The sequence below is a fragment of the Gobio gobio genome, assembly GCF_949357685.1.
Source record: "Gobio gobio genome assembly, chromosome: 22".
Taxonomy (NCBI): domain Eukaryota; kingdom Metazoa; phylum Chordata; class Actinopteri; order Cypriniformes; family Gobionidae; genus Gobio; species Gobio gobio.
In genome coordinates this window covers 37853353-37975248 of record NC_137118.1, presented here as the reverse complement: position 1 = coordinate 37975248, position 121896 = coordinate 37853353, and the positions used below count along the sequence as shown (strand labels likewise).

Here is a 121896-nt window from a genome sequence, read left to right as displayed (position 1 = left end):
CAGAGCGCTAGCTACTCTGCTGTCTCAGACAAAGACATCTTGCCGCTCACATTTACACAGTGCACCTTTAAGCCATTTATGACCTTACTCCGATAAAGGAAAACAGGTTGACGTGTTTACATGATCACGTGCATTATCAGCTTATAAGCGTAATTGGGTTAGGAACGTGCATGTAAACGCACTTGTCTTTACCAGGAATGTAGAAACAACCCAAATTTTACTTTTTTTCCTTGTGACCTCAGCTTGCCTGACAACATTTGACATACATTTTTCCAGTCTCCAATGTTGAAGCAATATTCCTAATTCACAGACATCACTGTAACCACACAAAGAGGGCCGCTCAGATGAGTTTCAGGAGCCGCTCAAAGAAAGGGTGATCTACAGCGGCTGATTACTGATTAAATCAATAATCACCACCTGTGTTAAGTTCAGTTCCACCTGTGCATAGCTTTCATGTGAAAATACAAAACAATAGGAATTAAAACACACACAAAAAAAACTTTTGAACAGAGAATCCTAAACTGGACAGACAAAATTAATTGCATTTCAAAGACAATGTTCAAAATAACAAAATAAATAAAATAAATGAATAATAAAAAAAAAAGGTTACAACATTTTTTGTAGGTTACATCAGATTGCCTAGTAGATGGGTGGGTCAGTCTGATTCAGACACTGTATAAATGAAGGGAGAGCAGAACAAACTCCTGAAGGAGACTCACTCATGGCCTATGAGACAGAGGATCATGAGACTCAATACTGCTTTCCTGCCATCAACTCATCATGTATCAAGGGGATGCGCTCTAGATATGAACACAATATTATGTATGTGTTTGTATCATTGCTGTCAGCATGGACTGTGTTTCTGAACCTGCTGGTGATCATCTCCATCTCTCACTTCAAGAAGCTTCACTCTCCAACCAACCTGATTATTCTCTCTCTGGCTGTGTCCGACCTGCTTATGGGACTTGTCATGCCCATAGATGCCACCAGACTGATTGAGACCTGTTGGTACTTTGGAGACACTTTCTGCAGACTGTTTATAATAATCCTTGGATTGGTCTTCTCAGCATCTCTTATTAATTTAGTTCTAGTTGCTGTTGATCGTTATGTGGCTCTGTGTCACCCTTTACTGTACCCACAGAAAATCACCACAACTAAAACTTTAATAAGCATCTGTCTGAGCTGGGTTTGTTTCTCAACTTATAACATTATCCTTGTAATTAATAACGGATATTTAGACTCTTCACTCAGAACAGACATGTGTTATGGAGAGTGTTCTGTTATGGTGGGATTTGCCTGGATAGTTACTGATCTGTTAATGTCTTTTATTTTTCCTTGTATCGTGATCATAACTTTATATTTGAGGATTTTCTATGTTGCACATCAGCAAGTGAAAGTTATAAACTCTCTGATGAAGGGTGGTAAACGTGTAACTGAAGGTTCAGTGAGGAGGAAATCTGAGAGTAAAGCTGCTCTGACATTAGGAATTATTGTGACAGTTTATCTGATGTGCTTTATTCCGTACTATATCTGTTCTATATCAATAACCTCTTCCACAACCATATATATTTTGACATGGGTCTTGTATATTAACTCAGGTTTGAATCCACTGGTCTATGCTTTATTTTATCCCTGGTTTAAAAAGACTGTTAAAATCATCCTGACTCTGAAAATATTTCAGCCAGCATCCTCTTTGGTCAATATTTTTACAGAACATCAATTGTAATTGAACTGGTAAAGCTGTCACTCATGAAAGGTAGATATGATTAGCACTGTATGATTTATCTTTGTAATTTTAAGTGACAATGTTCATGCATTGTATTGCATTAGATCATTAAGTAAAGGGTTCCCAACTCCTTTGAGGTGTGTTTGATTAGGTTTTGAGCTAAACTCTCCACAGGAAAGTGGAGAACACTTGGATTACCCTGAAACAGAGTAGGCCTAACTTCTATCCACATTCACCCAGTTGCTACAGACAACAGAATGAACAGTTAACACTAACAATAAAATTATGAAATATCTTAATGTAACTTTTCCAGTAAGTTGATGTATTTTTTATGATATTTCATGAAAATGCCTGTGAATAAATGAATGCTAAACTGGAACTCTTAATCATCACCGTACATCATTATTAAACTGCTTTAATTATCCAGTTCGATTTTGCACTTTACTTTCATATGATTTTTGAAACAGTTCAGTGCATTTACATTTAATCATTTAGCAGACGCTTTTATCCAAAGTAAACTTACAAATGAGGAGAGCAATAGAAGCAATCAAAGTAACTATAGGGCAGCAATATGCAAGTGCTGTGACCAGTCCCTTTTAGTCTGGCACAGTACATGTAGCAAGATTTTAAAAAATTTGTAAAAAATAAAGTGTTGCCGAAAAAGATGCGTCATCAGCAGTTTCTTGAAATTGGCTAAAGACTCGGCAGCTCGGGTTGAGTTAGACAGGTCCTTCCACCAGCAGGGGACAGTCCAGGTAAAGGTCAGTGAAAGTGAATTTGTGTCTCTTTGGCAGTGAATGGATTGATTGCTGTATTAAGTTATCAAATAGTAAAACAGTGCATCACTGACCCTGTAGTAGAAAGCAGCCGCTGTTGCATCAGTCTGGTGTATTGCCTCTGTTTCTTTTGTATGGAGGCCCACTAGTGCACAACACAATGACACTTAAAAAGAAAACATAAGTTAACACAGAGGAATCAAGTCACACCATAATCATGCCACAACACAACCGAAATGCTCCCACGCACAAGTGTACTTAATTACCATAATACTAAATTCAGCAACTTATTCATTAGTTGCTTATTGATACATGAACCTCCCTTTAAATAAAACAATGCTTCCTGAGGTCCTTCATATTTATGGCACTACGTGAATTAAGTGACGTTAGAGCTGAATGAGCCTAGTCAGAATTTTTCCACCACCTGTTATGGGTGTGTTAAATCCAACATACAGGTTTAATGCAGGGTCTAATGATCTTTTCTTCTTCTTTTTTGAGGGTCCATCAGTGTCAGTTCTGCTGCTTCTTCCTAAGACTGAGTCATGATAGTCTAAAGGTGTGTTTTTGTAATGAACCAAACAAAATCGGTTCCTATAGGCCGTGCTGAGTCTGACTGATCTACAAAAGTAATTTTCGTCTGCTATTTAAATTAATATATAATACATGGCCTAATGAAATCCAAAGGTGAAACAGTTTGAACCAGGCTAGGGCTAGGTTGAAAATATAAATTTCTCGATTTTAATCGATTCTCATTTGGTTTTACTGATATTTTTGCAGTTATGGCTTTCTATGAACATTTGTGAACGAATGGGTCGCTCTCAGGAGCTCAGTGACCTCAAGCGTGGTACCGTGATAGGTTTCCACCTGTGCAATAAGTCCATTCTTGAAATTTCCTCAATACTAAATATTCCACTCTCAACTATTAGTGGTATTAAAACAAAGTGGAAGCAATTGGGATCAACAGCAACTCAGCAAAGGCCATGTAACATCTGTGCATGCTGAGGCGCACAGTGCGCAGAAGTGGCCAACTTCTGCAGAGTCAAGAGCTACAAACCTCCAAACTTCGTGTGGCCTTCAGATTAGCTCAAGAACAGTGCATAGAGAGCTTCATGGAATGGGTTTCCATGGCCGAGCAGCTGCATCCAAGCCTTACATCACCAAGTGCAATGCAAATTGTCGGATGCAGTGGTGTAAAGCACGCCACCACTGGACTCTGGAGCAGTGGAGATGTTCTCTGGAGTGACGAATCACGCTTCTCTGTCTGGCAATCTGATGGACGAGTCTGGGTTTTGGTGGTTGCTAGAAGAACGGTACTGGCCTGACAGCATTGTTCCAGGTGTAATGTTTGGTGGAGGGGGGATTATGGTGTTGGGTTGTTTTTCAGGGGTTGGACTTGGCCTCTTGAAGCGATAGTTCACCCAAAAATGAAAATTAGCCCATGATTTACTCACCCTTAAAGGACAACTCCGGTGAAAAATGAACCTAGGGGTAATTAACACATGGTTACCGACAGTGATGCCAGTAACGCGTTACTTAGTAACGCGTTACCCTAATCTGACCACTTTTTCCAGTAACGAGTAATCTAACGCGTTACTATTTCCAAACCAGTAATCAGATTAAAGTAACTTATCCAAGTCACTGTGCGTTACTATTTTTGTCATTTTCCTTACTAAAAATATATATTTTTGCTTTCTTGTTGAGTCTCAGCAGGGGTTTTCCTGCATAGAGGAGAATTACGAGGCGGCCACTCCGTCTCAAGACAGGCAGTCACTTGCTCAGATTAGGCATGTCGTGATCATAAATAATCATCAGAAATATTTATTGTCACATTATCCTTCAGCAATCATTATTCGCATATTATTATTTGCTAGCAGCCTACAAAGTCATCTAAATCCATTCCATAGCTGAATGTATGTCTTCCCTCCGCTGTAATTTAGCTCAATCATTCTCCGTTCAGCAAAACTGCGCGTCGCGTTCGGTTCCAGTCAGCAGCTGCTCGGTAAAGCTCACTCCAATATGAAATATTCCCGTTATTGATATGTTGATAAAATAATTTATCTTGCTGGAGTTTATCTAGCGGTTTCTGAAAGATGTTGTGCTCGAGCTACCCAGGTGACAACACAAGGACAGGACTATTAATTAGCATCACACGCCCAATAACCGGAATTTAAAACTGAAGAAACAAATAATCAGTGAATGTTTGGACCGATATAGGCTACATAGTAGACTAGGATTTGTGCGCTCAACGCTCATCTTCTCTTTATGCCGTGAACTTTTCAATGTGCGCTGCACTGCACACTCTGAATCTGATTCCATGTTGCTTTAAGCGCATCATTCTGCACACGGGATGCGCATAAGCGCTTTGTTGCCGCTCTGTTTTGAAGCGTTTCATATATTTTCAGAGTTTTGTGCACTTAAAGATTATTAAAAAATATATTGTTCTCACGTATCGATCATATAATTGTTGTCCCTTTACAGAGCTGCACATCAGGTTTACAATAAACTATAAATCTTGTAATTTTATATTATTTGTGTAGGCCCATATAATTATTTATATTCATATATAAATATAAATTAAAAAAATAAATATAAATTGTTTTTCATAAATGTATTTAATAAGAACACAAAGTAATTTGTACCTTTTCATTAACATGTTTAGATTTTATAAAATTAGTCAAAATATTTTTTTTGGAGATACAATTTCAGGAGATACATTGTTGACGTTACTATTAAAAATGCACTTCCAATAAAGTGTTGGCAAAAACGGTTGTCATTTCTATGTTGAGGCTGCAGAGGTGTTGTCGGCAACTGATGAATGTAACTAATAAAGTAACTTGTAATCTAACTTAGTTACTTTTAAAATCAAGTAATCTGTAAAGTAACTTAGTTACTTTTAAAATCAAGTAATCTGTAAAGTAACTAAGTTACTTTTTCAAAGTAACTGTGGCAACACTGGTTACCGAGTAGATCGTTCTCTGGGATGCGTTTTCATGAAAATCGAATGTAAAGAGTTTGTAGAGTAAGTAAAATTAAATCGCTAGTTAATATCACTAACAAGGCTCAAAATAGTCTCACACTAACATGGTAGCATAATGAGGGTCCCTACATGCAAACCGAAGCATTGAGAACTTTGTAAGTGTACAAACAGTTTAATAAGAAGATACTTTTTAAAGACAGAACATTACGCGTACACAGACAGGAGCCATCTTGGAAAACAATCTCGACAAGTCGAGCCATGAACGATGTGCTAAGTGAGCTGGTCGACAGGAATTATCGCAGCTTAGCACAGCGTTCGTGGCTCAACTTGTCCAACATCAGTGCCTGACCTCACAAATGCGCTTCTAGAAGAATGATCAAAAATTCTCATAAACACACTTCTAAACCTTGTGGAAAGCCTTCCCAGAAGCTGTTATAGCTGCAAAGGGACTCCATATAAAACCCTACGGATTTAAGAATGGGGTGTCATTAAAGTTCATGTGCATGTAAAGGCAGTCGTTCCAAAACCTTTGGCAATATAGTGTATATATCCTCAAGGAAAAGAAAAAAGTGACTGATTATAAACTGTCATCATTTAGTGGTGGTTTGACCTTTACTGAACATGAATCCTGACAGGATTGTAATGCTCATGGAGGACCGAAAAAACGTAAATAAATTAATTTAAATTTTTGTAGTTTGTAAATCTTCTGTGGCCTGTTCATAATGGCCATCTGATCATGTCACCATTTATTTTGATCATCTGAGAGGAGCTCTTGCATCACTGCAGTGTGTGTGTGTTTACAGTATTTCACACCTTTAATGAAAGGTTCAGAGGAGGAACATCTCCAAAGTAATAATACATACAGAAAATAAATCATAACAATTATAATTGGACCTCTGAGTTTTCACATCATTTAATTTGAGTAAACAAACAGAACAAAAACATGTCACTGTACATGACAGATCAACCCATGTGACAACCAAAAGAGAGAGGCCCACTTACACTGCATTTGTAAAAACCCATTGTATTCACATCAAATTATAATTATTTAATACTGTCTAATCTTTTCTCCAAATCAAGTGTGACAGTAACTAACTTACTAATTCATAAGTGTATTTTATTTGTTAAGATCTGTTAAAAACATAATCTGGCTTTATTACTGTTGTGCAATTAAAGGAATATTTCTCCAAATAATAACAATTCTGTCACCCTCATATTCTTCCAAAGTAGAACTCAAAAGGACAAATCCTGAAGACTGAAGTTTTTCATGCAATTAAAACAAACAAGTAATGAAGCACCATAACAGGATCATTGTCCAACAGGTCCATTGTGTGGTATATGATGGCTTTATGTAAATTTCATAAGAGAAGTACCAATGCCTGATTCACATTAATCATTTTAAGTCGGGTGTTTTCAGTTAAATGATCTGAATGATTTGTTCACAAATTGGTCTGATCCAGACAAATCACACAAAATGGGCTGCTCCAAGATCCAGGCCCATCACTGCATGATAGTTAAAGGGTTAGTTCACCCAAAAATTTTAATTCTGTCATTAATTACTTACCCTCATGTTGTTTGACATCCGTAAGACCTTTGTTCATCTTCGGAACACAAATGAAGATATTTTAGTTGAAATCCGATGGCTCAGAAAGGTCTCCATTGGCAGCAATGTCATTTGCACTCACAAGACCCATAAAAGGTACTAAAGACGTCGTTACAAAGTCCATCTCACTACAGTGGTTCTACAATCATTTTATGAAGCGACGAGAATAGTTTTTGTGCGTAAACAAAAAATAAAAATAGCGACTTTATTCAACTTTATTCTGGGTCTTGTGAACTCACGAAGCACCATGATGCATGCACGAGAATATGACGTCGAGCACAGTTCAGGCATCCATGAAATGCACACTTTAGCACCATTTTGAGCACTACGCCAAGACCTAAAGCACAATCAATGTAGAATTCACCAGCTTAGATATGGCGCGTCTTCCTCTGCTTGTAAACAAAGTTCCTCACTTCCGGGTCACAACGCTGGCTCTATTCTCGTGCATGCGTCGTGGTGCTTCATGAGTTCACGTCAGAGGCCCAGAATAAAGTTGAATAAAGTCGCTATTTAGATATTTTGTTTGCGTAGAATGCGCACAAAAACTATTCTCGTTGCTTCATAAAATTATTGTAGAACCACTGTAGTGAGATGGACTTTGTAACGTCTCTTAAGTTCCTTTTATGGGTATTGTGAGTGCTGCCAATGGAGGCCTTTCTGAGCCATCGGATTTCCACAAAAATATCTTAATTTGTGTTCCGAAGATGAACAAAGGTCTTACGGGTGTCGAACGACATTAGGATAAGAAATTAATGACATAATTTTCATTTTTGGGTGAAATAACCCTTTAAGGTCCACCACACCACAATAGCATGTATTTTTTTCACTCAAACCACTGGCGCTTGCTGCTTCTGATTGTTTTTAGAGGGAAAAGCTGCCCATAACTGCTGATCTAGGATCTGTTTTCTTTGTAAAAGCAGTTGGGAAAAGATCCAGAGCACATCTGTATTTGCGCTCCTCAAGTGATTCAATTTCCAATGTGTTTTCGCTTCGGTGAGTAATGTAGCCAATCACAGACATGTTTGTTGATTTCTTGAATGCAATGGCCAATCATAGGTGGTTAACTTAGAATCCAATCACCGCTCGAGTTTTTGTCCAGTGCTGAGTTCTGCACACTCGCAAATCCTCTTTAACAAAGTGTAGAGATTCATTGTGTCGTCAGCTTCACTGATTTATATAGTGGAACATTGTGAGATCGCATTCATTGAATGAGTGACAGCTTTTAGTGATTATAAAGGGAGCGCTCTTTGCGCGCTGTCTACGCAATGTAAAAAAAAAATATGAATAGGCCTATAATATATTCAGAATTTGAACAAAACTTTTGTTTTCCATTCTTGACAAGCGGCCACATACATGCTTCAATACATAGCCCCATCCGCATATAAATTCGGGATTCACTCTCGAAATTGTGGTGACTGACAGTGATAAATATTTATGTATGGAAATCAGGCTCATATAAATGTCAGGAAAATACGATTCCTGGCTGCATGTCAATATCCATGGATCACTGAATCTTTGGTAAGTTGTGAGAAACACTATATCGAGTCCAACCTTTAGTTTAAACTGCTAATCGTTTGTTTTACTCGCCTTTCCCCTATAAACTCCAGTCATGCAGCAGCTCTTCTGCCACTCGGTATGGCTGAGGGGGCGTGTTCTGGCGGGAAAGTGGAATCAATGCATACCCTCTATACAGATTGTTTCAAAGCTACTTTACAGGTCAGAAGTCAGATTTGATCAGAACATTCCGAATATTTATCCAATTCCAATTCAAGATCGGAGTTATCATGCCGGAGACAGGTTAATGGGACAGGAAGGATGATATAAAGCGGCTGATTACGGATTAAAGCAATAACCATCACACCTGTGTTCATTTCAGTTCCACTATTTTTTTTTTTTTTTTTTTTACATCAGAGTGGGCGGTAGATGGGTTGGTCAGTCTGATCCAGACACTGTATAAATTAAAGGACAGTAAGGAGATCAGAACAAACTCCTAACAGGAGGAGACTCACTCATGGCCTATGAGACAGAGGATCATGAGACTCAATACTGCTTTCCTGCCATCAACTCATCATGTATCAAGGGAACACGCTCCAGATATGAATACAATATCATTTATGTGTTTGTATCATTGCTGTCAGCATGGACTGTGTTTCTGAACCTGCTGGTGATCATCTCCATCTCTCACTTCAAGAAGCTTCACACTCCAACCAACCTGATTATTCTCTCTCTAGCTGTGGCCGACCTGCTTATTGGACTCGTCATGCCCATAGAGGCCACCAGACTGATTGCGACGTGTTGGTACTTTGGAGACCCTATCTGTAGACTCTATTTAATATTTATTTCAGTGCTTTTCTCAGCATCTCTTAGTAATTTAGTTTTAATTGCTGTTGATCGTTACGTGGCTGTGTGTCACCCTTTACTGTACCCACAGAAAATAACCACAACTAAAACTTTAATAAGCATCTGTCTGAGCTGGGTTTGCTCCTCAGCTTATAACACTGCCTTTACAATTAATAACGGATATATTGACACTTCAAAGAAAACAGATGTTATGATTTTTGTTTGGAAAATCATCGATCTGTTCATGGGTTTTATTTTCCCTTGTATCCTGATAATAATTTTATATTTGAGGATTTTCTATGTAGTACATCAGCAAGTGAAAGTTATAAACTCTCTGATGAAGGATGGTAAATGTGTAACTGAAGGTTCAGCGAGGAGGAAATCTGAGAGTAAAGCTGCTCTGACATTAGGAATCATTGTGACAGTTTATCTGCTGTGCTGGATTCCATACTATATCTGTTCTATATCAGTAACCTCTTCCACAACCATAAATCTTTTGACATGGGTCTTGTATATTAACTCGGGTCTGAATCCTCTGGTCTATGCTTTATTTTATCCCTGGTTCAAAAAGACTGTTAAAATCATCCTGACTCTGAAAATATTTCAGCCAGCATCCTCTTTGGTCAATATTTTTACAGAATATAAATTGTAATTAAACTGGTAAAGCTGTCACTTATAAAGGATTTGATTATCTTTAGGGGGTTTATATTTGTAAATTACACTACTGTCTGCTGGTTTTGATGATTTATTTTAACAATCAAGTAAACTGCTTTCCACACACTGTTTACAAATGTTCATCAATTTTATTAAATTATCACATTAAATAAACCAATCATGCAGCATAAATCTTCAACATACTAGAATAAATGATATGTGTATATGTGTAAACACAATGACAAAAAGAGGACAGAACTAACCTCAGCAGAAAGTAACGTCCTCTTTCTTTCAACTGCTTTTTTTCCAGCAGATGTCTTAACGTAAATATTGGTAAGGACATAAAAAGATTCAACAACTGAGACAAACTGAACAAGTTTCACTGACATTTGACAAACAGAAATGGAACAATGAGTCCCTGAACAATATCAAAATTAGCGGCCACTATCTGGTGTAGCCAGTAGTACTACAGCGCCTCTCATCCTCATGGACTGCAGCAGATTTGCCAGTTCTGGCTGTGAGAGGTAACCCCACTCTTTCACCAAGGCACTTGATAGTTCTCAAACATGGTTACTGGATTAGAAGTCACAAGTGTGTGTGTTTTGGTGAAATATCAGGACACAAATGTGTATAATGACATGGGTATGACATAGGAATTACAAGGAGAGGGTGAAATATGAGGATGTTACCCATGTCCTCACTTTTCAAAAGGCTTATAAATCATACAGAATGAGGTTTTTTTCACAGAAAGAAAACAGTTTTCTGTGATGGGTAGGTTTAGGGGTAGGGGCAATGTAGGGGGATAGAAAATACGGTTTGTACGGTATAAATACAACCCCCCCCCCCCTTAAATCGAGGTCCCCATGAGGAAACAAGCTTATAAATCATATAGAATACATCTTTTTTTTTATGTAAAAATGCTGAAAGTTTTGTGTGATGTGATCCTACACACACACACTTTAATATACTGGTATATTTTTTAAATTTAGTTTTTATATGGCATATGCATGTACACAAAACAATTTTGTAATGTAGTAGGCCCGTAGCTAGGGAATTCTGGGCCTCTGAAAAAAAAAAAAAAAACATTAATGTGGACCCCCAACGCCCTCCACTCGTATATACGGTTGGCCTATAAGCAGGGGCGTAGCTAAGGGGGGGAAAGTTAGGACGATTCAAAGGGCCCACACACTTTTGGGGCCCCCAGAGATCGGTTTTATTAGTAGTAACAGTACTAGTAGTAATGTATTATAAATGTATAATCTACCAAAGAGTTAAGGCCTTTGCACACTGAGTCCGAAATTCTCGCATGCGTTTTTTCGTATTCGTGATCCGAAAAATTTGTCACGCACAGAGACCTTGCACACTGAGTCCGATGCGTATTAATGAATGTTTTACGAAAAAAAACGCAAAACAACACAAAATGCCGTCTTCAAGTAGTGAGGATGATTTTTTTGTCCTCTCTCTTAAAAAATGAAAAAAAAAGAAATATTGGGTCCATCCACTTTTGCGATCGCGTAGAGAGGAAGGAGAGTTCCTCTTATCAAGGAGCTGCGGGATTATCCAGACCGATTCAAAGTTTACTTTAGAATTTTAGAAGGTTTACAGGGACTTGGTTTGCTATAATTATAGCTATATATATAGATATAATAATATTTGTAGTATTTTTGATACAATAATATTTGTATATGTAGGTATCTGAGCACTGGCGATTCATTCACCACCATTGCCAGCAGTTTTAGGTTGGGCATCAGCACTGTAGATGGGAAAACGGATGCGAAAAACGCAGAAAATCGAACATGTTCCGTTTTTTTTTTTGACGGACGAAAGTTTCGGAGGCAGTGTGCAAGCGTAATTGACATAACGTGAGGTCGAATTTATTTTTTGACGTGCTAAAATTTTGCATGCGAATTTCGGACTCAGTGTGCAAAGGCCTTTACAAATATAAAAAAATGATGGCGCATTTCCGGCAAAATCCAGCAAAACGCTCCACTCATGAACTGCTCACACTCACCGGTAAAACTACGTTCACTCATAACCCACTCTGACATGACGTGCTATAATTGTTGCAGCCATTAAGGTATTTATTTTTATATTTATGTTTAAATATTATAATGTGGGTTTTTTATGTCTATGTTGTCGATCTGTCTATCTATGTCGATTATGAAAAGTGAACAGCATGAGATAAGACACATCATAAGATGAATGGAGTTGATCAGACATGATTCATTGACCACTTCATTAAGTTTTGTTTTGGATAAATTGTATCTTAATTTTAATCAATGTTTCATCAGCCAATTGGGGCATTCTGGGTTGAGCGAGCGGAGCTTAATTGGTCAGTATTATTAAATTGCAAACAAAGATTTTGGATAGCTAGGTTGGTGTGGTAGAGGGCTCAACATCATTTTCTTTCATAGGGCCCAAAATTGCTAGCGGCGCCCCTGCCTATAAGATATGGAGGCCCGCATCTGGTGCCATGCACCTAATAAGGATTTATTACAAAATAACAAAATAAATGCAAATAAATGTTATTGCTTTTACTTATTTTATATGCAAAGTGGTATATAAATACTATATCAAAACAATGGCACTAAGCAATTAATAACTTATTATTGTTTAAAGACATCAAGCAATTATGCAAGACAAACTAATAAAATAACAAATACAAGAAATGAGTAAAATGATCAAATAAACCTTTTCTAGGCCTGCCAGCAATATAGGCTAACAGGCCTATAAAATAGTCATTCTGATGTCTAACAGCTGAGATAAATATTCAGAAATTAAAAAGAACGCAGTCAAATGTGAAATAAAATTTTTGATGAAGATAATGTGCTATTTTATTAAATAAAGCTAATAAATGTATCTATCAATAGCAATGAGCTGTATTTGCGTTTTCTTGACAGTATTCCTAAAAATATCACATTGGCAGCCGGCAAGTCTGTAATTCTTGTGACACACATTTCTATTTTTCTGCATGTTATACAAACAAACAAATCTACATAATAGCGCAAAAAGACAGGGAATTTGAGCACTGTATACAGTGCACGCCGCGCCGCATACAGAGATGTAACCGTCCCAGAGTCCCGGTGTCCTATTCTGGCGAAAGTAAATCAGGCAGCGAAAAGAAAGGGCACGGCACCCCATCACATCGACTCCCTGGTTACAGTGCACGAACATGTCTTGTTAAAGGACGGTTTGATAGACTGATTAAACAGTTCTCCTGGCCTCCCTCTCCTTTTCATGATGTTAGTGGTACCCAGATTTTTTCCTGACATTTTCAGTCAGTCTCACTTCCACTGCAACTTTTTCTAGCTTCAACTGTTCTCAGAGAAGCCTCAACTCTGACTGATTCTGTTCACTAGCTGGGGTGATTGCGATTTTATTGGGTCTCTCTGTTGAAATAATAACCATCAGACTAAACCATTTTTAGAGAGGGGGGAGAGAGAGGAAATTTGGAAAACTTTAACTAAATTGCATGTTTTTGTGGTTTTCATTTAACTCCCAGGCATACAAATGTATATTATAATGATTTATAAGAGTAGGGGGATATATAGCATTAGCATAACTACTGGATTTAGTGGGCCCCCTGGGCAGTGGCCCCTATAATTGTCACCACCTTTCACCCCACTCGATATGGCCCTGAACGTAGTCTATACATGTCAACTTTATTTTTTATATAGCGCTTTTAACAATGTAGATTGTTTCAAAGCAGCTTTACAGTGTTAACCAGGAAAATAATGCAGCATAATTTTATACAGCTGTATAGCCATTCTGGAGAAAACGCTGATGTCATCAGTTCATTTCAATTATCATACAGTGACAGTGTGGGCTTTAGATCAATAATTAGATCAGTCATTTAGTTTATATGGTTAATTTAGTTTATTAATTAGATTTATTTCGATGTTTAATTGAAAAATTTAGTGTCGTATTTTAGTAAATTTAGTGACATGTAGTATATAACACTTAGGGATATCGCATGGGAGCCCAATCATCTTCAAGTGTAAACTGAACGAGCCAATGGAGACTGGCGTGCGAGATTTGCGTCTCACACTCCGCCCCGTAGCACGGGTCAAGTACGGAAGCAGATGCAATGCACATTAGCCTTTCACTTCGGTGCCAAGCGGTTCAACTGTTTTGCTCTGCAAGTTATCTGAGAGTGATTCTTAGAGAGTGAAGTCTGTTCTTCAGGAAGAAGCCTCTTCTACCGGCATTGGTGTGACGGTGCTGCAGCGGTGGTCGCGAGCTCACTGAGCATTTCCTGCTGAAGAAAGGGCACACTTTCCCACAATAAGTCCTGCTGATTGGGTCATGCGGGTATCTCAATACGTCGGTGACATTCCGACGTGGCATCTCCTTTCCCTCCTTCATGCAACGAGAGTTACGTACGTAACCGAGACAGTCTATTTAAAGCAGTATGCAAACACATTTTCAATGTTCAATAGTTTTCAAGGTTAAATATATTTTAGTGCTGTTAATGTTTTCAGTTTAACGCGTCTTGACCTATGGTCCCGATCAGAGTATGTGAGCGGAGTGGAGTGGCAGCAATTTCCACTCAACGCTCTAAGCATTCAATAATCACTCCGCTCCAGCTCCACTCCGGGTTCACCATTTCCCGCTCCCCACTCCACTCCTCGCTCACTGATATAAGAAAAAATGCTCCATCTTCGCTCCGAGGAAATTTAAGGCTAAAGTATTTCAGTAAGCTCTGCAATATCACAAAAGTTTGGTTTATAACATGGGCCTACATTAAATGAAAAACAAAACACAACAAAAAACAATAGGAGATAGTTTCAATATATCACCTCCTTGGTCCCCTGAGCTGCTGGCTCCGCCCTGGTCCCCTGAACTGCCGGCTGCGCCCTGGCTCCCTGTAGCACTGGTACCGCCCTGGACTAAGACCTAAGACTCTCCTAGCCAGCCTCCAGGGCGCATTCCGGGAGGGGGTAATGTCACGTGTTAGGGTGTTTCCTTGCATGTCTGCCTGTTCCTGAGTATTGTAATTAAAGCTTTCATTTGGTGTAATGTGGTTTTCTCCTGCGTTTTTTCCTGGTTCCTATGTGTTTGATGATTATGCCTTCAAGAATTATTCCTTGTCATGAGCATTTCTAAGTACCACTATAACGTTGGTTCAACATTCATTTTATGAAGCGAAGAGAATAAGTTTTGTGCGCAAAAAAAACTTTATTCAACAATTTCTTCTCATCTGTGTCAGTCTTCTACGCAGTTTACATTGGCCAGCTCCTGCGTCAGCATCACACACATGCGTCGTGGTGCTCACGTGAACAGCATCGGCCAATGGTAAGCCGGCGTTCTGGCGTAGCTCTGACGTAACTTGGAAGCAATGCACTGTATTTACTACGTCAACACCGTAGGAGACTGACACAGACATGAATAAATTGTTGAATAAAGTCGTTATTTTTGTTTGTTTTTGGCGCACAAAAAGTATTCTCAACACTTCATAAAATCAAGATTGAACCACTGTAGTCACATGGACTATTTTAACAATGTCTTTCCTACCTTTCTATGGAGGGGTCAGAAAGCTCTTGGATTTCATAAAAAATATCTTAATTTGTGTTCCGAAGATGAACAAAGGTCTTAGGTAATTTTTGGGTGAACTAACCCTTTAAAGGGTTAGTTCACCCAAAAATGAAAATGATGTCATTAATTACTCACCCTCATGTCGTTCGACACCCGTAAGACCTCCGTTCATCTTCGGAACACAAATGAAGATATTTTTGTTGAAAGCTGATGGCTGAGAAAGGCTTCAGATAGGCCTCCATTGGCATTCAGTACATTTACACTCCCAAGACGCATAAAAGGCACTTAAAACGTCGTTACAAAGTCCATCTCACCACAGTGGCTCTACAATAATTTTACGATGCGACGACAATAGTTTTTGTGCGCAAAAAAATAAAAATAACACCTTTATCCAACTTGTTATTGTCTTCCGTGTGTGCCTCCACAACGCATGCTCGAGAATATTACGCAGATCCGGCGTTCAGACACATGACCCAGAAGCGATTTGTTTACAAGCAGAGGAAGACGCGCGTGTCTAAGCTGTTGAATTCTACATTGAACGTGCTTTAGGTCTCGGCGTAGTTCTCAAAATGGGGCTTAAGTGTGCATTTCATGGATTCCCGAACGCTGGCGCTATGTCATATTCTCGCGCATTCGTCGTGGAGGCATACACGGAAGACAAGTTGGATAAAGTTGTGTTGTTTAGATTTTTTTTTTCGCACAAAACCTATTGTCGTCGAATTGTAAAATTATTGTAGAGCCACTGTGGTGAGATGGACTTTGTAACGACGTTTTAAGTGCCTTTTATGGGTCTTGGGAGTGTAAATGTACTGAATGCCAATGGAGGCCTATCTGAGGCCTTTCTCAGCCATCAGCTTTCAACAAAAATATCTTCATTTGTGTTCCGAATATGAACGGAGGTCTTACGGGTGTCGAACGACATGAGGGTGAGTAATTAATGACAGAATTTTCATTTTTGGGTGAACTAACCCTTTAAGGCATGTTCACATCAAGGACAATAAAGGCCCCAATGGCCATGGCCAGTGTTACATGTAACTAGATTACGTAATTTAATTACAAAATAAAAGTAACTGTAATCAGTTACATTACAGTTACATTTCAGTAAGAGTTATGAAAATTGTAATGATTACAAAAAGGGTTACATCTGAATATTTTCTGTAAAAAGCTAGCTTATGTTGAATTGTATTAATTTGTTGCTTTGCTTGTGTTTGATGTGCAAAATGCCTCCTGCCTTGCCGTTTAGTGAAGCAATGCTATTCTAACGCTTTTGATTCGTTCTCGTTTGAATTTGCAGCGCACCAACTCAGCCAATTACTTCAATCCAAATTGCCAGGAGAGTTGGCAAGTGATACAAATTTGTTCCAGTGCCGGAAATGTAAAAATAATTCCATCCAGAAGTTAGAAAAGGTTGCAAATATAACAGTTTTCCAACTATAAAATGCTATCGACATCAAAGGTTTCAATATCAAACCTGAGGTGCCACCTAGTGGACTTTGACTTGCAAATTAAAGCTATTTAAATGGGTGATGAACTGAGAAATCAACTTTCCCTTGAGCTTTTGATATATAAAAGGTCATGGTAATATAAGAATATCCTGTTTCAGAGCTGAAAACCTCCTTATTAGACAAAGAAAAGCTTTTATTGACACCAGGCCCAGAAAACGAGAGCCCTCAGAATATGCAGTTCTCTTGCGTAATAGGACCTAGACGCCGCCTCTACAGATAAATATGCTTCTGTAGCCCCGCCCACCGACTCGTGAGCTAAGGATCGTCCCTGGATAAGCTTCCTTCTGAACACACACTTATGTGAGTAGGCTAAAACATGTTTTTTTAATGCTAGTTTTGCACTTTTACAGATCATTTGAAATCTATTGATTACATACCTTAGCACATTGTCACTGGGTGGAGAAGGTGTTATTGAATTGGTTCACTCGTGATCGGACTTGTAACGTTATGGGCCAGGCGCGAGTGTATGTCCGCGCGACGCGAGTGAGTGTGATGATACAGATCCACTTTTGCGGCACGACTGAAGCGTGGTGTTGTGACGCTTCCCCTCATGTATGTTGTTGGGCGTTCCTCAAGTTTATCGCTATGGGCGTGCGTTTGAGCCAGCGGGGAATGAAAAACAAAGGACCAGCGAGAGACTTCCCTCCGTCTCCATGTGCTCTACTTCTATTGGATAATCGCGTCGCGTTCAACGGATTCATTTGCATAAAGATGGGCTTCGGTCAGCTTTTTTGGCACGCAGCATTTGTTCAAATGTGTTGCCTTCCCGGAATGCTTTGCGGGCGCGTTAAAGTTGCTTGACGTCACCCATAGGAATAAAGTGGAGTGTGGTGCGACAGAAGTGTTACACAGACAAGTGGATCAGCACCTTGAGTGTGTGTGTGTGTCCGCGAGAGTGAGTGAGTGAGTGAGTGAGTGTGTGTGTGTGTGTGTGTGAGTGAGTGTGTGTCCGCGCGAGTGTGTGTGTGTCCGCGCGAGTGTGTGTGAGCGTGTGTGTCCACGAGAGTGTGTGTGTGTGTGTGTGATTTAATCATTGTGTATGTTTGATATTTTGCGAGTCCTCTGAGCATTTCCCCCAGACGATTCCTGGGGTAGCTGAAGCTCATTAAATATGCAAATCTTATCCAATCCTAGCCGTGGGCGTTTACTTCCAAGTGTTCAGTGCGGCACGCCCATCAAATCCGAGTGTTTTTCAGAGAGCCTCAAAACCAAGGCAGAAAATAGCCTATTACTTATTCATTATGATGTTTCTGAATGTAAAAACCACACAAACGTCATAAGTTGACCTCAGACAACAGTATAATACAAATTAAAAAAGCCAGTTCATGACACCTTTAAATACTAACACACAACGAATGGTCATTGAGTCTAAACAATATTTTAGCTGGAATATAACTTTATAAAAAAACAAAAACAATACAATACACTGGGGGAGTTTGTTTGTGTTGACACCAAGTATGAAACTAGAATCTATTCTTGCTTCTTCAGAAATCAATTTTAGGCGTTATATGGTATAATGTTTTCCCTTCACACACACATAGTGGTAAAAAGAAAATGTTTACTATTTTTTTATATCAGTAAGAAGAAAAACGAAAAAATTGTGTGTTTTCTCTTAAATATAACAATATAACCAGCTCTGTTTTTAGAGGTTAACCCTGCCTGGTTTAAATGTTTGAAAATGATTAATAGTTGAAAATGTAGATACGTAATCAATAAGTAATCAAATGTAATCAGTTACATTACTTTAGTAAAGTAAATAGTTAAACTACTAAAATAGTTACACTACTTATTCATTTTAAATAGGGTAACTGTAACCTATTACATTTACAAAGAAACCTTCCCAACACTGCTCATGGCAAAGTTCTTTTTCATTCTTCAATTTGGGGTAAAGAGAAATACGTGACCAGCTGTATATTGTTAGCGAACATCTGATGCCGCCCACACTGCAGAGAGAGGCTTTGAGATGAATAACAGAAATGACAATGGTAAGAAAACAGCAATTCCGCCATGTCGTAATGGTAAACCTGCTCTGTCCTGTTTTGGCGCTAGATTTAGGCATGCTGCATTAAGATTGCACATTGATGGGGTTGCCGAAAAAATCATGCTTTCTGAGGTTTAGAAACTTACATGCACTTGTATTATGATTTCGATTAAGTCACACAGCCCTAGAGATACATTGTATACCTTACAAATATAAGAAAACATTTTTGAATCAATAAGAGTCCATTTTGATTTAATGGTGACTTTAAAGAGGCAGACGACATATGTGCAACGCAGGCTTATAAAAAACAATGTAATCGTGCATTGGTGTGGACACTAATATAGTTATTGTTCCTGTTGTGAACATGTTGCCTTTAAAGGTGCAGTGTGTGAATTTTAGTGGCATCTAGCAGTGAGGTTGTGAATTGCAATCACTTACGCTCACCCCTCCCTTTCGAAACACATAGAGAAGCTAAGGGGGCCGACACAGGACAAAAATGTCATTGGAGAGAGCAGAGAGTGACTAGCGCTCTGTAGAGCAGTTTGTCCGTTTAGGTTTGTGGTCGGAAACCTATGGCTCCTGAGCCAAACCTGGCTCTTTGACAAAAATCATGTGGCTCTCAGGTCTCTCACCCTTTACCAACAAATGATCGATAAAAAAAATCAACAGAGATCCACTCTCTGCAGAAAGGCATTTCATTACAATTCCCTTGTTGTACAGCCTACTGAAGTTAATGAAAAGTTTATGATAATAATAATAATATTCAAGTTGTACCGGCCGCGCGTGTTCAGTGCAGTTTGTGAGTGTCACAAGTCGCACGTTTCTGTGGTAAAATTACTGCTCCTGCACTGGGATTCAAGCAGCTTTTTTAAGGTAATGGCGAAAACCATTTTAGAACACTAGCAAAAATGTAAACATAGGCTATATAAACTTTAATATATCCTTTTATTGAAACTGGTGCTTTGCTGTGCAAAAAGACATTTCCAAACATTTCACCCGCTGGTATAGGCTACGTCCGCTTTTGCCGCAGAGACTGTCCTATAAATGTATCGCTATTTATGATGATCCGCGTAGATTTCAGTTGACGATACTGTTTAAAAGTTATTAATAACGAAACATGAATGAATGATAAAGAAAAGAGCTGGATGTGCTTAATATTGAAAATAAATATTAAAAGCGTGATAAATCCCGAAAGGGAACTGAATTCTACTGATGATGCTGTGCACACGCTCTGAGCGCAACACAAGCAGATTAGCCTTTGTCTTTGGTTGCACGCCTAAAAGGCCAAATAAACACAAATATTTTAAAATGCCAAGTCGAGTATTCACGTAAACACAGTGGATGTAAGCACTGTGCTTTACTATCTCACTATCTCTCTCTCACACACACACGCACAAGAAGAGGATTTATGCTCATCAGTTGGTAACTCAACCTCACAGTGAAAGCCCTGCACAATTAATTCCATATTGCAACTTATTTAGTTGTCTATGGACCTAATAATAATTACTACTGTTGAAATTTTATTGGAAAAAAAACACGTTTTATATATAGGCCTATATTATTTATATATTATTTTTTACTGTGGCTCTTTTGGAAAAATGCATTAACCAAAAATGTAAAAATGTCTCTAAGGTTCCCGGCCCCTGGTTTAGGGTTACTGTAGAAACGTGACGGTGCAAAATGGTGACTTTACAGTAAGGGGACCCGTGGTGTATGTAGATAGAAATGCCTCATTCTAAGATAATAAAAACATAACAGTTCATTATGTAAGGTCTTTATACACCACTGAAAACATAGTTATGTATATTATATTGCATTTCTGTCAATAGATCCTCATAAATACTACACACTGCACCTTTAAACATATCATATTGTGTATGAAAACTGTGTTGCATTAGAGATGAAAAGGACTGAATTGCTTCAGAAAGTAGAAGTTTCAAACTAAGTAATCCAGTTCAGCATTCATTACAGAATACATTTCATAAATGGCATCTACAGTTACAGTGAAGTTTATCAAGAACTGGCGAACTTTTTCTAAGCATTCCTCCTCTCCAACTTCTTGATCCTTGGATAAAGCTTTAAGAAAATCTGACCTGCATGGTGCAGCAAATTGGGCAGCCTACAGCAAAACACAACAAAACGCTGGGTAAGCAATCACTCTCTTAATAAAACAGCCATACATTATTACAGATGACCTCAAAACAATTCTATGACTTTTTCAGTTGATCACCGGATTTTTAAAAGTATATTTACTGAGTCATTTTAAAAGATAATTTCCTTTACAAGACTTTTCGGTAACACTTTAGAATACTGATCCATCATTAATGAATGACTACACAGGAACAAATGGGTAATGCATTATCAACACTCTAGTAACTACTATTAACTAACAAGAAACTGATTCATAAATTAGTAAGTAATAGTGCTTAGTTGAATGCGGTAGTTCACTATTAGCTAATCAATAACTACTATCGTTTTCCTAACTCCCAGAGGACTACAAAGAACTACTACATACAGGTTCATAATCAACATGAATAATGCATAATGTATAATTCATTCTAAAGTGAAGGTAATGGTAACCCACTAGTAATGACTCAAGTGTTACTACATCTTTCTAAAGGAATTACTAATTATTTGGATCAATATTCTAAAGTGAAAAACATACCTCTCTAGTAATGACTGAAGTCATTGTAAACTTCATTGAGTCATTGGAGGTCATTGAGGTTTTTGTAAGGTTTTGGATAGTAACACTTAAGTAATTACTAGTGGGTTACCATGATCTTCACTTTAGAATACTGATCCAAATAACTATTAATTCCTATAGAAGGATGTAGTAACGTGTAGTAACCGAGTCATTACTATCAAAAACTAGTCATTACTAGAGAGTTATCATGTTTTTCACTTTAGAATACTGATCCAAATAACTATTAATTCCTATAGAAGGATGTAGTAACGTGTAGTAACCGAGTCATTACTATCAAAAACTAGTCATTACTAGAGAGTTATCATGTTTTTCACTTTAGAACATTGATCAAAATAATTAGTAGTTCCTTCTGAAGGATTTTAGCCTGACAAGCCAGACCTACATCAAGATGTTGGGTCTGGAAACTCACCATTGGCAGGGCTTAATCCGAGGGGCGGGATAAACGGTTGTCTTTCAAATTCCCTCTGCACGCAAGAGATTAGCGCTACAACCAACCAGAGCACTATCAGTGGTGAGACAACAAATCACAAGCGGGTTGTGGCTGAGTCCCATGTGTTTTCCCATCAGCGGAACTTGTTGATAGAATAAACTTTTGCCATATCCGGTCGGCAAAACTCCAAACACATCTTCCTTTTTGAAGAATGACTTGACATCAGTGCAGTTCTTTGTTAGCAGGGAATTCACGCGGAAGAGCCGCAACTCTGCCGTCATTATGTTAAGCCCGCCCACCGACTCTATACACGATGTGATTGGCCTGACCAGAGTTTGGTTTTTCAACCCCGCAAGCCAACGGAGAGTTGTTAGACGACCCTGGCTTCAAATTATATTTGCTGCAGCTAGGGTGCATCTAGATTTCTAGGGTAGAAGGATTTAATAATACCTGAGATTACTAGTGGGTTACCATGATCTTCACTTTAGAATTAATTATACATTATGCATTAGTTTCACTAATTATTAATAATTATAATTATAATATAGTAGTTCTTAGTAGTAGTCCTCTGGGAGGAGTGAAAAAAATAGTAGATATTGATTAGCTAATAGTGAACTACCTTATTCGACTAAGCACTATTACTTACTAATTTATTAATCAGAGTTTCTTGTTAGTTAATAGTAGTTACTAGATTGTGTTAATGCATTACTCATTTGTTCCTGTGTAGTCATTCATTAATGATGGATCGTATTCTAAAGTGTTATTGACTTTTCCCAGCCTCATGTTATGCCCATCTTGCCATGCACACATAGCAACTGAAAACACCCACCTTGAAAACTTTCTGGACAATCCAACCATGGTACCTCTTGAGGGCTTGGTCATAAGCTTTAGTGATATTGATGCGAATAAGATTGGGATTGTCCTCATCTCTCTCCCCATCAGCTAGACTTTGCAGTAAAATCTGAATGAACCGCAGACCTCTGAGGAAAACACTGGTGATATTGTCAAACAATTTATGAAAGATCATAAACTGTACATACATAGTATATTTATATTAGAGCTGCACCTAATATGTAGTGTATGCATTTTTTCCCCCAAACCAGTTTAAGGTTAGGGTGTAGGGTAGGTTTAGGGGTTAGCATCTTTTGTAGCATTATGACATGAGTACTGAAATCTTTAGAATCGAGTTTTCGCTAAACAGGTTTATGCAATAAAAAGCATGCGTTGATTACTTATTGGATTTAATGCAGTACGTCATTGCGCTATAAGCTGCAGCGAGGACTAGTTTTCAAATAATGATTCATCTATGGTTGTAAGGAAATAAGTGCAGTTAGAATGCCAAAATATGTGGGAGAGCATTGCTATAGTGTGACAATATTGTATTGCAAGAGAAAAAGAGATGGAAGGCAGAGAGAGGAAAAGCAAAGCCCCCAAGAAGAAGAGGCAAATAAAAGAAAGAAAAGCCCAGAGAAATGCAGAGTGTCCAAGAAAAAGATCCCATATCCCTTCCTTGACCATGTGACTGAAACCCAAATGTGCGACATTCAAACTGACCAATCAGAAGATTACAACTTCCCTCACCCTACTAAAGATGTGAAAATGAGCAGACCCTCAATGTACCCACATCTTGACTTACAGGCCTTGATCACTATTAGCCCCTCTTTGCCTTTAGGAATTCCAAATGGCCCTTGGAGGGCGTTGGAAAAGAAAAGCAATAGTCTTTTTTGATTTTCATCCTTACATCCTCATAGAATTTGTAAACTTGGGAGTTCCGATTTGTACTGTGTGACCGCTGTACCACAGATTAATTTTGCTGTTGATAGTGTTGTCCGAGACAACCATTGATAGTGACGGCTAGTGTTGTGGACAGTTACTTTGAAAAGTAACGCATTACAATATTGTGGTACTCCCTTAAAGGTTTACTTCAGCGATTTAGCATTAAGCTTTGTAGAAGTAGAAACCCGGTAGTATATTCGAATTATTGTGCTTTCCCCCCTCATGTCCCCCTGAGAGGAGATAATTATGCAATTTATTTCTGGAATCTCCAATGACGCAAATATCGTCATTTTGCGTCATCGGAGGATTTTTTGGCCAGAGGCTAGAGACTACAGCCAGTAGAAGGAGCTAGTTCCACATGTTTTCAACCCGCCCATAGAGGTGGGATCTCACTCACAGAATGTAAATGCGCACGGCCGCTCAGCTCGGGTATTCATAATGGAGCAGTGCGGAGCAAAGCGAGTGTTTCAACTTTTCAATTAATTCCTATGAAAGTTTAGCTTCCATATGCGATCTGAAAACACGCCAGACTGGACACGTGCCGTGAATGACTGCCGTGCTTACCTCAGCTCTTCGCTCTCGTGATGAATGAAATCTGACTCCTGCTGCGTCTGTGCCGTGACTCGTTCGGCTCACTCACACTTTATTGAAAAGACATGTTTAGTTTTTAATTGTAGTATCTGTTCTCTAACTGAACAAAATTATTTTATTACTATGAAAATCAAAACAACAGTTGGCGCGGTGTCATGGTGGGCAAGTGATAACCAGTAGCCGTGGCTTTGGGAGTGGCCTTGTTGAGCAGCGAAGCAAGCGCATTCTGGGAGTTGTTGTCTTTCATCCACATGAGACAAAAATACATTTTCTGTCTTTTCTCAGTCTAGAGGGCACCAAATTCAAAAATAATTTCACATTTCTGCTACATAAATGACCCAGTTTAAATACGCATTCATCTTCCAGCAACTAAATGCGTTACTTTTTAAGAAAAGTAATGTGTTGCGTTACTTACATCACTTCCTGTGTGTGAGGTCTCTACACTAGATCGTGTACATTGACCTTCTTTCCCGGAAGTGCTGCGCTTTCGGGGCTGTTGGACATGGTGTTGTATTTGAGGAAAAAAATTATATAAATACTGTTCGGTTTCTCTCAGAAACCGATCGTTTCGTGTCTTAAGACATTAATGTGTCGTCACGAGCCCCATGGATTAATTTGAAGTTGTCTGTGCATGTTTTTTTACCCTAATAGAATTAGACCCCATTGACATGCATTCTATGAGTGACACACAGCAACGGTTGAAGTTAAAAATCTCCATTTGTGTTCTACTGAAAAAACAAAGACACCTACACCTTGGATCGCCTGGGGGTAAGCAGATAAATGTCAAATTTTCATTTTTGGGTGAACTATCCCTTTAATGTATACTCTCATTCACCGCTATAAAATTTAACCCAACTATGGGTGCTTTCACACTAGCAGTTTTGGTGCGCACCCGGGTTCGATTGACGTCAGAGTTCGTTTGGATGATGTGAACGTTGTCTTCTGAACTCGTGTGCGCACCGGCGAACCATACCAGAGTCCGCTTAAAAAGGGTGGTCAGGGGTACGGTTCATGTGAACTCCGGTATGGTTCGCTGCTGATGTGAACGCAATTGTACTAAATCTTGGAAGTGAACTAGGGCTGAACGATATATCGCTATCGTATCTATATCTAGATATGAACTTTCAAGATATTACTATCGAAAAAAGCAACGATATAGATTTCCCCTCTCCGCGCTCGCCCTGCATACAACTCTGGCAGTCACAACAAACATCAGTTTTACGAGTGCCCTTGAATGCACCGCTAAAGCCAGCGCGCACACACTACCAGGGACGTGGGAACTATATTGTGAGAGGGGGGGTGGCGTTTCCATGGTGACGCGTCATTGCTTGTCACGTGACACACCGCAGCAGCAACAGCGCTGAATGAATGATGATCTGCTTTTATGTCATTTTTTCCATTTTTATTCAGAATATTCACAAATGTGTTAGCTATGGCATGAAATATCTGATATTCCGATTGTCAAATACATGCAAGTGGAAGTATATTGTTGTTTAAACACCTTTATAACGATCGCGTTAGTTGAGCTGTATGCGCGATGGCCGCCGCCATGTTAGTTTGTGCCGCAGACGCAGTTCAGAGAATCGGATCTGTTGGATTTACAACCTCTATGTTTACAACACGTGAATTCATCCACTTCTCCCGAAATACTTAAAAGTAAGTGGCTGGTGAACTGGGAATAGAATAGAGTAAACATTGAAGTTACTTACACAATGTGTATCTGATATGAATAAAACGTGTCGAATTATAATGGAAAGGATTATTATTGCCTCTTCCATAGATATCAGTGTGTATTTTACAAACTCTAAATGTATTGTTTTTTTAGTACTTATGTGAATTTATATGTTTGAAACCTAAAATAAAAGTTGTGATATATGACAGCTCTGAGCGCGCCTGTCTCTGGCTAAATTCAACATTTGAATTTAGCAGTTGATCATGTGATGCACTTGATCATACGCTCCAGGGACCAGCCTAGACTGATTACACCTGTGTGATCGTACGTGCGAAAGGCTTAAAAACAATACATTTTCTGACACAAATTTTTGAAATGTAGGCTTAAATCAAACACATTTTAATTCAGATTCTGGTTTTCACCGAACACGTAGTCATATCGTATTGTATCGATATCGAGATATCTGGCATGAAAATCGAGATATGAAATTTTGTCCATATCGTTCAGCCCTAAAGTGAACCGCTATTAATGACATATGATTTGATAAAAATGTGTTTGTGTGTGTTTCACTCATTTTCCTGGCGAGCGTGACGGACATACTGCAAGCAGAGAGCTGTATAGATCTAATTTCTGCTCGTCTTCAGCGTTCTTTAGAGCATTTGCAGTACATTTGCGGCAGATAGACGCAAGTGCCATTACGTACTGAAGCTTTGGAAACAAAACCAATATAAAAGTGAAAATATTAAAAGTGAGTTGAGCAACGCTATGCATTTTGCCGCCTTCACGCTCGCTGTCGTTACTAAGCAACCGGGTAAACAGTTGCTGCTTTGATGACGCAAACGCACCCCGGTTCGGACCCAAATAATATAATATGAACACAGTCCAGGCAGGGGGAGGGGGGAGCAATCGAACTCGGGTTCGGTCCAAGCAATCGAACCAAGTGTGAAAGCACCCTATGATGACTTCCACTCTGAGAAACCCGGAAATGTGAAAAGGGTCTATTGCACGACAGGATTGATTCAGTTTACAGCACTTCTCATTAATTTCTATGGTATCCTCAAACAGTGATTGACTGTCGCACAACTCTAAATGAAATTCAATGACGTCAAGGCTAATGTTATTGGTTATCAAGGCACACGTGATCCAAGTTAGCCGTTACGCTTTCTCCAATGGTGGAGCCACGGTAGGGTTGCCACCCGTCCCGTAAAATACGGAATCGTCCCGTATTTACAAGCAAAATGACGCGTCCCGTATCAAACCAATACGGTTAAGATTTTTTACATACATACGTAAACACATACGGATTTTGCAGTGTGGAGAATACTGATAGCAAATATAAAGAAATCAATTTCACAATAAGTAGTACAGGAGCTCATTTGTGCTAGATTGCATTTTAGCGGCTTTGTTGCCATAGCGGCGGAGTCTCGAGAACATGCGCTGTGCCAGTGTGCTTGTAAACTTGCGCATTTTTTTTAAAAACATGTCAAGCTCACGTCGTGTCCACCGTTTGAACGCAAGAGGATCTCCAGATATAAAGCTGAATATCAAAAAGGTACCAATGGGTCTGTCCAGTAACTCATGATGACCCTCAGGCCAACTGCACACTTTATGAGAAGTATTTCAGTGTCTCAGTCTGTCTGACTTAAAGCAGCAGCGCTGACAGACCGGTCTATGTGACAGACACATCCGTGCTTCTAAAAGGTAGGCCTATAGGCCTTTAGTCTTTTTTTAATGGATAATATAATATTCCATACATTATCAGAGCTTGGCAGACAGAATTATTATTTTTTAGACAGGTTAATTAATAGATTATAGCCTAATAAATGTTATTATTAATTCATAATTTGGCTAGGCTATATTAATCATACATAATAAATAATTCTGTCATATCAAGTTTATGACATTTAAAAAAAGATTTAAAAAAATATTTAGATACAAATGGGACAAATAATTACACAATAAAATAGTCATAATTTAAGTAAATTGATAAAAGAAAATAAACATTTTTAAAATTCAAAAAAGTGATTAGGCCTACTGGTTCAGAATGACTGCTTAAAGGGACAGTTCACCCAAAAATGAAAATTCGGTCATCATTTACTCACCCTCAAGTTGTTCCAAACATGTATACATTTCTTTGTTATGTTGAACACATAGGAAGATTACTATGGAAGTCAATGGTGCCCCCAAAGCAGCCTGGTTACAAACTTTCTTCAAAATATCTTCTTTTGTGTTCAGCAGAACAAAGAAACTCATACAGGTTTGGAACATCATGAGGGTGAGTAAATGATGACAGAATTTTCATTTTGGGTGAACTATCCCTTTAAAGTGCCCCAAATAGGCTAATAAAGAGTTATTTAGAAATAAATAAAATAATCAAATGTAAAATAATATAAAATGTGTTCTGTTGCAAGTTCACGTACTTGATCTCATGTTTTCTTATGGTCTATTATTTAGCTGTCAAGTTGTCAATGTTGAAATAATAATGTTACTTCAATAATTTTGCCACACTGAAGGTGGCAACTCTAAGCCACGGACCCTAGTATCTCCCAATAATAAGACCATCTCTGTTAGTGTTTGGTGTAGGCAATCAGCACTGTTATTGACACGACCAATGAAATCTTTAGAATCGGCTGTTTCTGCTGTACTGGTTTGGGGGTGGGGGGTCGCACATAGACATCATCAGTGTTGTGCCAGTTCACAGCTTTTCTGAACTAGTTCAAGTTCAGTTCATACGTGCTCAAAGTGAACAGTTCACGTTCAAAGTTCACATTTTTAATTCTGAACTAGTTCAAAGTTCAGTTCATTTTACTTTTTTCGTGAGATATTCAAATAAATACTTTTTTTCACACTACGAGCTAGAAATCACTATACGTTCTTTGAAGCTGCTCATTGTAGACATTTGCTCATGACAATGCAATTGTGGGTTTCTTACCAGGTGATGAAACTTGCAGCAGTACAGACAAGGTAGACCAGTTCTATACTTAGTGCAATGAAATCTACCAGCATTTAATTAAAAAAAGAATATATAATATGAAATATGTATATATTATTTGATATATATGATATTATATATACATATGTGTGTGTATGAAATGAGCAAAACTCTTGAATGAAGGTAATGAAGGCAAAACTCAAAGGCACAAAAAACTTTATTTTTAAGGAAACTGCGTATCTTTATGGTTGATACAGTGATTTGTAAGATGTAACTTTGTGTAAGATGGAACTTTATGCAACTTTAGGTAGGTAACTTCAACTTTCATACAGTAGTTGGTGACCTTTTCAATTCAGTGCTGGGGACATGATCTACAGGAACATGGTTACACTAGTGCGAACTGAAAACTGAACCCCACCCCCTGGATACTTCTTTCTCCCCTCAGGTCAGTCCAAAGAGTTTTTTGTTTGCATTCAACACCAACTGTTTTTCGAAGTTGGCATCTCCCAATCGGTTTCTCCTGGGCCTAAATATCTGGCCACCAGTGCTGAACAGCCTCTCCACTGGAGCACTTGACGGGATTGCTGTGTTGTACTTCACAAACAGCTTTTTCAGCTTGGGTAGGACTGTGTACTCATTGAAGTTGTCAGCAGTTGGGGCATCCAGGTACATGTCCACCTCGGACTTGGTGACTGTTACTGGGCTTCGACTGAATTTAAAAAAGGAGGAAGCACTGCTTTTTCTCTCTGTTGCAGAGGTTTGCGCTTGTTCAGACTCCACCACAGAGATAGATTGCACTTCTTGCTTCAGCATCACTCTGTACTGCAAGCGCTGAATGTCATCCGACACCCAGTCCAACTTGAACATTGGGAGTAGTACAGCTGCCAGGATGTTCTCTTTTTCTTCAAGCCTGTCATCCAATCTTTTGCAGATTGCCTGAATCATGGTTTGGATGAGAGGACGACATGCAGCCAGACCTTCTGTAGCTGTAGGCTTTGAGCTCTCATCCAGCAGCCCTCTCAAGTCATTTTTCAGCTGCACAATTGTAGGCACCAGGTACCCAAGGAATGTGCTTTTCTCCCCTTGAAGAATGTTTAGTGCAGCGGCTAAGGGATGCATCACACTCACAAAGTTATGGATGAAATCAATCTCCTGTGGGGAAAACCGCCGAAGGCCGAACTCATCACAGACGTTGTGCAGAAGCAGCCTGTCATATTCAGGAGCTGGATCACCTGGCGCTATCAGGTCGCTGGCCTGTGGAGTCAATGTGGCTATGTGACTCAGGCGCTGCATGGAGAGGAACATTGAGTTCCATCGTGTGTTATTTGGAGTGACAAAGCCAATCTTTAGCTTTTCCTCAACCAAATCTGAGGCTTTTGAGCTCCGTTTAACTCTGTTCCACAGAGCGCATGCTTTGGAAAACACAGGCCTCGCCAGTGTGTTGTACTGCCTGTCAGTTACATTCTTTGTGTCGGCAGCAACAAGATTTAAGGTGTGGGCCATGCACCTTCTGTGAGGGGGGAGGCAGGGATCCTCTAACGCTGAGAGGGGTGCTGGCTCAAGTCCATCATCATCACCATCATCATCATCATCACCATCACCATCATCCAAACTGTCAATTGCCTGGACAGAAGCCTCTTCCACTCTTTCATCAGCAGCTGCAGCCGCAGCTGTAATAGCAACACCCTCTCCAAAACAGTTAAATGCCTTAACAAAATTTGAGGCATTGTCTGTCACTGTGCACACAATTTTGTTCTGGATTTTAAATTCCCTGTACACCTCTGCCAGTACTTTTGCCAGTACATCATATGTGTGTGACCCCCTGACACGACGGCATGCAAGTGCAGCTGATTTCCTGAGTGATGGATCATGTTTGTCAAGCCAATGAACTGTAATGCCCATGAATCCCTTGTTGACAGCTGACCAGCAATCAGCTGTTGTGCAAACAAAATCAAGCTCGGCAAGTTCACTTTTTAATTTATTGATAACCTCCTTAAATTCTCTATTCAGTAGTCCCTGCACTTGCTTTCTTGAAGGCACATGTCTGGTTGGTTGCAAACCTGTCACTAGTCTGATGAACGAGGGTTTCTCAACTTTGCTTAGAGGTTGTAAATCTTCCACAATGTAGTCGATAGTCAGTTTATCTACCTGCTCCTGTGAGACCACCACGGACCTCTTGAAGGCTGCTGGCAGTGTCATTTGCGTTTGGGGTTGGCAGGCGGTCTTTTTTCCTTTTCCTCCCTTATGACCCTCGAGGGCGTGCATATATGCATTTACACTGGATGGATGTTTTAACTCCATGTGCCGTTTCAAATTCGAGAAGGACGTTGTTGATGTCCTAACTTGTTTTTGCTGCGCAGGTGGACATATCTTACACAGAAAGGTAAGATTTTTGCCGTCGGGGTCTTGGTTTGCAAGAGTGTAAAATTGTTTTAAATGTTCATAAGGAGAATCGGTGTCCGTCTCCGTGCCATCACTTCCACTAGCCATTTTTTTTTAAATTGCAGCGCTTTCTCTCACTCTCGTCTTTGGTCTGTCTCTCTCTCTCTCTCTCGCTCCTCTAGCCCTCCGCGCTCTCGTCGTTGCCTGCTACGCGGCGTTGCTATGCCTACCCCGCTCTGCTGCAATTCATCACGGGTAACGTAACTTGTGCGGAAGCCAGTATGCTATTCTCAGCCGGACACTACGTTGCACGCAATGCATTGCGCACACAATGTCAAAACCATTTCTGTCTGGTGATACATGATTTAAGCGGCACCAGCGAGAATACAGGAGGGAGGAACTTTCTCTCGTTGCGTTTCAAAAGAGAAAACAGATGTCACTCAGTTTTCAATGGAAAACAAATTCCAACATTCATTTACAGTGATGTCTGCCCGCCGTTCATGACACATAATGTGAACTAATTCACGTTCAAGTTCTTTATTAAAAAATGTGTTGCGTTCAGTTCAACGTTCACGAAAAAATGAGCGTGTTCAATGAACGCGTTCTTTTGAACTCGTTCACGCACAACACTGGACATCATCACTAATTGTGACGGATTCTATTAGGTTCTCTTTCAAACATAGCTCGGTATCTCACATATGGGAACGCCCCCAGGCGTGATAGACTATGGAAGCACCAATTACACCACGTCTGTCCGAAGGATGGACCAATCACAGCTCATAAAAGGAGCCCACCCTCTCCCTATATATATTGCTGTGATCCCCGAAAACGGCATTCTTGTTCTCTTCCCCGTGAAGACTTTCCTTTAGCACCTGTCCTGCTTCAGTTCACAAACGTACCGTCAAGGTAGACGTTGCCGAACGCAGTGCAGACTAAATCTGTTGTGGATTTCTACTCGTTACTGAGTCATTTTCTTATTGTAGCTAACGCGTTAAGGCGAGCTAAACTTCATTTACTCACCATGTCGAAGGTGTCCAAGACCGCAGCGGAGAAAGAGGCCTCTTCGCACTCGTGTCCGGCAGCATGCGGTTTCATGATCTCAGGCAGGGATTCGCATCTGATGTGCATCGCATGCATGGGTGTCAAGCACGCTCAGGCTGCACTGGCGGATGCGGAGAGTTGCGCGCACTGTCGTGTAATGCCGGCCAGGGTCTAAGAGAGAAGGCTTTGTGTGGCCGCTTCTTCTAAAGAGGATCCGGTTCTCTCTTCCGTCCCTCCTTCTACAAAGGTGATCCCGTCCTCTTCCACGCAGAATCCTTCCTCTTGGGGGGAGATTATGGAAGTAGATTCACCTATGCCGCTTTTCGATCAGCTACTCGCGGAAGGCGATGAGGGGGAGGGAGACGAGGAGGAGGATGAGGAGATGTTAGCTCGCCTCCTCCGTGATGAGCCGGATGATGAGGAAGATGATGCAATCCTGTCTGCGGCGCAAGCGTCCAGGCCAGTGAGCGCGCTAAGCGGCGACATGCCGTCAACGGTCGTAGACTGCGACCTAGCGGAAGTTTGCAAACGTGCAGCGACCAAGCTTGGCATCGACTGGCCCGTAACTCCTGGGGATCCAGGAGTTAAACGGGATATCTATGACGGGAAAAGGCTCCCTGCTCGCCTTCCACCGGCGAAACAACTTCTTCCCGCGTTGCCAGCGTGTGTAGCAGAGATGAAGCGATCGTGGGACAAGCCCTTTTCTCACCGGGTGCCCGTCAAGGGTTACTCGTCACTCGATGTGAGTGAAATGGAAGGGCTAGGGCTTTCTAACCCCCCCACGGTCGAGCAGTCAGTGGCCCACCACCTGCATCCAAACAGGCAGACCACTCTCTCATCTGCCAGTCCCTCCCTCCCGGGAAAAATGGAACGCTTCACCGCTTCCATGTACCAAAAAATATATAAATCCTCTGGACTGGCAGTGCGGGCACTTAATGTCACTTCATTGTTGACAGCCTATCAAGCCGAGTTGTTGGAGGAGCTGGGCACTCAGCTGGACGCCGGAAATCCAAACCCGGCTGTCTGGGAGGAGATCTGCAACATAACGGATCTCAATTTGCGCACCTCACGTGGCGCGGTGCAAAGCTGCGGCCATACTATGGCTCTTGCCGTCGCAGGCGAGAGATCGCTATGGCTAAATCTCTCGAGCATCGGAGACAAAGAGAAGTTAGATTTTCTCGATGCTCCAATGGATGCTAGTGGGCTGTTTGGCACGGCCGTTGCAGCGATGAGACAGCGGTGCGACCTTCAGAAGAAGACATATGCCTGCCACGCAAGAGAGCACCGCGTCCTCCTGTTCCCCCGCGTCCTGTTCCTCCGGCGCAGAACAGGAGGTTTTTGAATGCATCCAGGCCCGCGAAACCCCAGAGCACGGAGCAGGCGGCTCGTCCCCCCGCTGCTTCAAACGCTAAACCGTGGGCAAAGCAGTCATTCGCGGCGACAGCCGCAAAGTCAAAGTCTGCTATCCCGTCCTACAAAAAGAGGAGGGATACCTAGGACGCAATTTCTGCATGGGAGGGACGGACAGCACCTAGGGTTCTCTGTGATGTCCCCTCCCGAGTCCGCCATATCTGTTCCCCCACCTGCGAAGAAGCGGAGGATGTGGAGTTTGGACGAGAAAATGGTTCCAAGTTGTGGTCAGGCCAGTTCAGCTTCCCCTCGACACACAAGGTTCCGTCGAGTGCAAAACACTCAACCACCAGTAGGTGGTCTGTTGGGTACAAGCACAAGTTCTCAAGTGCATTGTCACAAAGCACTTCAGCCCCTGGGTTTAAAAATAATAAAAAATTCTCTGTCGCATCCAGGCTCACTGCCGAGGGCGCAGAAAAACAAAAACAAAATAACAGCAATGAACCCAGAAATAAAGCGGTCTCTGAGCTTCACAGAGCCTGGCCGTTTTTCTCTCGGTCCACTAGATGGCGCCTTAACCCCATCTATGGATTCGGTTCAGCTGAACCCGTTGGCTCTTTGCCAAGAGGCATGGAGACAGTGTTCTGCACACCCGTGGGTCCTCACGACGGTAACCAAAGATTACAGGCTTCAGTTTGCTGTAAAACCACCCCCGTTCAACGGGGTCATAGCATCTGTAGCAAATGGGGATTCAGCACGTGTGTTGGAAGAGGAAATATCCTCCCTCTTAGAGAAAAGAGCTATAAGACGGGTTCCAGAGGGGGAAACTGAAAAAGGCTTTTACTCCCGTTATTTTCTAATTCCAAAGAAAGACGGGGGTTTGCGCCCAATAATGGACCTACGTGTTCTAAACAAACACTTGAGGAAGAACAAATTCAGGATGCTCACTGTCACAACTCTCATGCGCGCTATCCGCAGGGACGATTGGTTCACCGCGGTAGATCTCAAGGATGCTTACTTTCATATAAGCATCTATCCTGCGCACAGGAAATATCTCAGGTTTTCCTTTCGGAGCGAAGCGTACGAATTTGTTACCCTTCCATTTGGGTTAAGTCTTGCCCCTCGAGTGTTCAGCAGGTGCATAGAGACAGCGTTATCACCGTTGAGACACAAGGGGCTCAGAATATCGGCTTATCTGGACGATTATCTGATATGCGCTCACTCGCGGTAGCGCGCGGAGCGGGACACAGAGATGCTCACATCTCATCTATCGAATCTGGGATTCAGAATCAACGAGGCCAAAAGCCAGCTGATTCCATCCCAGGAGATAGAATACTTGGGCTTACGAATAGACTCTGTGGCTTACCGCGCCATGCTCTCGGAAAGGAGGATCATGACGTTTTATCAGTGCCTTGCCCAGTTTCACAAGGGAAACCTGGTATCGTTCAGGACCTGTCTCCGCCTTTTGGGCATGATGGCTTCGTCGCTATCCGTGGTCCCGCTAGGCTTGTTAAAAATGAGAGACTTCCAGCGATGGGTGGCAGCGAAGCGTTTGTGTCCTCATCGGCACCTTGCGCGCCGAGTGGGAATACACTTGGATTGCGTGATGGCTCTTCATCAGTGGAGAGATCCCTGTTTATTCCAGACAGGGGTTTCCTTGGGGAGCGTGTTGCTGAGAAAAGTAGTGACAAAGGATGCATCCCTGTTGGGCTGGGGAGCTGTTTTCCAGGGCAGGTCGGTAAACGGCCGCTGGACGCCCCAGCTTCGCAAGCTTCACATAAATATGTTGGAGTTGATGGCAGTCTTTCTGGCCCTGAAACATTTTCTCCCATTCTTGGAAGGGTTTCATGTTCTGGTCAGGACAGACAACACGACGGTGGAGTGAAGCGTCTGAGACCAGTATCTAAACGCCTGGTCCCGTCATGGGATTTGTCCATGGTTCTGAATGCTTTAACTCTGGCTCCATTTGAACCTCTGGAGAGTGTGGATATTAAGCTCCTATCTCTAAAAACTATTTTACTACTTGCTTTAGTCTCAGCTAAATGAGTGGGTGAATTGCATGCCTTGTCAGTTCATCGAACATGTTTGAATTTTAGTCCGGATGACAGCAAGGTTACGCTGCTGCCTAACCCGGCCTTCGTTCCCAAAGTCAGCGATTCAGCTTATAACTGCTCTGCTTTGGAGTTACGTGCCTTTTACCCCCCTCCTTTTTTCTTCGGAGAACGAGCGGAAATTGCACACCTTGTGTCCTGTACGAGCATTACGCTATTATGTTGACAGGACACGATCGTTCAGGAAGAATGATCAGTTATTCGTTTCATGGGCCACTCAATGTAAGGGTAAACCGATCTCCTCACAGCGCCTCTCCCACTGGATGGTGGAGGCGATTGAATTGGCCTATACGTCTATGGGCTATAATTCCCCAGCGGGCTTAAAGGCTCATTCTACAAGAGGTATGGCTACTTCTTGGGCTTTGTTCAAGGGGATTTCGGTAGGAGATATTTGTGCAGCGGCAAGCTGGGCTTCCCCTCATTCCTTTATCAGATTTTATCAGAGTCTGGATGTCACTGCGCCTTCAATGGCTCATGCAGTTCTTAATGTGGCTCATTGAAGAATTGAAAGGTTATCTTTCGTTCTTGCCGGGTCTGTTCGGCGGCTTCGGAAAGCATGCGTTTCGGGAGTTGGCTATATCATTCCCATATGTGAGATACCGAGCTATGTTTGAAAGAGAACGTTAGGTTACTTACGTAACCCCGGTTCTCTGAGAACAGAGCGAGGTATCTCACCAAGCTTCCCTACTCGCATTACACGGGGGAAGAGCATGTTTAGAATGCCGTTTTCGGGGATCACAGCAATATATATAGGGAGAGGGTGGGCTCCTTGTATGAGCTGTGATTGGTCCATCCTTCGGACAGACGTGGTGTAATTGGTGCTTCCATAGTCTATCACGCCTGGGGGCGTTCCCATATGTGAGATACCTCGCTCTGTTCTCAGAGAACCGGGGTTACGTAAGTAACCTAACGTTTTTCACTAGATGGTTAGAGTACATGTTTCACATTGTTACTTTTTGTTTGCATTTTATAAATAAACTAAAGCAAACATGTATCATTACCTCAAGTAAATAACATTTTGCTTATTAGTCTAAAGTTCAGGGGCCTGTACTATGAAGCCGGTTTAGCTGGCTAGCCAGATATGTTGAAGCTTAGTTTGTGCCAATCCTGGGTTTTAGGTACCATTAAAGTGGTTTGGCTTTTAGCTGTGTTCATCTCCATAGTAGCTTACTCTCCACGGCTAACCTGCTCCAGGGCAGGTTATGTTCTGGATAAGAGATCTCAAACTGAAATTAGACCAATCAGCTGTGAGCAAAGTGACACACCTCTGATGCAATGAAGCCACGCCCCCTGTTTCTACTCCACATTAAAGGTCACTACAGAGCAAATGGTTTTTAAAGACTAAAGTGTCTGGCTTTTAACAATGCTTATTTATTATAATAATAATAATAATTTTGAATGATTTAGATATCATTTAAGTAATTATTATACCCATAATCAATTACACACTTATCATTTTAGTTAATCAATCATTAAAAGGCACATAGTTAAAATTAATATAAATAGCCTAAAGGTCATACAAATAAGCTTTAAAATCAATAAATCTTTAAAAAATGACTACATGTGAGTTTAAATGTTCAATTCTCTCTATATATGAACTAAACTAACTTCATAACTTTTACTTGCATTGACGTATAATATTTTTCTTAAAGTTGTCCTCGACAGCTCTTTTCTTCTGTGTAAATTTGTTTAAATTCTTAATATTTTTAAATCATGTATATTCTGCAGAAGAGTGAAGTGAATCTCACTGCTTCTCTCGTGAGAAGTGAATCTCAGTTTTACTGATACACAGCGTGTGATTGGCTGTTCACTGCTGATGTCACAGCTAAACTCCAAAACTCAGGATCAAAGCTTGAGTTGACAGAGAAATATGGAAGGATATCGCGGACAATTTTCAAAAGGAATTGCAAATGGTATTTGCAATTGCGTTTTCAATTTGTGGACGCATAATATGTGACACAATCCAAACGCAATTGCAAATCGCGCATTACCATTTGCATTTTCGTTTACGCAAACGCACAATGACTGCCAAATTTCAAATGGAAAAGCAAAGTCTGTTTGCAATTGCATTTCCAATGTCTTGCAAGTTATGACCCTGCCATTTTGGAATAGCAATAGAAAATCACCTATTTGCTCTTTTATTTCCTCCGTGTCCTGCCACAACCTGCACAAAATTCAAATGGAATCGCAATCCCCTTTGCGTTTGCATTTCCGATGCCTAACACAGTCAACTGTCAATCAGGCTTGAGGGCGGGGTTTATTGATGTAGTCGGAAAGTAGGCCACGCCCTCAAGTGGTAGAAAACCAAGGACTTTTTCATCATTATTCATTCCTAAGAACATGGGGAGAAATATCCAATGTGTCTATTTAGCAAAAACAACAAAAAAGTCATAAAACTACTGTGTAGTTTTTTGCACTTCAAACAAAGCCAAATACCTGGAAATAGACTATTTATCACCTGCCAACCAAACAAAAAGAAACCAAAAGAAGACGGCTCTGGTTGCAAGCAAATTGTCAAGAAGCAATTAAGATAGGGATGCTTTAACCGTTGACCAAAAGTAAGAATTTTGACAGATTAATATACAGTTAAACGGTTTAAAATGTGTATATATATTTATTTTTTTATTTTTTTAAGGTTTGAAATTTTTATTTAATTTTTTTGCTGCATGGTTAAAGCAAAATATGCTAAATTCGGTTTAAAAATCAGTTTAATATATAATATAGGCCCATAATCTTTTAAAATAGGCCTATCCTTTTATTGAACCTGGGGCAAAAAGACATTTTGAAAGATTTCACCAGCTGGTACTTTCGGTTTTGCCGCGGAGATCCTTGTGATAAATAAATGTGTTGTATTTATGATAATCCGTGTAGATTTCAGTTGACGAAAATAAATAATAAAAGCGTGATAAGTCACGAAAGACAACTGAATTACTGACAGGATGCTGTGCGCGTGTTCCGAGCGCAACACGGACAAGCGTGCCCAAACGGCCAAATAAACACAGAAATAGGCTATATCAAAATGCCAAGTCGAGTATTCACATAAACACAGTAGATGTAAGCACTGTGTGCGTGCACTGCACACACATAAATTTATAACCGGACCTCAAAGTGAAAAATTTTAAATTAATCTGATGAGAAAAAAATGCCGGTTCTTTATAAGATTCAATCTGATTTAGTAGTTTTTCGTTTTGTCATCTTAATGTATTAATTATTTAGAATAAGTGAGAAATAGGCTATTTAGTATTTATTTATTTTATGCTTTTTATTTATATTACTTTATTATATATTATTTCAGTTTTTCTCTGTTGTCAGAAACGCTGCAGGTGCGTGAAAATTTGTGTGAATCCAGGTTCTGTTGTTGAGCTGTTCTGTCAAATCTGTTAAATGTCAAAATAAAGATACAAATATAGTTCAATGAATAGGAATAGGCTACATATGATGAAAATAATAATGTTGAATAAAATGAAATGAAGAAGAAAATCAGATCATCAGAGGAGGTAGGCTACGAAACGAACATGAACTGCGATTGAATGTCACTAATGTAGTTTTCTTTTCTTTTTTGATCGCTTGGCTCTTGAGCACAGAATCGTATGGACAACACACAACTCACATCATGTCAAGTTTCTATAGATTTTCTGATTTTAACTCATCATGATAATTTACTGTGTCGGGTGCAATATGATGATATTCGTCTGATATAGGCTATAGCCTACCGAATGCAGTCATGTCACTTCTTATTTGCTGTTTTTTTTTCTGGTTGCAGGTGAACATACAATCAGTTCTGCATTTTGACTTTGTTTGAACTAAAGAGTTTAAACTTGTTTTTTATTACAAAAATAGCCAAATCCCCCGTTTTCCACCACTTGAGGGCGTGGCCTACTTTCCGACTACATCAATAAACCCCGCCCTCAAGCCTGATTGACAGTTGACTGTGTTAGGCATCGGAAATGCAACGCAAAGAGGATTGCGATTCCATTTGAATTTTGTGCAGGTTGTGGCAGGACACGAAGGAAATGAAAGAGCAAATAGGTGATTTTCTATTGCTATTCCAAAATGGCAGGGTCATAACTTGCAAGACATTGGAAATGCAATTGCAAACAGACTTTGCTTTTCCATTTGAAATTTGGCAGTCGTTGTGCGTTTGCCTAAACGAAAATGCAAATGGTAATGCGCGATTTGCAATTGCGTTTGGATTGTGTCACATATTATGCGTCCACAAATTGAAAACGCAATTGCAAATACCATTTGCAATTCCTTTTGAAAATTGTCCGCGATATCCTTCCATAGAGAAAGTTGAGGATCAGCATCATGGGACCAACAAAGCCTGAATAGATTGGTTTGGTTTTGTCAACTCAAAACTAATCTTGTAACCCTGAGTTTATTAAACTACCATCATGGTACAGGCCCCAGGTTTTTCACAGAAATAAACGTATTACTTCAGAATTCCTCTCTATTTTAGTAGCCTACAAAAATTAGATCCTCGTTGTATTTAAGTTTGTGCAGCTCTAGTTTCTATTAACGTGATTTGTTGTTAGTATTTCACATAACTTTTAAATATATAGAAGCAAATCAGAAGCAAAAGACATGCAGAAAATGTGAACAAAAAACAAATTACCTCTTTAACCACATAAGCGCCAGTGTTGCTCCAACTTTAGGCCACTCTGAGCCATAGATGCTTTTCTCAATTAATAGTATCTGCTGAAGAGTCTCATACTTCACTGGATCGGAGTCATAGACAGCTTTAATTTTCTTGTGAGAATGGGGAAGAATTCAGAACACTCTTCAATACATTTTCAAAGGCATTTGATATAGAAAGCATCCATAAAAACTGACTGATGAACACATAGCTTAGCCCTTAGACTTACTGTGATGTTTCCATTTATGTCAGCCTTAATTGGTGCAAAAACCTTGGAACCAAGGCAATCTGAAAAGTAATTTTAAGAAATACATTATAACAGCTAACCCTGACATCATACAATTGTTAATAAATGTTGTTGAATAAAAAAGAAATAGTGAAGCAGCCAATCTTAAGTGTTATGTAGGCTACCAAGAAAGTTAGCCATCTGGTAAACAAACAGTTCATCTTGTTCTGTACTAACTAGGATACTAAAACTATAACTAGACAGGCCTAGAATAAAATACTATGACTATATCAAACGTTAAATAACAGGAATTCACTGAAACAACACTCGTACTTTTTGATCGCATTTTGATCACTTCAGGAGGCATTTTGACCAGGCCAATTTCTGACCCTGGTACACAGTGATAAAAGCGCATGGTAATTTGGCACCACCGTGTGGTTACATTAGGTATTGAACCACGCTGCGTGAAGGGTATCATTTATATCCACTGCTTTTTAATGTTTAATTTCCTACTTGTTGTTTATTTCACAGGTTTGGACAATTAAGACATTAAGTCGTCTAGTTATAATGTCACCTGTTAAAAGCAATTGCAGGGAGATAAAAATGTCATGTCCAAAATTGCTTTCATTGTTGTTTCTATTTAAAAGCAACTTTGGTACAGGCCTTGAGATACTGTTTCTTATGCTCGCTCGCCACAAATATATCATTTTTTGTAACTTCCTATAGTTAAGTCACAAGTAACGTTACAAGTTCACGACTCACCGAAAAAAGGTGGCAGATGAGAAACTGACTCCAGAAATGTTTTCGTAGCGATCTCGTTGGTGTCTGGCAGCGACGCAAACTGCTGCTCCAGCAAAAGTGCCATCGTAAAATGTGTAAATTATACTAGCTGCTAAAATATTCTGGCTTTTATAATTTCCAAAGGGCTCCACTGTTTGTTTCTAATTTAAATTCTCCGGGGAAAGTCGTGAAAAAAGTATTCAGCAGGTGAGGGAGAGCCACTGACAAATTGACCGACTGAAGAAAAAAGGGAGTTCAGTCAGTCACCGCAGTGAGGCCACAGCGTTAATAAATCATGCCAGCATTTTAAACACCCTTCCTACTGACAAATGACATGCTATACACGTTTTTAAATAATTCAATATGTTATATATACACTTAAATCCTTACATATAGACCTTGTGAGAAGAACAACAGAGCAGCTTAAAGGAATTCTGTCATCATTTAGCACCTTCGAGTTGTTCTAAACCTGAACACAAAAGATATTTTGAAGAATGTCAGTAGCCTAACTAGTAACAGTTGAGAAGCCACATTGTATCCCCCCCCCCAATATGACAATTTTCATTTTTGGGTGAACTATCACTTTAAGTTTAGATATCATAATACGATATACTTACAATAATTGTAATTAAACAAAAACTATTTCATGCAACTATATTTTTCATGCAAATAATTAATGTACATGCATAGAAATAATGACAAGCTATAGCTTGAGTACAGTTAATTTATTATGTTTAGTAACAAGACTTTCAGTGAAGCAGCATCAATGGCATGATGCATATCCCAATGTGCCGATGTGACCTTCCGAATTGAGCAGGTAAGTGCGTACACATCCACCAGTTACTGGAGCAGGAAATAGGCCAAACTCGCACCGAATTAGTTGCATACATAACTGACAACCAGCAGCTTACATGTATAACTTTTATATAAATATAATACAATGTACTGAATAATACAAAGCGATACCACATAATACCGGAATCACTAACACAGCAGCTGGTGGCCGTTAGGCAATTGTTTGTGTTATTTGTATTATTTCAGACAAGGCAGCACATGAACACATCTTTTGGACACACAAGGTAGCACAAGAGCATCCCTAAAACATCAGACTGAGTGAATTCTTCATAGCAAAGGAATTTGTTTTGCAGTTGTCTATGAATAAACTCTGACATTTTTTGATGCCCTGGACGTATGAAAACTTTCACACACATGTCTGGGATGCAAAGACTGCATCTTGAAAGTAATTCAAAGGAACAATCATTTGAACTGGATAGCGATGAGGCACAAATTAAGGAAAACTATTAAGGGTGAAAATAAACAACATGACAAATCATGAGCAGAGGGTGACATGTCTGCATGTGTGAGAGACTATATATTTAAGTGTATAATAGACACCCAAGCATACACACAAATGAGGTATAACAGCTCACACACTAAAGCACTTCATAAAAAGACTATACACTCTGAATACTTAATACAATGGCAACACCAGGACGGGTAAGGTAGGATTTTGCAGCGAGGCTAAAGGTATTTATTGCACAAGAAATGAGGCATTGTGTGTCCTGACAACTACAACACGGTCACATTTTGAGTGAGCTGGATTTCAAGACAGAAATACTTACCGCACCAGCTGAATTTCAGCAATAATAGCCGCTTAAGATTAAGGTTTTGTCTCACTTAAACTTCGTACGTGGTATATTTGAAATGTGCAGGTAGGAAATGAAGGCCATGTTCTGTTCATCCACAAACGAGAGCAGTACAGATATAACAAATCAGTTAGCACCATGGAAAGCAAAACAAATATTAGTTTACGTTTAAAAACGGCACCGTAAAGCTAGGAAAAAAATAATACAAATCAGGCCGCTGATTATCAAGGCTTTGTGCCTCGAAAGTTATGTTAGTGTACGTATGCATAAACATAAAAAAACAGGTTTTATCAATAATACTGGACAAGATAATAGCAAATACAAGTGTACATGGTGAAAGGCGCTCAGATATTTGTACAGTAACTCAGTTACTGTCTTTGGTAGTCACAGTAACTAGCTGTTTAGCCGCCTTGGCAATGTCGTAGGCACACTGAATGACTTGCTGGGAATCGTGCGGTGTGGCCTTTTGACATTCGCCCTGCAGACGGCTGGCACTGGTGGTCAAGAGGCGCAAGGACCCGCGAACGGTCTCAGAGGACGGCCTCTGTAATGGGAGACAATTTCAGAGCCTTATTAACCACTTAGTGCTTGGTGTGGATACAGAAATAATAAATCAAGATATAAAGGGTTATATTCTCCAGTATGGCAAAGTTTCCTTATTCATAGTTTTCATGTAACGTCACACCATTATAGGAATGCCCTCCTGGAGGGCAAAACAAGGTTTTCCTCCATTGCCCGCCAATCATTTTTACCAGGTTTGTAGTAAGTTTTAAAGAGTTAGTTCACCCAAAAATGAAAATAATGTAATTTATTACTCACCCTCATGCCGTTCCACGCCCGTAAGACCTCCGTTAATCTTCGGAACGCAAATTAAGATATTTTTGTTGAAATCCGATGGCTTGCATAGGCAGCAATGACATTTCCTCTCTCAAGATCCATTAATGTTGTGAATCAGCGTATCGAACCAGCGGCTCGGAGCGTCAAAGTCACGTGGTTTCAGCAGTTTGGCGCGCAATCCGAATCATGATTCAACACGCTGACTCATAACGCTCTGAAGCTTCATGAAGCAGTGTTTTGAAATCGGCCATCACTATATAAGTCGTTTTTTTGGTATTTTTGGCGCACCAAAAAAATTCTAGTCGCTTTATAATATTAATATTGAACCACTGTACTCACATAAACTGATTCAAATTTGTTTTTAGTACATTAATGGATCTTGAGAGAGGAAATGTCATTGCTGGCTATGCAGGCCTCACTGAGCCATCGGATTTCAACAAAAATATCTTAATTTGTGTTCCGAAGATGAACAGAGGGTGAGTAATAAATTACATTATTTAAATTTTTGGGTGAACTAACCGTTTAAATGTAGTAAGACAGTGATATTAAAAGACCAACTTCAATATACACCTTGTTGTTGCATACTTTGTACAGGCAAGCAAATGAACGCAGAATATTAATTAAGACTATAACTCGCTAAGTGTTTTTCCCCATCGAAAACCATTGTAAAGAAAACGCGTTGAGTTCATATTCTTGGCTCGCCTGTATGGATCATCAAAAATGTGTAATCTGAATGATCTTTTAATGTCACTGATGTAGTACATCAAGGCACTTTAAGCGTGGGTTGCACATGCACTAATTCTTTAGCCTGGCGTCGGTCTACATAGTTCTGTGTTTAAAATGAAGTGGTGCTACACAACTCGATTTACAATGAAACCCAGATCAACAAATCCTCGATTAGCATTAAACTGTGTTTAATTGAATCCTTATTGGTGCAACTCACCTCATATGTTTTTTACGTTAAGCGTTTTAAAAAAACGTCTTGCTGTTTTTGGTGATTGAAATACTGCAGCAGGTGCTGAATATGGATCACAAGTGCCCAAAAATTGTATCCTGTTCACATATTTTAGTTTTTAAGATGGAAAATTGACAGTCTTGTGCTGCAGTTCTATGGCCGTTTTGCCCTCCAGGGCTCCGCGACAGTCACATAATTGAAAACTATGAATTGGCTCAAAGCTTACCTTAGGGAATAATGTAGCCATTTCTGTCACTGCTACCAGAATTCTCTCCGAACACAGGACAAAGCTTGGACAAAGAAAAACAATGGAAAATGCATTGTCAATTGTCATTTAAAATTATTATGAAAAAAAAATTATGACATTACCCTATTCGGTAACACTTATTCTTGATTTATAAGCATATCTATAATGCGTTTAATAATTGTATTTTCATATTTTATAAATGATCAATTCATCATTTCTAAATTAAGTATTACATTATTTACAAACCAGTATTTATAAATTTATAAATGATCATATGAACCACGGACAACTCCTAAATAACTGGTTTGTAAATAAGGTAATACTTAATTTAGAAATGATAAATTGATCATTTATAAAGTATGAAAATACAATTATTAAACACATAGATATGCTTATAAATCAAGAATAAAGCATTTATAGCTGTATTTATAAACTGCCTATTAATGTCTATTAATGCTTTATAAATGATGAATTATCTATTTACTAATGCTTAACTAATGCTTCAAAGCGTGTAGTTATTATAAAGTGTTACCAAATATGCTTTTAATTTTTGATTATAAAAAATTGGGAAAAATGGAGAAGTAGACCAAATTTGGCTCCAATCATCCACACAAAAGCATTGTACAAAATAGGACCCAATTCAGGCTCAAATAAAGAAAACAAATCAGAATGATTCAAGTATCCATATTAATTAGAAATACAGAATTAAAACAAGGGTAAGAAAAGTCCTTTGTGATAATTAGTGGGTCTTGGTGGTAAAAAAAAAAAAAAAAGCCCTGACACCACAGCATCATGTGACTTGTTTTGCGCTGTGAAAGGAGAGCTGAAGAGCAGATCTGGGTGAGTGAAATGCTAACCTATGGTATCATTCTCCCATGAATGCATAATGATCAACACTGACCTGAGACTGAATGCCAGTGCAATTTGAACAACAAAGGCTCCCAGTGTTCAGAATATTGGATCCAAATGACTGTTTCTGATACTTATGTGAATACTGAACATACTGCATGCAGTAAACTCAGCAAAAAAGACAAAACATGAGCCATTTGTGAATCTACACGTATCCCTCCACCATGGCCATGTGTTGTTATATCCCAGCTGTGCTGACACAATCCGATCACTTGCTTGACAGACAAAAAAGACACTGTGTCACTCACCAGGGCTGAGCCATTGGAGTCTCCGACTGGAGAATGGGTCCTTTCACACCAATAAACCTACCCAGGCTGTCGCCACACGAAGGCCTAGCGCTGGGTGGTATGACCAAAAATTTATATCACGGTATTTTTCAAAATTATACCGGGTTTGCGGTATATGACAGTATTTTTTTTCCCTACGCATGATCAGGTGTTAACCACATTTTCTACTAATTGAGAGAGGAAATACTGCAGTAGATTGACTAGAATGCCCTATTTTACAGTCATGACGAGTGAATATTGTAGAAAAATTCCACACTAGAATTAATACAGATTTGCAAAGCCCCACAAAATGATGCTGTGGGGAGACAACAACCATTAAAAAAAACATACCTGCAACAGAAATAATTGCAGTGCTCTGTTCTACCGCTACAGAGTTAGTATCGCTATTGTGTTAGAACCGGTGGGTGCGGTTTAAAGGTTTCATAGAAAGACAATGATGTAATTATGTCACGTGTGAGCACGCAGAGTCGTGTTTGCGGTCCAAATAGCTCAAAATGAGAGGCAACGAGAAACGCAAAGACGGGGAATAAAACCTCATCATGTTTTAAAGAAGAGTGGCTTGATTAAGTGGTGGAAATAACAGATGATGGACACAGCACGGTAACAAAACAGAAAATTACACCCACCACAAGTGTAGCATGCAAACTCTAAACACCAAAGTAACACACATCAGTTTAAATAGATGTGTGTGTGGTTTGGGTTTCAGTTATGTTTAGATAACTATAAAAGAGTTCACATGTTCCCCTGAACATATTTAGCTATTAGATCTATTTAATTACTTCAGTTATTTTTTTTATTTTTTTTTACAAATTGAAGCATTTAAACTGATATAATACACTATCAGTTTAAATACTTCCATTAGTTTTTATATTATATTATAGGCTATTATAATTGTATTATAGTGTAAGCCTAATAAAGAATTGATCTCACAAGGGGATTGTTTGGGATCCTTGCCATTAAAACGTTTGAAAACCCCTGATATAGAAAATCTTGGAAATTCATAAGTAATAAACAAACATTTAATATAGATGGTTTAATGCTGCCTGTCGCCAATAAATGACTGTACAAAAATACATTAAGAACCATTTCAGTGTAACTGCTTAATTATTTTCATATTATATTAATTATATTATAAAGAATTGAACTGTCCTGGGGGAGATTTTAATAGTATTTCTTGGTAAAGAAGACTACAGTTAACAGCACTGTAAAATGTGCTTAATTTAGTAACTTTTTAATTTTATTTATTATATCACTAAGTTACATCAATGGTTAAATAAAATAGAAATGGCACATTAAAGTTAAAAGTTACAACTGCATGATGAAACCACTTTTTTTGTGTGCATTTACATACACTGTACAGGTAAAGAATGTTTTTGCTCAGGTGACCAAAATGTCCGCCCAATAGAGAAAAGTTTTGCTCAGCGAGAAAAGAAATTAGAGGGAACATTGGGTGTAAGGATATTTTAAATACATTTAAGAGCACTACATTCTCTGAACAAACGACACACGTCAGTTTAACACAGAAAGAATAAAGCAGTTACCGCGCAGAAACCGCTCTCTCTCGTGCACCGCGTGTAGTTCGAAATCTCCACTGTAATCAAGGGCTGAATCCGAAATCACCCCCTATAACCTCTAATAGGGCATTATTTGAGGGAGCAGACATTTGTAGTGGTGTCCGAAACCATAGGGGACGTTGAGTGCACTCATTCAATCTCACATTGCACCGCAATGACGAGCGTACATCCAATGTACACACAACGGCTGTCCGAATTCACTCATTCGTTTTCATTCACTCGTTCAAGTAAACAATATAAGTGGATAATGTAGGGAATAGTGAATGAGGCATTTGGGGGGGCCATTTCGGACTTACCATAGGTTGTGATGCAATCTCAGCTGTGCTCTCACTACAGTGCAACAGTGAAACGGGACCCCTCTCAAACAGTGACGTGCTGCGCCGCGCCGCGCCACGTTCCAGCCGTTGTTTAAGCGACATATACCGGTATAGCAGTATCATCAAAATTCATATCATAACAAAAATAAATACCGGTATTCGGTATGAACCGGTATACCGCCCAGCACTACGAAGGCCAGACAAATTTTCTTACCTCTCATGTTTATTTTCCTGAGCAGCTCTGAGTAATTCCTGGATGTTCTTAGTGATCAGCTCTGTTTTGCTGATGACGTCCTCTGTGCACGGTAGAGTCGAATCACACTCGCCGCCCTCAGATGGGTTTTCTGATTGCTGCACCGCCCCGTCACCCGGCCAGCCACTCGCCCTGGAGAAGTTACTCAGTGTTGACCTGAGGGGAGGGTAGAAAGCATCCACATTTACAAAAAAGACATTAAAATATATATGTTTTCAAACAACAAAAGGCAAAGACACAAACCCAGATTCTTCCATCTCAATGTGGTTCAGGGCATTATCATAGTCACTTTCTGGCATGCCGCTCTGGGCGTCTAGGGTGGATCCCTGAAACAGGAGTAGAGTCAAAGTGAGCTTTCTGCTTAAACCGGGGAATGCTAGTGGCAACTGGAGCGTACTCAAAGCTTGAAGAGACAGCAAACAATCATGCTTTTGGTGTAGAATCAAAACATCAGCATAACAGAGCTGTAAAGGCCAGAAACATACTTTGCGCTAGCAGTCAAACGCAGACGCTTGGCCAACACGTTGTAAATACTATTTAACTGCCCTGCATTGTTATTCAGGTAGCTAGCTATAAACACATTAAACTAAATTTAAAATGCTCAACAAGATTTTCTTCAAACTGTTGGTCCACCAGCAATGCCAAGGTCATGGGTTCAATTCTCAGGGCATGCATGAACTGATAAAATAGATTTTTTTTAAATGTATCACTTTCGATAAAAGCATCTGCACAAAAAAAAGCATGCATTTCAAATGATGGGCGACATCAAACTTGTGTAGCTAGAAGCGTTTGCATTCACGTACTTGCATAGAGTATGTTTCAGGTCTGAGATTTCAGAGAGCCAGTGACTGCTTCACACATCAAGCAGAGTGGTGAGTAATGTTAATGGCTGGCGTCTCTCGCTGTGTATACGCTTTAAAAGTTAGTAATCCAGCTGAGGAACACGTTGTCCATTGGTTGGACAGATCTGAGGTTCATGCACTGAGTGAATGGGGGGACAGGTAGAAGATAAGCCCTTCCAACAGCCTGTTCACTGAGCAGGTACTTCACCCTTTGGGTTATTTCATCCCAGGACCAGGACAGAGTTGAGGGGAACGTGGGAAGGGAGGAGAAGGCAGTCACCGATGGACCCTTCCCAATCTAGAAAGGGTTCAGATTATGTTTTGAGTGGGCAAAGGGATTTTTTTTTTATTATGAATGCACAAAAAGAGAAGAGGGGTTATCAAATCATACCTGAAGTGATGATTCACTGGGTTACCAACTGAGTTAAAACCAAGGAAATAATGAAACGGGAGCACTAAAACCAACTCTGGCGCTGGTTCATTTTGTACTTACATTGGATGGAAGTGGTTGAAGAGTCAGAGTTGTGTCAGGGTGGACGGTCTCTCCTCTAGGGTGGTACTGCCTCAGACCAGAGCCAGTCTCATACATCGACATGGCCCTACAGCCGCGTGGAGGTGCTCTGTGCGGGAGGTCCTGCGACCTTGCCAAACTGTTTGGAGTTTGCCATTTCAGAGTGCTGTTCTCATTCTGGAGGGAGTTTAACTGAAATGAAGACACTAAGCGGAGTCAGACACTTTCATGTACGGCATTGATGGAGTGTTGGAGTGTGATCTGACCACTTACCTTGCTCTGCATGAGTCTTAACTCGTCACTAAGATGGCAGTTGACCTTGAGGAGCTGCTGGATCTTTGCTTCAGAGGCATTGAGGGCACTTTTCACTTCCATGAACTCCTGAACAGTGATCGGGCTGTCCGACAAGTCTGAGGACTCTGAGCTCTGATAAGAAAGATTACAGATTAGATTAGATCCCACACACTATTACGCAGGCCTGTCACGATAATTACTATATTGACACCATATATGGACGTGACCTCGGTCAAAATTATAAATGATTATACACATAAACATACTTGCTTAACAAATTTATTAAGACCACCGCCCAATGTAAGGTTTGTGCCATAGCTGCCCTAAACTAACTCACTTTTTATGTTTCTGTAATGAGATTATATATATATACACACACACACACACACACACACACACACGATACAAAATGTGTCAAACAGAGCTACATATTAAGCATATATGCTTCAATATTAATAGAAACTAACTATATTATTATGATTAAGAATAAGTTATATTATGTTAAGACAGTAGATCAGAACTATGCACATTGTTGTTGCACGCATGACTGTATTTAACTTTTTATTGTTAAAATTGAGATTGATGCATCATAATAAACAGCATAATTCATTAGTTGTTTGCAGTTGTTAAAAATTATTTTAATTGCTTTGCAGAGTCATACATTTATTTTACTAATCAGATGGACAATTAAACATTTACTTAAACTTTAGTTTTAAGTTTACTAAAACAACATTTTAATTTTACTGTGAGATGGACAATTAAGAATCAAATCACTAGGTTATTAGACAGACAGATATTTTTCAACCTATTAGTCTGCATTTACATCGTGTCTTATAATTTATTTTGACATGCCATATTTTTGTCCTGTGCCAGTTATCACTGTCAACTGCAATTTCGAGAGCGAGTGAATCACGCATAATCAGTGTTGGGCACGTTACTTTAAAAAAGTAATTAGTTATAGTTACTAGTTACTTCTTACAAATAGTAACTGAGTTAGTAACTGAGTTACATCATTATAAAAGTAACTAATTGCCAGGGAAAGTAACCCTACTTAATATTGGATGACCCCAATATTAAACATGTTAAATGAATGAATTGGACACTAAATAGAATAAATTATTATTATAAAATATTGTACATTAATGTACACTATTGTAATGTTGCTGTGGGACAATGTGAGAGACACCTATCAAATTCAATACATTATTGTAAATATTATCAGTAGGCATACTATAGTGTAAATATTATCAGTACTATACTACTCCTTTGCAAGTGGAGCTCAAGTTATCACCTGGGTTTTTAGCCACTAATCTTGTGGCGGCATGTGATGACGTGAGGTGCTTCATTAGATTAGAATTACTTGCCACCGCCGTGGAGAGACTCTTTCTTTCTGGGCATAAGTTACACGTTACATAAACATTCTTACCTTTCACCTCGACGAGGGAAAAGTAGTGACCCAGAGAAAAAAAAACGTTGCAGGTCCGACTGAGAGAGAGCCTGTTCGGATGAAAACCGCTTCAGTGAGCTCAATTATAGTAACGCCGCGTTTTTTTTCCTCAGTAACGCTAACGCCGTTGTAACGGGAGAACCAGTAATTGGTTTGATTACTCGTTACTGAAAGTTTATCTATAACGCCGTTATTCCCATCACTGCACATAATCACGAATTTTCATCGATAAGTACAAGAAAAACAATACTTTTATTCAATGGATTATAGCTATATAGCTTCGAAAGAGCGCTCACTTTACAATCACAATTAAGCTGTCACCCATCTCAGTTCGCGATCTCACAGCATTCCATCAAAATCGGTAAAGTTGTCTACACTGAATAATGAATCTCTTACTTACATCATGTCTTTGTTAAAGAGAGAATTCACGAGATCGAGCAGAACTCTGCACTGACTAAAAAGTCTGGTGAGTGGATTCTAACTTAAAGGGTTAGTTCACCCGAAAATGAAAATTCTGTCATTAATTACTCACCCTCACGTCGTTCGAGACCCGTAAGACCTCTGTTCATATTCGGAACACAAATGAAGATATTTTTGTTGAAAGCTGATGGCTGAGAAAGGCTTCAGATAGGCCTCCATTGGCATTCAGTACACTTATACTCCCAAGACGGATAAAAGGCACTCAAAACATCGTTACAAAGTCCATCTCACCACAGTGACTCTACAATAATCTTACGATGCGACGACAATAGTTTTTGTGCGCAAAAAAAATCAAAATAACACCTTTTTCCAACTTGTTACTGCCTTCCGTGTGTGCCTCCACGACGCATGCGTGAGAATATGACGCAGATCCGGCGTTCGGACAGATGACCCAGAAGTGATTTGTTTACAATCAGAGGAAGACGCGCGTATCTCAGCTGTTGGATTCTACATTGATCGTGCTTTAGGTCTCGGCGTAGTGCTCAAAATGGGGTTAGAGTGTGCATTTCATGGATTCCCGAACCCCGGCGCTACGTCATATTCTCGCGCATGCGTCGTGGAGGCACACACGGAAGGCAATAACAAGCTGGATAAAGGTGTTATTTTGATTTTTTTTTGCGCACAAAAACTATTGTCGTCGCATCGTAAGATTATTGTAGAGTCACTGTGGTGAGATGGACTTTGTAACGACATTTTAAGTGCCTTTTATCGGTCTTGGGAGTATAAGTGTACTGAATGCCAATGGAGGCCTATCTGAAGCCTTTCTCAGCCATCAGCTTTCAACAAAAATATCTTCATTTGTGTTCCGAATATGAACGGAGGTCTTACGGGTCTCGAACGACATAAGGGTGAGTAATTAATGACAGAATTTTCATTTTTGGGTGAACTAACCCTTTAAACACCTCTGATTGGCCATTGCGCTCCAGAGATTATCAAGCATGTCAATGATTGCCTACATTTCTCACAGCTGCAAAACACGCTGTAAATGGAACATTTCAGGTTCTCCAGAGCGCAAACTCAAATGCAATGTTTGCCAAATCTGTTTCGCCAATAATATTATACTATAGGGCTCGGGCGTATGACGTCATTACTTTGCGTGGCGGCCATGTTGATGGCCTCATTTGCTGCTACTCGGACTACTGCGCACTGTTTATAGACGTGCTCCCTCTCAGTCGTGTGTCTTAATTTGGCGTTATTATTGGAAACCATGGTAAACCGTTGCTGCATTGTGGGGTGTAACACTAGATCACATAATCGCCATGGGAAAAAGTTCGAAAATGGATTAACTTTCCACCTCTTTCCTGCTTGGAGACGCAACTATCCGAGGTAACAAAGAGTCATCGGCTCGCTTGGATCGCGCTTGTAAGACAAACTGTTACCTGGGGATATGGTGTTGGCTGATCGCGGCTTTGACATAAAGGACAGTGTGGGACTTATGTGTGCCGAGGTAAAGAACGCTGTCAGCTGGATGCAAGAGATGTGGGGAGCACAAGAAAAAATGCCCACCTCCGAATTCACGTGGAAAGGGTGATTGTAACCGTCCGCAACAAGTACACTATTTTGTCAGATAAAGTACCGATTCACATGGTGTTGCCAAGCAAGGACGTTCCTCTATAAGATTGTGTATGTATGTTGTGCTCTGACAAACATGAGCCCTAGCGTTGAAATAAAATAAATGTGCATTAAATACAGCCATAAGTGTCTGTTGCATCCATACCCACAATCTTCAAAATAAATATACTTAAATCAATATAATGTGCAAAAGCAAGAAGTGTCACACAATCGCAATAACCGTATAATGTGCAAAAGCAAGAAGTGTCACACAATCAGATATTTTTCAGTGTTTATTTGCAAGTAGTGCAACCCGAGAACACAGAACGGTGCAGAATGCTTCAAGGTAAAAGGTTAACGTTACATAGGCTTCATGATCTGCAGCTCCTGAACCCATCCATTTGTGAACTGCAAATTTCATATGAATCCAAACCGTTAATAGTTCCAATTTTGTCCATATACCGGTCCCTGGCTTCCCTATTTAACGTATCCCGGTAAATTCCACATCCTTTTCGGGATTTTAACATAGTTTTTCTTTCTCCCAACTCTGCTTCTCCTCGTTCGATTTGCTGTATGTTTACATTCGCGAGGCCATCAACATGGCCGCCACGTCCCAGAATGCAACGCAGCGCCCGAGCCCTATTATACAGGCCCGGTTCTACGGGGGTGCTAGAGGGTGCTAAGCACCCTCGAAAGGAAGCAAAAACACGCTCAGTTGATACTAGTGATCGACCGATATATCGATTTACCGATATTTTCCCCGGTATTTAAGCATTTTACCATAATCGGATATCGGTTTTGTAATATCGGATTTACCGATAAACGGCGCCATTTTGTGGGCGTTTTGAGAATTGCGCGCAGGATCGCCATTACAGCGCATCTGAGGTGAGACGTGGGGAGACGAGACAACGGCGTGCACAGGTAAAGTATACTTGCCTGCTGTAATTAGTAAACTTTATTTAACATAATACACAAATTAGATGTTACATAAATGCCTGAAATCTAGCTAGTTTATTCAGGATTTGACGGATTATTGTACATGCCTCCGTGAGCTCGTCTCTCTTAGAGACAAGCTCACGAGTCAGGTAAAATAATCTGTCAAGTCCTGTCCAAATACCGGGCCTGCTATTACAGAATCAGCGGAGGGTGCTCTGCTTTTGTTTCAGGGTGCTCATATTTGAATTTGACTGTGATGTTTTTTCCCATATTATAATATTTTATCAAAAAATTGATCAAATATTAATTGGCGGACCCCCTGCAGTACCGCTGCGGACCCCCGGTAAAAGACCCATGATAAAAAGCAATCGTGTCTCTTCAGAAAATTTGGACTAAACCGCTCAATTCATATGAATTAGTTTTACGATCTCTTTATGAACTTTTTGAAGTGTCAAAATGGTAGTTGCGTAGCTGTCTATGGAGAGTACAGAAAGCTCTCAGATTTCATCAAAAAGATCTTCATTAGTGTTCCGAAGATGAACGAAAGTATTACGGGTTTGGAACGAAATGAGGGTGAGTAAATGACAGAATTTTCATTATTTGGAGAAATAACAATTTAAAATGACAACATTAAATCATAATTATTCCTGGGACAAAATATCGCAGTTAATGACAGGCCTGCTACTACGCACGCAGAGAACCTCGACAATGTACCTTGGTCCTCTCATCTTTTCCAGATGTTGGTTCTTGCTCTGTATCCTCATCTGATGCCACACTGTCGTAATCAGGCTGGTCCATCTCAGGACTTTCACTGCCATGACGGTTCCCAATGTCCTTCAGAATTAACTCCACGTTATCTGGGCAGAAACAAATGGTGGAAGTTGAACTTTATGCATCATACGGTTCATGACAAACCCAAAACCTTTCATCACCTTTGACATTATCAGGAGAATTTCCTTGCTGACGGCGTTTGGCATCAGTTAAAATATCAATAACCAGCGTGGCAAACTCATGTGCATTGAACCTTGCGAGTTTCTGACGTCCCTGCAACATAAATACCACGAACAGAGGGAAACTCAAACATTATCAAACCAACTCAACTTTAAAAGGTGTATGCGCATCTTTGTCAATGTACCTGATTCCTAGTGGAAGAATATTCAGGATTGACAGGGAGGAAAGGTACAACTGTGGTGTCAGTTACCAAGGTGCTGTGGTTCTGAGTTGCAAGCCAGACTGCAATAGCAAAAGAATGACACCACTCAAAACGCTAGGATAAAAAAATCAGAATTTGCACTTTGAGAGAAAAATGGACGGATATCAGGCTATTACGCTTCTCTAACCTGCATCAGTTTCTCTTCTGTCAACTTCATCATAAACATCCATGGCTAGTTCTTCAAACTGATGGTTACTGAGCTGAAATCAGCAAATTTTAGGTGTCAAATCAGATGATGGAATAACCACCATGCATGGAGACAAACTAAGGTTTACAAAACTTTACAAAAACAGTACTGTACAACTTACAGACTGAAGCTTCTTCTTTGCTGCTTTGGCCAGTTCTGACAAGTCAAGACTGCTGTATGTAACATAAAATGAAGAGAGCCGTCATCATCTGACCATAACTTACTCTAGCAAGACATGCGAGTGCCATTTCCATACTTACACATTTCTTATCCATATGAAGCCAGCAAATAAAACAAATTATGCAATTAAGCATTTTAATAATTCAAAAACAGAATAAACAACAGGTATGATACAATAGAGAGCTTTATCCTACCTGTCTGCGATCTGAGGAACTATAAAGTGTTGCCCGCTTTTATGATCTGAGAAAAACAAGAAGCCGTTTTATTTTCAGGGTCTCAAGTCTTTGAGGTACATGCTGTGCTATGTTATTACAGAGACACTGATGACTGACCTGGCTTTCTTCCACACAGATAGAACGCTAGTCTGTCGGTCAGCTCAAACTGGATCTCCACCAGTCTGTCTGCGAGTTCCTGGTGTCCTGCCTGCCTATAGTGGGACATAACAGGTGACAGAACGTCAACCATCATTGAAAATGATTCATCTTTGTACTGATCCCTCAAATCTGCATCTCTCTCACCTGGCGTAGTCAACAGGAGTCTTCCCAGAACTGTCTGGTGCTCCGGGATCGGCTCCATAAACAGTAAGCAGCTCTGCCTGTAGCAGCTGTCCTGCTTTAGCTGCCACATGTAATGGAGTATTTCCTTTCTCCTGAGGAAAACAAAATGATATAAATTGGAGTAATTCAGTCAGGGACCCTAAAGCTTAATTCCTGCTATGGAGCGCATGGAATAAATAGCAAATAAAGCTAAATAATTACATCTTGTCTCCACTTTAGCAATAGATTAACATGAAGGCATCCATCTAAACTGTCATGTAAAAAACACTATTTGCCAAAATTGACCTGTTATCAGGGGCCTGTACCATGATGGTAGTTTAACAAACTCAGGGTTACAGGATTAGTTTCGAGTTGACAAAACCAAACCAATCGATTCAGGCTTTGTTGGTCCCATGATGCTGATCATCAGCTTTCACTGTCAACTCAGGCTTTGATCCTGAGTTTAGGAGTTTAGCTGTGACATCAGTAGTGAACAGCCAATCACATGTTGTGGATCAGTGAAACGGAGATTCACTTCCCTCTTCTGCAGAATATTACATTATTGAATAATATTAAGAATTTAAACAAATTTACACAGGAAGAAGAAAAGAGCTGTCTATGAAAGAGGACAACTTTGTAAAAATGTATTAGTCAATGCAAGTAAAAGTTATGAAGTTAGTTTAGTAGATACGCTCACCTAAAGGATTATTAGGAACACCTGTTCAATTTCTCATTAATGCAATTATCTAATCAACCAATCACATGGCAGTTGCTTCAATGCATTTAGGGGTGTGGTCCTGGTCAAGACAATCTCCTGAACTCCAAACTGAATGTCACAATGGGAAAGAAAGGTGATTTAAGCAATTTTGAGCGTGGCATGGTTGTTGGTGCCAGACGGGCCGGTCTGAGTATTTCACAATCTGCTCAGTTACTGGGATTTTCACGCACAACCATTTCTAGGGTTTACAAAGAATGGTGTGAAAAGGGAAAAACATCCAGTATGCGGCAGTCCTGTGGGTGAAAATGCCTTGTTGATGCTAGAGGTCAGAGGAGAATGGGCCGACTGATTCAAGCTGACAGAAGAGCAACTTTGACTGAAATGACCACTCGTTACAACCGAGGTATGCAGCAAAGCATTTGTGAAGCCACAACACGCACAACCTTGAGGCGGATGGGCTACAACAGCAGAAGACCCCACCGGGTACCACTCATCTCCACTACAAATAGGAAAAAGAGGCTACAATTTGCACAAGCTCACCAAAATTGGACAGTTGAAGACTGGAAAAATGTTACCTGGTCTGATGAGTCTCGATTTCTGTTGAGTCATTCAGATGGTAGAGTCAGAATTTGGCGTAAACAGAATGAGAACATGGATCCATCATGCCTTGTTACCACTGTGCAGGCTGGTGGTGGTGGTGGTGTAATGGTGTGGGGGATGTTTTCTTGGCACACTTTAGGCCTCTTAGTGCCAATTGGGCATCGTTTAAATGCCACAGCCTACCTGAGCATTGTTTCTGACCATGTCCATCCCTTTATGACAACCATGTACCCATCCTCTGATGGCTACTTCCAGCAGGATAATGCACCATGTCACAAAGCTCGAATCATTTCAAATTGGTTTCTTGAACATGACAATGAGTTCACTGTACTAAAATGGCCCCCACAGTCACCAGATCTCAACCCAATAGAGCATCTTTGGGATGTGGTGGAACGGGAGCTTCGTGCCCTGGATGTGCATCCCACAGATCTCCATCAACTGCAAGATGCTATCCTATCAATATGGGCCAACATTTCTAAAGAATGCTTTCAGCACCTTGTTGAATCAATGCCACGTAGAATTAAGGCAGTTCTGAAGGCAAAAGGGGGTCAAACACAGTATTAGTATGGTGTTCCTAATAATCCTTTAGGTGAGTGTATATAGAGAGAATTGAACATTTAAGCTCACATGTAGTAATTGTTTATAGGTTTATTTACTGATTTTAAAGCTAATTGGAATGACCTGTACAGGGAGTGCAGAATTATTAGGCACGTTGATTTTCTGATCATATTTTTTTTCCAGGCACATTTGACCAATTTCAAACCACAGTAATCCTAATAACTACTATTGATTTAGTATTTAATAATGTATAAGTGATATATAATTGTTCATGAAGGCTGGAAATGAAAATCACCTTATATTCAGGTGTGCAGAATTATTAGGCATGTTTTCTTTTACAGATAAATTGAGCCAAAAAAGAGATTTAACTCAGACTGAAAAGTCAAAAAGTATTAAATGCCCATGAGAAGGATGCAATACTAATGCAATACTAGACATTGCAGTTAAGGCGTGACCATTGGACAGTGAAATGCTCGTTGGGTCAGCAGGATCTGACAAAAACAGGTGGTGAAGAAAAGACACCTGTTAACTGCAAAAGAATTAAGAATTAAGGTGAAGAATTAAGGGTGAAACCATCAGGAACCCTTTAGTCTCCAGCGCCACCATTTTCCAGAGCTGCAACCTACCTGGAGTCTCCAGAAGTGCAAGGTGTCAGGATCTCAGAGACTTCAGTTTGGTAAAGAATCCTAAAAAATGACCCCCACTAGATAAGAATCACAAGCTGAAGTGTTGTAAAATACATGAAGAAGGTTTTTTTATAGGCTTTATGGACAGATAGGTTGAGAATGACTCTTGAAGGACCAGCACCACATCCTCTAGTACCACTGTTTGAAGAATTCATCTGCCAGAATCTGGCAGTACGTTTTGGGAGTTCATTTTTAGTCCATCTCTGCAAAACGGACTTCAAGAGTCATTCTCAACCTATAAAACATATAAAGCCTATAAAAAAGCAGGCTTCATGTATTTTACAACACTTCAGCTTATGATTCTTATTTAGTGGGGGTCATTTTTTAGGATTCTTTACCTAACTGAAGTCTCTGAGATCCTGACACCTTGCACTTCTGGAGACTCCAGGTAGGTTGCAGCTTTGGAAAATGGTGGCGCTGGAGACTAAAGGGTTCCTGATGGTTTCACCCTTAATTCTTCACCTTAATTCTTAATTCTTTTGCAGTTAACAGGTGTCTTTTCTTCACCACCTGTTTTTGTCAGATCCTGCTGACCCAACGAGCATTTCACTGTCCAATGGTCACGCCTTAACTGCAATGTCTAGTATTGCATTAGTATTGCATCCTTCTCATGGGCATTTAATACTTTTTGACTTTTCAGTCTGAGTTAAATCTCTTTTTTGGCTCAATTTATCTGTAAAAGAAAACATGCCTAATAATTCTGCACACCTGAATATAAGGTGATTTTCATTTCCAGCCTTCATGAACAATTATATATCACTTATACATTATTAAATACTAAATCAATAGTAGTTATTAGGATTACTGTGGTTTGAAATTGGTCAAATGTGCCTGGAAAAAAAATATGATCAGAAAATCAACGTGCCTAATAATTCTGCACTCCCTGTATATAGGTTATTTATATTCAATTGTAATTTTTTTTAATATTATATAATACTAAGTACCTATAAATGATTGATTAAAAATGACACGTGTAATTGATTAATGGTATAATAGTTACATAAATGATATCTAAATCATTCAAAATTATTATCATTATAAATAAGCATTGTTAAAAGCCAGACGCTTTAGTCTTTAAAAACCATTTGCTCTGTAGTGACCTTTAATTTGGAGTAAAAACAGGGGGAGTGACTTTATTGCATCAGAAGTGTCACTTTGCTAACAGCTGATTGGTCCCATTTCAGTTTGAGAGGTCTTATCCAGAACATAAAGCATCATAAAATCCTGCCCAAGTTACTATGGAGATGAACACAGCTAAAAGCCAAACCACTTTAAATAGTTCCTAAAACCCAGGATTAGAACAAACTAAGCTTAAACATATACCACTTCATGGTATAGGCCCCAGTTATCTTGGACTATGATCTGTCCCAATTTGGATATAATCACAAGGCTTTTTTTCCAGTTTCAAAGTTGGTATAGTCACTGTTTCCAATATGTTGTTTAAATATTTAATTACCTAGAACAGATTTATTTTTTTTGCAATATCCTTATGGCCTTTGAAACTTACCGGATGGAAAAAGTTAGCCTGCGCTCCCAACGACAACAGCCTCAGACACGTTTCCAAATTGCCGGTTCGCACACTAGAGTGAAGTTGCTGAAAACAATGGGGAATTCATGGTTTATTTTGTGGTTTTGGTCTCAAGACCACATCAGATGTAGATCTTCGATAGGACTCGTTTGAATCTCATTTTCATCTCAGAGGCTCTTGTCCAGTCCAGTTAAAGGGATAGTTCATCCAAAAATAAAAATTACCCCATGATTTACTCACCCAAGTCATCCTAGGTGTATATGACGTTCTTCTTTCAGACGAATACATTCGGATATATATGGCTCTTCCAGGCTTTATAATGGCAGTGAATCGCTTTGCTTTAGAAGGCCTTTATTAACCCACCAGAGCCGTATGGATATCTTTTATGATGGATAGATGCACTTTTATGGACTTCAAAACAGAAATGGTCATTCACTGCCATTATAAAGCTTGGAAGAGCCAGGACATTTTTAATATAACTCCGATTGTATTCGTCTGAATGAAGAATGTCATATACACCCAGGATGACTTGAAGGTGAGTAAACTATGGGCTAATTTTCATTTTTGGGTAAACGATCCCTTTAATTCATTTTTATTAAATAACATTCTTACCTTGCTGAGGTCTTTGGCAGTGACACTATCATCTTCTCTACATGGCATTCGATGAACAAATGCCAGCATTTGATATTTAGCCTTTATGAAATCTGTTTTGTTGGGGCTGAGAGAGAGAAGTAAATGATAAAGTGAGCATGTTTAAGCTGAGAGACTCACTTGGCTCTAAATGTCATGATATAGGGGACTCACTGGACTCTGTCCTGAGGATTGGCTTTGCGTTTTCCACTCATGATGGAAGATGGATCCAGAAGACTGTGTTCCCAGATTGAATTGGCTCCATTATTGTATAGGGACTTCACCATCTGTGGATAAACAGCAAACACTTCACCTCAACTTACACTTTGAGGCAAGAAATGAACACATAAAATGCTACAGTGGTGTTCCTGTGACTCCAACACATGAGAAGTGTCAAGACGGAATTTGTGGCATCTTGCACAATTAACCACAGATCTGAATTTAGCCTAATGCTTTTTTTTGTCTAGTTCTTCTGGTAATATGCTGGAAATTATGTAAACTCGCTCCGTGTCATCACACATGAATGTTCTTAAAGGATAAGTTCACCTCAAAATGAACATTTCCTGATATTTTACTCACCCTCATCTCATCCAAGATGTTCATGTCTTTCTTTCTTCAGTCGAAAAGAAATTAAGTTTTTTGAGGAAAACATTGTCTTGATTATTTAATGTATGTTTAAAAATGAAATGAAAATGATTATATTTCAACAACGAATTGGAGAAAAAACATTTTTAAAATTAAATTTTAAAATTTGAATTTTAAGTTAATGTAAAAACTGCAATATGTGAAGTTTATAAGTTTGCATACAATGTGTTATTTGAGTGTTGATTATTATATCTAAAAATAAATATCAACTGAATATAGGCTAATAGTTTGGGCTCTGTTGTTAACCTTTAATATTATAGTCAAGTGCAAGTACGGGCTCCCTATATAGTTAATAGCATTATCTTTAAGAAACTTTTAGTTATAATTGAATTAATTTAAGGACAGATACAATTTTTTCAGTAAACCACTGTTTAATAAAAATAAATAAAAAGCAATTTTGTAAAACTGCTGTACCGAACCGTGACTTCAAAACCGAGGTACGTACAGAACCATCAGTTTTGTGCAGTGTTGTGCAAGTTACTTCTAAACTGTAATACATTATAGATTACTTGTAAAGGTCCTTTCACACTGGACGCGATTTTGACGCGCGATTGTTTTATTTTTTGATCAGCTGTTTGTGTAATGAGTGCTTCCACACTGAACGTGAATGTGCTGCGGCGAAAAAACAACGTTTATTTTTTTCCGTTTCAATGTCGATTTTTTTTAACACTCGCAGCGACAGAAAAGACTTAAACCAATCACATACAAGGAAACAAAGGTGACGAAATGTCCAGTTGATGTCACTAGCCATTCAATCAACATTAACCTTTGCCAGGTATCGCATTTCTCACGAGATTACAGCTGTAGTTATGTTAACAGCTGTACAGCTGCAGCTGTGTTTGCCCACTACAGGCTACAGATTGACATTATAATCAATACGTTGATTTTTTTTCTAACCTAATTGTGTCCGCGACTATAGAAAGTGAATGTGTTTCTGTCAGTACGACTGTGGCACTTAAATGTTTACATTGTGACTCAACTGGAAGCATAGCTGGAAACGGCTGCTCCGGATCGATGGTTCCTGAAGTGTGTGTGTGTCTCGTCAGATGTGGTGCTACTGTCTCTGGAGGAGCTCCTCAGATTATCCCACGGGCATTCGAAAGTAAGTGCGGAACCGGCCATGATAAAGTTTTAGCTCCTGTAGATTATTATACTCCCCTTCAGACTCTCTGTTCTTTAGACTGGGTGCACCCAAAACCTTCTTCTCTGTCTTTTAAAGAAAATGAAAAGCTTGTTTCCACTAAATGATGAAGTGCCCGTGTTTTCTCAGCGGTCGTCGCGAATGCTTTGGAATGTTGGAGCTCTGAAACATCGCAAACTCGCGTCGCGGCTGATGTGAATGGTTTTGACGCGAACTATTCGCACACGAAATATTCGCTTTTTCCGCTTCGCTTTTTCGTTACGCGTCCGGTGTGAAAGGGCCTTTACTGTTATTTAAAAGTAATTTCTTCCCTTATAATATTACTGTCTCCGAATTGTAATGCGTTACATTACTCCTGTATTACTTTTGAGTTCATTTCACCAAAATAACTTCAGAAGTAGAACTTATCATTCTAAAATGACAAAATGTAGGCTACTACAGAGCATTTTACATCCAGCAGAAGGCGATATGATTTAGCATAATGACTGTGGGCTATCCAGATTACTAATAATATAGCATATCATTGGCAAAGTGAAGGCTCAAGACAATGCAAGAAAGGATGAAAGACGATCCAAGTCTGTTAAAAGTGTGGCTTGGGTCTATTCATATTAGACACAACAGATGTAAACACGCTAATGCCATGACAAGACGCAAGATGCACATTTGCGCATACGTCCATTTCGTTAAAGGTCCCATGGCATGGCATTTTTCTATTATTTATAATGTTTCCTGAGGTGTACTTATATTGTTAGTATGATTTTTACATCAAAAAATGTCATAATTTAGAAATAAAAGGCATTTTTTCTATACTGTTATTACCCCTCTGGCTGAATGCCCTGTTTCAAGGGGCGTGTCTGCTGTGAGACTTCAGTGAAAACGCCCACTGTTGTGATTGGCTGACATCTTTGCATTTGAAATGAGTGTTAGATTATGTTGCGGGGGGGCGTGGTTAAGCGAGGCACTGCACGCACGCACTGCATGCATGAGATAGAGAGACTGACAGGGCACTCGTGAACCACGGAGAGCTGGAGGAAGTTTTATTGTACTGAGTTGTTGAGGGAGCTGTGCTGTTAGCGCGAGCTTATTTGTATCTGAGAGTTCTGAATAAACAGTCCCAGTCACGTCGACTCTGTCTTCTTCCACCTTATTCTACGAACTTTGTAACACATGTAATGTACCATTACAGCCGTCGAGATGAACGAATCGTCAAAGTGTGGATTATAGCATTATTTTATGATCTATTCCTATCACATGAAAGGCTGCAGTGATGAGCATTGAGTACACAGACGGTCTGTTGATCGCGTGAATTGAACACTGGCTGGTTATGTACTTGCTCAAATTTATTTTGGATAATTTTTAACCCAAAAAAGTCACGGACTGCAACTTTGACTAAATCTACTGTAGATTTAGTCGACTAAAACTAGACTAAAGCTAAAAACAATTCAGGTGACTAAATTATGACTAAAATTAAATGGCATTATAGTTAAAAGACTATGACTAAAACTAAATAAAAATTTGCTGTCAAAATGAACACTGTTGCGGTGCGTGCAGGAGGCAGACGAAGGAAGACATGCAGACCACTGGGTTCTATTTCTGTTTGAGGAACTGAGATACAATGCCTCATTTCCTTTTAATGAACCTCAGGAAACATGCAAAGCGGTTTCACATTAGAGCATGCAGCATGGGTCTTCACCTGTAGCTGTGAGGTGGACCACATTGTTTGGGTCAGGTGCCGGACCTGAGAACTGTGGCGGCCCAGACCTCGGTGAATACTGCAGCATTCATCGCAGATCAGAACTCCACGATTGATCGAGGCCCAACGAGGATCTAAGAAAGAGAAAAGAAAAGCTTTGGGACTCAATTACTGCACATCACAGTTACAAACCCCCCTCAAAAGGCAGATCTTGACATTATTCATTCTTCCTCCTTACCCACTACTGTCAAAAAATGTAAGCAAATGTATACGCCGAGGCGAGCATGTGATGTACAGCCATGTTGTTCAAATGGCCAGATGTGCTCGTAGTTTCCATGGAAGCACAGGATTTTCAAATAATTAAGAAGAACATGATCACCAGAATTTAAGTTCTACTCTCATCGAAGCAAAGAAGGAACTTATTTAATACATTGTTTACATAATGACCCACATTTTTACAGCCATTCATTTTCAGGTTAACAACAGCTTTTTAAAAACTTAATAGTCAGATATACAATCCAAAATACAGATGTAAATTAATGTAGATCATGTAGACCAGTTGGATCGCAAACCAACGCTACATACATATAATAGCCAAAATAATAATATAAGTTAATAGTTATTGTTAAAAAGGTATAATTTTTCTGGACTTCTTGCTAAAGATTCATTTTTTATAGTTACTCGTGTCAAAATATACAAATAAAACCAAAACAAATAACCAGTTCTGCATATTGATTATCGTAATACTTACAAATCAAACTAATATGTGTGGATATTGGCTGTAAAAAAATTAACATATAAAATTAGGAATAAATTAATTAATAAACAATTATTTCCTGACTAAACATGTCACTGATTTTAACGTACACTACTTTTGATGAGAATTTTGAGGGGGAAAAAGTTATTTAAGTAAAAAAAAAATATTATAATAAATAACAATAACCGTTATGATAACAGAAACTAGTGATTCTGGTGAAAACTGTGGTTACCATGCTATACTACGGTCTTCCCTTCTTAATGAATTAAAGATGCGTCTTTAGCTCACAGTAGAAATTGAGAGACTCTAGTTCATTGGTTGATCTGAATGTAAAAATGAGTTTTTAAAAACGAGGGCCTGAACATCATCTGTTTGCGGTATTTTCCAATGGGAATATCGGGATTGTCCTTTAACCGCGTTATGTTTCATTCAGACAACAATATCCGTGCGTATTATTACAGTGTTTGCTTGAGAATAATCTCAAATAAATTCGGTTTATAAACATCTGTCTGAATAAAACCCTGCAAGATCTAATATAACGTTACACTGTCTGTTTGCGTTTGTTTCGTGTTTGTTTTGTTAATCTTACCGGACGCGCTGCAGTCTGCGCAGACCTCTCTGTTTCGCGCTCTAGTGGACATCATACAGCTGTTTTACACGACAATCTAAAACATTAATGTGATTAACACATTAATAAGGGAGGGAGAGAAAGAGAAAGAGAGAGAGAGAGAGAGAGAGAGAGGCAGATGTGGGGAGGACGTGTTTCCCTTGTTTCTCCTTATTTGACGCCTTTTTTACTTCCTGGAAGAGGAGGAGATTGGCAGTCATGGGCGGGTGTTCTTCAACATGACACCGCTACTGCAGGCGAGCGACGCGACCAAAACCGAACTCGCGTGCTGGTCTGCTATTCTTCATTACCTTTATTATGAGGGTATTCTAACTATATAAACACAAACCAAAGAAAAGGTGAGGAATTCGTTTTTTAAATCAATATCACTTTCTGTGGGATTTTTTCCCCTGGTTAATAATTTCTAACCCTAAGTTTACAAATAACAGGGCTCTCAAGTTTTGAACTAAGTTCAGAGTGAGATTTTGGCAGCGACGGCGGCAGGGGTTTGGGTGGGGACGGGGTTCTGATCTGAAAAATGACACACCTGTACAAAAAAAACAACATTTATTTAATTTAGCATTTCTGTGTGTGTGTGTGTGTGTGTGTGTGTGTGTGTGTGTGTGTGTGTGTGTGTGTGTGTGTGTGTGTGTGTGTGTGTGTGTGTGTGAAAAATGAAAGGTAGTGGTACTCAGGCTGCCTCTAGTGCTACTCAGAGGAATCACTAAATAAATGAATGTTAAAACACATACATTTTAATTTAATCTTTGAGTTTTTTTTTTTTTTACATTTAAGTACAGTTTTAATTGAACTTTACAACACATTTTAATTTAATCATTATTTAATTATTTTATTTACCTGTATGTAAGCGCAGTGCAGTGTTAATGTACAAACTGTGTATTTACTATGTTTTAGTGGCTGACAACAATAAATATTCTTATTAGGAATAAACTGCCTTGTTTTTGAACTGTGCTGAGCTGTAGCTGAATAGTTAGGCTTACCACGCTACTGTATTTCAATGTTGGTCATTATGGTGGTACTTGGAGAGCCAAATATTTTCTGAGGGGGTACTTGGTATAAAAAGTTTGAGAACCGACCTAGGCTATTTCACTATATTTTATCCAGATAATGCATACTATTAATTATTGCATTTGTCTATTTCAAAGATGTCAGAGAAGAGGCAAATGGCAAATTAATATTCCATAATAATTTGGAATATTTTCTTTCCTTCTGAATCAGAACTAATACTAAACAAGTGTCAGAATAGCTGCTGAAATTCACATACTCTGGTCAAACTGTTAGCTAACCTACCAGCTGCCTGGACACATATTTTCCCAACAATGATGAGATGACTTACTGTCAGGGCTCAACATCAAGCCTGTTCACGTGCTTGTCCAATCGTTTTTTTTGTGTGTGTGTGTGTGTGTGTGTGTGTGTGTGTGTGTGTGTGTGTGTGTGTGTGTGTGTGTGTGTGTGTGTGTGTGTGTGTGTGTGTGTGTGTGTGTGTGTGTGTGTGTGTGTGTGTGTGTGTGGTAAATATAATTTATTCTGAAGCAATATTCTCACCAGTGTTCAATCAGCTTTGATATATTTAAATCTGCATATTTTTACCTTTTATGGAGGACATTTTTCCATAATCTTATTAAATATAGGCTATGCTTCAGCTTTCATTTTATATTCTTAAATTTGATCTATTAATGAAATTAGAATAAGGCACTAAAGGGCTGTTGGCAATCAAATTAAATAATTTACACTGGAAAACATTAAGAGATTGTTTTAAACATTTTTGAATATACAAATAAGAAATGTTGGAAAGATTAAACTCAACCACCAGTAGGTGGCAGCAGGTGACCGTCTTAATGAGTGATTCATTGAGTCGTTCTTTCAAACGGCTGATTCATCCAAGAATGAGGCAGTTGTTTACGAAGGCCCTGTCCCAAATGGCACACTTCATGTGCACTTTTGGTCTTGTGGACTTACAATGGCCGCTAAGTGCGCGTGTCGGTTAAGTCCACAAGACCGTAGGGTGTCCCATTTGTCATTTTAGGTCTCAGAAGGGTGCTCGCGAGCGCCCCCTTTGAGGTCGATATGCGCCCTCGATGCACATTTCTGCCAAGCCCGCACTGGTGCGAGCTACGCAGTGGACTTCTTCCCGGCAGTCAAAGGGGCATTACGTCGTGAAAGTGCAGACTCAGAGGAAGACCGTGAGGGTTTAGGGTGCCATTTGGGACTGGGCCGAATAGGTAATTGAATCAGTTTCCTTCGAAACGCTGTGTCATTCAGACACACTGTTGCTGTGAGATGCGTTATGGTTCTGCTGTGATCTTTGTTTGGAACTATTTTCGCTGCTGAAATAGAACAAAAACAGTCAATATTGCATCTAAAATGTAAGTGATTTAATGTTAATTGATTTCATTTGACAGTTCCATAAACAGTTAGTGTCATTTTCAGTCGTGATGGTATTCAGGAAAACAGCACTCTTGGTTGTGTTATGTTTTGCTTAACTGTATTATATGTTATAAATATAAAAACTCCACAATGTGTGTTAACTGAGTTTCTTTGTGTGAGAGGCGCTCATTTGTTGTGATTTCTCCTCGAGAGGCTGCGCGAGCCTCAACAGCGCAAAATTGTTACCATCAGTTAATTATCCATTATACACTCACCTAAAGGAGTATTAGGAAGACCTGTTCAATTTCTCATTAATGCAATTATCTAATCAACCAATCACATGGCAGTTGCTTCAATGCATTTAGGGGTGTGATCCTGGTCAAGACAATCTCCTGAACTCCAAACTGAATGTCAGAATGGGAAAGAAAGGTGATTTAAGCAATTTTGAGCGTGGCATGGATGTTGGTGCCAGACGGGCCGGTCTGAGTATTTCACAATCTGCTCAGTTACTGGGATTTTCACGCACAACCATTTCTAGGGTTTACAAAGAATGGTGTGAAAAGGGAAAAACATGCAGTAATGGCCCCACCAGAAGACCCCACCGGGTACCACTCATTTCCACTACAAATAGGAAAAAGAGGCAACAATTTGCACGAGCTCACCAAAATTGGACAGTTGAAGACTGGAAAAATGTTGCCTGGTCTGATGAGTCTCGATTTCTGTTGAGACATTCAGATGGTAGAGTCAGAATTTGGTGTATGGATTGCTCCTGCCTGATCGATTGCTCCTGTCTGCCTGCTGTGTCTGTTGCTCTGTAGCTCAAGTCTGTAGCTCTGTAGAGCCTTGCTTACGTTTGAATCTTTATTTTGATATTTCCTCTTTCTTCTACTGCTAAATATAACTTACTCATCACCATACATTGTTTAAAAATTGCCTATCACGTTAAACTTGACATCGCTAGCTTTTAATCTAAATCACCATCACACGTTAGCATTTCGCTAGCCTGTTAGCTTATCTCTGCACCCGGGTCTCCCTTTTTCTGAGTTCATAACTTGGATTAGTAAATTGTGTCCAGCAAACGATTGTGGTAAGTGGTAAGTTGGATTTATCAACAAACACGGTAAGTCATGTCTTCTCCTGTCATCATCAATTGCACCGCATGTTTAGTGTAGGCTTCTCCGCTGGCGAACAGGGCTTCACATGTGATAAATGTAAGGAGATAGTTAGGCTGACGGAGAAGATTTCAGAATTAGAAACACGCATCCATACTTTATCTGAGAGTAGTGAGGATGTAACAGTTTTAGACACTGATTTGGATGCGAATAGCTTAGTGAACTCTGTACATTCTTCGGTTCCGGCTGCAGGGCCCTCGCAGCAGGGAAACTGGGTAACAGTGAGGCAGCATAAGCCGCGTTTCCACCGCAGGAACTTTACCCCGGAACCAGGAACTTTGGGGGGGAACTCGGTGTGTTTCGACCGCAGGAACCAGGGTCTAAATGAAGTTCCGGGTAAATATTTCCCCCTCCAAACGGCCCTGCTTGCGAGGTGGGACTTTTGAAAAGTTCCCGAACTTTCGGGGGTGGGACTTGGGCGCTGAACATGCTGATTGGTTGAGCTCTCGCAGCTATTTTTTTTTTCCACCGCCATATTTACGAGTCTTTTGCGAGGTGAGTTCTGTGGGTTTTGCGTTCAGTAAATATTTTTTTTTGCAACACTGGAGTTCAACAATAAATTCGACCGATGGACCGACGACGAGGTTCAGGCTTTATTGAGCATATATGCGGAGGAGGACATCCAGCGGGAACTGGAAACGGCGACCCGTAATGAAAAGGTATAACTGAAGATATCGGCTCGGTTCCAGTCACACTGGAAAACAGTGCAGAGAGAAGTTGAAGAAATTAAGACAAGATTACAAGAAATTAAAGGATCATAACAACCGGAGCGGTTCCGACCGGCGTATCAACAAGTGGTATGACCGCCTGGACGCGTTGCTGGGACAGACCGTCCTTTTCTAGGGCAGCGGTAACGAAAGACTCGGCTAGTGCGTTGTTGGAAACCATCCAGGAATCCGAGTGGGTTGAAGGTAAATATATCATCTTGGTATCATCTATTAAACTCGTTGCAGTGTTTAAACACGTTGCAGTAACTTTTTTCAACGTGCTTTTCCAGGTGTAACGAGTGGCCCTGATGAATCGCAGGCAACGGAGACCAGCGTGTTTTCCCCCGCGGTCACCAGTACGTTATAAAGCTGACAAAAATGTGTATATATTTAAAAACTGATGTGTAATCCTTAATGGTTTTGTTGTTTTTAATTGTAAACTTAAATTGCCCATGATAAAATTTGCACACTGGGCATTGTTCAAGCTGGCCAAACAATTGTTCATTATTTGTAGTGAAAACACTTTAAATAATTAATTGATGGTTTCTATTGTTTCATGGTTGCCTTGTGTATTAATTTCCATGTGTTTCTGTGCAAGTTTTCTACTTAGGGAAAAGGAAAAAGGACTGTGACTTTTTTGATGCACTGAGGGACATGGAGGAGCCGGGCCGTCCTGCAGCATGGACAAGAACAGCCTGACCAATATATTCAGCTGTTACTGGATAGCCAGGCCGAGGAGAGATGAGGAGGCAAGAGCTGGCATTCCACCAGTCAGAAGCGGAAGAAAGCAGACGGCAGCAGAGGGACTTTCAGACCGGGTTTCTGTCTGTTCTTGGACAGTTTGTCCAGTCGTTCAAGAAGTAGCCACAATGACCAGCCGCTTGAATGAAGCATTTGCACTACCACACTTGTACTTTATATATTGTACATGTTGGCACAGCTCTTGGAAAGGTTACTGAAAAATACACTTTTTTTTTTATATTGTTGTTTTCACATTTTATATTTTCATTTTATTGTTCTAGTAATTTATTTGTCTTTGCACACTTTTATTTTAATTTTGTAAGAACTAATCTGTCTAAAATAAAGTAAAATGTGTAAAATGTCACTGTGTCTTTAATTTCCACATTCTAACTATATAACCACATTCTAATTGTATTCATATAGTGTAGGAAGCAAATAAAAGGGCTGCTGCTCGCAAGTCTTTCTGAATATGCACATAAACATATCTAGAAAACCCAAATATTATATTTTTAAATGTATAACTATGTGAATGTAGTATAATAACTTATAACCACAACTTAAGTGAAGCCATAAGTGTGGTCCTGCTTCATTTCAAATTTGAGGAAGAAGTCTCTAAAATTATGCATTTAATGAAGCATATTGTAATACTAGTCATGTGAATTTTTTTTTTTGTGAATGTTAAGAGATGTTATTGTGATAAAAAATAAAATACTTGCAGTCTAGTACCTAATCTTTCAACTGCTTAATTCAGTCTATCGTTTTCATTCAATTAACTTTTCACACATCTGTCATGACTGAAACCTCATTATCCTTTTATAGAAAATGTTTTGTTTTGGAATTGAGCTATTACAACACATTCAGATTTTGGATTGCCCATCATCCCATTTTGCATTAAAATGGTCAAACCAGGTGAAAGTGCACGTTTAAATAAACAGTGTTGGTAATGTGTGTACATAATCAGCAAAAGCAGCGCTGCTTGCATCTCCTACACTTGTTATTGTTGCAGACAGTATCGCGCAAAAGTGATTACTGTCCGTCGGTGACTGGGAGAAGCAGTCGCGCGCATTCCCACGTCACCGGACTAATTTGCCTAATCTCCCCGGTACTTTAGACTGCGGTGGAAACGCAGATTGTAGCAGGTCTGGGGGAGAAAAAGTTCCTGGGAAAAAAGTTCCTGGTACAAATAGTTCCGGGTAATTTCGGTGGAAACGCGGCTATAGTCACAGACCAAAGAACCGCTTTTCCGTTCCGGTTAGAACATCAAACAGGTTCTCCCCTCTCAGTGAAGCACCCATTGAGTATCCTGTTGAAAGTGCCCTAGTCATTGGCGATTCTATTACACGGAACGTGAAGATAGAGACACCAGCCACCATAGTCACTTGTTTACCGGGAGCCAGAGCACCTGACATCAAAGCAAATTTAAAAGTGCTGGCTAAAGCTAATCGTAAATTCTCTAAGATTATTATTCACGTCGGCACTAATGATGTTCGACTTCGCCAGTCGGAGATCACCAAAATTAACATTACAGAGGTGTGCGAACTCGCTAGTACGATGTCAGAGGCTGTTTTTTGTTCTGGACCGCTCCCTGTAAAAAGGAGTGATGAGATAGTTAGCAGACTATCATCACTCAATGGCTGGTTGTCTAAGTGGTGTCTGCAAAATAACATAGGGTTCATAGACAATTGGAAAAGTTTTTGGGGCAGACCTGACCTGTTGAAGAAGGATGGCATCCATCCCTCTTGGGGTGGTGCTGCTCTTCTCTCTAGTAATTTGGCCAACCTGATCTCACAGAATTCCGTGAAATGAACACGGGTCCCTTAACTCAAAATCCGTGGCAGTTTCACGGAATCGCCGAAAATTCCGTGATGGGTCCACGGAAGTGATTCCTATATAAGTCAATGACAGTAAACAGACGCGTTGGGCATGGTTATCGTCATGAAACTATGATTTTTGCCATTATGACATGGAGTGTGATTCTCGATTTAATCAGCCAGCGTAATTTTATTTATTTTTACAGTATTTAGACACGTATTGAACACGTAACCCAATCCCTTCCCTAAACCTACCCATTTGTGTATTATAAAAAACAGGATATAACAGGCAGATACGACTGCAGGCACAATTTATTCCAAAAGTACAAATATTCCAAGTGTTCCGAGGCCAAACGATTAATTTGTGTGAAGAAAATCCCCAAGAGCGATCAGCAGCGTCGAGTCCATCTGCCATAGATCAAAAATACATTTCAAATTTGCCGCCGGGAGAAACGTTACGTCAGCTTTGACAGCATTGGCTGTCGTATGTCTCGTGACCAATTGCGTCATTACGTCAGCTTCGATTGTAAAATGCCATTGGCTCTCGTGTGTCTCGTGACAGATTGCGTCACGCTGAAGAGTCGTGTGGATTATTTGAATCAGATATGAATGAGTGCGTTCACGGAGCGGCGGGATCATCATTTTAGCGAATAAAACATTAAGATCAACTCTGTTCTTTACATGAAGACATCGTGTGACTTCAAAAGACTTGGAATGCAACATGAGTTAATACTTTTATACTGTTTTTGGTCAGTTTTTGCAATAAATACCTGTGACTGTACTTGTATTTGCCTGTTATGTATTTTATATTGTTGAGAGTGGGTAGGTTTAGGGCAGGAGTGGAGTTAGTTGCTCCAAAATATAAAAGTAGCTTATAAATATTCATAAAATCATGTCTGCTTTTTACTGTCATTGACTTCCATTGACACTGCACATATGACACTCCATGTCATAATGGCAAAAATCATAGTTTCATGACCATAACCATGCCCAACGCGTCTGTTTACTGTCATTGACTTATATAGGAATCACTTCCGTGGACCCATCACAGAATTTTCGGCGATTCCGTGAAACTGCCACGGATTTTGAGTTAAGGGACCCGTGTTCATTTCACGGAATTCTGTGAGATCAGGTTGAATTTGGCACATAGTCTTAGAGCTAAACCTTGACTCACTAGGGCCCAGGTCAGGAAGCAGACAAACTGGCTAAACCGACCGTCTGCTAGCTGTCTCACGTTACCGGAGTCAGATAAATCCCAGCACATAGAGACTCTTTCACCTAGATATTATCATATAGAGACTGTGTCTGTTCCCCGAATTAGTAATTACAAAAAAACATCAAAACCATTCAACAGTAAAAATTTAATTGACGTCCAACAAATAAACAAAAGATATAATACAGATGAACAATTGATAAAGCTTGGGTTGCTGAATATTAGATCCCTTTCCCCAAAAGCGCTTATTGTTAATGATATTATTACAGATAATAATCTAGATGTGCTCTGTTTGACAGAAACCTGGCTAAAACCTGACGACTACATTACCTTAAATGAGTCCACCCCCCAAGATTATTGTTATAAACATGAGCCGTGTCTGAAAGGTAAAGGGGGAGGGGTTGCTGTAATTCATAATAATATCTTCAGTATTACTCAGAAGTCTAGTTTCAAATATAATTCCTTCAAAGTTTTGGGGCCCTATCTTGCACCCAGCGCAATTGACTTTGTACACCGGCGCATGTGTCATTCCTATTTTGCACCCGCGCAAAGCGCGCTTTTCCCTCCACAGAAGCACGTCGCTAAACTAGTGAATGAACTTGCGCTACCTGGGCGGTTCAGCGCAAAAAAGGAGGCGTGTTCCGGCGCAAACAATCCCTGGTGCTATTTTGCTGTTCCATTAAACAATTGCGCCACTGACCAGAAAAAACCTAGTCTAAAGTCAGTGGCGCGTTGCGCGTTGTTCATTATGCTATTTTAAGGGCGCATGCTTGACCATAATGTATAGCGTGCACAACGCGCATACACTTTGCTCATGTAATCTACACAGATGCAACAGTTATTTTTGCAAATCATAAATTGTTACACTAAAAAAATATTAACACGAGATGACGGAAATCATTGTGGTGTGCCACGAAGATGTGAAAAAATAGGCATAAATCTAGCTTACAAATGATTCAGGCTAATTGTAACAATTAAGGATAAGACCTGTTTGCCCAATAGTGGCAAGACATATATGTATATAAGGACATCTGACAAATTGGTTTGTCCGTCAAGAACCAGGAAAAAAAATCGACTGAAAAACTGAAAGACTGAAAAAAAAAAGACTGTGAAATCACCTTTACCATAATGTACAACATTACAACTTCACTTCTCTGTCTTTCACTGCTCTTACAAGCACTTCAGTCTCCTCGGCTGTGAACCGCTCCTGGCGTGCGCCTGGTAAATACGCCATAATAATAGCAATCCATAATGGAACTTGCGCACCTGCTTTTAAAGGGAATGTTGGATGACGCTCTGATTGGTTTATTCACGTTACGCCCAAACCACACCTATGAATAATGAAGCTACTTCAGACCAACCCATTTTATATTTGCGCCGGGCGCAAGAGCCATTTATCCCGCCGGGAAAATAGCAACAGCGCCGAGACCCGCCCACAAAGTTACTTGCGCTTCACGCTTTGACACTTGCGTTTCAGATCGTTAAAATAGGGCCCTTGGTGCTTTATGTAACGCTATGTAGTGTACATGATAAAACCCGTTCAACATTTGTGTTAGCTACTGTATACAGGCCACCAGGGCATAATGCAGACTTTATCAAAGAATTTGCTGATTTTCCATCAGAGTTAGTACTGGCCGTATATAAAGTACTAATTGTTGGTGATTTTAATATCCATGTAGACAACGGAAAAGACGTATTGGGATTAGCATTTAAAGACACACTAAACTCTATTGGAGTTAGGCAACACGTGTCAGGAGCCATTCATCGCCATAATCATACTTTAGACCTAATATTGTCACATGGAATAAATGTTGATACCGTTGAAATTCTGCAGCAGAGCGATGACATCTCAGATTATTACTTAGTATCATGTATACTTAATTTAGCTACGGTTGCAAAGCCGCCCCCTCGCTTCAAAAATGGCAGGACAATCACTGCCGCTACTAAAGATTGCTTTTTAAATAATCTCCCTCATCAGTATCATCTGCTCAGCATCCCAGATAGTACAGAAGAACTCGATGTTGCAACAGAAACTATTGACTCTCTCTTTTCCAGTACTTTAGACACAGTTGCTCCTCTGCGCTTAAAGAAGATTAAAGAAAATAGTCCAACGCCGTGGTACTGTAACATAGATCCACTGGAGGCAAGTGTTTTGAACCCATGTGCAGCATTTATTAACAATAAACAAAACTTAAAACAAAGACTTGGCTTAACTTGGTCAAAACATAAAACAAAGTCATGGCATGGCTAAACAAAACTCACCACCAGCAGGTTACAACGTTAATAACAGACAAAGACACATGGCAAACATGAGGGCTTAAATACACACAGACTAATGACAAGACAAGTGACACCTGTGAACAGTGATGAGACAATGAACCAATGACAGGACAAGACACAAGATCACATGAGGGCATGGGATTCACATGACACTGAAACATGACAAAACCAGGAAGTGCATGACAAGACTGTGAACATGACACTAAAACAAAGCAAGAACATGATAAACTAAAACATGAACAAGGAACATGAACCAACACCAAACACCCTGTGACAGATCCCCCCCTCTATGGGCGGCCCCTGACGCCCAAACAACACCAACACATCAATAACCTAACAAAGAGTCTTAACAAAAAGTCTTGGGGGGCGGTCTTGGGGGAGGGATGGTGGGCCAGGCCCGTGCAGGGGCATCGGACCCAGACATGACACGGCCGGGCCTGGGAGCGTGGGCGGACCTGGACCCTGTGGCGTGGGCGGACCTGGACCCTGTGGCGTGGGCGGACCTGGACCCTGTGGCGTGGGCGGACCTGGACCCTGTGGCGTGGGCGGACCTGGACCCTGTGGCGTGGGCGGACCTGGACCCTGTGGCGTGGGCGGACCTGGACCCTGTGGTGTAGGCGGACCTGGACCCTGTGGCGTGGGCGGACCTGGACCCTGTGGCGTGGGCGGACCTGGACCCTGTGGCGTGGGCGGCCATGGCGGCAACGGCAGTTCTACAGGCCATGGCAGTAATGGCGGTTCAGGGGGCCACAGAGGCGTGGCCTTCATGGCCTCCATGTACCCCTTGCCCCCCCCCAAAATTTTCTTGGGCGGGACAGTGGGGCCGTGGGCTGGAGCCTGGACGGGGCCGTGGGCTGGAGCCTGGACGGGGCCGTGGGCTGGAGCCTGGACGGGGCCGTGGGCTGGAGCCTGGACGGGGCCGTGGGCTGGAGCCTGGACGGGGCCTTGGGCTGGAGCCTGGACGGGGCCTTGGGCTGGAGCCTGGACGGGGCCTTGGGCTGGAGCCTGGACGGGGCCGTGGGCTGGAGCCTGGACGGGGCCTTGGGCTGGAGCCTGGACGGGGCCGTGGGCTGGAGCCTGGACGGGGCCGTGGGCTGGAGCCTGGACGGGGCCGTGGGCTGGAGCATGGACGTGGGCTGGAGCATGGACGTGGCTATAATAGTTCTTTGCCTCTCCTACCGTCCAATCTGAGCCACTTAGAAACAAAATAAAATCAATGCATTGCCAGAAGCTGCAGGGGTGTTCCTCTGATGGCATGAGGGCTGCAATGTCAGAGTCCAAACCGGAACAAAAGCACCTCTTAAGTAAGGTCTCATTCCAGGGCAACAAATCCATGAACCGAATAAAGTCTCTGACATAGTCCCCTATGGGACGCTGGCCTTGACAAGGGTGGGCAATGGTAACTGCTGGGTTCATAATGGCGGTCTGTTATTCTGTAACATAGATCCACTGGAGGCAAGTGTTTTGAACCCATGTGCAGCATTTATTAACAATAAACAAAACTTAAAACAAAGACTTGGCTTAACTTGGTCAAAACATAAAACAAAGTCATGGCATGGCTAAACAAAACTCACCACCAGCAGGTTACAACGTTAATAACAGACAAAGACACATGGCAAACATGAGGGCTTAAATACACACAGACTAATGACAAGACAAGTGACACCTGTGAACAGTGATGAGACAATGAACCAATGACAGGACAAGACACAAGATCACATGAGGGCATGGGATTCACATGACACTGAAACATGACAAAACCAGGAAGTGCATGACAAGACTGTGAACATGACACTAAAACAAAGCAAGAACATGATAAACTAAAACATGAACAAGGAACATGAACCAACACCAAACACCCTGTGACAGGTACAACGAGCACACTTAAATCAGCAGCCAGAAAAATGGAGCGCAGCTGGAAGAAAACTAAATTAGAGGTATTTCGTAATTCGTGGAAAGAGCACATGATCACATACAGAAAGGCCGTAAAAACTGCTAGATCTGCTTATTTCTCAACTCCCTTGGAAGAAAACAAACACAACCCAAGGTATTTATTCGATACAGTGGCTAAATTAACCAAAAATAAAGCTTCAACTTCTGATGATTGTAAACAGCACAGCAGTAATGACTTTATGAACTTCTTCACATGTAAGATTGATAATATTAGGAAAAAATTTTTTAACCATGCAGCCGTCAGCATCACATCAGACAGAGCATTGTAGTGTCACTGAGGAAAAATTACACTCATTCACTGCTATAGGAGAAGAAGAATTGGCTAAACTCGTTAAATCATCAAAATCGACAACATGTATGCTCGACCCTATACCGACTAGGCTATTAAAAGAGATGCTACCAGAGGTCATAGATCCTCTTCTTAATATCATTAATTCATCTTTGTCATTAGGATATGTACCGAAAACTTTTAAGTTGGCTATTATTAAACCACTTATTAAAAAAACGCAACTTGATCCTACAGATTTAGTCAATTATAGACCAATCTCAAATCTACCCTTTCAGTCAAAAATACTTGAAAAGGCAGTGTCTTCACAATTATGTTCCTTTTTAGAAAGAAATGGTATCTGTGAGGATTTCCAGTCAGGATTTAGACCGTATCATAGCACTGAGACTGCTCTCATCAGAGTTACAAATGATTTACTCTTATCATCCGATCGTGGCTGTATCTCTCTATTGGTGTTACTCGATCTTAGTGCTGCATTTGATACTATCGACCACAACATTCTTTTGAATAGACTCAAAAATTATGTAGGTATTAGTGGAATTGCATTATCATGGTTTAAATCATACCTATGCGACCGTTATCAGTTTGTAGTAGTAAATGAAGATATGTCACACCGATCGCAAGTTCAGTATGGAGTACCACAAGGCTCAGTGCTAGGACCGCTACTCTTCACCCTGTACATGCTACCACTGGGAGATATCATTAGGAAGCATGGCGTTAGTTTTCATTGTTATGCTGACGATACTCAGCTCTATATTTCTTCACGCCCTGAAGAAACTTACCAATTCACAAGATTAACGGAATGCATAGCTGATATAAAACATTGGATGACCGGTAATTTCCTGCAACTCAATTCAGAAAAAACTGAATTTTTAATTATTGGACAAAAAAGCTCCACAAGTAGTAACCTAGAATACTGTCTAACACTTGATGGCTGTTCTGTCAAGTCCTCGTCGTCGTCAGTGAGGAACCTGGGTGTGCTCTTTGATACCAATCTTTTATTTGAAAGCCACGTTTCTAGCATCTGTAAAGCATCTGTAAAACTGCTTTCTACCATCTTAAAAATATATCTAAATTACGGCACATGCTCTCAATGCAAAATGCTGAACAGTTAGTTCATGCGTTCATGACCTCAAGGTTAGATTATTGTAATGCTCTACTGGGTGGTTGCCCTGCTCGCTTAATAAATAAACTCCAGCTGGTCCAAAACGCAGCAGCTCGAGTTCTTACTAGAACCAGGAAGTATGATCATATTAGCCCAGTTCTGTCAACACTGCACTGGCTGCCTATTAAACATCGCATACATTTTAAAATCTTACTTATTACTTACAAAGCACTAAATGGTTTAGCTCCCCAATACTTGAGTGAGCTCTTAACATATTATACTCCATCACGTCTACTGCGGTCTCAAAATTCTGGCCAGTTGATAATACCGAGAATATCCAAATCAACTGCAGGCGGTCGATCCTTTTCCTACTTAGCTCCAAAACTCTGGAACAGTCTTCCTAACATTGTTCGGGAAGCAGACACACTCTGTCAGTTTAAATCTAGACTAAAAACACATCTCTTTACTGTGGCATACACATAAAACACTTTTTCAATTAAATGATTGTTAGGCTGCATTAACTAGGTCAGCCGGAACCGGGAACACTTCCCATAACACTTGATGTACTCGTTACATCATCAGAAGAATGGCATCTACGCTAATGATAGTCTCTCTGTTTTATCCCGAGGTTTACTGCAGTCAGCCGGATCCGGGCCGTATACAGTTCAGATGGTGGACCTGCGCCCAGAGAAGACCAACACAGGACCCTGAAGTGTCTGCAGAGACCGTGATTAGACTCCCCCTGCAACTGCCTCATCGACACGGCATCTCAATAAACCCGTCTCCGATGTGTTGACTCAGATTGTTAGAATATTACAATTAAATAATACTTAAATCGATGTCATCCTCAATAAACCCGTCTCCAGCATGCTGCCTCCGATCATTCGAATATTGCACTTTAATAATTATTTAATCAACATCATCCTCAATAACCCGTCTCCAGCATGTTGTCCCCGGTCCCTCAAATATTCTGATCTATTATGACCTCCGAGCTGTAAAGCTGCCAGAATAATAATAATAATACGCTGTTTGTTAATTGGCCAGAGGAGAACTGGCACCCCGACTGAGCCTGGTTTCTCCCAAGGTTTATTTTTCTCCATTAGGTCACCTAATGGGGTTTTGGTTTCCTTGCCACTGTTGCCTCTGGCTTGGCGTGCTCAGTTGGGGACACTACATTTTTCAACTAAACATCGAAATAAATCTAAATAATAAACTAATTTAACCATTTAAACTAAATTACTGATCGAATTATTGATCTAAAGCCCACACTGTCACTGTATGATAATTGAAATGAACTGATGACATCAGCGTTTTTTCCAGAATGGCTATACAGCTGAATAAAATTATGCTGCATTATTTTCCTGTTTAACACTGTAAAGCTGCTTTGAAACAATCTACATTGTGAAAAGCGCTATATAAATAAAGTTGACTTGACTTGTAAACAGAATGAGAACATGGATCCATCATGCCTTGTTACCACTGTGCAGGCTGGTGGTGGTGGTGTAATGGTGTGGGGGATGTTTTCTTGGCACACTTTAGGCCCCTTAGTGCCAATTGGGCATCGTTTAAATGCCATGGCCTACCTGAGCATTGTTTCTGACCATGTCCATCCCTTTATGACCACCATGTACCCATCCTCTGATGGCTTCTTCCAGCAGGATAATGCACCATCTCACAAAGCTTGAATCATTTCAAATTGGTTTCTTGAATATGACAATGAGTTCACTGTACTAAAATGCCCCCACAGTCACCAGATCTCAACCCAATAATGCATCTTTGGGATGTGGTGGAACGGGAGCTTCGTGCCCTGGATGTGCATCCCACAAATCTCCATCAACTGCAAGATGCTATCCTATCAATATGGGCCAACATTTCTAAAGAATGCTTTCAGCAACTTGTTGAATCAATGCCACGTAGAATTTAGGCAGTTCTGAAGGCGAAAAGGGGGTATTAGTATGGTGTTCCTAATAATCCTTGTATATTACTATTCACTATCGATCGCCACTTACACTAAATTAACGCAGAATCATTCTTGCATTTTGATGATTCCCTAGTTATTTTTTGCCATCAACGTTTTAATCAGGATACTTGTCCTGTCAGGCAAGTAAAATTCTCTTTCACTTGCCCCTTCAAAAAATACACTTGTCCCAGACAAGCATTAATGTCGAGCCCTGTTACTATACTCATAGGATATGGTCTTCTCCCACATCGATCAGTCTGTAGCTACTTCAGCGAGCATCTGAATCAATGTCATGTCGAGCGAGCCCATGAATCACAGAATGTGTCATTGGAATCAGAATGTAAGCGTTGTTGTTGCGGGAATATCTAAATCTTACCCGGATACAGCAATACTATTTTCTGATTGGTTGTTTGGTAGCTATATTTTTTTTATTTGATTAGCTGGTGCATGGCAGGGCCTTCTGAACTCTATGGGGAACTCACTTGATTCCAGAAATACAAGGTGTGGCATGTGAGCGTGTGAACGGGTTGAAATGCATGTGTCTCACGCCCAATGTGTGAGACTTGAGAGCCCCGATTAAATTAACATGCAAAACACCCCACCACCAACACTATTTAAGTGCTTGACATATGCGCCAGAGAAACAAGCACACAGTCATCTTTAGAATTTTGTGTTTTAACTTCTGTTTTTGCGGTAGCTCTGTATAGCCTATTTCCATGACATCGCTGCGGTTAAAGGGTTAGTTCACCCAAAAATGAAAATTAGCCCATGATTTACTCACCCTCAAGTCATCAGGTGTATGACATTTTCCTTCCAGACGAATAAAAGAATAAACTACGAATAAAATCATAGTTATATTAAAAAAAGTCCTGGCTCTTCCAAGCTTTATAACGGCAGTGAATTGTTAATTTGTTTTTGAAGTCCACAAGTCAAACGTACCGTGATAGATTGCCACCTGTGCGATAAGTCCATTCGTGAAATTTCCTCACTACTAAATATTCACCAGTCAAACTTTGTGTGGCCTTCAGATTAGCTCAAGAACAGTGCGTAGAGAGCTTCATGGAATGGGTTTCCATTGCCGAGCAGCTACATCCAAGCCTTACATCACAAGTGCAATGCAAAGCGTTGGATGCAGTGGTGTAATGCACGATGGACGAGTCTGGGTGAAGTTTGGTGAAGGGGGATTGTGGTGTGGGGTTGTTTTTCAGTGATTGGGCTTGACCCCTTCAAGAAGAGTGCTTCAAATGCTTCAAGAAGAATGGTCAAACATTCCCACTAACACACTCCTAAACCTTGTGGAAAGGCTTCCCAGAAGAGTTGAAGCTGTTATAGCTGCAAAGGGTGGGATAACTCCATATTTAACCCTACGGATTCAGAATGGAATGTCATTAAAGGATGGTTCGTGACTCGAATTTATGCGTTTCAATGGCAACACTATTATAGCCGAAATGAATCTGCAGTGGTCAGGTGGTACAGGTCAGTGTTCTTTAAGTTGTTTATGTTCATTATTATTGTAAAATTATGTGTTTTGAGACATGAGGTGCAGTCTCTCGTGATACTTTTGCTTTACTCCCTGCTGTTTTGAAGGAGGCATGAAGACGCTCTGAAGGGAGGGTGAAATATCATGCTTTCAAAGCTAGCTTGCTATTGCTAGCCTCTCTGAAAGTTGCCTACCCTACCTTTAAGTGGATTGACTTATTTTAGAGTTAACAAAAGTTACCAATAGCATTGTATTGTTTGAAGTGGACGTCATCATAAATGTCAGTAGGCCGAGAAGGTTTAAAAAACGAGCGGTCATTCATTCATTAATCTGTATCTTACCTTCATGCTGTGGAAATACAGCACAGCAAGTGCACGCTGAAAAGGGGCGGGGCTACACAAGGTTTATGACTGTTCTGCTCATGGTTCTGCTAAAAAACCGAATGACACTTCTTTTAGTTACTGGGTAACACAACCTTGAGGCGGATGGGCTACAACAGCAGAAGACCCCACCGGGTACCACTCATCTCCACTACAAATAGGAAGAAGAGGCTACAATTTGCACGCGCTCACCAAAATTGGACAGTTGAAGACTGGAAAAATGTTGCCTGGTCTGATGAGTCTCGATTTCTGTTGAGACATTCAGATGGTAGAGTCAGAATTTGGCGTAAACAGAATGAGAACATGGATCCATCGTGCCTTGTTACCACTGTGCAGGCTGGTGGTGGTGGTGTAATGGTGTGGTGGATGTTTTCTTGGCACACTTTAGGCCCCTTAGTGCCAATTGGGCATCGTTTAAATGCCACGGCCTACCTGAGCATTGTTTCTGACCATGTCCATCCCTTTATGACCACCATGTACCCATCCTCTGATGGCTACTTCCAGGAGGATAATGCACCATGTCACAAAGCTCGAGTCACAAAGCTCGAATCATTTCAAATTGGTTTCTTGAACATGACAATGAGTTCACTGTACTAAAATGGCCCCCACAGTCACCAGATCTCAACCCAATAGAGCATCTTTGGGATGTGGTGGAACGGGAGCTTCGTGCCCTGGATGTGCATCCCACAAATCTCCATCAACTGCAAGATGCTATCCTATCAATATGGGCCAAAATTTCTAAAGAATGCTTTCAGCACCTTGTTGAATCAATGCCACATAGAATTAAGGCAGTTCTGAAGGCGAAAGGGGGTCAAACACAGTATTAGTATGGTGTTCCTAATAATCCTTTAGGTGAGTGTATCATCAACAACCTTTCTTTGTTCTGTTTAACAAATATATGGGCCATTTTGGTCCAAGAATTATACTCCCTGAAAAAAAGTGATTGATTTGAGCAGTTAGAAGAAAGATGTCCAAGCAGAGCATGTCTCTAAATTTGTGTGTACTGAAGTTTAATTTCTAGGCTATATCTTCGAAATTAATTTGTGTTAAACTGCTATTTAAAGCTGCAGTCCATAACTTTTTGCGCTCTAGCGGTTAATAAACACAACTGCATGCGTCAAGAACATTGCAGCCGGAGCTACTTCTCTCTTTTTATATCTATGGCGAGTCACGCAGGGACGTGCTCCTCCACAGCGGTTCCTACCAGACCAGTCTGAAACAGTCCCAATATAAACACTTATTATAAGTGTACCATAATGATTCAGGCTAAGACAAAAACACGGTTTGGAAAATGGATGTTGTACATTCTCATTATATAATAATGATAATAATAATAATAATAATTTAAAAAAAAAATACCGACAGCAGCTTTAATAATTATAGATGAAAAGATTATGTGGTAAAGGAGTAGCACTTTCAAGATAAATATCTTAAATATTAGTTAATTCAGGTAAATTAGGGCACTTTTGACATTGTGGTGGTCAAAAGTAGCCTAGTTTACACAGATTTTTTTTATTTTTTTATTGCAATAAACCCAATTACAATAAGGCCAGTTACAAACTCTAAATAACAGAGCACAACTAGACTAGATAGAAAGGAAACAAAAACAAAGAAGAATTAAGAAAAAAAGGGAAGAAAAAAAGCAGTTTTAGTATAGTTTACATTTCTTCAATAAACCAAGTCTTCTAGACCTACCACTTTTCAATTTTAACATTTTTACAGAAAATCCTAAATTCTTTCTGAAAAACAGAAAACAAAGGCTTTGTTTTAAGGCATTTGCACTTTTGAATAAAACATTTCCCAAAATGAAAATATTGTCAGTAAAATTTGAATGTGTACATCTTCCATAATTATACCAAAAGTTATGTATTTTTTTTAGAAAATGAAGGACTCGAATTAATTGTAATTTTAAGCCACCCGTACATGTCAGCCCAAAAGGGTCTACTACCGTTTACACAGATTGTTGCTAACAAAAAATATATATCTGCTAACCACAAGGTGGACAAACACTAACAGAATTCAAGCAATTTTTAGTCCATTTGATATCATTTCTGATCGTCTTCCACATTTCAATGTACGTGAAATAAAAGTCTCCAAACAATGTCTGTTGAAAAGAATAATAAAAACAAAATGTAGCAAGTAATAACAAATGCCATGGAATGTTATTTTTAAATACCTTTATTCATTCCGTCTATTTCTTGACAACACAAATTTACTTATATATATTTTTTTCTGAAAGTTTCTCAGGGTTCCCACAGTGCAACCAGCGCATGTAGGATGTGCACTGTACACAACATATACATACATTGCAGTAACATGTGTATATACATTTTGTAAAGAAAAATTCAAATAATAATAAAAAAGCATTTTAAAACTCAATGTTGTAATTAAAATACATATTCATTTTTTTTCTTTGTTTACATGTTTTGAAAAAAAAAAAAAAAAAAAAACAGATTTTCTACCTCAGTGTTTTGCTCCTAGCATTGACATGCCCTAAAAAAACATTATATATGAATTTCCCATTCACCTGGACCATAACAGTCATGGCCATAGGAAAGCAACCATCCTGTCTGTGCACACAGGCTACAGTAGAAATAATACTGGTTCGCAGAACTTTTGCAAAATGCTGAAAAATATTTTTTAGGGCCTGACAGAGCAATGTGGCAGCACCGCCACGGCCTTTCAATGCTTGACATCGAAACACATTACGCCCTCTAAATCACCCGTCCAAATAAAGGATCGTCTTTCAGCTAGAAAATACATTCTCACAGATGGTTCATGTGGAGTTACAGCGATACTCACTCTACTTGAACACACATTGCACATTTAATACTGCATATTGGTTTAATGACTATGAGAATGAATACAGACATACATTAACCGTTGTCCCCGTTCTGGACTGATTTTTAGGAACATAATCATAATGAAAAATACATTTTGTGGGTGGACCATTCTTAAGAGCTAACTGATTCTGTAGCATAAACAGTGCAAGCTGATCACTATGACCCGCAAATGCTATTTTTAGTCACCTAATGTCTCCTAATGGCCCTTGTTGCTTAAAAATAGGCTAAGGGGTCTGTCAATAAAGCGGATGCATAGGCTCCAAAAGACATGCGTTCAGTATCTCAGGACAAAATTACCATCTAAGATTGAGTTGAACAAATTGGACTGGTTCATCTGAGACCGTTTCACATCTTTCACATGTCCTGGACTAAGCCATCAGCTCTCTTTTCATCAGTTTATACAGTCAAACCTAAATTTATTCAGACACCGTCAACATTTTCTCACGTTATCACAGTTTATTCACTATAGTTTAGAAAATGGTATCATCTTGATAATGTCAGATAACTTTGATAGAAAGGTATGTAATGGATTACAATCAACCAATCAGCTGTTACATTTAAGTACACAATTAGATAATACCAATTTAGGTCAACCAATGACCAAGCAATGCTTCATTTTGTTCAGTCTGTGGTGTAAAAGGTCGCATTAGCGATTAAAGAAAAAACACTTAAGCAAAACATGGTCAGGTCAAAGTGTCTGGATAATTTTGGTCCCGAATTTGTATCAATTTTACTGGTAGTCCACTGTATGAAGAATTTTTTACAGTTTACTTTATTTTGCTATCCTCACTTACATAAATGAACTATAGTGCCCTGCACCCACTAGTAAAAAATGATATCTGGTGTCTGAATAATTTTTAGTTTGACTGTACATTGGTTTTAACAATGCCAGCGACTGAGATTGCTGCTTAAAACTAGATTAATTCCTGTAAATACATTTCTAATGTTATATTTTGGCCTTTTGGAACTATTCTTGATGAGGAGGAAATGGGGAAACAGGATCAGGAAATAAACCAAGACTTGAATCCATGTCGCCCACATGAGCACCATAACTCAACATCACGAGAGGCCATTCTATAGGACCGCAGCTCCAACTAGAAATACATTTCCCACTTGCGCGTGTGAGAGTTTGTACGAGAAAACGCAACTTTGCATCTGGCACCTTAAGAGGTTACAGTTAATTTGAACTTCATCATGAGGTTGAAGGTTATTTATATTGCCAAATGTTCTGATTACTGCTCAGTTTCTTTTTGGAAATTCAAGCATAACCTGGATTTTTCACAGTTTAGTCTAAACAAACCCACTGCTGGTCTATCTTTAGAATGCATCAAGTACAAAAAAATGTCTGTCCAGCTCCACTAAACTAATACAGCCATGTTAAATACTTTCTCAAATCACATGACCAATGTGCATCTCTCACCCGTCCAGCAGCTGGTTCAACATTAAAACACAAGGACAACATACAACACGGGGGGAAAAAAATCAATGGAGTGGCTTTAAAATCAAAGCTTGGCAATATGAAGTTGTTTACAGCTGCCCGCAGGATATAGATTAACCCTGAGGGAGAAAAGAAACACATTCCTGTAACAATAACTCATTCACAAATGAATGGATGCCATTGGCTGGGGTGGACATGCCGTAGTTAACCAGTAATATACCACAACCATTACTACACAAGAGGTTTGGTTGACCACAGGCTTGATGGCTGCATTCCAATTCTCATACTAAACCTCAAACCTAATAGTGTGCTGAGGTAAATTTTGTAGACCAACCCGGAAGTTGGCATCACCCTGGTTGCCTGGTTTTAGCTCTGTGACCAGCAAATATGTATGATTCCTAAGTTACATGTCAATCTTTACAAGTGAACAACTTTTATGAATTTTGAACAATCGCATGACAAGCTTCAACTAAGCTTCCAATAACTCTTTCAGCCTTTTTTTTTTATTTAAAAGACGAGTTTTCCTGTTTGGAGTGATGATGTTTAACGTCCCCGACAACCTCTGTAGTCCCATTTAGCCACTTGTTAGCCACCGCCTTTTTAACACAAGTAAAAGCTTTAAAAAACACAAGGGGATATTACTGATGTTGGGCCCTATCATACGCAATGTGGCCGCAGGCGCGACGCAAGCGTTTTTTGCTAGTTTCAGCCTGAAGCATTTAGCATTTAAATGTCCTACGCCACGTTGTTTAAATAGCAAAAGCATTTGCGCCCATTTTAGCGCCCTTGTGTGTGCTGGTCTGAAAACGAGGTGTGTTCAGGCGCATTGTTGGCATGGGACATGCAGCAGCACACAAACATTTTTAAATAATAAAAATAAAAGGATTCCTCTCTGGAGAAGCGTTCAGTTTTTCCACTTGCAAATTCCGCCATATAAATGGCGAATCCGCCATGCGCAACTGGCTTTTAAAGGGAATGGGAGAGGAGACTCTGATTGGTTTATTGCACGTTACGCCCAAAACACACATGTCGACATTTTTCCCGTCGTTAAACTAGCAAAAGTGGATTCGGACATGCCCTAAGTGCACCTGAGCCATGCGCTTCAGACCATGTGCTTAGATCGATAAAATAGAGCCTGTTATGTTGAGGAATAAAACGTGAAAATATCTTGAGCTTAAGTTTAACCCAAAACCGATTTAGCCAAAAACCCGTTGACTTTAGGATGATGGAGCTGGAAGTGCTAAAATGCTAACTTGCTTCCAGGTTTTGGCCTACAAAAATATGCCACTGATTCTATACACTATTAGCACAGATACGTGTGTGCCGCCTACCATTAGTCAGCCAAACAAATAGTCCCACAATTGGTTGAGCCAGTGTTGCCGTGTCAAGCTGGTTGAGATGTTTTGATAGCACCACAGAGCAACAATGTTTCACTTTTCAGGCAGATCTTCCTATGGATTTCTTATAGTTGACTCTTCACATAAAGTGAGCAAAGATGATCACCTTTCAAATAATAATGTAGCCTGAATTTTGCATCTATATAAACTTGTGCACAACAACAGCGCATGTGTGAGTGATTTGAGAGCTTGAAAAGAAAGGCCCACACCCGCCAAACACATCCAAGCGGAACATGGAAATTTAAATTAAGTCAAGCTCGGCCTTAAAGCTACACTGTGTGATATTTTCCCCCATCTAGCGTTGAAAAGGTATATGACCATCCAGTGAATATTAGTTTCTGTTCCTCTCAATTCCGATTTCGTTTTAACTCCTACGGTGGCCGATTAAGTCCAAGATTAACATGGCTTCCAGCTCGACCTCGTCCACATTCGACACGGTGCCATCGAGTGTTAAAATGCGAAACGCGAAGCTTGAATTTACGGGTATGTCCCTCTTTGGCTAATGTACTTTCAAGATGGAGGGGCAACATGGCGACCGGCATTCGAACCCCTCACCTGTATGTTTTTTCAATGGCATATTATAAACTTACGAGAATACTTTATTACTTGAAAGAAGTAAATATACATTAATGAGCACATATATTTTTGAAAGAACTAAGTGTTTTTAGCTAAGAAAAAACAAAAAAAGTTACACAGTGTAGCTTTAAAGGGTTAGTTCACCCAAAAATGAAATTTCTGTCATTAATTACTCACCCTCATGTCATTCCAAACCCATAAGACCTTCATTCATCTTCGTAACACAAATGAAGATCTTTTTGATGAAATCTGAGAGCTTCTGACCCCTCCATAGACAGCAATTTAATTAACACTTTCAAAGTCCAGAAAGGTAGTAAAGACATCATTAAAATAGTCCATGTGACGCCAGTGGTTCAACCTTAATTTTATGAAGCGATGAGAATACTTTTTGTGCACAAAAACAAACAAAAATAACGACTTTATTCATTATACGCAGTAAACAGGGTTTGACATTAACACCCGCCAGCCCACCAAATGAGGGTAGATTTCAGCTGTGGCGGGTAAGGCAGCCTCTCCCACTAGCCACTTTGGCGGGTTGAATATAATTTCAGCCTACAGCCAAATGAAATGCCAAGACCGTCGTATCACAAAATTAAAATTCTTTATTGATTAACGTGCAGTTAGTGAAGGCGAGATAGGCGGAATCGCGCTGAATGACACACAACAGAAGCGCTCTCTCGCGTGCGCTCTCTCTGTCGCACGTGCGATCAGTTCTCCTTGCGCCTGAATAGTCAAATACATGCGCACACAGATGTCAAAATGTCTGTGGAGTATCTTGCACGAACACAGTTGGTTATGGCTTAAATGTACGTAAACAGGTGGGTAATAACTGGATATGTGTCAGAATATTACGTCCATGCATTCAGCAGCCCATAAATCATAAATTATGGTTTAATAAATCATAAATTGTTGTTGCAGATAATATAGATTGTTTTAAGCAAAAACTCACTTCATTTTGATTTCCCCCCCAGAAATGTTTACTTATCTAGTAAATTAATCTTGATTTAAGAATTTTAAATATTTGGACTGGAAACAAGAAAAAAATACCAAAAAGAAGAGCATTTTTTGCAGTGTAGTCAAATCTTTTGATCATTTAAATTATAATAGGCCTTTGTTGACTACATTCCTAATTAAATAAACTACAAAAAATATATATTTCCTTTGCTCTGTTGCTCTCTGTCACATAGGCCTACCTGAAGCTCATTCATTATGCAGCTCATTATGCAGGCTATTATGTTATTTTGTCCTCTCAGGTGATCTCCAGCTTTATTTATTAGCTATCACACCTCCTCGCATATTGGCTTTGTGATGAAAAACTGTCTTACAAATTGTAAATGGATATATTGTTTTATGTGAATGAGTAGGCTCAATGATTCTCACATCAGTTTAAAGAAAAAACTCTATGCAAATACACCCTGGAGTCAAAAGTCTTGTGAACACATATCTGTTGTGTGTTTTGAGGCCTTAATTTAATTTTTTTATTTTTTAAACCGTGCATAAACATTTTTTTCTAAAAAATACAAGCATGTACATACATGTTGCTCACATATTATGGTAGCCCAGTTTGTGCTGAATACAGTGTAATTACACTTTTGCCATTAATGTGTTTATAAGCAACTGAAAAAAACACAAATGTCAGTGCATGTCAAAACTTCTAAAGGGCCCTAAAAGAGCTCAGAGTCCAGAGGGTTAATACCTGTCTGTCATTAATGTTGATCAAACAACTATAGATGTTAAATAAATGTATACATATTAAATAAAACTACTGTATCTGAAAAAATATTTTTTTAAAAGCTAATTTGCTTCTTTGTTCTTTTATATAGCACAACAAAAGTAATAAATACATTTCTCATATTAGCCTATGCTCATATTGCCCACCCCTTGCCCACCTGCACATACCAGCTGATATACAATGTAGTATTGATTTGGGTGGTCACTCTGCATTTGAAAGTTTGAAAGGGTTTTACATCTTCTATAACAAGTATAAAAGTAGAATTTAAGCATGCCAAAGTCAACTTTAATCACATTAAATGTGATTTCCAAACAGCAAAATTGTGGCCAGTGAAAATGCTGAGTGGCTAGTAACTTTGGAAAACCACTAACCACAGTGGCTGGTGAGCAAAAAAGTTATTGTCAAACCCTGGCTGTAAATACGGTGCAGCTCCTGCGTCATCATCACACGCATGTGTTGCGGTGCTCACGTGAACAGCATCGGCTGCCGTAGAACTCAAAATTGCTGCACTATTTACAACGGAAACTGCGTAGGAGATTGCTGGCTATCACCAGACCAAGCTCAATCTTTTAAGATTGAACATTGGTCTGGGGACTCTGCTCCGTATTTTCTACTACACAAGAGGCGTGATCAACGGGCATAATTCAAATGACTATACAAAATTGGATAGTCCTTCAACCGAACAGACCACAAGACGCGTGATCAACGGGCATAGTTCAAATGCCGGCAATCAAATCGCGCGCAGATCGGGCTAGGTTTACCCAGTCTACGTAGGACACTGACACAGGCTAGAACAAAATTGTTGAATAAAGTTATTTTTGTGCACAAAAAGTATTCACGTCACTTCATAAAATGAAGGTTAAACCACTGGAGTCACATGGACTAACTTAAGGGTTAATAAAATTGCTGTCTATGGAGGGTCAGAGAGCTCTCGGATTTCATCAAAAATACCTTCATTTGTGTTCCAAAGATGAACGAAGGTCTTAAGGGTTTGGAACGACATGAGGGTGAGTAATTAATGACATAATCTTCATTTTTGGGTGAACTAACCCTTTAACCATGTCCTAACTATATGTCCTAAAAGTACTTTTATTGTGTAGCATGAAAACTGGAATGCAGCCAATGACACTCGGTAGATGATTCAACCTCAGTGACCGTGGCTCTTTTGCCATTGCAAATCAATCAATCAGAGGAAGCCATTGTTCCGAACAGAGGAGGATAAACTAGTTGCATATAGTTGATGCACCATGGCGCAAGCTATCAAGGAGCCAGCCTTGATTCTCCATGGAAGCCTGTTACAAATGAACTCTGGCAACAAATATAGCTCTACATAGAAATTATATATTTTCATGTCTATCGTAATATCATTCAATTCCATATTTCGTTTTTTTTTTAATAAATAAATGTGTACATGTCCACGTAACACGTGTTGATAAATAGCTCCATATTTTCTTTATCTGGTCCCAGACTCCAAAAGGTTTAAAAAAAGGGATGCTGCCGAGTTCAAACATCCGCTCAGGTTTTCTGAATGTTTAAACCAGAGAGTCTGTCTGTTTTTGCAGTGACAGTTGAATTGTTGTAGCCCTGGGTGAACAGACCGATTTCACCATCATTCCTCCGACTGCATTTCGCTTCTAAAGAAATGAAAGTACTGGGTTTCCTTCGGTGTCTGCTGTCAGAAAGGCCTCACAATGCTGTAGCCAGACTGCGAGTGTGAGAACCGTTCAGTCAGTGCCGCCCACTTACAATGCCCCGCCCCCATCCAAGCTCGTCTGAACGCTTACGTGTGGGGATTTTCATTACATTCCGGGACTCTGTTCGTCAGTGATTGTGACTTCTCCTTTCTTCGCTGTCTGAATCATAGTCTCTTAACCCAATACCTTTCTGTAGCTTCAATAGAGACTCTCTCATCTGTAAACACACAAATAGACCATTGAAATCCTGCAGCGATTGCAGTTTAAAGGAATAGTTCACCCAAAAGATTTGGAATATAATCATACGAACCAATTTCATGATGCTTTTGCATCCTTTTCACTTTGTTGAATTGCATGAACTAGAGCAACCAGCAAAATTCATTTCTCCTTTTGAGTTCCACTGAAGAAAGCAAGTCATATGGGTTTACAATGACATGAAAATGAGTAAAGGATGAGAGAATTTTCATTTTGGTTGAACTATCCCTTTGAATTCCCTTCTTTCTTATAGAGTGGTGCTGGGATTAATGGGGCCTGGGAGTAAAATGAAGCCTGAACATAACTTGACGATACTTTGACGTTTTGTTCAACAACGTAAACTGCCTTATCTAGTTATTTATTAGAAAGTTTTCAAAACTAAACATAACTGTGTATGGGTGTGTGTAATTTGCGTTGTTGAGCAAAACGTCAAAGCATGTCAAGTTATGTTTACCACAGGCATCCCATAAGAATATCTTGAGGGAACCAGTGATGAATTAGTCTTCCGGGTTTTGACATCATCCCTGCACCACTCTATTGTTTGATTCTGTATATTACCCAGAAAGCAACATAGTGTCGGCCCAGATCCGGCCCACATCTGGTACACTTGGATTCCATGCATACCAGATGTGGGCCGGATCTGGGCTACTCTATATTACTGTCTGGGTATTTATTATATGATACAGTTATGAAAGTTGCATATTTCAAACTTGTACTGTACTTGATCGTACCTCATCTAACATCAGCACAGATGACTTTATTATTTCCCTCCATTTCTCCAGCTCGGTTTCATGGTAACGCTGCTGAGACTCCAAAAGTTGAGCCCATTCAATCTGTGTTTGCGGAAGTTTGCTGCAACACACACACACACACACATACACACACAGAGAGTGAAAAACAATCCTCACGCAAATATCACTCATGTGTTCATATGAAGAAAAAATAAGTCGATTAATCAGTATTTATTTTCTTCGTTTTCTTGTAAAAAAAGAAAAGAAAAGAAAAACTGACTTGAAAAGCAAAATCAGAAAAAGAAAAGACTTTTCAGAGAATATACACACCGATCAGGCATAACAATATGACCAATATTGTGTTGGTCCCCCTTTTGCTGCCAAAAAAGCCCTGACCCGTCGAGGCATGGACTCCACTAGACCCCTGAAGGTGTTCTGTGTTATCTGGCACCAAGATGTTAGCAGCAGATCCTTTAAGTCCTGTAAGTTGCGAGGTGGGGCCTCCATGGATCGGACTTTTTTGTTCAGCACATCCCACAGATGCTCGATTGGATTGAGATCTGGAGAATTCACCCTTCGCCGCAAGTTTGATTGACAGGCGATCTGACCAATCGCAGCGCAGAATCTGCTGGTTTGTCCGACAAAGCAGTCAGGAGAGTAAGTAGATTAACGTCGGTGGACTTGAACTTGGAAAAACGGTGTGTACTGACGTCTTTCCACGGTTGAAACAACATTTCTTTTACTGTTCATTCATGTTCATAGTGTTATTTCGTGCTTATCAATGAACTACAAGGAAGAGATAATCGGTTCATGAGCAGCTTTAACTGAGGTGCTACAGTGATCACGACTTATTAAAGAGCCACAAAACGGTATTTATTGCTTAAATTTCTTTAAAAAAAAAGACAATTTCAAAGTTTAGACTTTGATTCATATCAAAATTAACTTGCTCTGTATGCTCTGCTCTGCTATGTATTTTCTCTACGTGAGAACGTGTGTGTGTTGTGAGAGCGCCATGGCTTGTCGGACATAGCAACAGTAACTAAAGGGGGTGGGTCTTTGCGAACGGTCAATTTGGAGGCCAAGTCGTTGTTGTGGTATCCTCAAACCCTTCCGAACCAATTTTGCTTTATGGCAGGGCACATTATCCTGCTGAAAGAGGCCACAGCCACCAGGGAATACCATTTCCATGAAAGGGTGGACATGGTCTGCAACAATGCTTAGGTAGGTGGTACGTGTCAAAGTAACATCCACATGGATGGCAGGACTCAAGGTTTCCCAGCAGAACATTGCCCAAAGCATCACACTGCCTCCGCCGGCTTGCCTTCTTCCTGGTGCAATGTGTTCCCCTGGTAAGGGACGGACCCGGCCATCCACGTGATGTAAAAGAAAATGTGATTCATCTGACCAGGCCACCTTCTTCCATTGCTCCGTGGTCCAGTTCTTATGCTCATTTACCCACTGTTGGCGCTTTCGGCGGTGGACAGGGGTCAGCATGGGCACCCTGACTGTTCTGCGGCTATGCAGCCCCATAAACAACAAACTGTGATGCGCTGTGTATTCTGACACCTTTCTATCAGAACCAGCATTAACTTCTTGAGCAATTTGAGCTACAGTAGCTCGTCTGTTTGATCGGACCACAAGGGCCAGTTTTCGCTCCCCACGTGCATCAATGAGCCTTGGACACGGCCATGACCCTGCCGCTGGTTCACCACTGTTCCTTCCTTGGACCACTTTTGATAGATACTGACCACTGCAGACCGGGAACGCCCCACAAGAGCTGCAGTTTTGGAGATGCTCTGACCCTGTCATCTAGCCATCACAATTTGGCCCTTGTCAAACTCACTCAAATCCTTACGCTTGCGCATTTTTCCTCTAACACATCAACTTTGAGGACAAAATGGTCACTTGCTGCCTAATATATCCCACCCACTAACAGGTACCTTGATGAAGAGATAACAAGCGTTATAATGTTATGCCTGATCGGTGTATATTGAACTATGTTTATTTTCCTTATCAGTTTGGCATTTTTCCTTGCATAAACCACACTATAGATTCATGTGTAAAACAAGGAAAAAAACAACTGGGCAATGATTTAAGAAAAATAAACGTTCAATACTGCTTGTTGTAAGTGTTTTTACATTTTTAACTAAAAATATAACAAAAATGCATATTTTTTGCAGTGTGCCAACGTTTAACATTTAGTTTCACATTCATTGTCATAAAAATAACAAATCAACACATTCAAGTATCTGCACCAATGCTAAATCTTCCATATATTATAACCGTTATGTCAACAATTTGTAATAATTACTTCAAATGATCTCATTGTTTTTGCCTTAAATTATACATCCCTCTAACTGCGTGATTTGAATATGTACATTTATGAAATACATTACTTGGACACAGCCACCTCTGATAGCATATCACTCTAAATTGTAATGTAGATACATGCATTTTCTGTAAAGCTGCTTTGAAACGCTGTGTATTGTGAAAAGCGCTATGCAAATAAATGTGAATTGAATCAAAGGATCTAGTTACCTTTCCTGAGACCTGAGACCCTGCCAGGAGGTCAAACTCTGGGTTGTGTATTCCAGCATCCATAGCTTATAAAACAACATCATGTTCAAAAAGACCAGCAGCACCAGACTGAGGAACAAAAGAAGACAAATCCATATCAGCTCATGAACCGCTCTATATCAGCTACATCAAATAAATCAATGCAGCTGAAAATGTTTTGACAGCATTTATACGTTCATACAGATGAAAACATTGAATACCTTACACAAATCCTGCGGGATGCAATGAAAACAGGAGAGAGAAAAGACATGAAGCCAAAGAACAACAGACCAGAATGAATTCCTGCTGACCAACAGTGTGAGTTACTTGAACAGAAACTCTGAGACATGTGAAAAAACAAACTTTTTATCTTCTAATAATGTAACATAGTGTGACTGACACAGTAAGAAGATTGAAAACAGACCAAAGTAGACACTGAATGAAACATGCTGTGGGCCTATTCTATACTTTTGTAGGCTACCATGTTAGAAAATGTATATACAGTCAAACCAAAAATGATTCAGACACCAGATATCATTTTTTACTAGTGGGTGCAGGACACTATAGACCATTTATGTAAGTGAGGATAGCAAAATAAAGTAAACTGTGATATATTATACTCAAAAATTCTTCATACAGTGCACTACCAGTAAAACTGATACAAATTTGGGACCAAAATTATTCAGACACTTTGACCTGACCATGTTTTGCTTAAAGGGGGGGTGAAACACTCAGTTTCAATCAATCTCTTATAAATCTTGAGTACCTATAGAGTAGTATTGCATCCTTCATATCTCCGAAAAAGTCTTTAGTTTCATCATATTTATAAAAGACAGATGTACCGAGTCTTTCCGGAAAAAAACGAGCGACTGGAGGCGTGTCGTGTGGGCGGAGAGTAACAGCCAAGAGCGTGCGCAGCTATTGTGTTAAGAGCGTCTGAAAGCTGTGACATCCTTAAACGTGGAAAAGAAAACGTTATCTTAAATAAACCATGACTATCAATCAGATTCAACCACGCACATATGATCCAGAATCTGATCCGGAGGCTGAAATTGAACAGGAGCAGCAGCAGCAACTACTACAGCAGGACGTCTCTATGTGGTGTGTACTGTAAATGTATATTTGCTTAGCGGCTTGTCATGCGCGAGTTTTACAACATTTGTGTGTGTTTACTCATGGTTTATGAGGTCATAAACCAGGTTTATAAGGACCTGCACGTCATGTTAAGCTTGTACGGCCCGTACAAGGACATTCCGCCCTTGCTGACGTCAGATAGACCCATACTCGGAAAAAAAAGGTTCCGAAGCTTGAGAGAAACCGGAAGGAGAATTTTTGGCACAGAAATACTCCTTAAAACGTCCAACTTTAAAAAAAAAAAAAAACTTTGTCCTTGTTAAGCATGGGAATCCAGGTCTTTAACAGTGTAAAAAACTCAGTAAGCATGAAACAGCATTTCACCCCCCGCCTTTAAGTGTTTTTTCTTTAATTGCTAATGCAACCTTTTACACCACAGACTAAACAAATTGGTATTATTTAATTGTGTACTTAAATTTAACAGCTTGATTGCAATCCATTACATACCTTTCAATCAAAGTCTGACATTATCAAGATGATTTTGTTCCGACACAGTTTAACTCTGAGTTCTTGTCATATTTTATTACCATTTTTCAAACTATAGTGAATAAACTGTGATAGTGTGAGAAAATGTTGAAGGTGTCTCAATAAATTTTGGTTTGACTGTACATCAAATTCTTTTATTTCAAGAAATGAGTCAATCTAATCTAATTCCTGTGATCTGGTGGCCTGGTTTTCATTTCTCATTGAGAATACCCACACAGAGCTGATGATGAGCAGGAGTTTGGAAACGCTGTAGAGAGCCAGGCCTTCAGATCCGTGGTCCGGGATGTGTCTGGTCTGTGTGGATCCTGCGACAGCACATACATCATACTCAATGAACACAGAGGAAAACACTTAAAGGGGTAATTCAGTGCTGGGAAGATGAATGTGTGTTTAAACTTTTTAAACATTTATGTAGTAGAAATGTGGAATTATTTTTGAATTTGGTGCCTTCTAGACTGAGAAAAGGCAGAAAATGTATTTTTGTCTCATGTGGATGAAAGACAACAACTCCCAGAATGCACTCCCAGAGGCCACTCCCAAAGCAACGGCTACTGGTTATCACTTGCCCACCATGACACCGCCCCCACCGTTGTTTTGATTTTCATAGTAATAAAATAATTTTGTTCAGTTAGAGAATAGACACTACAATTAAAAACTGAAAACATTGTTGAAAACATGCAGAACTAGCTCCTTCTACTGGCTGTAGTCTCTAGCCTCTGGCCAAAAAATCCTCCAATGACGCAAAATGACGATATTTGCATCATCGGAGGATTTTTTCCAGAAATACAATGCATAAATCTCTCGTCTCAGGGGGACATGAGGGGGGAAAGCACGATAATTTGAATATACTACCGGGTTTGTACTGATACAAAGCTTACTGCTAAATCGCTTAAGTAACCCTTTAAAATTACTACCAAAACCATATTACTGCCCATGTCAGGACATAAAAGTATCTCAGGAGGAGAGTTGGCTGATGTCACACCTGCCACATGTTTGATGCGACGGATGACACTCTTCTCATCCTCAGGTGTGGTGACGGGGCTGAGCGCCTCGTCCATGTGCTGCTGCCTCATGTGCGTCATGGGCCGCTTCCTCCGCCTCGCTGTAGCTGTGCGTAACGCTTTGGATCTGGGAGACTGTTTGTGAGGTTCAGAAATCACCAGCTGTACCTTACTCAACTCCAGCTCTACACACACACACAAAGCAAAGAAAGAAACAGAGATTATTTTCATCTTCTTTTTATCCTGTTCTCTGCTTTTTTATTTGAATTTGTTATTTTATTATAGGCTATATTTAAACTTGTAAAACTTACCTAAATACCTAAAATATTCATCCAGGCCACTCCAGAAGTTTCTCTCAATGAAGCCCTTGACCAATCCCCACGGCTGCTTCCTGTAGCGCAGTTCAGCTGATACTCTTTCAGATTCATAAGCAAAAACCACAGCATTTTATTCCTCTTACATGCTATAAAATGTGTTCTTTTTTTGTATAGCACCAAGCAACACACATTATAATGATATTTATTGGAAATAAAATAAGAGTGCAGACTTTACCTCAGACGGCACTTGTTCTTGGCGACTCTAGTGAGCATGTAGCGGTTGAGCGTGTAAAAGTAATCATGATATGGGACATCGTGAGCGATCACTTCTGCGTCAATGATGTAGCACTCGCTCACTTGACTGGCCTTGTGCAAAGTCTAGAAGAAAAACAGAGAAACTAAAGCTTTTCATAACGTCATCATAAAGACAGAAAATACATTAAACATGTGCCATGTACTGTATGAGGTTTGTTTATCTCCTCACCTGCGTCTCTGTGACTGTGGCTGTCTTTGGGGCCAGTGGGTTGGAGAGGGCGATGGTGTACCTGATCTCTCTGCTCTGATTACCAGTGTCCTCTTTCCTCCAGGGGTGATAGACCACATCTGCAAAGAAAGATAGAGAAAAAAGAAGGTAAAATCAATAATATCTAGATAGATAAAAAGACTGATAGACAGACAGACAGACAGATAAATTGACAGACAGACAGACAGACAGACAGACAGACAGACAGACAGACAGACAGACAGACAGACAGACAGACAGACAGACAGACAGATAGATAGATAGATAGATAGATAGATAGATAGATAGATAGATAGATAGATAGATAGATAGATAGATAGATAGATAGATAGATAGATAGATAGATAGATAGATAGATAGATAGATAGATGGGTGCATGGATGGATGGACGGACGGACGGATAGATAGACAGACAGACAGACAGACAGACAGACAGACAGACAGACAGACAGACAGATAGACAGATAGATAGATAGATAGATAGATAGATAGATAGATAGATAGATAGATAGATAGATAGATAGATAGATAGATAGATAGATAGATAGATAGATAGATAGATAGATAGATAGATAGATAGATAGATAGATAGATAGATAGATGGATGGACCTATGGATAGACAGACAGGTGGATAGATAGATAGATAGATAGATAGATAGATAGATAGATAGATAGATAGATAGATAGATAGATAGATAGATAGATAGATAGATAGATAGATAGATAGATAGATAGATAGATAGATAGATAGATAGATAGATAGATAGATAGATAGATAGATAGATAGATAGATAGATAGATAGATAGATAGATAGATGGTGCATGGATGGATGGATGGACGGACGGACGGACGGACAGATAGATAGATAGATAGATAGATAGATAGATAGATAGATAGATAGATAGATAGATAGATAGATAGATAGATAGATAGATAGATAGATAGATAGATAGATAGATAGATAGATAGATAGATAGATAGATGGACGTATGGATAGACAGACAGGTGGATAGATAGATAGATAGATAGATAGATAGATAGATAGATAGATAGATAGATAGATAGATAGATAGATAGATAGATAGATAGATAGATAGATAGATAGATAGATAGATAGATAGATAGATAGATAGATAGATAGATAGATAGATAGATAGATAGATAGATAGATGGTGCATGGATGGATGGATGGATGGATGGACGGACAGATAGATAGATAGATAGATAGATAGATAGATAGATAGATAGATAGATAGATAGATAGATAGATAGATAGATAGATAGATAGATAGATAGATAGATAGATAGATAGATAGATAGATAGATAGATAGATAGATAGATAGATAGATGGATGGATGGATGGATGGATGGATGGATGGATGGATGGATGGACGTATGGATAGACAGACAGGTGGATAGATAGATAGATAGATAGATAGATAGATAGATAGATAGATAGATAGATAGATAGATAGATAGATAGATAGATAGATAGATAGATAGATAGATAGATAGATAGATAGATAGATAGATAGATAATGGTTATAATGGTCCACCTGAGAAGCGCCTCTGCTCCAGAAACTCTCTCATGAACTGGGATTCAGTGAAGAGGATGTCATGCAGTTTTTCCACACTGAACTTATAAACTTCATTAATGTACAGTTTCCCATTCAGATCTTCCTGGAAGGCCTGCACTTCCCCTGCTGAGAAAATACACACAGAAACAGGAAGAGTGTCAAGAAGCCAGACAAAAGTTGTGGTTCAGTATATAGAAATGGATTTTGCCTACACACCCTCATCGTGTGTTTCTGAGGAGTCGCTCAGTTCAGTGGGGAGGTCCTCATTGTCATTGAAATCAAGGGAGGGGGGTGGGGCGGGGACATGGGCGGAGCCACTGGTCTCTGACAGCTTGTTGTCAGGTAAAGGCAGGGGCAGGAGGTCTTCTGGGACGCAGCCAGTAAAGTCCTCCACTGGGGGCACATCAAACTACAAGGATAGAAAGATTGATTATGAACATTTTTAAATAAGAAAATTTGAAGTGCTAACATTATGATGTACTGGTCAGGTATGGCCATCTTAACCATTTATGTCTTGCATTTAAACTACCATTAACACAAAATTCTGCAGGTGTACATGTTTTTCTACTACTCCCACTCTAACGCAGTTATATGTTTAGTGAAGGTGAGCCGGTTCTTACATTGACCGGAGCGTCTGCGCTGTCTGTGGAATTGAGACTGCTATTGGGGAAAACCTTCCTGTGGAGCTGAGGGCTGATGTCCATTTTGGCGTCTGGGGTTTTGGGACAGTTGTCATTGGCCTCGTTTTCTTCAGCGGGAATCTCCTCACAGTACCTGCACCAGGGAGAGGGGCAACAGCTGCAGGTCAAGATTACCAGCTCGGGCAACAGAATAGACCCTCTGCCACAGATAGCAATAAGATGGACAGCGGGAGAAAAGGAGAAGATGTCTATAGCAAATCAATAGCTGCGTTTACAAGTAGCACAATCAGAAAGTCACATGTAACTGCGTCAACCGGAATAAAAAAAGTCACATGTGAGTCAATTGGAAAGAATTGTCCAGATCTGATTAAAATGTCATTTGGATTGTAAGGGGTGGTTAATTCCTTTTGTAATCCGATCGAGAGAACATGTAAAGGCGAAGGAGGATGGTTAGTGTGCAACAACAGCGGGAAACGTGTATATTTGTGCAGTGTGCTTTCTAACTTGTACTCAGCCTTAAAACTAACATATAGTTCTTGTAAATGTTTACCTATAGCATTTGTTACAATAAGGGCACGGCTCCTCATTACCATGCAGGCCAATGTTAACTTTTTTCTTTCTTTTTTTAATCTATAGCAATTGTTACGAAAAATAGCAACAGTTAGAAACCATAGCTACAACATGCCACAGGCGTAATATACATCTTTAGTGAAATCTATTCCCTTAACTGATTATCTATTATAAATTATACAACTAGTCAACATTTACCACAATAAATACAATAGAATGTGATAAATTCTAGTAAACGTGGTCATCATGAGTTTAAAAAGCTTGCAGTATGATGTTTTCCCCTCTTTTCATCAGTCATTTTAGTGGCTGTTTTAGATCATGTTCGACTTTCTCCGTAGTGTTTTACTACATTCTCAATACAATTCAAAAGGGGCGCACTTTTTATCATCAGCGTCGCATAGGAACGGCTTGTGCAAATCTTAACACTTTTGGAGCGCGCTGGTGAACGCACCTACAGTGATTCGCGCGCCACTTAATTAAACAATGGGGCTTCAGTCACAGTCATATTGCACAGACCATTGATCCGTTATAAAAGCGAGTGCAGGTATGCAGGTATGCTTAAGGGTAAAATGTAGAAGTGCCGGTGAGTACCGCCCCACTTCGAGCACTGCTCAGTACTAAATTGAGTTCTTTTTTGCTGCTTATTGCGCTTAAACAGTCAAATACACATAAAATAATGTAAATGCCGTTCTTGGTGAGTATTCACGTAAACACAATCAGATGGGTCTTAAAGTGTGAGCAGCAATTATGAGACAATGTTAAAAATATCTATATGGTTGTTTTTTCCCATGGTATCAAAATTATGGCCAGTGAAAATGCTGAGTGGCTAGTAACTTTTGAAAATGGCACTAGGGCTTAAAGGGATAGTTCACCCAAAAATGAAAATTAGCCCATGATTTACTCACCCTCAAGTCATCCTAGGTGTATATGACATTCTTCTTTCAGACGAATAAAATCGGAGTAATATTACAAAAGTCCAGGCTAATCCAAGCATTATTATAGCAGTAATTGTTGCTCTGTTTTTGAAGTCCTTAAAAAATGCTTCTGTCCGTCAAATAACATGCTCCACGCGGCTCCGGGGTTAATAAAGGCCTTCTGAAGCGAATCGATGCGTTTGTGTAAGAAAACGATCCATATTTAAAAAGTAAAGTTTCGGCCGACCGCCTTCCGTGTTCAATTTATGGAAAAAGTGTTGAAAGTGCCTCTGCCGATCGAAAGACTAACGCGACCAGGTCCGCTCGTCATGACGTCACGTACGCAGTTTCACTTTCAACACTTTTCCATGGAAGGTGATCGGCCGGAACTTTACTTGATAAAGTTTTAAATATGGATATTTTTCTTACACAAACGCATCGATTCGCTTCAGAAGGCCTTTATTAACACCCCGGAGCCGCGTGGAGCACGTTATTCGATGGACAGATGCATTTTTTATGAACTTCAAAAACAGAGCAACTATAATTGCAATAATAATGCTTGGATGAGCCTGGACTTTTTTAATATAACTCTGATTGTGTTCGTCTGAAAGAAGAATGTCATATACACCTAGGATGACTTGAGGGTGAGTAAATCATGGGCTAATTTTCACTTTTGGGTGAACTATCCCTTTTAATGTTAAGTCCATCCATTCAGTGTATCTGAATGGGTGTATATGTGGTTAAATAGCCTCTTGAGTTCTGACCTGTAAAAAGACTAAATCTGTAAATCTGAGTGTACTGGACATTGGGAAAGGGGCACAAAGCCACTATTGTGATGAAACGAAATGCCCCCAATACCAGATATTCTTAAAATTGCAATTGAAAATCTTTTTCCTGGATGTCTTCTAACAAAGCTGTGAGAGAGGGTGTGGATTTGTAAATTATGAATCACCTAAATGATTCAACATTCAGGATGGGGGAAGACTCACCCCATGGTGTTGAAGTCGTCATCAGGAGGTACATAATCCTCATCGTCACTGGTCAGACCCAGCTCATTCCCATAACACTGATGGACAAAATGCCACAGCTCTTTAGGACACAATGGCTAGACAAAAAATGAGAGACATTGAAACTCAGTGGGCTAACATGGCCACTAAACATTTGTTTTCAAAAGATCATTGGGAATAATGACGTATTGTCGAACCTTTTCTAGTAGAGCATTCTGCCAGAGTCTGAACATCATCATGTACGTCCGATCTCTCGCCCCGAATGAGGTAAAAAAGTGCTAAAGGAGAATATGTGTATGTTTAGTATGTACGACAGAGTTTGGTACACTACTACTGTTATGCACAAAGTCAAAGGCCTCTGTTCACCTTTTCACTGTCTGTGCACAGCTGGATGGCATTGGGGATGAGTCTAGCCGTCTTTTCCTTCGTCATGGAACAAACATCTTTCAACTTCACGGTCAGCTACGCACACACAGACATAGAGAGATGACAACACAAACTCAACAAACCTGCTGAAGCAACACAGTACATTCTCTGGATGTACATATTTTATATATAGACATATTTTACATATAGACCTAAAAAGATGCTTAATCTTAAAAAGCGAGGCAGAAATGCTAATTCCGTGCAGAATCAGCTGTTTCTCCTCACACAGCTTTGCTGTGTCACAACTCACAAGAGCTTGAACCCCTTCGAGATGAGAGTAATATTTTAACTCACCAGCGTTTCCCAGCGGAATATGTTGCTATAGAAACAGATCCAGTTTTCGGAGAGGTAGAGGCGACCCTGCAGGAGGATATCTCTCTGCAGGGCACAGGAGTAGTCTGTCAGGATAAGGTGAGAAGTTAGAGTTCAAAGATCATGGATGATAAGATACATCAGCCTAGCCTAGAAATCTAGACGCACCCTAGCGGCAGCAAATATAATTTGCAGCCAGGGTCGTCTAACAACTCTCCATTGGCTTGCGAGCTGGAAAAACCAAACTCTAGTCAGGCCAATCAAATCGTGTATAGAGTCGGTGGGCGGGCTTAACCAGTTTTAATTTCGTTGACGAATAATTTTCGTCATAATTCTCGTCAACAACCTTTTTTCACTGACGAAAACGAGACTAGTGTTGGATGACAAAAACTATGACAAAAACTTTTTGTCAACAAATAAAAACGAGACGAAAATGTTAGGGAGGGTCGATTAGGGAAGAGATCCAGTCAGAACTGATGTCCTGTGTAACAGATGCGCACATTTGATTTGAACGTGCTGATCTAACCGCTGGAAAACACGGCGCTGTTGCACGTTCTACAGGCTCACGCATCCCCAATACAGCGCTCCAGAGCGGTTCACAATCAATGAATAGTTTATGAACTAATGCTGATGAATAATGACAGTGTTTACTTTACGATGTTTATATAGTCATATGTTTTAGACGTTTGTAACAATGCATATTTTATCTCCTGAACTTGAATGAGCATCCTGCAACTGCAATAGTAAGGCGCAGACATTTCAAAATAAGAGTCAATGTGTATTTCGAGCTTGTTTATAATTAAAAGTCACGCATTATATATTCGTTTTTGCTTATAAACTGTATTTAATTTCATTCCCATTTAATTCATAGTCAGGAGGAAAGACCAGTATTGGACACATATTCAATAAAGTATCAGGGTTATAATAGTTAACTAAACAAAAAAAAAAAAAACTTCATTACTTGAAATTAAATAAATGTTAACTGAAATTAAAAAAATAAATAAACTTATTTGAAGCTTTAGCTTAACCTGATATGGCCTACTAACTAAAACAGAAATACAAAGTTATAAAAACTATATAGATGAAAATGTCAGTTCAAGTGACAGTCGGTTATGTAATGCTTAAATGCTTAATGTATTACAATTTAACTAAACTCATTAGATTTTAGGAGACTAAATCTAAAATCTTATGATATTTAGTCAACTGAAACTACACTAAAACTAAAAACAATTCAGGTGACTAAAATATTACTAAACCTAAATGGCATTTTAGTCAAAAGACTATGACTAAAACTAAATAAAAATTTGCTGTCAAAATTAACACTGGGCTTAACATAATGACGGCAAAGTTGCGGCGATTCCACGTGCTACTTGAAAACAAAGAAGGTGTCGAACAGCAGTCTTTTTAATCGGCTTTGGCTGTGACTCTGGAAGGCTTGGAGTTAAGCTTTTCTTTGAGAAAAGAACAAGGAACGGGACTGAAGCCTTTCTTAAAAAAGGAAGATGTGTTCTGAGTTTTGCCGACTGGATACGGCAAAAGTTGAATCTATCAACTAGCTCCGCTTCACCTTCTTCTGGTTGGTTGTGGCGCTATCCTATTGCATGCAGAGGGAATTTGAAAGACAACCGTTTATCCCGTCCTTAGGATTGAGCCCTGCCAATGGTGTGTTCCCAGACCCAACATCTTGATGTGGATCTGGCTTGTCAGGCTAACAACAGCCACTTTTATAAATGAAACCTTTCCATACTGTTTACAATCAAGCACCAAAAATATAACAGGTAATCGCTAGTTTGAAAAAAATTTCGCTAACCAAATTGACAACAACAAATCAATGCCGTAATATCAGGTTGCATGGTGAATGTTAACATGTATGCTAGAAGACGGCTTATTATATTGCACTATTATATTGTAGCTGGCTGCAGTATGTAAAGATCAAATATAACACTCACCCACAATGAGGCGCTCCGAGTCGGGCAGCTGCTTGAAGAGCTTCCTGAAGTCTTCATTTCGCTGCTTGTATGTGGGGCTCAAAACCTGAGCGACAAGAGGAGAGAGAGAATGAGACCAGCTACGTACAGTACAGATAAACACACATACAGCCACAACAATCCACACAGAGACAGTTAAAACGTTCAGCATTCTTTAGAAGGAACAAAGAACTCATAAATTGTTTACCGAAGACAAACTGTAAAAGGGTCATTCTACAAAACAGGCGACATTTGTGTCCCCATATATACATACCAATTTAGTTTGTTTTACCTACAATAATCAAAAAAGAACAAAAATCATATTATTTAATCGTGAATATTTTTTGGCCAAGTCCCACCCCTGTAAATGCAATAAAACCTAGGGCCCTATTTTAACGATTTAAGCGCATGGTCTGAAGCGAATGGCGCAGATGCACTAAGGCCGTGTCCGAATCCACTTTTGCTGGTTTAATAATGAAAAACGGTCGGCGCACCAGGCACATGGTTCAAAAGGGTTGTGCCTAGTCTCTTAAAGGGTTAGTTCACCCAAAAAGGAAAATTAGCCCATGATTTTCTCACCCTCAAGTCAAATAACTGCTCCACACGGCTCTGGGGGGTAAATAAAGGCCTTATGGAGCGAATCGATGCGTTTGTGTAAGAAAAATATCCATATTTAAAACTTTATAAAGTCAAATTTCGGCCGATCGCCTTCCGTATTCAATTTATGAAAAAAGTGTTGAAAGTGCCTCTGAAGTTCAAAATGCTTACGCTACCAGTTACGCATCGATTCGCTTCAGAAGGCCTTTATTAACCCCCCAGAGCCGTGTGGAGCAGTTATTTGACGGACAGATGCATTTTTTTATGGACTTCAAAAACAGAGCAACAATTACTGCCATAATAATGCTTGGATTAGCCAGGACTTTTTAAATATAACTCTGAAAGAAGAATGTCATATACACCTAGGATGACTTGAGGGTGAGTAAATCATGGGCTAATTTTCCTTTTTGGATGAACTATCCCTTTAATGAGCCATTGGTGTGTTTTGGGCGTAATGTGCAATAAACCAATCAGAGTCTCATCTCCCATTCCCTTTAAAAGCCAGTTGCGCTTGCACCATGGCGGATTCACTATTTACATTTGCGAGTGGAAAGACTGAACGCTTCTCCAGAGAACGCTTCTCCTTTTATTTTTAATATTTAAAAATGTTTGTGTGCTGCTGCGCATCCCTGTGTGTGTAATAAGCAGAGTATATGCACGTTGTGCACCCACCTATAGCCACCCTTTAAATAACACAAAAAATACTGCACTATTGACTTTAGACCAGGTTTTTGTTGGTCAATGGTGCAGTCGTTATCAATTGCATTTCAACGCGCCAACAATGCGCCTGAACACACCTCGTTTTCAGACCACCATGCCCATGGGCGAACAGATGGGCGCAAATGCATTTGCTATTTAAAAAACATTGCGCTGGACATGAAAATGATAACTGCGTCGGGCTGAAACTTGCAAAAAATACTTGCGCCGGGTGTATGATAGGGTCCCTAGAATTTTCTCTTCATTCTCTTATATTTTTAGATTTTAGTGACAAGAATTCATTAAAAAATTATATTAAAAAAGCTTTTTGTGTCCCCAGCGTTTTTTATCGTTTAACAGCAGCTTCACACATATACAAAAAAAATCATCTATTTTGAAACTAAACTCTTAAAGGACATATTATTGTTATGTTTTATATTATGTGATGATGTAAGGTGAAGGTGATGATCTTAAAATGCATGGATATTTGTAGAAAATATAAAGAAATACCAGCATTAAATTATTAAATTAAACAAAAATTGCCACTCTATTTTTATTAACAATTTCTGAAGGAATAAAAATATTGTAAAATATGAATTTAGCTTTGCATAATGCAGTTTATTAACACTTAAACGCATTATCTGTCTGATTAAATGTTTAATATTTGACAAAAATTTACTTTAAAAATCACTTTATCAATCTGGAAAAAGCAGTCTGCTTCACAGAATGACCCCCCCAAAATGATGAAAAGACCTATTTTCAATGCTCTCTCGGCCGAACGATCTACACCAAGGAACACAACTGAATGTACTCATGCCATCTATCCTGAGCAGGTCCGTAAGCGCACAACAGTAAAACTCTGCAGTCCTGCCTCTCCACCGTAACAGCAAATAGTCAAAGATTCACCATAATGAGATGCTCATGATCTAACATCCCCAAAGCCAAACTAAAAACGAGACAACTCCCTTCTCTTCTGCTCTCTGATTGGTTGCTTACAGCAGGAATACTCTCTGAATCCCAGTCCATCCAATCACACGGGGGCACTTCAGGCTGTTGGACTGCCTCCCAGTCGTAGAGCCAATCAGACTCTGCATCAAAGCTGAGGACTTCCATCGCTCCTGTCCGTTCGTGGAGACGTGCCAACTTATTGTCTCAGATCCTGATGGTGGAGCAATATTTCACAACATGCAAGTTGAGCTCCAGTCCAGCTTCAGCAGGCCATGCTCTGAAATGACCTGAAGTAACCTCTGCACTCGTCCTTTGGCATTACCAGTTTTGTTGTTTAAATAGTGCAACCCGAGACTCAGCTCCTAAACACCAGCCAAACAATCCTCCACAGACAGCAGGAAAACTCCTCACATTGATAAGAGAGGCGCATCACTCTTGACAATGAAAACGGAGCATGGTTTCCTCAGGAAATGAGTCAAACTTTTAACAAGACGCAGAGGACAGTTAGGGGTCTGCTTTGAAAGGTTGTGACAAAACCTGAAGCAATGTTTGTCTCGTGGAATTGATCACTTTTTTGGGGGAGATTTGTTCCAAATGTTCCTTGGAGCTGCTCTCTTCTTGTTTTGAGGGTTTATGCCTGCTGATCCACCAAATTTACAAAATACAAGTAACAGTTCCAGATCCAGGCAGTAACTCTGAGGGACGTTGCCACTTTACAAAATTTTCGATTCAAATGGTTCATGAAGGTTTTCCGATACGGTTATCTGGTGGAGACATATATTTAGGCTACTGCAAGAAAAACAAAAATATCCAGAGGCAAACATCTCTTTACACAAATTCAAAAACAGAAAAATGTTTGACTGCTTGAGGAATCCCCAAAAAACATCCACCTGTTGAAAAAAAAAAATGCAGTGTTTCTCTTCAGACAAAAGAAAAATCTTTCAAAATTCTTCAGCATGCATAAAAATAGTCAAAATACAAGCATTCAAATCCTTGCAAGCCAAGTTGAGTTCATCTACGGCAAGTCGTTTTTGAGTAAATCTCCCTGAAGGATGCAAAATGTGCTTCTCTTGAGCTGAAGCAGCCCTTTACTACAGCAGGAAAGAGTTCTCACTAAGACTTTCTACAAAACAATTCTGTCAAGAGGGGTGGGAGGGGCCCGAGAGAATGTTTGTGTGTGAGAAAGAGGGAGGGGGAGGAGCTAGGGAAGCCAGCTGGCCAATAGAATGCGAAGAAGAGGAGAGAGGAGGGGCTGTGTCAGATGCTTCAGGCAGTACATTTTTCTCACTCATGATCGAAGAGCTGTGAGATTTATATGCTTCTCCTAGGACTGCCACTACACCCCCACCACAGGCCAAACTTGATTCAATGTCTCTCCAGAAATGTCTCTCCCAAAAAAAACATATACTCCTGTGACAGTTGATGTTGTAAGTTTCCTGAAAACCCTGAGGGGTTCGGTGCCTGAACAAGACACTTCAGCTTCCACAAATTGCGAAAACCCCCAAAAAATAGCAAAAGCAGCATTTTTTTCCCATGAAGTGGGAGAAAGAGATCAAAACAGTGTTGGAGAAAAATAGAGGATAGAGAGATAAAGAGTGTTTGAGAGAGAATCACAGAGGCCCCCATTGTGCACAAGTCATTTTATGGTGTTAGTGTTGAGGCACGGCCAAGGACAACGCCTCGGTCTTCCTCCTCTCCTTCGTTCTTGCACTCTCACGGGGTGAACGAACTCTAGTTAACTTCCTACGCTGGAGGAAGGGGGGATGTTGAGGGGATGCCAAATGGGTGAATCATCTCTCTCTCTCTCTCTCTCTCTCTCTCTCTCTCTCTCTCTCTCTGGCCTCTCCTCCAATCCCCTCTCAAGCAAAACATCTGAGGCCACTGTTGAGCCAGACACAATTGTTCAGCTCAGGAGCAAGACTCTTGGTAGAACCATCCCTTTTTTTAGAAGTCCTAAAGAAGTCTATTTTTCGTACAATAAAACATGATAGTACTCTCCTAATGGTAAATATGATAAAAAAAATTTTTAACAAATATATTTAAATAAAAATATTTACGAAAAATCTAACCTTTAACACTTAAAGACCTAGAACATTTTTGGGGCGCCTGACTTGCCTCTACTTGATTTTCTCATCCATTCTAGCGGTTAGCATCAAGTGTCATATATCATTTTAAACAGGAGAACATGACGTTTCTGTCTAGCTCATTCGACTGAGAATGGATTAAATGAATAGAATCTGAAGAAAAACAGCAGCAAAAATGTGGTGTTTTTACTGTGAACTCAAACAGAACTTCATCAAGTTTGGATTTTTTCCGTTAGAAAGTTAGACTTGGTTGTTTTAGACTTCCAGATGAAATTGTGTCTACATGTAACAATCCCTCAGCAAGTTATAGCCATTTATTATAATATTATAATTAGACTAATGGGACTAATGCTCAACAATCGTTTCTGTTTGGCTCAGGGGAAGAACCCACATGCATTTCCTTGACAAATCAATGCTGAAGATTTTGATGACGCATCCACGCTCACCACAGAGCCTCTGAATAATCAATCGCGAGAAATGTGATACTTCTGAAAAGCTGATTCTCCTCTTTTACGGTGCATTTTACAGCATACAGATTGGATTAGCGGTTTAAAAGTTATTAAACATTTTAGATAGTTATTTTTAGCCACGGGCGGCTGTCTCGGTCTTTAAGGGTTAAAGGCTTAGTTCACCCAAAAATTCTCATTAAAAGTCATTAATTACTTACCCTCATGTCGTTCGACACCCGTAAGACCTTTGTTCATCTTCGGAACACAAATTAAGATATTTTTGTTGAAATCCCATGGCTCAGAAAGGCCTCCATTGGCAGCAATTTTCTCTCTAAAGACCCATAAAAGGTACTAAAGATGTCGTTAAAAAATCCATCTCACTACAGTGGTTCTACAATAATTTTATGAAGCGCCGAGAATAGTTTTGGTGCGAAATAACGACTTTATTCAACAAGTTCTTGTCTTCCGTCTGTGCCTCTGACGTGAACTCACAAAGCACCACACGATACTATGACGTAGAGCCGGCGTTCGGCATCCAATAAATGCACAATTTAGCACCGGTTTGAGCACTACGCCAAGACCTAAAGCCCAATCAATGTAGAATTCAACAGCTTAGATACGGCGGGTCTTCCTCTGCCTGTAAACAAAGTTCCTTGCTTCAGGGTCATGTGTCCGAACGCCTGCTCTACGTCATATTTCCGCGCATGCGTCATGGTGCTTCGTGAGTTCACGTCAGAGGCCTAGACAGAAGACAAGAACTTGTTGAATAAAGTCGTTATTTAGATTTTTTTTATTTTTTTCGCACAAAAACTATTCTTGTCGCTTCATAAAATTATTGTAGAACCACTATAGTGAGGACTTTTTAACGACGTCTTTAGTACCTTTTATGGGTCTTGAGACAGGAAATGTCATTGCTGTCAATGGAGGCATTTCTGAGCCATCGGATTTAAAAAAAAAAAAATCTTAATTTGTGTTCCGAAGATGAACATGATGATGGTCTTACGGGTGTCGAACGACATGAGGATAAGTAATTAATGACAGAATTTTTATTTTTGGGAGAACTAACCCTTTAATTGAAGTAGAATTATAGAATAAAATGGGTATTTTATAATGTTCCCCATGTACATACTTGTACATAAATGTACTTATTATAGTAATTACAATAACTGGGTAATAACTAGGTACTAATCCTGAACCCACCCCTATACACATAACCTTAACCCATGTAGTGACCTTATATTATCCAGTACTTACTTAGTACACTGTAAGTACTGTAAAATAAAGTGCAATCAGAAAGTGCATGTGAAATAAATGACAAATATTTGTTTTTATTTACATTTGCCATCATTAGTGGTGCCACTACAAATTATAAGTAAAGTAAAAATCTAACAGAAAACGCACTATATTCCCATTCAGTTTCTCAGAACCTTCTCAAGGTTCTTAGCAGTGGCGAATCTACGAGTGGGCCTGGTCCCACCCACTTTGAATTGTGGCCCACCCAAAACATAGTAATTTTCCTAAAAGATATAGGAAATATTTTAATAAGCAATGATAATTATAATAAATCTTATTACGCTATAACTTTATTTATTTTGTTAAAATAATGATTAAATGCAGTTTCCAATAGTCGTTTAGGTTTCGTAGTTTCCCCTCTCCCTATAGGGGCATTTCACACGCTTGTCAAAATGAACATTTTGATTTGTCAGTTTCTGTTAGTCCCGCCCAGGATGTAATGGTAAGATTTACGCGTCTGTGGAATGTGGAGTTGAATTTGAAAATTGTGAAGCAAATCAGTCGATACTTTAAAAACCTAATTTAGATTTGGATATGTACTACTGCAAGAATCAACCAATGAAACCGTGCAATTCCCACAATGCAAAATAACAGAGACAATTGATTATGAGATCATCCCAATGTTTAACCAGAAGCCCTGTTTTCTCAGAGTAATATTGCAGAAGGACATACAAAGGTAAGCACAAACATTTATAGTCAGTGTTGGGGAAAGGTACTTTGAAAAGTAATGCATTACAATATTGCGTTACTCACTCAAAAAGTAACTGATTGAGAAAAGTAACTGATTTTCTTTTTAAGAAAAGTAATGCGTTACGTTACTTTTGCGTTACTTTTTCTCACCTGGGCTGGGCTTGTTTTTGTTTTGTTTTTATAACAAAAAAGTTATATTTTTGTGCAATGGTAAAGACAAAATTGAAATAATAAGCCCCAGGCTGAGGTAAAAATGCAAATTCACGCATGAACAGTAGAGGGCGCAGCTCTGCTGTGCTGCCATTCTGGATAATGGTAGAATAGGATGCAGGACAAAAAGGTTTTACCAACAAGAACAAAAAATCTAGTAATTTTCATAATCAAAGGTCAGCAGCAAGACATTGGTAAATTAAAAATAAAGGTAGATTATGCATAAAAATAGTTGTTTTATTTAACATTTCATTATTGGAGGTTTGCATAGTACTCTGATTTTGCATTTGACCGATTTTATTCATTTTGAGGAGTACAGAATCTTTATTCTGCAAGTGAGATAAATGAATGCTCACATTTAGTCTAGAACTACAATAACCATCATTTTTACACACAATGCCTCTGCACTTATTTTTCTCAACATGGGGGCAGGAGAGCTGTCAGTCAAATTAATGTGAAAAAGTAACTCAGATATTTTGTTGTAAATTTGAAAAGCAATGCGTTACTTTACTAGTTACTTGGAAAAAGTAATATTATTACGTAACTCAAGTTACTTTACCCCCAACACTGTTTATAGTGTATAGTTATAGTCAAAAGATTTTAAAAATATTGCCACTGTCTTGCAGAAACGTCTCCAAATTTCGTCATTTTTTTTCCATTACTATCGGTCACCCTTAATGTGAGTTTTGAGAGCTTGTGGCTAAACCCTGTAACTCCACTGGCTCTTCAAACTGTCAGTCAAACCTCATAACTCCACCCCGCCTCTGTCGTGAATGAAGTATCGCTGCCGCACGCTTCTTGGAGATAGATCGCTGCTTGTTTACAATATTAGGGTAAATAAAGAACTGCTTCTTTGAATAAGTACAGCATTTTCTTTACTCAAGAAACACTATATATAATTGCTAATGTTTTTAAAAAGCAGAGAAGAGTGTCTTATTGTAGCATTTGTCATCGAGTCATAGCCAAAACTCTCCTAAATAGCCTGTGTGTAGCACTTCATCTTTAATAACATGAGATTTTGGCCAAATGTCCGAAAAACTGCCTGCATAGCTACAGTAAACTGTATAACCTGTAATGAAAACGTAATGCATTTATTGCCTCGGATGTGGCTGTTAATAACAGACAAAGCATGCATCTATGACATTAATTCTCAGAAATTCACTGTTCGAAAACCTCAAAACACCATTTGAGCTTGATTTTGGTAAAATGTTAATAATATGGTGCCATGTGCAAGTGTCTGACCATATTCATTCATTCATGTGAGTTATTTCTTATTTGCTCTTTTGTAACTTTGAACTTGAAACTGTGCTGCATTTATTTCTGATAATTTGGCACGCTGTTTTCATACTGGACATTATTTGCCCACCCTGTTTTATGAAGACCCGCCTGTCTGAACATATCTCGCCTCTGGTTCTCACTCCTCTAGTTTTTTTTACTTTTGCTACAGTTACTCTTTACTTTTTCACTGGGGGTTTAAAGTTTAAATGGAAACATGTTGCTTCAAAGAAGCTTTACAGAAAAGCATGCATTACTAATGCCTTAAAGGGACAGTTCACCCCAAAACCAAAATTCTGTCATCATTTACTCACCCACAAGTTGTTCCAAACCTGTATGAATGTCTTTCCTCTGCTGAACACAAAATAAGATATTTTGAAGAATGTTGGTAACCAAACAATTGATGGACCCCACTGACTTCCATGGTATGAAAAAAGAAAATGAAAGTCAATGGGGTCGATCAACTGTTTGGTTACCAACATTCTTCAAAGTATCTTCTTTTGTGTTCAGCAGAAGAGAGAAACTCATACAGGTTTGGATCAACTTGAGTAAATGATAGAATTTTCATTTTTGGGTGAACTATCCCTTTAAGACATTAGTAATTCATGCTTTTCTGTAAAGCTTCTTTGAAACAACATGGTTTGTAAATGTGCTATAGAAAAAAAAATGACTTGAAGTCCATGTGATGTGATTATTTAAAGTCCTGTGGAAAAAATGCTTAATCTCTATTGTCTGTTTTTAGAATGTTTACAGCTGCCATCTTACCATTGAGCACATGATTCGAGAGCTTGCGGTTATCTGCCCACCCAAGAAAAACAAAAACGAGCCAAGTTTAACATTTTCTGATAAGCTCACACTTGGAGAGAGTCCCAGCATCATTGTTTCCTGCTGGTTTTTATAAACACGGACTGTTATCTCCACACAGATGCTTGCATACACATATTGTTTTTTCTCTGTTTATGGAGTCCTGCAGAAGCATCATGCCCATTCAGACTTCCCCCACAGTCCTGCACGGGTTCTGTTTGGTAAACCCACACCCACACTACTTAGTAAAGGGGGTGTCTAATGCTATTTCATGCATTCTGACTTATTTACACTGTTAAAGAGTTGGATTCTCATGCTAAACATGGCAAAAAAAACGAGTTGAACGTATATAGCGGAGTATTTGAGTGCCAAATACAGTACATTCCTTCAGGATTCGAAGAAGTTTCAGAAAGTTCTTTTCAAGTGTGGCATCATAAAGGGCAGAATTCCTTGTATGGGCACTTCACCCGGATGAGCGTGTGTGCATGTCAACCAGAGCGAGAGCAAGAGCACGTCCATCAATGTGTTTCGTTCCGGTTATGGGAGCCGTAGGCAGCGCTGTCATTTTGTTTTTAGACCACGAAATCAACCATGTCACTAAAGAAGTGTGTTTCTGGTTGTGAGGGAAAGATAACCTTGTTCAGCTTTCCAAATAACCCAGCATTAAGGAAACAGTGGATGCAGTTTTTTCGGAGCAGCAACGGAGTTCTGCAAGTGTGTTTGTTTGTTCCCGGTCATGAGTCGAAATCGCAGGCGGTGAGTGAAACTGCATCAAATGTTTGTGTTTTGTTGGCAATCAGAGCGTAAGTACATATAATGTAAACACCACGGACGTATAGTGAATCGAAAGTTATCCAGGGATAATGCCATGATGTATTGTGTGTGTGTGTGTGTGTGTGTGCTTGTGACTCTTTAGCTCCGCCCACTGCACGCCTCCATGAGTTCGAATGTTTTTGGAAAGAATCGGTACAGTGTATCCGTCTTTTATAAATATTATAAAACGAAAGACTCTTCGGAGATATGAAGAATGCATTACTACTCTATAGGTATTCAAGATTAATATGAGACTGGCAGAAACTGTGGGTGTTATGTACCCTTTAACAGAACACCGACCCGTTATCCGACACCAACACTAATTTAATTCCGTACCCGACCTGTTTGACATTGAGTCCGCGACCCGAACCGCACCCACATTAAAATGCAGTTGCGACTCCCGAAATTCAGTGTATATTTGGCCATTAATCCTCTTAGCACCATGAATAAAAAAATATTCAAATTCTGAATAGACTACATACTGAATGCAAGCAAGGAGCGATCCATATAATAATTGAAGATGTCAATCACTTCAGTTCTGCATGACTGACAATAATGCTCAACGCTGCAAAGCCTGTTGTAAATATAAACCTTTGATGGTCTTCAAAGTGTGACAATAACTATGCCAAGGACCATTTCAAAGCAGCCGCCTATCAGCGTGTACCAAATTGAGTTGAAATAGTCTTAGATATTGCATCCGCATTTCGTCTGTGCCTATTGATTCCCGACCCGCACCCGCTCCCCAACACAAATGTTATTCTTCCCTGTTACATTAAATTATTATTATTATTGGTTGACCCATTGGGTACCCACCCAAGTGAGTAAAATTATTCTGGTAAAAATGTCCAAAGACTGCAGATACTTTATCCAATTCATGTAGTATGACTATGTATTGCAATGAATGAATGAATGAGGCATTTATATACGCTTTACTATGTACTACTGTATACCAAAGCGCTGTACAATCATATCAAGGGGTCTTTCCTCAACATCCAACCGGATGATGCGACAGCAGCTACAGTGCAACGGCGCCAGTGCGCTCACCACACACCATCTACAGGAGAGGTGAGAGAGTGATAGAGCCAATTCAATAGATGGGGATTATTAAGAGGCCATGATTGATAAGGGCCAATGGAGGGAATTTTGCCAGGACATGGGCTTACACCCCTTCTATTAACAAGAAGTGCCATAGGATTTTTAATGCCCAGAGAGTCAGGACCTTGGCTTAACGCAGGGGTGTCCAAAGTCCGGCTGTGGGCCAAATGCGGCCCAGGGATGAATTTCAAACGGCCCACAGCTTGTCTATTAAAATATATTATATGTGGCCCGTCACGCATAATTTACAAATCATGCAGTTTCACAATGTCAACGCAAGGTGGCAGTACTAAATTTTAGGCCAGGGAAACAATAAACAAAGCTCTCAGAGCAGAACAGAGCTCTCTGAACAAAAGTGTTTACTTGCTGAGTGTTTCGATCACGCGACCACTAAACATCCCATGAGAAGCGTTCGAGTTCGGCGCAGAGGTCTCCGGTATGAGCTGCAAAAATGTATTTAGTTTAAAGCCAGTTAAAACTGTGCTGACTTGATCAACAACACTAATGTGCAAATCAGGAGAAACACTGAGCCGATTCAGTTAAAATACTTTTCAAACAACAATTCAACAACATTTATCATGGATTTACTGTGGTAACACTAACTGTAACCGTGGTAATTTGTCAGAAATGTAGGTTAATATCTAATTTTATTTGATTTGTAATGTAGACATGTATTAAATGAGTAATAAAGGCCAAAGTACAGACTATTTTTGTCATAAACTTGCAGTTTTGTGCATTTGTATTTATATGTTTATAGACTAAACACCATAAAGCCATTCTAGATATAGAAATAATATTTTTTACTTTTTACCATGCAGTGAGGTGGAGATGCGCATTTACTAGATAAGTTAAACAACAATTAATGGCAAATGCATTCAAATTTTATTTGAATAAAGTGCAACCAACAGTTTAGGTTGAATTAACAGGAAGTTAACCTTTTCTGCTCTCATTTTCAATATTCAATACATTTTCAATAAAAGCACAGTAAGTGCAACCAACATTTCAACAGTAGGTTTACCTGCTACTTCTGCTTTTGTTTTCCAACATAAAAATATTACAATATTAATATCAAAAATAAAGTGCAACTAACTTCTCTTCAGGTTTAATTAATAGTAGGTTTACCTGCTACTTTTGCTGTTGTTTTTCAACATTAAAATAATATAAATACAATATTAATATAAAAAATAAAGTGCAACTAACTTCTCTTCCGGTTTAATTAATAGTAGGTTCACCTGCTACTTTTGCTGTTGTGTTTCAACATTAAAATAATATAAATACATTATTAATATAAAAAATAAAGTCCAACTAACTTCTCTTCAGGTTTAATTAATAGTAGGTTCACCTGCTACTTTTGCTGTTGTGTTTCAACATTAAAATAATATAAATACATTATTAATATAAAAAATAAAGTCCAACTAACTTCTCTTCAGGTTTAATTAATAGTAGGTTTACCTGCTACTTTTGCTGTTGTGTTTCAACATTAAAATAATATAAATACAATATTAATATCAAAAATAAAGTGCAACCAACATTTCTTCAGGTTGAATAAACTGGCTGAACCTGCTACTACTCTCAGTTTAATAAACAAACAATATTTAACAAAAGATAAAATGTAACCAACTACTCTTCAATGACTCTACAGAATTTTTTTCCAAAAATATCAACATGATCTGACCGCAGAAAATGAATGCGTTCATTATGTCGCCAGCAGTACTAAAAACTCGCTCTGCTGGCACACTGGTGTCAGGAATGCACAGGTAACAAGCAAGGGTTGAAAGGACAGGTAGCTCTTTCTCCTGGTGGCTTGATAATATCGCTCGTTGGCTTCTCCTCTGCCATCCACCATGCTATAGGCGTTTCTCAATGTCAAGGAAGGATCCTCGGAAGCCAGAATTCCGAGGATGCTACGTCATCGACGTCTGTCGAAGGACTGTTCCAATGTCGAGGATCCTCGGAATTTCAACCAAGGTCTGAGTCCTTCGTTCGAAAAATATGCCATATACAGGAAAGGATGCATACGAGTAGACTTCGCGCACTTAGCAGTCCTTCCAGAAAAATGCGGCTTTTTTTTGTGATTGTTGGGGGCAAAAATCCTTGATTATGCGGCACGTTTTCTTAAAAAATGCGATGAAAAATGCGGGATATTTATGCAATTTTATGCGATAAAATTGCGGGAACTTGCAAAAACTGCGGTTTGATGAGAAAGAGAAAAAAAGCACTACATCACAGAAAGTGCTGGAATATTTAAGTTCTCTTGTTTTATTGAAGACCTTAATAATGGCTCAAATTTACAAAACCTTTAGTCAATCAAGTTCTGTAGCTTTACAAAAGGAATATGCTACAACTTCTGAAAAAATTAATAAATAACTTCCTGTTTTACAGATGTCGCTATACAAAACAGACATTTGAGTGCTTCCAATGCACAAAGTGCAATCTCTTAAAGGGTTAGTTCACCTAAAAATGAAAATTCTGTCATTAATGACTTCCCTTTATGTTGTTGGACACAAATTAAGATATTTTAGTTGAATTCCGATGGCTCAGAAAGGCCTCCATTGGCACAATGTACACTCTCAAGACCCATAAAAGGTAGCCTACTAAAGACGTCGTTACAAAGTCCATCTCACTACAGTGGTTCTACAATAACTTTATGAAGCAACGATAATAGTTATTGTGTGCAAAAAAAACTAAATAACGACTTATATAGTGATGACTGATTTCAAAACACAGCATCATGATGCTATGAATCATCGAGTCGATTCATGATTCGGATCGCGTGTCAAACTGCTGAAATACGTGACTTTGTCGATCCAACCCGCTGAATCGACTCATTGATTCATAACGCTTCAAACCGCTGAATCAACTCATTGATTCAT

At 39.7% G+C, this 121896-nt stretch overlaps 4 protein-coding genes and 1 pseudogene across 9 annotated transcripts in view; 2 read left to right on the top strand and 3 right to left on the bottom strand.

The window, feature by feature from the left end:
- Positions 1-680: 680 nt before the first annotated feature.
- On the top strand, positions 681-1726 carry LOC307118622 (trace amine-associated receptor 13c-like; annotated as a pseudogene). The gene has a single exon. The product of its transcript is annotated as a trace amine-associated receptor 13c-like (transcript).
- Positions 1727-9066: 7340 nt separating this feature from the next.
- On the top strand, positions 9067-10074 carry LOC307118629 (trace amine-associated receptor 13c-like; the record flags this gene model as incomplete). The annotated part of the gene is made up of 1 exon (XM_079804313.1): positions 9067-10074. Exon 1 carries the CDS (start codon positions 9094-9096, stop codon positions 10072-10074), a length of 981 nt encoding a protein of 326 aa, XP_079660439.1. The 5' UTR covers positions 9067-9093.
- A 10959-nt stretch (positions 10075-21033) lies between these two features.
- Positions 21034-41919, bottom strand: gltpb (glycolipid transfer protein b; the record flags this gene model as incomplete). Its single annotated transcript, XM_079804310.1, has 5 exons — positions 41711-41919; positions 40952-41010; positions 40702-40835; positions 23061-23211; positions 21034-21216 (listed from the first exon to the last, which is right to left on the bottom strand). Exons 1-5 carry the CDS (start codon positions 41811-41813, stop codon positions 21034-21036), a joined length of 630 nt encoding a protein of 209 aa, XP_079660436.1. The 5' UTR covers positions 41814-41919.
- Positions 41920-42435: 516 nt separating this feature from the next.
- git2b (G protein-coupled receptor kinase interacting ArfGAP 2b) lies at positions 42436-66698 on the bottom strand. 2 transcript variants are annotated; one of them, XM_079804304.1, is made up of 20 exons: positions 66476-66698; positions 65130-65263; positions 61825-61937; positions 61633-61738; positions 61000-61086; positions 56913-57043; positions 56727-56821; positions 56589-56634; positions 56336-56387; positions 56155-56227; positions 55950-56047; positions 55747-55858; positions 55529-55671; positions 50380-50532; positions 50089-50298; positions 49804-49893; positions 48997-49079; positions 48715-48909; positions 45393-45456; positions 42440-43918 (listed from the first exon to the last, which is right to left on the bottom strand). In XM_079804304.1, the coding sequence occupies exons 1-20, from the start codon at positions 66528-66530 to the stop codon at positions 43739-43741; spliced, it is 2220 nt and encodes a 739-aa protein (XP_079660430.1). In that variant the 5' UTR covers positions 66531-66698; the 3' UTR covers positions 42440-43738. The 2 variants fall into 2 exon arrangements, with proteins under 2 accessions (XP_079660431.1, XP_079660430.1); XM_079804305.1 differs by lacking the exon at positions 49804-49893 and having other exon boundaries at positions 42436-43918.
- A 24983-nt stretch (positions 66699-91681) lies between these two features.
- Positions 91682-121896, bottom strand: part of gramd1ba (GRAM domain containing 1Ba) — a 108156-nt gene continuing 77941 nt past the window's right edge. For 3 of the 4 annotated variants that reach the window (XM_079805280.1, XM_079805281.1, XM_079805282.1), the window contains 16 exons: positions 108052-108136; positions 106085-106188; positions 105731-105826; positions 105562-105642; positions 105347-105462; positions 102853-103006; positions 102449-102641; positions 102212-102358; positions 100614-100732; positions 100365-100507; positions 100124-100227; positions 99794-99997; positions 99026-99116; positions 97174-97281; positions 94636-94756; positions 91682-93866 (listed from right to left, as the gene is read on the bottom strand). In XM_079805280.1, coding sequence (XP_079661406.1) covers positions 93777-93866; positions 94636-94756; positions 97174-97281; positions 99026-99116; positions 99794-99997; positions 100124-100227; positions 100365-100507; positions 100614-100732; positions 102212-102358; positions 102449-102641; positions 102853-103006; positions 105347-105462; positions 105562-105642; positions 105731-105826; positions 106085-106188; positions 108052-108136 — 1956 coding nt within the window. In that variant the 3' untranslated portion in view covers positions 91682-93776. Of the gene's footprint in view, positions 93867-93959; positions 94050-94635; positions 94757-97173; positions 97282-99025; positions 99117-99793; positions 99998-100123; positions 100228-100364; positions 100508-100613; positions 100733-102211; positions 102359-102448; positions 102642-102852; positions 103007-105346; positions 105463-105561; positions 105643-105730; positions 105827-106084; positions 106189-108051; positions 108137-121896 lie in introns of all 4 variants that reach the window. The other variant, XM_079805283.1, reaches the window with a different exon arrangement.

What these genes read in the sequence shown, in the direction of transcription:
- git2b (XM_079804304.1), bottom strand. Translation starts at nt 66,530, where the DNA reads ATGATGTCCACTAGAGCGCGAAACAGAGAGGTCTGCGCAGACTGCAGC. An exon ending in AGGCTAACTTTTTCCATCCG is followed by an intron (nt 57,044 to 60,999) that starts GTAAGTTTCAAA and finishes TGTTTTCCTCAG; the next exon opens with GAGAAAGGAAATACTCCATT. An exon ending in GTTCCTCAGATCGCAGACAG is followed by an intron (nt 56,388 to 56,588) that starts GTAGGATAAAGC and finishes TGTTACATACAG; the next exon opens with CAGTCTTGACTTGTCAGAAC.